This window comes from Esox lucius, chromosome 19, assembly GCF_011004845.1.
Source record: "Esox lucius isolate fEsoLuc1 chromosome 19, fEsoLuc1.pri, whole genome shotgun sequence".
NCBI lineage: Eukaryota > Metazoa > Chordata > Actinopteri > Esociformes > Esocidae > Esox > Esox lucius.
Window position 1 is genome coordinate 43061335 of NC_047587.1, and position 144179 is coordinate 43205513.

The 144179-nt window shown below is 40.5% G+C and overlaps 3 protein-coding genes across 7 annotated transcripts; 2 read left to right on the top strand and 1 right to left on the bottom strand.

The window, feature by feature from the left end:
* Positions 1 to 6567: 6567 nt before the first annotated feature.
* gsto1 (glutathione S-transferase omega 1) lies at positions 6568 to 18705 on the top strand. 2 transcript variants are annotated; one of them, NM_001303818.1, is given in 7 exon segments: positions 6568 to 6728; positions 6815 to 6883; positions 13366 to 13474; positions 13588 to 13810; positions 15520 to 15621; positions 15835 to 15941; positions 18178 to 18525. In NM_001303818.1, coding segments are annotated over 6 exon segments (720 nt in total). In that variant the 5' UTR covers positions 6568 to 6728; positions 6815 to 6855; the 3' UTR covers positions 18329 to 18525.
* Positions 18706 to 30844: 12139 nt separating this feature from the next.
* Positions 30845 to 69077, bottom strand: spty2d1 (SPT2 chromatin protein domain containing 1). 3 transcript variants are annotated; one of them, XM_010884345.4, is made up of 6 exons: positions 48030 to 48824; positions 36627 to 36738; positions 34923 to 36542; positions 33315 to 33471; positions 33095 to 33172; positions 30845 to 31467 (listed from the first exon to the last, which is right to left on the bottom strand). In XM_010884345.4, the coding sequence occupies exons 1-6, from the start codon at positions 48087 to 48089 to the stop codon at positions 31368 to 31370; spliced, it is 2127 nt and encodes a 708-aa protein (XP_010882647.1). In that variant the 5' UTR covers positions 48090 to 48824; the 3' UTR covers positions 30845 to 31367. The 3 variants fall into 3 exon arrangements, with proteins under 3 accessions (XP_010882647.1, XP_010882646.1, XP_010882648.1); XM_010884344.3 differs by having other exon boundaries at positions 36627 to 36741; positions 48030 to 48820; XM_010884346.3 differs by lacking the exons at positions 30845 to 31467; positions 33095 to 33172; positions 33315 to 33471 and adding exons at positions 33490 to 33643; positions 68973 to 69077 and having other exon boundaries at positions 36627 to 36741; positions 48030 to 50425.
* A 367-nt stretch (positions 69078 to 69444) lies between these two features.
* On the top strand, positions 69445 to 98802 carry tmem86a (transmembrane protein 86A). 2 transcript variants are annotated; one of them, XM_010884339.4, is made up of 3 exons: positions 69445 to 69773; positions 84253 to 84517; positions 92353 to 98802. In XM_010884339.4, the coding sequence occupies exons 1-3, from the start codon at positions 69753 to 69755 to the stop codon at positions 92778 to 92780; spliced, it is 714 nt and encodes a 237-aa protein (XP_010882641.1). In that variant the 5' UTR covers positions 69445 to 69752; the 3' UTR covers positions 92781 to 98802. The 2 variants fall into 2 exon arrangements, with proteins under 2 accessions (XP_010882641.1, XP_010882644.1); XM_010884342.5 differs by lacking the exon at positions 69445 to 69773 and adding an exon at positions 71695 to 71734.
* Positions 98803 to 144179: the final 45377 nt, after the last annotated feature.

The window sequence follows — 144179 nt, forward strand, 5'->3', positions numbered from 1 at the left end:
ACTGCCTCAGGGTGCCTCAGGGTGTCTCAGGGTGCTGTCTGGATAAACATTGAACGTCTTAAATGAACAAGGGCAATCCTTATAAAGGCAAGGCACTGTCTGTCCACGGCTAACCATTCCATGTCTTAGTCTGTAGTGTTTCAACAGTCCTGTCCGTATGTCAGCTTCAAATCTACATGTTTTACAAGACCATTTAATCTTTTTTTAAATCTGGAAAATACAGAAATAAATCAAACCTCACTGAACTAGATTTTCATATTAGTATAAAAGTAAACTTAAAACTAAGAATGAGAGGTAACTAGGGTTTTAGATTTACCTTACATTAGCCGTTCAAATCAAATACGGTAGCAGGAGAACTTTTCCAGTGGAGGCTGTAAAATACAAAGAAATCTATTAATGCATCATACTCAAAGTTACTTTAATGCCAGGGATAATGGAGAAGCAGCATTTCTTGGGTTATATTCATATCACCCGTTCACTCACTCACTCACTCACTCACTCACTCACTCACTCACACCTCACTGCAAGTGCAAAATAAAAAGAGGTTAGCTGGTTAGCTAGCAACACGTGTCGCACTGGCCACATTAGAAAACCACCGTCAACTTTACTTTAAAAGAATGTGCTCGACCGTTCGGGCGCTATACGTTTCATAAACAAAATAAACCACTAGTTTTGGATACAATTAAGATAATTAACAAAAACGACGGTGGAGCTCATAACTTGTGCCCTTACCAAGGGGACAGCAAGGACTGACTGCTGTACCCCGGGGTGCACGACCCAAGTCCACAGGTAAGTTGCGTTTAGTGATCATGGTAAAATTAAGCTACAGTGATACGTGATGTGTGATCATATTATATTTTAACTCTGTTACATATGCAGGAAAAACCCTGAATGACTTACCTTTAAGACGATTTCGCTGCTCCTTTTTTCCCCGAGGGGGTTGTTACGAAAGGCCCTGACTGAAAGCCCATGGTACGCTACTGCTTTTAAAGATAATGGTTCAAAGGTCCTTCACACCAAACGGCATGCAAATCCGTTCAGCGGTCTCTGAGATGTCCTTAAAGAGTTTTTTACCAAATTCAAAATGGAGGAAAATCCAAAGGGCAAATTTTAAAGACCCCGGAGACTTATTTGGTCAGCATGAGGAGGGGCATGTATGGAACTTGGCTGCATGAATCTCTACGACATTCGGTTCATGAGATATGCATGCTCAAACCTTCAACATTTGACTAAGTGCTACAGTGCCACCATGGGGTGTATAGGTATAGTAATGGCCGAGGCCCTTCGGCCTCTCATGGTAACAAGTATGCAAAGTTTCATGCAAATTGAGCCACATATGGCCGAGTTACGGGCCTCTGAAAATGGGCCCGGAGAAAAAGGCCCAGGAGAGCAATATGCGAAGACACCAGGTCAACATTCATGGTACTACTTCAGAACCCATTTTTTGCATTGATCAGAAAAAAGGTGTGTACTTTGCAGCAAAGGATCGCAGAGGTCAAAGAGTACCAATTCATGTCTGTAAGCCAACATTCAACCAGACAATAGCCTGTGAGGTGGACACGTAGCAAATTTATGTCTATCGCTGAACGGAGTGGTCAACCTGGAAAGGAACGTACACACCTCTGCTGGGTTCAGAATGCAACCAACCATCCAACCCCAGCTTTGTTGAACAAGTGTACACTGGAAGAAATGGTCAACAAAGGTTTAGTGTATTCAGCCCGAGGTGAAGAGTGTCTTGATTTGGACAAAAAGTCTTGTCTGGAAGGTACCTTCTGCGTATACCCTGTTTTCTATGCGGACCATGGATATTCTGTAAGGTATGCCTACTATTCAGTTTTCACAGGAAAAAAAGAATCATGGTCAGCTTTGACACCAAGACTGGACAGTGGCATTGTCAGTGCAGGGAAACACTGAATCCTTCACAGTGTATACATCGAGTTCTAGCCATTTAGTGGACATTCCAAGAGAAGCCACATATGCTTATTAATCAGCAAGACAATTCGACTGACTTCCACCAAGCAGATGATGAGAAAATCAAAGAATTGTGCAGTGAAACAGATCCGGACAGCCTTGAGACAGATGCAATACATGTTTCCAAAATTACAAAAATGATTGATTACCTTTTTGAAAAGAAACGAATACCTGAAAACTTCCAGGAAGACTGGAGGTTACAGCATGATGTGCCTGGGTGGTATTTATTTGTTAACATTTCATATTCTAATTAATCAAGAAACAATTTAATAGCTGCTGTTGAGAAAATGCCAAGAGTGGTCAAAGCTGGCATCACAGTAAAGGGTGGCTACTTTGAAAAATCTAAACAGTAATGTAGCCTACTTTGATTTGTTTAACACTTTTTGATTACTACATGATTCCATATGTGCTATTTCATAGTGTTGATGTCTTCACTATTATTATACACTGTGTACAATAGTTAAAATAAGGACAATTTTGACAGGTACTGTATAGACTAGACATTTGCATACAAAAGTGCATCCTTAATGCAGAATTGTTATTATAGCTGGCCAGACCAGCTTCTGTCAAATAGAAAATCTGCACCCTCTCTCCCTTTCATTGGCATTGCTACAATGAGACACAATCATCCCATAGACCAGAGGTGTCAAACCGGTTCCACGGAGGGCCGAGTGTCTGCAGGTTTTTGCTCTCTCCTTGTACTTGACTGGTTAATTAGGTCACTGATTGGTTAGTTTCTACCCTCACCTGGTTGTGTAGGTATGAACTAGGAACCAATTTATAGGAAAAACCAAAAACCTGCAGACACTCGGCCCTTTGTGGAACCGGTTTGACACCTGTGCCATAGACAAACAATGGCAGAGGAGGCAAGCAAAATATCTTGGCCATTTCCAGGTTGTAAAAATTCACAACATTTACTCACCAGTAATGACATTGGGTGTATACAAAGCATGTATAAAATGCAGAATGTCTATTGGTCAAGTGGCAAGATCGAGCTTCTGTTATCATATGGAAAAGCTGCATCCTCTTTTTTTTTCCTGGTAGGACACACTACATCTAATCAGATTTTTAAAAAGACCCTGCATATTCCATCATGAATTGACACTCTATATTGATTTTTTATACCCTAGTGAGTAATTCTCGAATGCCATCAGGGCTTGACCTTGGCACCCGCCCACCTTCCAAATAAGGGTAGAATGCAGTCACTCTTACTAGACACTTTGGAGGGTGGCATTCTATACTATATCTATACACAGGGTTTTTCCTGAATTCAAAGCTCAAAGGCAACAGCCTTCCCAAATTCTCGCACCGCCTCTGTGGGTTGGCATGGTAAAACATGATTTTGCACTCATATACAAAATACCAGCTAAACACTGCAGCTAAAATGACGATAGGAGGGTTTCTTACCCAAAAGGAATATTTTTCACGGGCTTGGGCGGGTCGGGTTTTTTTCTGGAGTATGTAGCAGAATAAAGTTTATGGTAAATGAAATCTGTCAACCTTGCATGCAGGACCACACACGTCCAGACATCGCGGAGATGAGTAATGTCGGAAAAACAGGTGGATCCTAGTTTTCTTTTACTCCCAAGCATGTCAAAATATTCAGTTAAAACGTAATAACCTCAAACTACATCTAATCCGCATAACTAAAAAAATACAAAATAGTAGCCTAAAACCACAGATTTGTTTTTAAAGAGAGATCGCGAGACAAACGAAGATGACTGGTGAAAAGACCATAAGATTAGGGTATGTACTATCACCAAAAACATTGGGCTATATATGCAATATATAGATTAAAAATATATATAATTAACACATTTAAGTTAATAACAATATAAATAAATGAACCTGAAGACGCTGGATCAGCGACAGCAGCAGAGCCTAGTAGAGCTGAATGAAGTCGAGGGAGATCAACCATGTAGCAAGGATGAGGGAAAAACTTGACAAGTCTGTAATAAATACATCTCTGTGTCGTTTTCTTATACAAGTCTATATTAACAAGAATATAGCATAACAAAAATAGACAAGAATAATATTGACTGCGATTAATTATAAAGCTGATGAGTGATTTCATTTTTTTTAATAACATGTTAATAGTTCTAGGTAATGTTAAGAATAAATATATTGCTTGCATATTTTGGTTGATATTAGGGAGGACATTGTAGCGTGCATTAACTGCTCAAGAAGACATGGACAACAGGTCCGATTTAACACTATAATAGTATTTTCCAAATGTGTAGCCACATTATATAAAGTATTTCACAGAGAGGTGTCTGGTACCACCTTTGCCTAACAGTGACTGAACCAATGAACAAGACAGGCTAAGATGTAGCACACAATACTCAACTTTTATCAAATGAAACGTAATTCCCCAACAATAAAATGGTGGCTAGTGAAAACGCTGAGTGGCTAGTAACTTTGGAAAACCACTAGCCACAGTGGCTGGTGAGCAGAAAAGTTAATGCCATGCTCCACGGCACGTCTAGTTCAAAGGGAATTTGAATGGGGCAAATTCAGATACAGAGACTTGCACATTTTATGTATTAATATTGTGGTTTCAATTTAATTTTAAACCTATATCATTCGTCTATTATTTGCTATTTGCATTCATTAGAAAACCTGTTAAAAATGTCCTCTCTTTGCACTTTGCCATCATTAGAACGAATTATACACAATTTATTGACATTTGCGCTTTTATTTTGAAGGTTTCCTCATTACAAAACGATTATGACGTAATCGATAGTTCTGCTGGAAGAATATAGGCTAAGTGTATACAATTAATTAGCGTCATGCTGGCAACATTAGAGATTCCGTAGCAACAATAAGACTTCCGGTTTTCGGATTTTGCCTTCAAAATAGGAGTCCGCGGTAAAACGCGATTTTAATAATATTAAATGTATCTATTTTGACACTTTGCTTAGTGTATATTGTAAAAATGTACTCTAGGAAATGTTCAGGAGACTCTATAGAATAATTATATGCAAAGAAATCAAGGGGCACTATGTATTTGCAATTGTTGCTGGCATTTTACTCCACCCATCCTAGATCCTATTGGCCACAATGTAACTCAATGGATATGAAATATATATTGGCCTATAAAAAAAAACTGTTCTATACGCCGCGGTGAATGTATTGTAGGAAATGTTCAGGAGACTCCATAGAATGATTATATGCAAAGAAATCAAGGGGCACTCTGTATTTGCAATTGTTGCTGGTGTTTTACTCCGCCCACCCCATTGGCCACAATGCAACTCAATGGATATGAAATACATATTGGCCTATAAAAAAAAAACTATTCTACACGCCGCGGTGAATGTATTGTAGGAAATGTCAAGGAAGGTGGATAGAGTAATTATATGCAAAGAAATCAAGGGGCACTCTGTATTTGCAATTGTTGCTGGTGTTTTACTCCGCCCACCCCATTGGCCACAATGCAACTCAATGGATATGAAATACATATTGGCCTATAAAAAAAAAACTATTCTACACGCCGCGGTGAATGTATTGTAGGAAATGTCAAGGAAGGTGGATAGAATGATTATATGCAAAGAAATCAAGGGGCACTCTGTATTTGCAATTGTTGTTGGTGTTTTACTCCGCCCACCCCATTGGCCACAATGCAACTCAATGGATATGAAATACATATTGGCCTATAAAAAAAAAACTATTCTACACGCCGCGGTGAATGTATTGTAGGAAATGTCAAGGAAGGTGGATAGAATGATTATATGCAAAGAAATCAAGGGGCACTCTGTATTTGCAATTGTTGTTGGTGTTTTACTCCGCCCACCCCATTGGCCACAATGCAACTCAATGGATATGCAAATACAGAGTGCCCCTTGATTTCTTTGCATATTATTACTCTATCCACCTTCCTGAACATTTCCTACAATACATTCACCACGGCGTGTAGAATAGTTTTTTTTTTATAGGCCAATATGTATTTCATATCCATTGAGTTGCATTGTGGCCAATGGGGTGGGCGGAGTAAAACACCAGCAACAATTGCAAATACAGAGTGCCCCTTGATTTCTTTGCATATAATTACTCTATCCACCTTCCTTGACATTTCCTACAATACATTCACCGCGGCGTGTAGAATAGTTTTTTTTTTTATAGGCCAATATGTATTTCATATCCATTGAGTTGCATTGTGGAAAAAGAGGGTGTGGAAATATTGTGTTGCTAGATGTAGCACACTGTTCCCCATGATTAGACAGGTTTGTCTTACTCTACACATTCTCCTGGACATTTCCTACACTGCTTTCTCTGTGGAATATTCAATAGTTTATTAGTTATGAGGCAATATGTATTCCATATTCTGTCATTGGCATTGTCTGAATTTTACCCTTGGAACGTGTTTTAACACCCACTAACACCCACTTTTTATCGAAATTACTCTTAAATATGATCATATTTGAATTGTTGTCAATGTTTTGAGAGGTATATGTTCTCAAACAATTAATAAACTCAATTTATCTCAGTTTTTAAGCAATTCGTTGGTCTCTTTTATTTTGAAAAATTCCAGATTTTCGTGACCCGGAAGTGTTTCTTTAATGTTGCTCACAAGACGCAGATCCAGAAAGTTTGTTCTACTGGCACGACATTCATTATTACTCTCTTCAAAGTATATTCATTTACGATTTGAACGAATACGGCATAAGTGTCCGTAGTCATAAATATAAACCCACAATCTCCGAATCGGTCAACATAGAGAGCGAAACGTAAATATCTTTGCACGAGAGAATAACTTGTTGGTAAGAATTTATTTTACAAACATCTGGACCAAGACAAGTGTTTGTTTTCGTTTGAATATGTGCATTAATTCGTTCGTTTGTTTCAGTCAAAGACTCAAGACAGTAGCCGCAAAATTGTTGATCTGCCATGGCCTCTGAAAAATGTTTGGCCAAAGGTAAGAAAAATAACATTTAAAATATGTTTGGGATGTCAGTTGGCATAGGGATATAATGTAAGCTCAATACTCAACACCATACACCTCAGTTGTGTTACGATGAGTGACTGCGGAGTGCTACTTTATTAGCTACATAGATAAGGCATTTAGTTGTAGGTTGCTTTAAAAAAAAGTATTATTCGAAGAAAATTGTAATCCTGTATGTATGGATGTTAACCGATGTAATTAATCTAATCTAGTTTGTGTACCAGTCTTAGACTAACCTTCCAATAATTACCAGTCTTGTCGTTTGACCAGTCGTTTGGCACGGCATCGTACTGTAGTAAAACAATCAAAGACACAGTTACTCAGGCTAAAATGTGTTTTAAGTGAGAATGACAGAAGTCTGGTACCAAGTAAGAAAGGTATTGCTTGCAAAAAAAAAAAGAAGGTAGTTGTTCACTATAGCAAAAAAGAAAACAACCTGGATTTCAGTTCAGTTATTCTACAGATGCATGTCTTTCGAATTTCTAAAATAGCTACACAACACCCATTCACTCAACTGGGGTTCACCTGGTAATAGTGTTTTATCAACATTTACACACTCTTTTAAGGACATAATGAAATGTATTTGTGAACTGCAATACATGGTCGAAAGGATATTTTCAGCCATCTTGGCAGCAACATTTTTCTAATGAAAAACAAAAGGCTAAGGTTTCTTCAGAAAGGGTTGGCTGTTTGTTTTAACACATGACCTCATTCAGATTTTTGCAAAGTCACTATGACAAAGACAAACGTGCTGTAGTGATTGGACTCATGAAGCCGAGGCTATGGAGCCAAATTCAGCTCAAATGTATTGACTGTAAGAAAAGAAAAACATTACTGAAATATTTCATAGTATGAAAAACAAAATTCAGTCTTATGAAAACAGGAAACCAGGAAAGCCTAGTTCAGCCGGACCACAATAGAAAGTATTGCCCTCTTGAGAGTCGAACCCAGGTCGGCCACTTGAAAGGCTGTGTTACTAATCACTACAGTGCTCTGAATTATAGCCTCTATATAGCCTCTATACTAAACAAATCCTCTTTTGCCACTGGCCGTTTTAACAGCTTATTAGCCAGTAATAAGCTTTACCAGTATCTACTAACTTGCTGGAATAGTCATAGGGAATTGAGCAATTGCTAGCAAGTCTGCCAAAGCTATTTCATGGCATAACAACATACTTTTTTATTTCATTTGTGAATGACATTGATACAATAACTATAAAAAAAGGTGATGATAACTAACTTTTTCATCAAGTGAAATGACGAGAGAATCGTGGAAATAAAATAAATAAATGTTATTCACAATATGAGCCTTCCACGTGAGAGGCACTGTCTTTAACCACAATGCCACGGCCTTACGCATTTCACCTGTCACTATACACTATTGAGCATTGTGTTAAACTGACTAACATTTCTTATTAAGTTTACCTCCACCAGAAATAGCGTCTGAGCTGTTAGCTTTTGCACTGGCCGTTTTAACAGCTTATTAGCCAGTAATAGGCTTACTGGTATCTACTAACTTCTTAGGAATAATCATAAGAATTGAGCAACTTCTTGCAAGACTCAAGATGAACTTTTCTATGCCAGAAACAGTCGCAATATAACCGTATACAATTTCAGGTTTCGGTTTTAGCCAGCAAAGTTTTAATCAATACGGAATAATTCACAATGCGTACTTCAATTCGCCTGCAAGGAGATACAAACTCGGGACCTACAGTTCACAAGATTCAATTGTGGAAAAAAATGTATGCTAAAATCATTAAATGGATTTTTGCGTCCAATCTTATAATTTCTTTGTTCAAACACCGTTTTTTCCATGTTCGCTTTTTCTTACGATTCCAATTTCTTCCCACCTTCATTCGAGTCATGTTTTCTCAAAACCAGGGGCTTTTGAGCCTCTTTGCGTGGAGGGTAAGATGCTCGTGAGTTTTTTATATCACATCATAATCAAGCATTTGATCCACCATATTTTATGCATGTTTTAACTCCAGCACTTCTGTCATAGAGATGTATCACTCAGGTGTATGATCACCAGGTGATTAATGAAGTCTGAAGCTTTGTTTGATCTCTACTGACAGGCACCGAGCCTTTCCTCCATGCCCAGTTGTTTACAAGTGCTTCCCATATACAGTTGTGCTCAAAGGTTTGCATACCCTTGGAGAATTGGTAATGTATGTACTATTTGTAAAGAAAACATGAGTGAACAGGCAAAAAACAAAACATGGCAACAAATAATGAACTGACCCCTGTTCAAAAGTCTGCATACCCTTAGTTCTTAATACTGTGTGTTGCCCCCTTTAGCATCAATGATAGCATGCAGTCTTTTGTAATAGTTGTCTATGAGGCCCTGCAGGTGATATAGCTGCCCATTCGTCTTAGCAAAATGCCTCCAGGTTATGCAAAGTTTGGTCGTCTTGCATGAACCGCACGTTTGAGATCTCCCCAGAGTGGCTCAATGATATTAATGTCAGGAGACTGTGATGGCCACTCCAGAACCTAGACCTTTTTTTGCTGTAACCACTGGAGGATCAACTTGGCCTTGTGCTTAGGGTCATTGTCGTGCTGAAAACTCTGAATATAGCTACACAGAGCATCCCACATGCTGTGTCTATGATGCCATCAATTTTCACAAGATTACCCATGCGTTTCGAGCACACACACCCCCAAAACATCAGTGTCAGCTCCCAAAAATATTTTCACTTATGCTATAAGATACATACAAAAACAAGTTGTCATAATAATAGGAAAACAAGATAGCACACTACACTGTCATGGCAACCATAGTTCTAGGACAGAGTTAACAGACCTCCTGATCTGAGCTACCCCTGGTGTCTGTCCTTCTTCGGTTGTGGCCATAATCACTTCTAAGAACAGGGCATGCTGACCTAGGTCGTCTTCTATCCGTGGCATCCATGAACAGTCTAAAGCAAATTCAGGCCTAGTCTAAAACAGTCCATTTATTACAGTTATTTGGCAGAATAATGGATAAATAAGAAACAACCAGTCTTTTTCCAGAGCAGCCTGTATAGTGTGGTTCTTCAAACTAGATTATAGTTTATAGTTCCTACCTAGATTGCCACCAGTGCTTGACATACATTTTTTAGCTCCCCAGCAACTGTGGGTAGTGGTTTTCCAAAGTTACCAGCCTCTCAGCATTTTCACTAGCCACAATTCTGTTGTTGGGAAATTATATTTTATTTGATTAAAGTTGACTATGACTATCAGTCACTAGCGTGCAAGCGAAAGGCATTAGGAGAAACACAAATGGACCAGACTCCAACACTGGTAGTGCTCATGGGAGTTGTAGGGTTGTTGCTTGTAGTGATACTGACATTGCAATGAGTATATTATTTCAGAAGTCTTTTGAGATGACTGCAATAAAAAAAAATATATATAGAATGCCACCCCCCAAAGTGGCTAGTAAGACTGACTGCGTTACACACCGCAGCCAAATTCTACCTGCATTTGGCAGGTTGGTGGGTGCTAATGTCAAGCCCTGGTTGCAACATATCAAAAGATGGAGGAAAAATGTAATTGGGTTTTGTAAGATCTGTGCTATATTCATAACATCAAGTCAATAAAGCCATTACATCTTCTCTGCTTAAATGCTTCTCTGAAAAAAAGATTTTGGTGTGCCGTCAGGCTAAAATCTTTTGGTACATCTGGGGGTTGAGACTGCCACACCACTGGGGATGTCACCATACCAGAAATGTAGTAGTCGATACCAATACCAGTGAAATTCCACGGTTTTCGATACCCATTGTAAAAATACTAAAACATAACAATAAATCCCATGTCCGTAAGAAAACAGCAGAGGCCACACACAAACACACACCTCTACTCAGAGTGCAAGCAGTAGTTAAAATTCACTGACATGGTGACAGACCATTAGTCTGGAAATATTTATTTAAAAAGCAAACATTATATTTTGATGACAGATGACACAGACTGAACGGTGAGGACGGTAGCCTACTACTACGAACCAAGGTTACATTATGGTAGCCTTTAGCCATTACTAGTCGCGTGTGGCCACACCTCCAGTCTCGTCTGGCCTCCTTGGCCTCCTAGCGACATTCTAGGCCTGGTTTAAGAGGTTTTAAGCCATTGTTGCAAACGTCATATCGAACATAGTTGGCTAGGCTACACAGTAATGCCAGCTGTCTCAAACTAAAATAATGGTATTTCAGGATAAGGATAATACTTTGGATATGTTGTTAATGTAAGGTGAATTGAAACTCCTTGAATTTTTAAATGAATCTCCATGTCTGTTTTTGAGGTGCTTCATTAAGTTGGAAGTGTTTCCTGCTTTAGTTTTGAGTTTGAAGGCACCGTTTGCATAGTGTTTTTTGTGAATATATTACTTCCAGATCATCTGCCTTGAACGGAAAGTTTGCGACTCTTAGCCTCTTAACCAGGCATGGTTTAAGAGGCTATCTTCATAGTAATCCTGTAGTTCTGCAGAGTCATTCTTACTACTGGTGCTAGTTAAGGGAGGAACCAGTCAATCCTGTTATGTGACTTTGGAGGACAGACACTAAATAATTATTTCTTGAGGGCCTTTTGTTAGAATTTAGTTGAAAATAATGTCATGCTCCGACTCCATATATCTTTTCTGGTATTATGGATAATGCATTTCAAATTCTATCAAACACTTTCCTTGCTTCTACCCTGTCAAACATGCATTTTTATAGTCTCTTTTGATCTTTGTGGAGTTAAACAGTGTATTTGAATAGTGAGCATAACTTGTATCTATGGTTTGGTTGGATGTATGAGATTATTTGGGAGCTGTGCAAGATAAATGGGAAATATAATACATTCAAAATGTGTATCTAGGCACTTGAGAGGCAGTATTCATACTACATTTAATGAAGGATCCTGTGTGAGGAAGCAGGGTAGCATGAACTTGCATGAAACGTTTGGGTGCATACAAAATTGCATTGTATAATGAACTTCATTTGGTGAACTGAAGCTGCACAGTGTTTAAAAATATTCCCTCACTCATTTACTGGTTGCTAAAAGTTCAACACAATTTAGAAAATTTTAGTGAGACATTTCTTTTGTGTAGTGTTTCTACACTAAAGAAATGATTTTGTCCTAGCACTCACACCTGATTCAAATTTAAAGGTTGATGATAGGTTGATTGTCAATCATGTGTGTAAGTGGTAGGGCAATGTTTGAATCAGGTGTGTGAGTGCTAGGGCAAAAACAAAAACATGCACCCCTTGGGGTCCCAATGACCAGGATTGGGAAACACTGCTGTATGGTATAATGCACAGTTTCTCAACCTTGCTCCTGGACGCCACCCTGCCTTGTATGTTTTAGATCTCTCCTTGCCCTAACATGCTTGATGTAGCTCATGAAAGACTGAGCTGATGAATTGAATCAAGTGTGACAGCTCAGGGAGAGTTCTAAAACATGCAGGGCGGGGGGACGCCCAGGAGCAGGGTTGAGAAACACTGCTATAATGTATGAAATCACTGTGCCATCTAATAGCTTTTTTAAATATAGAATATATCCTAACATTTTGATTTTACAGCTTTTGTAAACTGGTTGACCATAACTTAAAGAATGTTTTTATATGAAGAGTTGGTGTAATTCAGCTAACCTCAACCATTTGTCAGCACATAGGGATATCTTTTTTAAGCAGATGCCTTGTTCATTTTTATAATTTATTTTACAATGCAAAGAGATTTTTTTTTTATATATATATATATAAAGTACACTAATTGTGTAATACAAATCTGCTATATATGATCAGTGAGTAGCTCAAAATTGAATTTACTGTTCACTGTGATTCAAATGAATAAGATAATTTGTTGCAAAAATATTTAGATTAATTTAAATGTGTTTTTTAAAATATATAGATGTTCTCTCTGTGTACATTTCAGGGCTTTATATGCTGCTCTGTTTTATGCCAAATGCAGTTTACCTGTCCTATCTGACACTTGACCAGAGAACTGGGAAATAGTGCAGGTGTGAAAACCAGGGTCAGTGGGACTTTGTTGGTCTGTTGTGATGTCAAGAAAGCAAAGGGATTCATCATACTTCTCTCCATCTTCACAACCATATGTCTGTCAATATGTTTTCACAGCTTGACAGGGTGGCACGCAGTCCCCGCAACTTCCTCCATCACCACGGAATTCAATACTACATATAGAAATTGGGTTGAGTGATTTTGTTTTGGACCTGTAGCGCTTTCAGCAACAGATTATCAATAATTACAGCTACACTAAAGTCATTATAGCTCAAAGCATACATTTCTTTAAGCATATCATCAACCATGTATCAGCACCAAGCATGTTGAGTGCCCTTGCCTAAAAACATTCTTAAGTCTGTTGTTAGTTTTTTGAAATTGTATTTAGCAGAAAGTGCAGTATGCTGGATATCTAATTACCACCCACTGCCATTAAACAAGTATTTTATGAGGTTTAATAAGTGGAAATTGACTTTATTGTACAGGAAGCTGTGCTCCCGGCCCATTACCCAAAGGTCAAATCAGGCTTTACAGTATGAGATTCTGCCCATTTGCCCAAAGAACCAGGCTAGTGCTTCATGCCAAAGGAATCAAGTAAGTCTATCATATGCCAAAACTTCAGTGTTAATTGTGTTTTAATGTTTTACCCTCTTTGTGTTTTCCACAAGACTTTATTCATATCAAATAAACTTGAAATGTTGTCTTAGGCATGAAACTGTCAACATTCATTTGAAAGACAAACCAGACTGGTATTTTGAGAAGAACCCTATGGGTCTTGTTCCGACACTGGAGACTTCAAGTGGTCAGGTGATCTACGAGTCTCTAATCACCTGTGAATACCTAGATGAGGTCTATGGAGAGAAAAAGCTGATTCCAGCTGATCCTTTTGAGAAGGCCCAGCAGAAAATGCTGTTGGACTATTACTCTAAGGTATGATCAGCTCCATGTCTTTAGGGTAATTGGGTTGCTCTTTACTGAATTAAATTATTTCATTTATTTTGCCATTCTGTGGCCTGTTAACTACACAGCTCAAAATAATTAAGGGAACACTTAAATCACACATTGGGTCTCGATGAACAACGTATATTAAAGATCAAAATCGTTAACAAAATGATGTACCGACGATCAATGGAAACCAAAGTCACCAACTGATTGGGGGCTGGATTCAAACTTGCACTTAAAATCAAAGTAAACAATTGAAATCACAGGCTGTTCCAACTTGCATGAATTTTATCACAGCAACTCATAATGTGACTATGGCCCGATGTGCCTGTATGCATTCCTGACAACGTCTGGGCATGCTCCTGATTAGACAGCAGATGATGTCCTGGGGGATCTCCTCCCAGACCTGGATCAGAGCATCAGTGAGCTCTTGGACAGTAAGTGCTGCTACTTGGTGGAGTCGGATAGTTTCAAGGTTTATTTGTCAAATGCACCGAACCACACACCGTCATCCTGCACAATGACATTCTTGTGACATGGTACCCGACAACTACGTAGTGAGAGTTAATTAAGAAGAAATATACAACAATATCCATAACACTACATTAGCAGCAGTTTAAAAGAGTATTGTAAACTAGCAGCAATCTGGGTATTATTATTCATATAGCAGCAATCTGGGTATTATTATTCATATAGCAGCAATCTGGGTATTATTATTCATATAGCAGCAATCTGGGTATTATTTTTGAACATTTTAGATATGGCAAGTATGGCAGTAATATATACGTGTGAACTAGCAGCAATTGGTGGAGTTATTGAATATTACAGATACATATGAGTGCAGTAAGCTTATCTTCAGGTATCTCCTCCATGCTCTTGAGACTGTACTGGGAGACAGCAAATCTTCTTGCGATGGCACATATGGATGTACCATCCTGGAGCAGGACTACCTGTGCAACCTGAATGGGCTGCAGGTACCGCCTCATGCCACCAGTAGTGATCAGTTGCTTCTCCAGTGCACCTGTTGTCACTCATGTGCACCAAAACATGACATTGATTCACAATCACTTATGCTTCCTAACTGGACAGATTGATATCCCTAAAATTTAACTGACTTGGTGTTATACTGTGATGATTGTGTTCCCTTCATTTTTTTTTGAGCAGCGTGTTTCAGAATTTGGCACAACCCTAATTTCTAAACTTGCTACCACTTACTGTGTTCACAGCAAATCATGATCTAGGAAGTTTTATAAACTGGGTGTTTTGAATCGTCAATACTTATTGGCTGATAGCGGTGGTATGTGACAGTATATAATGGGTATAACATCACAACCTTTTATGGCTCTAATTGCATTGGGGGTTTATAAAATTAATGGGATTATAAAAGCAGTAAGGCATCTCTGGGGTTTGTCAGCGGTTAGGTGCTGTGTCCATGCACTCCGCAATGGATTGTTTATAAGAACAGCTCTTTACTGTGGTATATTGGCCATATACCACACCCCTCATTCCTTATTGCTTAAATAGCCATTGTCCCTACACAACAATTAAAGATATGCATAGCAAATGGCACCTTTGTTTTTATTATATCTCCTCTATTGACCTGCTTAGATCCTATAGACTTAGCATCTTTTACCCACGGTACAGTTTGGATTGCAAATAAAGTGACCCTATTGTGAATGTTGAATATCTTTGTACAGATGATACAGTTATTCTACAAGATACCAACAGGGAAAAATAAAGGAGAAGACATTTCAGTACTGGAAGAGGAGCTGGAAAATAAATTTGTCTGGTTGAACAAAGTAAGTTATTCCAGGCATTAATGACATTACTACTGTTTTAGTTGTCTATGTTGTTGACATGTAAATGTAGTGAAATGTACGCTGTAAATAGATTTTTCTTTGTAGAGTATGACATTTAATGTTGATTCATGACAAGGGTGTGTCATGAATCATTTTATGAAGAATGATTTTTGAAATGAGAATAAATGTCTTTACAATTCTGTACTTTTTCAGGAACTTGTCAATAAGAAGACCCAGTTCTTTGGTGGAGATGCAATCACAATGATCGATTACATGATGTGGCCATGGTTTGAGAGGCTGGAGATGTTCGGATTGAAGCAGTATGTATCCATTCTGCATATTTTCCTATTTTTTTGCCGGACCGCGGAGCCGACTGACTGATTGACTATCCCTTGTTAAATAACATAGTGGTTAGACAAGTGGACTTGTGAACTATAGGTCCCGAGATCGTGTCTCATCGCAGGCGAAGCGGAAGTACGCATTGTGAATTATTCCATATTGACAAAGACTTTGCTGGCTAAAACTATATGGTTATGTTGTGACTGTTTCTGGTGTGGAATAGTTTATCTTCAGTCTCTCTAGCAATTGCAATTTTTTTTTTATTATTCCTAGGAAGTTAGTAGATACCAGTAAGCCTATTACTGGCTAATAAGCTGTTAAAACGGCCAGTGGCAAAAGCAACACAGTTCATAGACGCTATTTGTGGCGGAAATAAACTTAATAAGAAACATTAGTCAGTTTAACACAATCCTCAATGTAGTCTAACGACTGCGGAAATGTGTAATGCCGTGGCGTAGTGGTTAAAGACAGTGCCTCTCATGTGGAAGACCTAAGTTTGAAACTATTGAGAGCAACAACATTTATTAATTATTTCTAGTAGATTCTTACGATTCTCTCATCTTTTTACTTGATGAAAAGGTTAGTTATCGTTGCCTTCATTGATAGTTATTGTATAAATGTCATTCACAAATTAAAGAAAAAAGTATGTTCTTATGCCATGAAATTAAATAGCTTTGGCAGACTCGCAAGCAATTGCTCAATTCTTATGACTACTCCAGTAAGTTAGTAGATACTGCTAAAGCTTATTACTGGCTAATACGCTGTTAAAATGGCCAGTGGCAAACGCAATACATAGTCGCTATTTGTGGTGTAGGTAAACTTAGTAAGAAACGTTAGCCACGAATGGCCAATTAACTATTAAAACTAGCACTCATATAAATGCAACATTTGAATTAGATGTGTGAGTGCTAGGGCAAAACCAAAAACATGCACCCCTTGGGACCAGGATTGGGAAAGAATGCTGTAGGTATAATGTATCAAAGTCATTGGGCCATCTAATTGCTTCTTTTTAATTTAGAAAATACAAACCCGATTCCAAAATATTTGTGACACTGTACAAATTGTGAGTAAAAAAGGAATGGAATAATTTACAAATCTCATTAACTTATATTTAATTCACAATAGAATATAGATAACATATCGAATGTTGAAAGTGAGACATTTTGTAATGTCATGCCAAATATTGGCTCATTTTGGATTTCATGAGAGCTACACATTCCAAAAAAGTTGGGACAGGTAGCAATAAGAGGCCGGAAAAGTTAAACGTACAGATAAGGAACAGCTGGAGGACCAATTTGCTACTTATTATGTCAATTGGGTATAAAAAGAGCCTCTCAGAGTGGCAGTGTATCTCAGAAGTCAAGATGGGCAGAGGATCACCAATTCCCCTAATTCTGCGGCGAAAAATAGTGGAGCAATATCAGAAAGGAGTTTCTCAGAGAAAAATTGCAAAGAGTTTGAAGTCATCATCATCTACAGTGCATAATTATCATCCAAAGATTCAGAGAATCTGGAACAATCTCTGTGCGTAAGGGTCAAGGCCGGAAAACCATACTGGATTCCCGTGATCTTCGGGCCCTCAGATGGCATTGCATCACATACAGGAATGATACTGTAATGGAAATCACAACATGGGCTCAGGAATACTTCCAGAAAACATTGTCGGTGAACGCAGTCCAGATCTTTCACCCATAGAAAACATTTGGCGCATCATAAAGAGGAAGGTGCGACAAAGAAGACCTAAGACAGTTGAGCAACTAGAAGCCTGTATTAGACAAGATTGGGACAACATTCCTATTCATAAACTTGAGCAACTTGTCTCCTCAGTCCCCAGACGTTTGCAGTCTGTTATAAAAAGAAGAGGGGATGCCACACATGGCCTTGTCCCAACTTTTTTGAGATGCCATGAAATTTAAATCAACTTATTTTTCCCTTAAAGTGAAACATTTTCTCAGTTTAAACATTTGATATGTCATCTATGTTGTATTCTGAAATTCCACAACTTCCACATCATTGCATTCTGTTTTTATTCACAATTGTACAGTGTCCCAACTTTTTTGGAATCAGGTTTGTATATCCTAAAACTGATTTTACAGCTTTTGTTAGCTGGTTGACCATAACTTTACAATGCAAAGTGCTACAGCATTTTAAAAAGTACACTTAATTATTAGTCTTCCCAAAAGTCTATTGAAAGGATTGTCCCTCTCTCATTCACAGCTGTCTGGATAGTACCCCTGAGCTGAAGAAGTGGACAGAGCGCATGTCAGAGGATCAGTCCGTCAAAGCCACCATGCACCCCATTGAGACACACAAGGCCTTTGGGAAGAGCTACTTTGAAGGGAAACCCGATTTTGACTATGGCCTGTAGATATGGCGGATGTAACACTTAGCCCCTTGACCGTCCAGTTTGCTGATTACAGATTTCTTTTTTTATGTTCCTTTATCTGGCCATTATTTACAGTTGTAAATAATATAATTGTGCAGCTCATAGGAAACTTTTATATTTCAATTTAAAAAGATTGCCAATGTATTTTCTTTGATTAGATTTCATAAACTAGAGAATTTACAGTATGGTCGTACTACCTGTGTTTTTAAAGAACCTAATACAATGTGGAGTTTCGACTGTAGGTCAGTCCAAATGGTATATCAGAACAAACAGTGATGGACCTGGAATCGTATAGAGGGTCATGGGTTCATATACAGGTGCTGGTCATATAATTAGAATATCATCAAAAAGTTGATTTATTTCAGTAATTCCATACAAAAAGTGAAACTTGTATAATGTATACATTCATTCTACACAGACTGATATATTTCAAGTGTTCATTTCTTTTAATTTTGATGATTATAACTGACAACTAATGAAAACCCCAAATTCAGTATCTCAGAAAATTAGAATATTGTGAAAAGGTTCAATATTAAAGACACCTGATGCTACACTCTAATCAGCTAAGTAACTCAAACACCTGCAAAGGCCTTTAAATGGTCTCTCAGTCTAGTTCTGTAGGCAACACAATCATGGGGAAGACTGCTGACTTGACAGCTGTCCAAAAGACGACCATTGACACCTTGCACAAGGAGGGCAAGACACAAAAGGTCATAGCTAAAGAGGCTGGCTGTTCACAGAGCTCTGTGTCCAAGCACATTAATAGAGAGGCGAAGGGAAGGAAAAGATGTGGTAGAAAAAAGTCTACAAGCAATAGGGACAACCGTACCCTGGAGAGGATTGTGAAACAAAACCCATTCAAAAAAGTGGGGGAGATTCACAAAGAGTGGACTGCAGCTGGAGTCAGTGCTTCAAGAACCACCACGCACAGACGTTTGCAAGACATGGGTTTCAGCTGTCGCATTCCTTGTGTCAAGCCACTCTTGAACAATGAACAAGACACAGAGTCAGAAGCGTCTTGCCTGGGCTAAAGACAAAAAGGACTGGACTGCTGCTGAGTTGTGTTCTCTGATGAAAGTACATTTTGCATTTCCTTTGGAAATCAAGGTCCCAGAGTCTGGAGGAAAAGAGGAGAGGCACAGAATCCATGTTGCTTGAAGTCCAGTGTAAAGTTTCCACAGTCAGTGATGGTTTGGGGTGCCATGTCATCTGCTGGTGTTGGTCCACTGTGTTTTCTGAGGTCCAAGGTCAACCCAGTCATCTACCAGGATGTTTTAGAGCACTTCATGCTTTCTGCTGCTGGCCAACTTTATGGAGATGCAGATTTCATTTCCAACAGGACTTGGCACCTGCACACAGTGCCAAAGCTACCAGTGCCTGGTTTAAGGACCATGGTATCCCTCTTCTTAATTGGCCAGCAAACTCGCCTGACTTTAACCCTATAGAAAATCTATGGGGTATTGTGAAGAGGAAGATGTGATACGCCAGACCCAACAATGCAGAAGAGCTGAAGGCCACTATCAGAGCAACCTGGGCTCTCATAACACCTGAGCAGTGCCACAGACTGATCGACTCCGAGCCCCAACTAAGTATTAAGTGCTGTACATGCTCATACTTTTCATGTTCATACTTTTCAGTTGGCCAACATTTCTAAAAATACTTTTCTTGTATTGTTCTTAAGTAATATTCTAATTTTCTGAGATACTGAATTTGGGATTTGCATTAGTTGTCAGTTATAATCATCACAAAAGAAATAAACATTTGAAATATATCAGTCTGTGTGTAATGAATGAATATAATATACAAGTTTCACTTTTTGAATGGAATTACTGAAATAAATCAACTTTTTGATGATATTCTAATTATATGACCTGCACCTGTATGCTATGCTTGCTTCTACTGAAAAACTCTGACAAACTGACTGTCATTTGCCTAATCTCCACTACTAGATGTCCTGTCATGTAGTACAGATACTTTTGGTTAGTTAATTCTATCAATAGTGCTCATCATTGATGCTGCTTATTATTCTATGTCACTCTACATGGACCACATTGAAGATTGTCATTTACCGTATCTCCAGTTTCAATTAAAGTTAGGTCAGCTCATGTATTTTTATATACTTTTCAGAAGTAAATTGTTTACATGTATGTATAATTATTTGAGCTCATTGCCAAAGAGGTTGTCTACAAATTTTGTTTTTGTTTTCTTGGACAACTTCAGAGTACTGAGTTTTATGCATTTCATGAATTAGGTCATGTATAATGACAAAATCAAAATCATTTTATGTACATTGAACCATCAGCAAGATTTATAAAAACAGTATATTTAGGGAAAATCTTAAAAATAGGAAAATGAAATGTCTCCATTGAAAGTTCTTACAAAGTGTATTCTAGAAGCCTGTGTGTGTAGGTTTATTTCAATGGTGTTTGTAGCCATAGAAAGTGATTCAGGTGCAGCATGAAGCTAAGCTGCAAGGTGGCTAGATTAATCCCTGAACTTGCAAGGTGGTTGGTGACTGGTCTCTAAAGTATGCGAAGAAACAAATCTAATCTAAGAAACGGTTAAGCCACTTGTCCCAATGCTTTTCGTGCCCTGAAATAGACTATGTATAAAAAGAATTGTACTTTACAAATGGTGAAACCATTAAATATATAAATAGCCAAAAGTACACTGATACAAATCTGTAACTTAAGTCAATGCTTGATTTAAAATCCAAACTGAGTATAGAACCAAAAAAAAAAGCTAAGTGACCCAAATGATTACAGTGGGACTGTATAGTACTACAATCATTACAACCTGAGAAAGAAAGCATTGTAAAATGCCTCCTCTCCATTGACTTCCATAATTTTATGGCACTGCATGCATTTAGATTAGATTGGGTTCAACTTTGTCATTGAACAGTACAAGTACAGTACAACAAAATGCAGTAAACCTCTTACTAGAAATGTACACAGAGGACAGACAATTTACAAATATTAAGTATATGTATATTACAAGTGGAATGTGTAGATTTATAATGAAGGCGAATGCAGTACAAATGGCAAAACTAAATGTTCAATTAAGGCAAACAGATGAGGGCAGAAAGTTTACAGGTATTAGGTATAGTGTATGTTACAAGTGGGATAATAGTTGTTTGGGTACAAATTACAATTTCTAAATGACATACAAGATGTGCAAATGTAGGGTAGCATGAGCAAACATGACGCAGAGATAGCAGCATTAAGGACCCTGAGGGAGACGTGTGTGTAACAACTGTAAAAATGCAAGTAAAATGGCAATACTAAATGTGCAAAGAGGCAAATTGAATGTGCAAAGTGCATGTGCAACTGAAATGCAGGGATAGCAATGTTGAGGTTCCTACGGTAGACATGTACCTGTAACCACTGAAAACCTCCATTATCTGGCTTTGCAAGGCACTTACAGTGTCAGAGTAGTACAAGAGAGTAGTGCATCAAGGTCCCTGAGAGGTGGGGGGGTATGGTAAGTGGTGGGTCACAGTGGATTGGAAGACTGTTCCTGAACCTGCTGGTGTGACCAAAGAGACTTGTACCGCCCACCTGATTGTAGGAGGACAAACTGTTTTTGGCATGGGTGTGAAGGGTCCCTGATGATCATGCGCGCCCTGCGCAGACACCGTTTGCGGCGGAGGTCTGCGATGGCAGGAAGCTGGGTACCAGTGAAGTGCTAGCCGGTTTTCACCACCTTTTGCATGGCCTTCTTGTCAGCTATGGAGCAGCTGCTAAACCACACTGTGGTGCAGTTCTAGTAGACTGTACAGTATAACAAACATGTCCAATGCAAGTCAGTGAGGATTGATCCCACGACAGCATTAACCCAGTCACAAATGGATGTGCAGTGATGTCTGTGGTATGTAAATACTTGGGAATTGTATTGGATTTGTTTATTAATATTAATAAACAAAGGGGTGTTTGTGTGTTCATGGACCTTTATACATTCATTCATTTATACTGGTCCAGACATTTGCTAACATTTGAGAGTTGTGGCCAAAACTATTGGTACCCTTGCACTTTAGTCAAATAATACTATATTTCTTCTGGAAAACCTGGATTTCAAAACTATTTTGGTATCCACATTCTAATTTCTGAGGTTTGCATGTGAAAACTAAATCGGAATAATTTACAAAAGCTTAGCTCATTACAAAGAAATTATACAGATTTCATCTAGAAACCTTGTCTCCCAATACAGTCTGAGAAGCTTGGAGCAGATACAAGGAGACAGGTCGTTACACAAGGAGATCTGGACAGGGCCATAGAAGGGCATCAACCCAGCAGCAGGACTGGTATCTGCTCCTTTGTGCAAGGAGAAACAGGAGGAGCACTGCCAGAGCCCTACAAAATGACTTCCATTGGGCTTCTGGTGTGCATGTTTCTGACCAACAGACTCCATAAGGGTGGCATGAAGGCCCGACGTCCTCTAGTGGGACCTGTACTCACAGCCCAGCACCGCGCAGCTGGTTTGGCATTCGCCAGAGAACGCTAAAATTGTCAGGTCTGGCATTGGGGCCCCGTTCTCTTCACAGATGACAACAGATTCACACTGTGCATGTGACAGACATGAAAGAGTCTGGAGACGCCGGAGTGGAAGTTATGCTGCCTGCAACATCATCCAGCATGATCGGTTTGTGGTGGGTCAGTGATGGTCTGGGGAGGCATATCCTTGGAGGGTCGCACAGACTTCCACGTGCTAGCCAACAGTCCCGGACTACAGTTAGGTACCAGGATGAAATCCTCAGACCCATCGTCAGACATTACGCTGGTGCAGTGAGTCCTGGGTCCCTCCTGGTGCAGGACAATGCCTGGCCTGTGGCCAGAGTGCGTAGGCAGTTCCTGGACGATGAAGGCATTGATGCCATTGACTAGCCCTCACATTTTTCAGACTTGAATCCAATTGAGGACCTCTGGTATGTATTGGTGCATCCAACGCCACCAAGTAGCACCACAGACTGTCCAGTAGCTCACTGAGATCCCCCAGGACACCATTTGCCATCTCATCAGGAGCCCGCCCAGATGTGGTCAGGAGTGCATACAGGCATGTGGGGGCCAAGCACTCTACTGAGTTACATTATGAGTTGCTGTAATGAAATTGGAACAGCCTGTGATTATCAATGTGAATTTGAATCCAGCCCTCAATCGGTTGGTGATTTTGGTTTCCATTGACCATTGTTACATCATTTTGTTCTCATCAAATTACACAGTGTACAGTAAAGATTTTGATCTTTAATATATTTTGTTCATTGAGACCTGATGTGTGATTTAAGTGTTCCCTTCATTTTGGGCAGTGTAGTATCAAGACGTTAACAGCCTGGATGGAAGATTGCAGAGAAGGATTGTTCAAATGATGGAGAAAGTCCCTCTCAAGCTGACCATCAATGTACAACAGTTTCAATATACACCATCCATCGCAAATTCAATGAAAGGCGATTGTATACCACACTCAGGAGCACCCAACCTCTGAGAAAAAACATAAGAATGCTTTACTGCAATTTGCAAGAACACACCTGAATATGCAGTGGAACAGATGAGACCAATTAGAACCCCTGGCTACACCAAAAAACTAATTGAAACCTTCAAAAAGTTTACCTTCCCCACATTTATGTTTTTGAAATGATTTGCTGCCTCTGGCACTGGGTGCATGGCAGCTAGAAATTCAGATGTATTTTGGAGGGCAATGTCAACCCCAGAATCAGAAAGCTAGGTCTCTGTCGAAAATCATGGGTCTTCTGCATAATAATGGAAACCCCAAACACACTTCATTAACCACAGAGGAATGATTAAACTGTAAGAAGTGGCCAACAATGAGTCCAGGTTTTGACAACTAGTTGAGGAATCTGAAAACGGCAGCTGGGAGGCACCCTTTGTACTGAAGCAGTTGACAATCTTCTTAAGATTAGAAAGATGATTAAACTTCACTCAGCCTGAAAGCACTGTCTAACTACAGTTGCTCAAGTTAGAAGAAATGATAGTGATAGAACTGTAATATTTAAATTCCTGATATTTAGTTAAATACAGTTTCACTGAACAGTCATGGCCCACCACCAGTCCCTGTGACAAAGACATTGATGTTGCTGTGGTACATGGCCAACCAGAACAGCTTTAGGAAGATGTCAGACAAGTTTGATGTGTCACATTCATCTTCACACAGGATCATGTGTACCAGTAAAAACGTATTTTCCTCAATTAAATGTCTCACCTCCTACACATTGCCCACAGTGAAGTGTTAGATACAAAAAAGGCTAAGGTAAAATCCAAAACAATTTATTAAGAAACAGAACCGGAAACAGTTATATACAAATCCCACACATTATAATATAACAATAATATATAACAATAACAAATGATTACTAATACAAAAAAATCTAACCAACTATATACAAAACTATAGCAACTAAGAAGTATAACTATACACAAAAAAAACATTAAGACTTAATTTGTCTCTCAGCTGGTCCAACAACATGGACATCAATGACTCAGCTTTTGTAGAAACTGCATCACATCATCCACTCCTTTCGCGTTTCAGAGACGGCATCGGTGACCACATGTGTGGAAGATATGCTTGATGCAGAGCAGTATGCGGTTTCAGCTATAGCATTCACAATGCTGCAATGGCCTAGTGTCTACTAAAAATTAAATGTTAACATCACGATAGAGCTCTTATATTTCAATAATTAAAATATACATATATATTCCTTGAACCTTCAACTTTTTCCTATTTCATGGGGTGGATGATTGCTAGGTTAGCCATTGTCAGGAACACCAGTTGATATAAACACATTGGCCCTCATTTATCATTCTTGCGTAGAAACGGGCGTATATGTTGGCGTAAGATTTTGCTTACACTCCTCTCATCGCCTGATTTATGAAACTGTGCGTACCTTTAAAATCCAGGTGTACGCAATACCTTCCCTTGATAAATGCCGCGGCTGAAAACGATCGTCATTAGAATAACACGCCCCTATATATTCAAGTCTCCGCTTCCCCCACGCCCTAATTTTACGCCATGGACACACGGACGACGGCAAAAAAGAGAAACTTCTCTGACGTGGAGATTGAGACGATCACCAGGGAGGTAGAAAGAAATAAAATTGTTTCATTTGGCAGTTTAAAAAGCGGAATAAAAGATGATGTGATGTGGAGTACCATTCATTCACATTAATAACTGCATGACAATTTGTAATATTCGTCTTATTATTTCATGATATTTATCAATGACGTTTATTGTTATTTAGAAGAAGAATGTCGTTATTATTATTTCTATTATTGTCTAAAAGAAGAAGAATGTCATTTTTATTATTTTGTCAGTCTGAATTATATTTTGGTAATTCAAAGCCTTTTATTACTGAACCCAATCCATGCGCAACTGCCGGGCCTAACCCTGAAACGTCATGTAAAGCGCACAGGCTCGCATCTGAAGGAATACATATCAGTCAAATGCTTTGGTAAAGTCACACAAATGAAACCTTGAAGTCCATGTTGCACAAAAATAAACACTGAAGTTTGTAATTATGTTGTTGTTTTTTTTACAGTAGGTCATAATATATCACATCTTTTAGTTTGTCAGTGCGTTAGGATTTTCTTTTCTGCGCTGTTAAGGTTTAATTTCTCTCCGCCATGTCCATGTGCAATATGTTGTTGTCATCCATCCACCAAAGATCACTCCAAATATAACTATTAATACTGTTTTATTTTCAGTTTACATCTCAATGCACTGGCATAACATCAGTGCACGAGGGAACAGCAGCAGGGGCTACACATTTTTTACTTGAGACAGGTCAAAATAAAAGTCCCGTCTCTTCACACATACGCACAATTAACTCTTGCACAATTTTGGGTATACAACAGTCAGTATCATAATTAAACAACATAATATAACATAAATGATGAGAACATAACTCAACATGCGCATTTCCGCACTAACTCAAAACGTGCGTACACCACCCCCTGAGCTGGCGTAGGATTTGAGAGTGCCGTACGCCAACGTCCATATTGATAAATCTCAAAGTCACCGTGGTTTTGGGTGTACGCAGGAAATTTGGTGTACGCACTTTTGATAAATGAGGGCCATTAAGCGTAGTTTTGGCCAAACGACGCTTCATTAACGTTATTTTAGCAGCAGGATATTATGCTGGCAGCACTTAGATTTTCTTTATCACAATTAAAGCCATCATAGAAATTTATAAGACAATATAGTTAATCTAGTCTGTTAAAAAGAACAGAAAAGAACAAAATTGGAACAGTTCAATAGTTCAATTATGGCTTTTATTTTGAAAAATTTATTTTGAAAAAGAACATCTGAGTCAGCGCTGCTAGCATAATATCCTGCTGTTAGAAGAACGGTAAATAAAGCATCGTATGGCCTTCACTAATTAAGCGGTATTTCACGCATACTAACACCGTGGCAACACATTTGGTTGGTACGACAATTTTTGTAAGCCACAAACATACAGAATTTCTCAAATAAACAGTTTAACTACAGCTTTCACTTACTGTTTATACAAAGTGCTGCCATCTTCGATTAAGAAGTCGGAGTAGTAGTGATGGGTCGTTCGCGAACGAATCTTTTTGGTATATCATGATTCATCTCAGTAGGATCTTCGAATCTCGTTCACCTGAAGGAACGATGATCCACGGATCTTCAAATCTAGTTCACCGGAAGGAAATATCTCATTTATTTTGATCCTTTATGTTCAAAGTAAGAAACGTTAGCTAAAATAACTATTAGGACAGTAGGCTGATTATGTACATGTATATTGGTAATACTGTAACTGTCAGGACTCAATTAAACTGATCAGATTTATTAATACACTTTTTCTTATCGTCCATTTCATCCCGCGATCACCAATGTCTTTTAATCTTTTTTTGTGTCTCAGTCTCTCATTTATTATCAGCCTAATAGATCAAAAATATATTTGGTCTATTATCATCTATCAAATTAAAATAATAGTATTTGTACATTTTAAAAGTTGTAATGATAGGATAAATATCAGTGCCGGGACAGGAGAGAGGGACTGACTCAAATGTCGAAATATGAATTTTTACTGAACGATTCGAAAAGATCCGGATCAGTAAAGTGAGTCGAACTTCCCATCACCAGGGGAAATGGGGTTTAACCCTTCCTTCCGACTTTCCGAGTTAGAATTCTGATTTGAGGGGGTGTTCCAGTTGAAACCTCAGATTTGGAACTCAGAAATGTCGACCTCTAAGTACAACTGGCACGCGGCATAAACTACACTCACCTAAAGGATTATTAGGAACACCATTCTAATACTTAGTTTGACCCCCTTTCGCCTTTCAGAACTGCCTTAATTCTACGTGGCATTGATTCAACAAGGTGCTGAAAGCATTCTTTAGAAATGTTGGCCCATATTGATAGGATACCATCTTGCAGTTGATGGAGATTTGTAGGATGCACATCCAGGGCACGAAGCTCCCGTTCCACCACATCCCAAAGATGCTCTATTGGGTTGAGATCTGGTGACTGTGGGGGCCATTTCAGTACAGTGAACTCATTGTCATGTTCAAGAAACCAATTTGAAATGATTCGAGCTTTGTGACATGGTGCATTATCCTGCTGGAAGTAGCCATCAGAGGATGGGTATATGGTGGTCATAAAGGGATGGACATGGTCAGAAACAATGCTCAGGCAAGGCCGTGGCATTTAAAGATGCCCAGTTGGCACTAAGGGGCCTAAAGTGTGCCAAGAAAACATCTCCCACACCATTACACCACCACCACCAGCCTGCACAGTGGTAACAAGGCATGATGGATCCATGTTCTCATTCTGTTTACGCCAAATTCTGTCTCTACCATCTGAATGTCTCAACAGAAATCGAGACTCATCAGACCAGGCAACATTCTTCCAGTCTTCAACTGTCCATTTTTGGTGAACTTGTGCAAATTGTAGCCTCTTTTTCCTATTTGTAGTGGAGATGAGTGGTACCCTCTCCTGTTATAGCCCATCCGCCTCAAGGTTGTGCGTGTTGTGGCTTCACAAATGCTTTGCTGCATACCTCGGTTGTAATGAGTGGTTATTTCAGTCAAAGTTGCTCTTCTATCAGCTTGAATCAGCCGGCCCATTCTCCTCTGACCCCTAGGATCAACAAGGCATTTTCGCCCACAGGACTGCCGCATAATGGATGTTTTTCCCTTTTCACACCATTCTTTGTAAAGCCTAGAAATGGTTGTGTGTGAAAATCCCAGTAACTGAGCAGATTGTGAAATACTCAGACCGGCCCATCTGGCACCAACAACCATGCCACGCTCTAAATTGCTTAAATCACCTTTCTTTCCCATTCTGACATTCAGTTTGGAGTTCAGGAGATTATCTTGACCAGGACCACACCCCTAAATGCATTGAAGCAACTGCCATGTGATTGGTTGATTAGATAATTGCATTAATGAGAAATTGAACAGGTGTTCCTAATAATCCTTTAGGTGAGTGTATAAGCATCAAACAGCATCTTTGACATCTATTTCACATACATTTGGAAATATATTTTTGGACAAGTTACTTCACTTGAAAGTGTGTGACACATTGAGCATTAACAAATAAGTTAAATAGATTTTCCTATAGACAAAACTGTAAAAGTATACATAGTACATTTACAATCTTTGCCTACTATAATATATGGAAAGTCAAGTCAAGCTCTTCAGTTAACCAACATAAAGTGGATAAAATTTTCTTTAACTGCATAATCTTCAGGTTGATCTACACAAAATACACAATATCGAAGCGAAAGAAAATTCTATTTGCTTATAAATGAACAAACATTCAATAAAACACTGTCACATGCATTTATCCACTTTGATTGGGCAATCCTAAAACAGTTCACTTCAGTTACCTGAGCTCACTGTGAAATAGGGGTCAACATTCTGTCCACCATTGAGTGGATTGAATATGATGTATTCACTTCCTAGGAATACAACATACATGCAAAATGGAGCATTCCTACCCTGGTTAAATAAATGTTGAAAAAAATGTTAGAAACAACTTTGGCAACGATTTCATCTGTAAGTCTAAAAGCTTTGCAGACCTAGATTGTGCAAATGGTTTTCAATTATCATTTACAAAATGATTTAGGCTTTGTCAAACTTTTCATGATTGAAAATAAGTTACTCCGTTATATATTGTGTTGGATTAGTCTCTATTAGGTCTTACACTGCTCTAATTATTGTGTCGGGGGAGTAGGTGCAGTTCTTCTCCACTGTAAATCATGAATGCATTTTCAAAATGTTCCCTGTCTCCTGCCCTGTTCAAACTTAGGACATGAGGTCTTGGCCCACACCTCCGGGGTACCAGGCTTGAAAGACTCGTTGCTGTCCCTGTCCAAAGTCCTCCTGGTTGTGTTGCAGATCAAGACGATACCTGATGATTTCAGCTTCCACTCTGCTGAATTTAAGAATCGATCAATGTTGTAGTAACTCCACAACATTGTCAAAGTATAGAGCAAGAGAAATATACAGCACAATGCTATTTAATTTTTTTTTTTTTAAACAAAGAACCAAAATAAAAAAAGCGCAATGTTTGGGGCAATTCTAACATCACCGACTGACAGCCTCCTGACTTGCTATCATGGTAGTGGCTGCATTTTGATATGGGTATGTCTGACATTAGCAAAGACTGTGGATTTTGTGAATACAATGAAATTAGATGAAGTAAAACAAAAAAGCAGCATCTGCAATTAGTCCTATTTTACATTAGACACTGGGAGATAAATTCACCTTTCAGGAGGACAATAACCTACACAGGACCAATAGCTACACTAGAGTTGGTTACCAAGAACACAGTTCATGTTCCTGAGTAGTCATGTTCATGCCATTCTGTTCGATAATCTAGACTAATCCCCAACAATTTGACAAGAGAATTGAAGAGTAATGGGTAAATATTGCACAATACACAGGTGCAAATGTCATAGACTTACACAAGATGAATCCCATCTGTAATGGTGGCAGGTGTGTCCAATAAGTATTGACTAAGTGGGGCATATCTAACGAAAGGAAATTTGTATTATTTTTCATCAATCTAAAGAAAAAGAGGGTGAATATTTGAGAACAGCAATCAGAAGCATATTGTTTCACACTGTATTTCAATATTTACGTGTCTGTCTGAGGTAACCTCTGTTTAAATATATTTTCAAGTGAGCTTATTTTTAGTAGGCCAATAAATGACGATAGTGCCAGAGTAATTCACCTACAACAAATCAAGTGATTGAGAAGTCAAGTGTTGTGAACGGATGTGGGCATGGACAGCATTAAACTGGTGATGACAACTTACTATTCCGTGTTTTGAACCATAATGAAAGATTTTATTGGCTTCAGTATCAAATTAATGCTATTTTGCTTTATAAAAAAGAGGAAATATCTTATTTTTTCAGAGTCAGGCTGCCAAATCAACAAACAGCATGGTCCTAAGCAGCCCAAAAAATAAAAGGACATATCACTGGCAAAGGCAAACCACACAAGCAAATCAGCCAACAAATAGTTCTGTGAAATATTTTTACCAAGAAAAAGGCAACATTTCAGAAAATGTATCTGGCAACACTTCATCCTCTCCACCATTAAATTAAGTCAAGAATCAGTACAATGAGATCACTGGCTTTTGGTTCTGTGTGGAGGGGCACAACATGACTGTGGTTCGCACAAGTCAACAAGCTGTCATTTTTTATGGTTTTCAAATATATTATATTTTCTCTCTCTCTGGGCTTTCAGCTGGGAAAACGACAGAAGGACTAACGATAGTGCAACCCTGCCCCTTTTGCAAGGGTAAAATAAATAAATGTAACGGTGGGGCTCTGGTCCAACTGGATCCCGTTACTCTCCAGAGTAAAGTTTCCCCTAGGTACAGGTCTAGGATCAGATTCCCCAATCTTAGCTGTAATCATTAGTTGGGAAAATGCTGAACTAACACGTGTTTAGTGTCTAGTGTCAACATCTCGCTACACTGCCCCGAAAATCCCTCTTCTTCCAAGAAACGTTGGCATTTTTTACGTGTTCAATTAATGTTTCTATACTTTTTTCCGCTTTGCATTCATTGCCATTTTCTTTTTCATCTCTTCTTCCTCCAAGCGCATTTCATCCTCATCCTCCTTGATTCCCAGGCGTAAACTGGGAGAAGTGGAGAGAAAAAAAACAAGAAAAATGCATTAAGGTGGACAGTGGTTGTGACTGCAAGTCGGCTTCCCCTTCATTTTTAAGAGGAAGGGTAGAGTATTGGTTATTTGGGGCTTCATTTAGTTTTTCCTTCTCTTGGCCATATTCCGTTTGAGTTCCTCCAGCTCTCGTTTCTCCTCTTCCTGATCTTCGAGCACAGCCAATTTTAAGCTAACAGGACAAGGCATGGCACAGGAGCACAGGAGAGAGCGTGCACACATAGAGGCAGAACAAAGGAGTGAGTGAGTTGAATTTATGTTCTGACAATAAATACATATAACAGGGCTATTCAATGCTGTTCTGGTAGAGAACCCCCAGAACAGAAGTTAAATAGCACGTCTGTACACTAAGGCGGTATATCCTAATGCTGGAGAGCTGCAGTTTGGGCAGACTTTGGTTGGTTCAAACCAACCCAGCTTTAACAAACTTTAAAAGACAACCATTAGTGGATTATTTAAGTCGTGCCTAAAGCACTGCAGCCATCTTCAAATAATGCTCTGTGAAACCCTCTACCACAACAGTAGCATGTTTTATCTACTAACAAGTGGAATATTGAAGTCCTTTCTGCTTTGTGTTTGTCAATTAAACACTTCTCAGGCCTAGGCCTAGTCCACACGGACACGGGTATTTTTATAACCGGAGTTTTTAAAAAAACCCGTCCACACATGCTCGGTTTAAAATAAATCTCCGTCCACATGAAAACACAAAAACGCGCTGTCAAGAGCATGCCACACCAGCAGGCGGCGATATAACCCAAATCGTAAAGTCACCTTGGCCAATCAGAAGCCTAGAAAAAAGTTATTACCGGTTCCGCTAGACTAACAACATGACGAACAGAGGAAAGGGAGAGTCGTATGTTTGGACTGATGGCGAAGTTGAGATTTTACTTAATGTCACACGTGAATATAAAGTTAACAAAACACATGAAAATGTGGACTGGGAGTCTTGCCAGTCAAAGTATGCCGACATCCTAGCGTTGTTTCTAGAGCATTACCCTGAGACGTCCCAAGAGTTTCCTCATCGTAAAGAGGATATAACCAGGACCATCATCACCAATAAACTTAAGGCGATATGGGTTATACATGTTAGAAGCCCTGTTAGCAGCACAGTTGTTATAAGCACGATTTGGGCTACATCCGCCATTGCAAAGAATCGTCAACAAACATCAACAAAGCAGTTAGCGGCGCACAATATGACGTCAAACACAGCGGATAACGGCGCACACTCTGACGTCGCAAGGCAAAAAACCCGGTTATACTGTCCACATGACAACACTGTAACCGGCGTTTCTGAAAATGCTCACCCTGGCCGGAGTTTTCAAAAATGTTCGGTAACAGTGCCCTGAAACTGCGTTTTCGTGTGGACGGAAGGCCGAACCGCGTAAAAAAAGTCACGGTTATAAAAATACCCGTGTTCGTGTGGACTAGGCCCTAGTCTCAAACCAAACCTATAGCCCTGTTTTCCTAAGGTATTGGCAAATGTGAAAGAACGTGATTCAAACATAGGTTGACGAGTGCAGATAAAGGATAGGCTTCAAAGGTCTAGGACACCCCAGAGGTCTCTCCCCTAACCAATGACTTACCTCCTGGCCTCTTCTTTTTGCTGGTCTCTCCAACTGCTTTCCATGAACTTTAATGCATAGTCACTTTCCTCTTTGTATCTGGGGCACAAAAACACAGTTGTTTTACTCAGGTCGTTGGAGTGGAATGGAAACAGAACTACAAGCTACACCAAGCATGTTCTTGGGACTTTAAACAAGTAGAGGGTATCACCAAAGACCACTTGTGTGTGTCTCTCCTTACTTGGTCCGATCATAGCCAAAGATTTCCCTGATATGTTTGGAGATTTCATCTTGCGGCTCCCCTTCATCATCAATGAAGTCCTCCATCTCTGAGTCATACTCTTCCTCTTCCTCGTACTTCCTCTTGTAGGCTGAGGTGATTGGTGGAAGCATTGTGCCTGGAGAAAAAAAGAGAAGTATTCATTTGGACACAACCTTAACAAATAACTCCATATCTGGATAGGAAAACAAGTATGTACTACTGGAAAATTGAAGTTAGCCACTTCCCCTTTTTGGTCCGCTTACGCCAGTTTGCTTTCAACCCAGAAACCACACCTGTGTTAGAGAGGTCTAATAAAAGCAGGAAAGAGATGCTGAATATTCTAAATAAGCCATGCGATTTGGCACATACACTATCTTTCAAAAGTGTATTTTTTGTTCATACAAACATAACATTTATCAGAAATACAGTGTAGACATTGTGAATGTTGTAAATAACTACTGTAACTGGAAATGGCAGATTCTTTATGGACTATCTACATAGGTGTACAGAGGCCCATTATCAGCAACCTTCAATCCAAAGCCATGCTGTGTTTGCTAATCTGAGTAGATAATTTTAAAGGGCTAATTGATCATTAGAAAACCCTTTTGCAATTATGTTAGCAAAGCTGAAAGATTTTGTACTGATAAAAGCAGCAATAAATCTGGTCTTCTTCAGAGTTCGATTACAAGCTCAAAATGGCCAGAAACAAATACCTTTCTTGTGAAACTCGTCCATCTATTCTGAAAAACTGAAGTCTATTCCATGCAGGAAAGGGCCAGGAAATTGAAGAAGTTGTAAAACTCTGTCAACTACTCCCTTCACAGAACATAGCTAACTAGCTCTAACCTGAATAGAGTGTCTGACAATCTACAAATGGAGAAATTACAAGTTGAATCACCAAATCCAGCCCAAGAGCTGATTGAAAGATGCTTAAAGCAGTCTCCAAGAATCCCAGAGTAACACCAATGGATCTACAGGCCTCTCCAGCCACAATCAATGTTCAAGTGCATGAGTCAACTGTCAGAAACACTTAACACACACTTGGCCTAGGTGTGTACTTATTTTTTCTAAAACCATTAATTTAGATTTTTAAAAAGAAAATGATTGCAGAGTAAAATCTATTGTTATATTAGTTTACATTTTGTCATTGGATGTAAAGAACATGTCGATAACTTATAACATTTCATGCAATACCATTTCTTATTTGCTATGGGACAGGTGCAATTTTTTTTTTTATACCAGCACCACTCCTATCTAGCTATATTAGCGTGTTTATCTGCCTTAAAAGTTTTATAGCTGTACCTTCTTCTGTACTGCAGTGTATGAGCTCCGAAAATAATTAAGAGACCACTGCACCTTTTTCTTTCCTTTCCAAAAAAGTTGAAAAGGAAGGTTTTCAGCGAGGAACAGAAGGGTTGAAATTAAGAGACCACTGCAAATTGAACACTTCTGTTCCTCACTCAAAACGTTCCTATTCAACATTTTTGGAAAGGAAAGAAAAAGTTGCAGTGGTCAATTTTTTTTTTAGCTGTATTTAACAGGTTGAGTAGCATTGCTGGATCTATTATTTCTGTCACTAGTTCTTACCTGGTGGTCTCATAATTGGTCTGGGCTGCATGCCAGGTCTGGGAGGCATCCCTGGCCTATTAAGTGGCATGCCTGGATTGTGCGGCCCTCCCCTGGCTCCACCAAAGGTCTTTGAGGAGATGGTTTCAGCAACCACACTGCACTTAGGTCTCCCTGGCCCGGAGCCTACACCACTGGCTGGCCGCCCAGCCATGGGTCCCCCAGCACCAGGTCTAATCGCTCCTCCTCCGGGGCGTCCTTGGGAGCTACCACTGCCTGGTCTGGCTTGAGGAGGGCCCCCCGGTCTGGCTTGAGGGGGGCCCCCCAATCTGGCTTGAGGGGGGCCCCCCAATCTGGCTTGAGGGGGGCCCCCCAATCTGGCTTGAGGGGGGCCCCCCAATCTGGCTTGAGGGGGGCCCCCCGGTCTGGAAGGACCTACCGATGTAGGTCTCATTTGCCCGTTATTCCCCGGCCTTGCTGAAGAGTTTCCACCTGGTCGCACCGTTTCTCCATTTCCAGGCCTAGGGGTGCCTCCGGTGTTTCCTGGCCTTCCAGAGCTGCCATGGCCAGGTCGTGCCTGACCAGAGCAGGCGGGTCTGCTTTGACCCGACCCCTGTGGTCTTGCCTGGGCGGAATGCGGAGCTGCGCTTGTTCTCACCCCAGAGTTGCTGGGTCTCGATGGAGGCAATGAAAGGTTCCCCTTTCGGGGAGGGTTAAGGTCACTTGTGGCAGTAGTTTTCTGGCCTGCCGAGGATGGCCGCTGGGTCAGATTTTTGGCTGAGATCTGAGAGGAGGCTCCCTTGGCGGGGGCTTTGCTGCTTAAGGCACCTGACGAGCTGGAAGAGGAGATGAGAGATGTTTTGGGTCGGTCTCTGTCCTGAGACGGCTTAGATGAACAATGCTGACTTCTCTCGCTCAACTTGGAGGGTGGCAGAACAGGCTTTGTTTTTTTGCTCTGCCCACCGGAGAACGGCCTCTCCAACGAGCTTCTGAGTGGCTGCTTCCCATTGTTTATGTCTCGGTCGGATGTGCTTTTCCTCGAGGAACTAAAGCTGGCCTGGGATTTATTGCCTCTTTCTCTGTCCTTATGTTTGTCCCTATTATGCTCTCTCTCTGAGGGCCTGTAGTCTTTGCCACCTTTACCCAGTTTCTTGGCCTTGCGTTCCAACTCCAGCTCCCGTATCTCGTCAGCCGTCCGCAGCCTCTCCGGCTCGCCTTTCTTGCTTGGCTTAGCTTTCACCTCCACCGGCTCAAACTGCTTCTTCTGAGCCAGTTTGAGCAGCTCGGTAAAGTTCATGGGTGGAGGGGCAGGTTTAAGTGGTCCGCCTGGTCTCTTTGGGGGTTTGGGACTGGAGCTGGGAGCCGTCTGTCTGGGTCCTTCGGGGTCCGGTTCTGTCTCAGAGTCTGTCTGCGCATATTCATAGTTATCCTCGTAGTCTTCATCATAAGTGTTATTTTGATGCTGCTCTTCTTCCCTATCTCCCCGTGATCTCCTCTTCTTCGGTTCATCCACCACAGGGATGCCGTTGTAGCCCCGAAAGTTGTCCTTGGTCCGAGAAGCCATTGCTCGAGCCTTGCGGTCAGACTTTAACTCAACCCTTTTAGCGAGAAGGTGCTCTTTCTTCTTCATACTCAGGAGCTCTGTGCAAAGCAGTAGAATTAAGTGTACAAATCACCATTGACAAGCAAAACTTAAAATACAAACACATCAATGTAATAACTAACCTTTCTTTTTATTCTCCATCTCTTTTTTCTTCAAGAAAGCCTGGACGGCTGCAGAGTTGACACCTTTCACTTTAGGGTCCTTTTTTGGTGGTCCAGTTTGTAAGCTATACCGCTTCTGAAAAGAAACGCAAAAAAAAAGATGCACATGGGAGGGTAAGTCGTTTAACCTAGTAGCGATTTTGAAAATGTATGTAACAAGATGTGATTCCCCCATTACAGCTTTACCTTGTATGAGACATCATAAGAGGTTTATCAATCTAAACTTGCCAATACTATCTGCTTTTGACAGGCCGAAATGAGTATCTTCTACGTATGCGTGCAGGTGCAGGGCACCTATTGTGTGCAACTATTGGCACCCACATGTTTTCTGCACAATCTGACATGTTGATATTAGGCGTACACTTGCATTTGTAACTGACAACATTAAAACAGCTAATAATTTTCTTTGTACTCCAATAGATTTCAGAGTGGCTAAATTCGTTCAACAAATTGTGTCAGTCGAATTATGGCTAAGCACATAATACTTTATCAGTGTAACCTAGGAAAACAATGTTGGAATTGGACTCATCCTCATGCCATTCAAAGATTGGTAAAATACATTGTTCCATTCAAAACCAATATTCCCTCTTCCACTATACAAAGACCAGAGGGGTAATCTAGAAAGCTGGATTAGTAACGGTCGTGGAATTTCTTGTACTATTCTTAATACTATAAATGTATAATGGAATTACTGGTTTTAGTAGTTTATGAAATGGTCCCCATGTTAAAGAATGTGGGAGAGGAGGATCTGGTCCCTGTCCATTTGTTTATGGCCATCATTGAATGGTATCAGTAGATCAATGTCAATCCATCAATCTATCTATCTGTTCTTTGTCCAGATGGTATGTGGCCCTTCTGAGTTGAATAGGTTGCCTGCACTGTACTTGATTCCCTGGGATAAGGTGGGGGGGACAGCTTGCCCTTTTGGGTAAAACCTATGTATAGATGGAACAAAGGGATTGTGTATTGTTGACACAGGACAGCTGTGTAGTATCGTACCACACCCCTTGTATAAGTACTCATGATTGTTCTGTGTTACTTTAGAGATGCCTAACGGTTTATTCTGGAAACTTCTGACAATTCTCTCGATTTGCAAATAAACCGCTAATTGTGCCAAAATAATTTTGTCTCTGTACCTACTTCCTAAACGGTTCTAATCGATTGAATTACCATCACATAACCTAGCAGGTTCTGTCAAACCAGAACTTGTCTTTTTGCATTGGATGTCGAATAGATTAAATAATATAATTAGCCTAATATAATTATTTTGAAACGCCATATATTTCCACACATTAAATCATTTATTTGGACAACTTACTCATTCATTCATTCATTCATCATCTGTCCTAGGTCTTCCCCAGGGTCTCCTCCCGGTGGGACGGGACCGGAACACCTTCCCAGGAAGGCGTTCCGGAGGCATCCGAAACAGATCCCCAAGCCACCTCAGCTGACCCCTCTCGATGTGGAGGAGCAGCGGCTCTACTCTGAGCTCCTCCCGGGTGACCAAGCTTCTCACCCTCTCTCTAAGGGATCGCCCGGCCACCCTGCGGAGAAAGCTCATTTCGGCCGCCTTTATCCGGGATCTTGTCCTTTCGGTCATGACCCAAAGCTCATGACCATAGGTGAGAGTAGGAACGTAGATTGACCGGTAAATCGGGAGCTCCGCCTTGCGGCTCAGCTCCTTCTGTCAATCTCCCGTTCCATCCTTCCCTCACTCGTGAACAAGACCCCTAGATACTTAAACTCCTCCACTTGAGGCAGGCACTCTCCACCAACCTGAAGTGGGCAAGCCACCCTTTTCCGACTGAGGACCATGGCCTCGGATTTGGAAGTACTGATTTTCATCCCCAGCTTCACACTCTGCTGCAAACCGTACCAGTGCATGCTGAAGGTCCTGGTTTGAAGGGGCCAACACGACAACATCATCCGCAAAGAGCAGAGACGAAATCGTGTGATCCCCAAACCTGACACCCTCCGGCCCCTGGCTGCGCCTAGAAATTCTGTCCATAAAAATTACGAACAGAACCGGCAACAAAGGGCAGCCCTGCCGGAGTCCAACATGCACTGGGAACAAGTCTGACTTACTGCCGGCAATGCGGACCAAGCTCCTGCTTCGGTCGTACAGGGACCTGACAGCCCTTAGCAAAGGACCCAGGACCCCATGTTCCCGAAGCACTCTCCACAGGATGCCGCGAGGGACACAGTCGAATGCCTTCTCCAAATCCACAAAACACATGTGGACTGGTTGGGCAAACTTATGCCCCACAAAATGCTTAAAATGTTTTTCAGGAGTTCTTTCTACAAAGCTCTCCACTGACAAATGCCTGACATGGACCTTCTCCGCATCTCAGAAACATATGCTAACTTTACTCTATATGCTAACTTTTGTTGTGGAAATTCTTGAACTGATGTATACTTGGTCCTATACATGTATAAATGGGTTACTAGTTAAAGATCCTGAGCCCCCATGTTTGGATGAGAAAGGGAATGTAGTTAGAGATGTATCTGGTGTTTGCCTAGGGGGCATCCTTGACCGGCACCAGCGGATTAGAGGGTTACTCGTAAATCAGTAAATCTGTGTAACCCTTTAGTGTCTCTGTTGTTTGTCCAGACATTGTGACTCCTCAAGAGTTGAGAAGGTTACCCATGTGAGGGAGGACAGCCTGTACCTTAGTTTGAAGCCCAGGACGTGTGATAGAACAAAGGGAATGTGTTTTATTGACATAGGACAGCTGGGCAGCATCTTACCACACCCCTTTTAGCTGTAATAAATATGGACTGTTCATGTATTAAGTAAGAGACTCCTCGGACGATTATGTTTGTAAGTGTTTGACGCGTCTCTCTTATTTGCAAATAATTAATAAATGGTTAAATTGTGCCAAGATAATGTTGTCTCTGTTCTTACTTACTTTAAGAGTGTTGATCGATGGAAATGCCATCACACTTTACTTAACTTTACTGCACACTGAAAATTTGGCTTTGTCATCGACCTACATGCCCCGTGGTTAGGATCGTGTCCAGATGGCATCATATTTGATGCAAGCGTGACCTCACACATTGGAGTCTTGGAGGCTAATTGGCCAAGGGTACAAAGTTATGTTCATTTACATGAAGATACAGAATGGAGAGTTGAATTTGGAGGAGATCACATGCGTACTACAGGCATGTGCAAGGTCAAATCCTTCTAACAAGTTGCAACTGGTGTGACTCATCTTGGCTCAGGACATCCTAGTTGAGAGGATATAATCTTCAGGTTTCAAACCCTATTAGAGAGAAGGTGAACCACTTATTTTTACCGCTGCTTGCAGAAAAATCTGTCTCGCAACTGAATGCAAATAGCTGATCTAGGTTTCGAGTACCATTAACTAGCTAACTAAAAATACAGTAAAGTCCATTTAAATATATCCTACAGTTCCAACAGAATGGGCTTATTCGCCAACCAGTTGTTCTTAGCTAGCTATCAATACCCCTTATACAAATGGCAAGAGACACTAATGTTGATAATATTGGAATCGTATCCAGTTTCACTCTGGATCATCTCATTTATTTCGTAGCCATTGTCGGTAGTAGGCTAGTTGTTGATAATCCATATTATCACAAACCCCCTGCTTAGGTGCCAGTTCAGTTGTTACAAATTAATTAAGAATTAGTATTTGTTTGAAGTTTAGATTTTAGCACCTACTGTATAGAAACTCTGTTTTCAAAACAAGTATTATGGTTCCCATAAAGAAAAAACAAATATGGATTGTATGAAGAATGTATTTTAATGTGTATCATTTCAACAATTAAATAACAGTCCATATTTACATATTTTCTGTATTACATTGACATTGTGTTGAATCTTTCACTTTGTCTGTTCAGTGTTCACTAACACTATTTTCCTTATAAAGGCCAATACAAGCGCTATACAAATAACTGATTTGCAGCGCAGTGTTCCAAGTTATTGATACATATAATCTACAAATTATACATTTTATATTTTCACATTTGCAAAGTAACCTACAGCCTATTGGGAGGCACAAAATCAGGTAATAGCAATCAACATTTAATTACATGTAGCTATTATTTAAATATGCAGTTGGTTGTCTTTAAAAAATAATGCATGGATCACCAAAGCATCTCACTAACGAAATCAGAGTGACCCAAAGCAAAAACAAATGTACATTTCGACCGGCTTGGCACATGCTCTGACCAAAGGTCCATTTTGATAGTTGACCAGTGTAGATTTGTAAATGTTGCATTACTGTTTTTGTTATTTTCATATCAAATATAATCTTACATTTGTAATTCATAATATACTAATGAAATGGCTTTCCTGGATAGTTTATAAATAGTCTGTTATGTTCAATTAAGATTCTGGGAGAACTCACAAACAAATCTAATGTTGCGGACAGAAAGTCCAGCAGACATGACAATGCAAATACTTTGTTGATACTGTCTGAGATGGTCAGAGGGATGGCTGTCAAACAGCTTGTGCTCCTGTACTCACTGGATCATTCATTCGAACTTGCACCCTTAGCTTGGCGATGGATTGGAACTCCCTAACCTCATGGGCTGACATCTGCGTGTGTCTCGACAGAAAAGCTGGCCAACAGATCTTGTATGGAATTGGGTCATCCACGAGGAAGCCCGTTGTCCACAATAAAGGCCATGTCAGGGGTAAGCAAGAAAATAATTCCTCACTGCTTACAAATCTCCTTGTCACTCACAGAACCTGCATACAAAGAGGATACAAAAGTGACCGCTCCATGTGCTGACATTCCCAACATGCCCTTAAAGGTACAGTACAGTATGACTTGTAAGAAAACACCTCACTCTGCAGGAATAGGGAAGATGGGTCTGGGAGAGTAAAAATGACTGTACCTTGTCTAAAAACGTGTCTTCATCAGACCCAGTAAACCACTGAACATGAAATAGGTGTTTTGTTGTAAGGTTTTCCAGCTTTATTCTAAGCTCCTGAATTTCCCTTGCTTGTTCCTGGTTTGCCATTAAGGCCGTATCCAGGAATGCGGAATCAGGGCCTGCACAGTAATCACGTGTCTAGATCTGATTAGAAAATGCAGTCCATCGTTGTTAACATTTCTCTACTCATTAGTCTTCCTCTGTAGGGCCAGGGGGTTTCAGTCGCCTTTCCCAAACACCAGGTCTCTTTTGAATATGACTATTCTATGCGAAGACAGTAGGAACCACACCTTTTTTTAGGTACCACTGTCATACAACTTACAGCATTTGGAAAGAAGTTAATAAAGACATTTGGCTGTAGCCAAACAACATACAAAAAGCTACTTCTTTCAGGTCCTGACCTAAACTCCATTCTAACCACTTTTTAGCCTATTAGTCAAAGTGCAATATCTAGAAAAGTATAGGTGTGACTCAGTGTAGGATACATGCCTACGGCTTTCCAGAGAGAGGGTCTGATGGGTGTTTTAAACAGAATCCCAATACAATTGTTATTGTACTTGGTGCCTTGATCAAGAGCACAGTGGTATAAGATGGTAGACCTATTGGATCACAGTCCAGCAACTGTCTATTTAGATTTACATGGGATACCAGTACATTCTGCCAGTCATTGTGATAATTTGAGGGGAGACATTTAAGGGTTATGACACCCTGTTCTAATGGACCAACTTGGACTAAGACAACTCCTGCCCTTATTTAAAATCAAGCAATGTCCTTAGTTTACAATAAAACTATGTATTTAACATAATGCACTGTTTTAATAGAGGTTTGTTTATTTAGGACCAAATTGGAGAACACAAAATTGCAATTAATCATTAACTATATACAGCTCCAGAAGAAATTAAGAGACCACTGCATCTTTTTCTTACCTTTCCAAAAATTGGAAAAGGAAGGTTTTCAGTGTGGAACAGAAGGGTTACAATTAAGAGACTATTGCAAACTGAACACTTCAGTTCCTCACTCAAAACTTTCCTTTTCAACTTTTTTTAGAAAGGAAAGAAAAGGGTGCAGTTTTTTTTCCCCTAGCTAGCGACACGCACACGCACACGCACACGCACACTAAACTCTGAATATCATCAAAAAGTTTATTTATTTCAGTAATTCCATTCAAAAAGTGAAACTTGTATAATGTATACATTCATTCAACAAAGACTGATATATTTCAAGTCTTTATTTCTTTTAATTATGATTATTATAACTGACAACCAATAAACTGACAACCAAATTCAGTATCTCAGAAAATTTTTATATTATGAAAAGGTTCAATATTGAAGACACCTGATGCCACAGCTAAGTAACTCAAAACACCTGGAAAGGCCTTTAAATGGTCTCTCAGTCTAGTTCTGTAGGCAACACAATCATGGGGAAGACTGCTGACTTGACAGCTGTCCAAAAGATGACCATTGACACCTTGCACAAGGAGGGCAAGACACAAAAGGTCATAGCTAAAGAGGCTGGCTGTTTACAGAGCTGTGTCCAAGCACATTAATAGAGAGGTGAAGGGAAGGAAAAGATGTGGTAGAAAAAAGTCTACAAGCAATAGGGATAACCGCACCCTGGAGAGGATTGTGAAACAAAACCCATTCAAAAATGTGGGGGAGATTCACAAAGAGTGGACAGCAGCTGGAGTCAGTGCTTCAAGAACCACCCCGCACAGACGTATGCAAGACATGGGTTTCAGCTGTCCCATTCCTTGTGTCAAGCCACTCTTGAACAAGACACAGCGTCAGAAGCGTCTCGCCTGGGCTAAAGACAAAAAGGACTGGACTGCTGCTGAGTTACGTTCTCTGATGAAAGTAAATTTTGCATTTACTTTGGAAATCAAGGGCCCAGAGTCTGGAGGAAGAGAGGAGAGGCACAGAATCCACGTTGCTTGAAGTCCAATGTAAAGTTTCCACAGTCAGTGAAGGTTTGGGGTGCCATGTCATCTGCTGGTGTTGGTCCACTGTGTTTTCTGAGGTCCAAGGTCAACGCAGCGGTCTACCAGGAAGTTTTAGAGTACTTCATGCTTCCTGCTGCTGACCAACTTTATGGAGATGCAGATTTCATTTTCCAACAGGACTTGGCACCTGCACACAGTGCCAAAGCTACCAGTACCTGGTTTAAGGACCATGGTATCCCTGTTCTTAATTGGCCAACAAACTCGCCTGAACTTAACCCTATAGAAAATCAATGGGGTATTGTGAAGAGGAAGATGTGATATGCCAGACTGAACAATGCAGAAGAGCTGAAGGCCACTATCAGAGCAACATGGGCTCTCATAACACCTGAGCAGTGCCACAGACTGATCGACTCCATGCCACGCCGCATTGCTGCAGTAATTCAGGCAAAAGGAGCCCCAACTAAGTATTGAGTGCTATACATGCTCATACTTTTCAGTTGGCCAACATTTCTAAAAATATTTTTTTTGTATCCAGAAAATCACATTGTATGATTTTTAAATAAATAATTTGCTTTTTATTGCATGACAAATATTTGATCACTTACCAACCAGTAAGAATTCCGGCTCTCACAGACCTGTTAGATTTTCTTTAAGAAGCCCTCCTGTTCTCTACTCATTACCTGTATTAACTGCACCTGTTTGAAATTGTTACCTGTATAAAATACACCTGTCCACACACTCAATCAAACAGACTCCAACCTCTCCACAATGGCCAAGACCAGAGAGCTGTGTAAGGACATCAGAGATACAATTGTAGACCTACACAAGGCTGGGATGGGCTACAGGAATATAGGCAAGCAGCTTGGTGAGCAGGCAACAACTGTTGGCGCAATTATTAGAAAATGGAAGATGTTCAAGATGACGGTCAATCTCCCTCGGTCTGGGGCTCCATGTAAGATCTCACCTCGTGGGGCATCAATGATCATGAGGAAGGTGAGGGATCAGCCCAGAACTACACGGCAGGACCTGGTCAATGACCTGAAGAAAGCTGGGACCACAGTCTCAAAGAAAACCATTAGAAACACACTACACTGTCATAGATTAAAATCCTGCAGCGCACGCAAGGTCCCTCTGCTCAAGCCAGCACATGTCCAGGCCCGTCTGAGGTTTGCCAATGACCATCTGGATGATCCAGAGGAGGAATGGGAGAAGGTCATGTGGTCTGATGAGACAAAAATAGAGCTTTTTGGTCTAAACTCCACTCGCCGTGTTTGGAGGAAGAAGAAGGATGAGTACAACCCCAAGAACACCATCCCAACTGTGAAGCATGGACGTGGAAACATCATTCTTTGGGAATGCTTTTCTGCAAAGGGGACAGGACGACTGCACCGTATTGAGGGGAGGATGTATGGGGCCAAGTATCGCGAGATCTTGGCCAACAACCTCCTTCCCTCAGTAAGAACATTGAAGATGGGTCGGGGCTGGGTCTTCCAGCATGACAACGACCCGAAACACACAGCCAGGGCAACTAAGGATAGGCTCCGTAAGAAGCATCTCAAGGTCCTGGAGTTGCCTAGCCAGCCTCCAGACCTGAACCCAATAGAAAATCTTTGGAGGGAGCTGAAAGTCTGTATGCCCAGCGACAGCCCCGAAACCTGAAGGATCTGGAGAATGTCTGTATGGATGAGTGGGCCAAAATCCCTGCTGCAGTGTGTGCAAACCTGGTCAAGAACTACAGGAAACGTATGATCTCTGTAATTGCAAACAAAGGTTTCTGTACCAAACATTAAGTTCTGCTTTTCTGATGTATCAAATACTTATGTCATGCAATAAAATGCAAATGAATTACTTAAAAATCATACAATGTGATTTTCTGGATTTTTGTTTTAGATTCCGTCACCTACAGTTGAAGAGTACCCATTATAAAAATTACAGACTTCTACATACTTTGTAAGTGGGAAAACCTGCAAAATCGGCAGTGTATAAAATACTTGTTCTCCCCACTGTATATGTATCTATAGTGCTGTCAAACTAATAATCAAATGAACGTCTGTAGTTAACATACATACGTAGATTTATCACACAAACATAAATATATATGTTTGTCTGATGAATGCTAAAACAGTGCAAATATACAGCGGATATAAAAAAGGTCTACACACCCCTGTGAAAATGCCAGGCTATTGAGATGTAAAAGAACGAGACATTTTCCACCTTTAATGTGACCTATAACATGAACAATTCGATTGAAAAACTAAAATCTTTGAGGGGGAAAAATAAAAAACATGGTTGCATAAGTGTGCACACCCCTAAACTAATACTTAATTGAAGCACCTTTTGATTTTATTACAGCACTCAGTATTTTTGGGTAGGAGTCTATTAGCATGGCACATCTTGACGTGGCAATATTTGCCCACTCTTCTTTGCAAAAGCGCTCCAAATGTTCAATTGGATTCAGGTCTTGGCTCTGGCTGGGCCATTCCAAATTTTAATATTCTTCTGGTGAGGCCATGCTTTTGTGGATTTGGATCTGTGCTTTGGGTCGTTTTCGTGCTGAAAGGTGAACATCCTATTCATCTTCAGCTTTCTAACTGACGCCTGAAGGTTTTGTGCCAAAATTGCCAGGTATTTGGAACTGTTCATAATTCCCTCGACCCTGACTAAAGCCCTGGTTCCAACTGAAGAAAAACAGCCCCAAAGCATGATGCTGCCACCACCATGCTTCATTGTGGGTATGGTGTTCTTTGGGTGATGTGCAGTGTTGTTTTTGCGCCAAACATACCTTTGGCCAAAAGGTTCAACCTTGGTTTCATCATACCATAACACATTTTCCCACATGCTTTTGGGGACTTGATGTTTGTTTTTGAAAACTTCAGCCAGGTTTGGTTGTTTTTCTTAGTAAGAAAAGACTTCCGTCTTGCCACCCTACCCCATAGCCCATTCATATGAAGAATACAGGAGATTGTTGTGACATGTAGCACACAGCCAGTACTTGCCAGAAATTCCTACAGTTCCTTTAATGTTGCTGTAGGCCTCTTTGAAGCCTCCCTTACCAGTTCTCTCGTCTTTTCATAAATTTTGGAGGGACGTCCAGTTCTTAGTAATGTCATATTTTGTGACATATTTTTATCCACATGATGATGACTGTCTTCACTGTGTTCCATGCTTTGGAAATTATTTTGTACCCTTCTCCTGACTGATAACTTTCAACAATGAAATCCCTCTGATGCTTTGGAAGCTCTCTGCAGACCATGGCTTTTGCTCTGAGATGCAACATGTCAGGAAAATCCTAACAGCTGAACTTTTTGTGATTAATCAGAGTCACTGTAAATGATGGCAGGTGTGTAATGACTTCTATTTAACATGAGTTTGAATGTGATTGGTTCATTCTGAACACAGGCACATCCCCAGTTATAAGAGGGTGTGCACACTTATGCAACCAGATTATTGTAAGGTTTTCATTTTACATTTTTCCCCATTGAAGATTTCAGTTTGAATTTAATTGTTCACATTATAGTTCACATTAAAAATGGAAAAAGTTCTGACATGATTTATCTCTGTCTCATTTCCAGTCATTTGTTTTGAGGTAAAAATGTTGTGCGGCTGTTAAAATTTGGGCATCAACTGGCTATATTAGCTGGTGAACCAAAAAGTACATTTCCTACCCTGAACATGGATGGTAAAAAGATTACTTGCCATATTTAATATTTCTCACATAACAGGCAAACATCACAGCCCAATTGATTTAAACATTGTACTGTGATTCAATACCGTAATTTTTTGAAAATAAATATGGAGAACAAATAAAAACACAAAAATGTCTGCAGGTACAGCAATGTACACCTACCAAAAATATCAACACAACACAAACTTTGGGACCATATTTAATGAGCTGATATAAAATGACTAAAATGTCTGTGCACAAAAAGCATATATCAACCTAGAGTTATGTAAATGTTGGTTGAGTAAATCTCCTTTACAGAGATAACCCATTCACCATATCATCACACATTTGCACCTTGTGCTGGGGACAATAAAATACCAAATTAAAATGTGCAGCTTTGTCACACAAATCAATGATACCCATTCTCATTGAAAAACAACACCACACACAAGTCGGCCAAATGCACTTTGAAGCATGGTGTATGCATAAATAGTGATATCAACGTTGGATTTGGGGAAGGCAGTGATCAATTGCTTCAGACAACTGGTTTCAATATTATCTGGGGCAATCTTGAGCCCATTTTTTTACAACCGTCTCCACCTGTTAATGATGCAGTCTACCGCGGTGTGATACTTTACAAGTAGGCATAAAACTTGAAACAGAAATGTGGCTAGTCAATGGGATTAGACGTTCATTTAGAAATGGTAATTATACGATAAATGTATTCATCAAACCAGCTAACTGTTTACTACGTAAATGTTGTAGCCATTATTAATAAGCTATTGACTGTATTTATCGTAATCGTTATTTGCCTGCTATATATTTTAGCAAAACAAAAAGTTACAAAAGGTATACTTACCGGTACGCTACTGAGGCCCTGGTTTTGAGAGGCGATGGAGAGGACATTTTCGAAGTCCATGCTGAGCTTTTAGCTGACAACAGTACTGTAACGTTAACTGGTTTGACTCATTCGATAACGTTATTCCCAGGCAGAACGGCAAAGTATCACAGACTACCCCCCCCCCTAACTAGCTGTGTCCACATTCGTCAACCATATCTAGACTTTCTAATAGCTTCAGAAAATGTCACGGGCCAAGTTGGAAGGCTAACTCGCTAGTTTGTATGAATGTGACTAGCTAGCAATCAAACTCAGCGGATAAACAAGGCATACGTTGCAAGCTCGTGAAACGGAGCCTAGCTAGCTAGCTAGCCACGCACTAGAAGTCTTCACTATGATGACATCGGTTTAATCTACTTCAAACTAGAACCACAAACAATAAATTACATTTATCACAACTCGATATTGTGGGGGAACGAATATTTAAACGAAGAGTCAAGCCGAGCAAATATCAAATCTATGTCTATCTATTCGTGTTGCTTCTGACACCGGTGGCAAATATGCAACAGATATCGTCTTCCGGTTTGTGAACGTCATTTCCTTCAGAGATAAAACGGAAAATCCGTATACACTAACGGACTGGTGCGGCTTTCAAAACATAATGATAAAGGTAAATCTCCGAAAGCGTGATGGTTTCAAGAAAACGTGCCCTGATTAAAAAAAAGCGGATATCTTCTTTTTCTTGGAACAGGCTGTTACAGTCCGATTCGTAGGTCTTCCTTTGTGTGTTTCAGGTTGAATTCAAAATAATCTAGAATAGGAACTCGGAAACTCCAGCAAACGACTATCTCTCTCTCTCCGACCTGAAGATCGGTGGCGTGATGATTTGAACAGCTTCAGTTTTATATGTAGGCCTATGTACAGTACCAGGCACAAGTATGGACACAACTACTGCTTCCAGGGGATTTCTTTACTTTGTTTTCTACATTGTATAATAATAGGGCAGTGCATAGTGAATCATGTAGAAAGAGTGGTATGCTTTTCTATGCTTGAAGCGGGCCTGTAGGCCAATATATTTAAGATAGCTGCTCATGACTGCTTCTCCTTGGATATAGGATAGTGAATAATACAGGGACCACAGTATGTGCCGTCTTGTTAATATTAGTAGAAGGCACAGTTGAGCAAAATATGAGGGATGAGAATATTGTTCAGATAAATCAGTCCCAGATCCACAAGGGGACAAAGTGGGCATTGTTTCCCCTTAAACACTGCAAATGGTATATCAATTAGATTTGCCCACCATTGATAAAAAAAGGCTCCCTCAGTCATTTTATCCTGGAGCTGGTCCTGAGATAAATGTTGAATGTGCAGAAAAATGTTAACACTCAAACAGATAAACATCAGGGAAGGGTAAAACAAGTGGTGTCTGATCACCCTCTACCGACGGAGATTTCTTCGGAGCAGCTCCAGGATGAAATGACTCAGGGGGCTTTTTTTGTTTTTTTATCAATGGGTGCATATCTAGTTCATATACCATTTAAGGTGAAACAAAACGGGGGGCACAGATTCTTCACTTTGCCCAGCCATGGATCCGGAACTGATTTATCTGAACAATAATCTCTGACCTCATATTGTTCCTATGACACATTGAGACTTGCTCTCAGTTTGGGAAAAACCTTTGTGTTGCAGGTTTCTGTATAACATCGGTGACACTGAGTATATTTCCAAAGCAACATCTGTCGGGCTGTCAGAAATGTGACTCTGGCACTGAAACGTTTACTGTACACTTTTGTAGTGTTCCCAAGTCACAGACCCACAAGACTTATCTAAAAATAATTATACAGAATTGTAGGTATCAGTCTAATCGTATCAGTAATAGGTTAGACTGTGTTCCATTGATTAGGGCTTTTTATCTCCTCATGCATGTGCTTTACTCAGGATTAACTCAGAGTGAACTGAACTGATTGTTACCACCTGTTCTGAACCCGTCAACTCTGAGTTTGACAGCTCAGAGTGAGTCAACCCAGAGATGTTGTTTAAACTCAGAGTATGTTAACCCTGCTTTCTGAAATACCCCCATTGTATTTTTGTTGTGTGGAAACCAGCATTAGCTGATGGTTTAAAGACAGCTAAGAAGGTATCCTCATCAACACATAATTAACAGAGAAGCTCAAAATTGACACTCTTTTGTCCATGTCATCCATGAATGTTTCACAGTCTGCAAAATCATTAAATAAAAACATGGGGAGAGAGCTTCTTGTTCTTCCTCTCGAGTTTAGGCCTTTCTGTGCATCTGCACAGCATCCTCTATTTCCTCATCATTCAGGGGGGAGGACTTGTACCAGGTCACAGAAGAAGCCCATGTTGGCATTTACCCAGGCAACAGCATCCCCATGTCAAGCAATGCATCTTGGCAACTGAAATGAAAGATCAAAACAATCACATAGAAGATGGCAATGACAAAATTATCTCTTAATAACAACATAGTGTATAAATAAATGGATCTTGCCTGCTTGCATATAGTGACAGGTGGATCAGTGTCATCACGCAACGTTAGGTAGTTATAACGTATACCCTAATTGACTAGAGCTAGCTAAGTAGCCTACCTCGTCGCGTAGCTAGCTATCTTTAAACGTAGCTATAAAGGTTGTCGTGTGTTCTGGAACTAGCAAGCAATTCGAATCTAAGATTCAAATAAAGAATTTAGTAGATAAACGATCTTAGTGAGAACATTACCTATCCCTAAATATATAGCTAGATGTTGAACACCGCTTCATGACGCAGAAAAGTAGTCATCGCAACGCAACATGGTGGAGAGAGCTCGTGGTTGCGGTGTCAGCATTTCCTTGCCCATTTGATAGTACTGCTGACTTATCGTGACCATAAAATAAACACGTATGCAATAACCTTATTTATAAAAGGAACATTAAATTCTATCATTTATATTTAAAGATCTTTTTAAATAAAATGGGAATATTATTCAAGAAAGGACCAATAATTATAACCAGCAATATTATCACAATATAAATTTTAGATGGGAACATTATTTAATAAATGATTAAGTCATATAACCATCACTTTTATTATCACAAGAAATGTAACACCATGGGAACATTATTAAATAATGGAACATGTAATTGTAACCATCGTTATCACAAACGTTATAGGCTATATAAACGGAAAACTACAATAGTGTAATATTATTCACATGTTGTCCTATTTCTGAAATGTAACATGTTTGTAGGGATGGGTAATATGGCCTACCAAGGTTAGCGCTTGACTGTGTAATATAAGGTCGCAGGTTCGAAACACCACCTTGCTGATTGTCCGATATATACAGGTGCTGGTCAAAAAATTAGAATATCATCAAAAAGTTGATTTATTTCAGTAATTCCATTCAAAAAGTGAAATTTGTACATTATATTCATTAATTACACACAGAATGATATATTTCAAATGTTTATTTCTTTTAATTGTGATGATTATAACTGACAACTAATGAAAATCCCAAATTCAGTATCTCTGAAAATGTGAACATGACTTAAGACCAATACAAAAAAGCGATTTTTAGAAATGTTGGCCAACTGAAAAGTATGATCATGAAAGGTATGAGCATGTACAGCACTCAACTTAGTTGGGGCTCCTTTTGCCTGAATTACTGCAGCAATGCAGCGTGGCATGGAGTCGATGAGTCTGTGGCACTGCTCAGGTGTTATGAGAGCCCAGGTTTCTCTGATAGTGGCCTTCAGCTCTTCTGCATTGTTGGGTCTGGCGTATCACATCTTCCTCTTCACAATACCCCATAGATTTTCTATAGGGTTAAGGTCAGGCGAGTTTGCTGGCCAATTAAGAACAGGGATACCATGGTCCTTAAACCAGGTACTGGTAGCTTTGGCACTGTGTGCAGGTGCCAAGTCCTGTTGGAAAATGAAATCTGCATCTCCATAAAGTTGGTCAGCGGCAGGACGTGGTCTAAAACTTCCTGGTAGATGGCTGTGTTGACCTTGGACCTCAGAAAACACAGTGGACCAACACCAGCAGATGACATGGCACCCCAAACTATCACTGACTGTGGAAAGTTTACACTGAACTTCAAGCAATATGGATTCTGTGCCTCTCCTCTCTTCCTCCAGACTCTGGGACCTTGATTTCCAAAGGAAATGCAAAATGTACTTTCGTCAGAGAACATAACTCAGCAGCAGTCCAGTCCTTTTTGTCTTTAGCCCAGGCGAGACGCTTCTGACGCTGTGTCTTGTTCAAGAGTGGCTTGACACAAGGAATGCGACAGCTGAAACCCATGTCTTGCATACGTCTGTGCGTGGTGGTTCTTGAAGCACTGACTCTAGCTGCAGTCCACTCTTTGTGAATCTCCCCCACATTTCTGAATGGGTTTTGTTTCACAATCCTCTCCAGGGTGCGGTTGTCCCTATTGCTTGTAGACTTTTTTCTACCACATCTTTTCCTTTCCTTTGCCTCTCTATTAATGTGCTTGGACACAGAGCCCTGTGAACAGCCAGCCTCTTTAGCTATGACCATTTGTGTCTTGCCCTCCTTGTGCAAGGTGTCAATGGTCTGTCTTTTGGATAGCTGTCCAGTCAGCAGTCTTCCCCATGATTGTGTTGCCTACAGAACTAGACTGAGAGACCATTTAAAGGCCTTTGCAGGTGTTTTGGGTTAATTAGCTGATTAGAGTGTAGCATCAGGTGTCTTCGATATTGAACCTTTTCACAATATTCTAATTTTCTGAGATACTGAATTTGGGGTTTTCATTAGTTGTCAGTTACAATCATCAAAATTAAAAGAAATAAACACTTGAAATATATCAGTCTGTGTGGAATGAATGTATACATTATACAATTTCACTTTTTGAATGGAATTACTGAAATAAATCAACTTTTTGATGATATTGTAATTATATGACCAGCACCTGTATTTAGATATACATTTTATAAATGCATTAAATACAGAGGAAGCTCCTATCCAGCAGAAGCAGGTTGCCCTATCATCCCCTTGTAGAAAGCCACAGTATGAGAGAGTAACTGCAAATACTGTTGTGTTTAAAGAACGATATATCACAATAAGGTGCATGGCCATGCACAGACCTCTGGAAGGGCATGGGCCAAACTCAAAAAAGGGCATCCCCCAAAAACAATTTAAATAATATAAATACCTGCACTCGCAGGAGAGATAGACAAATGTTTTAATGCACAACAGCAGTAAGTATTCAATTTATATAATATGTGCCTGTGAATTTGGAAACTTTTTGGTTCAAGGCCCAAATAGGTCTGCACTATTTGATGTATAATGTGTTTGCTGGCCAGAAAATCAAAGTTATTGATACATTCATAGGTCTATAATAAATATGTAATTTGGATCAAGTTTGCGATTTTTTAGTTTAATAGAGGGTAAGAGTGCTTTTACTAACCACAAAAACATACACTGGGCCGAACTGAAACACCCTGTGCCTTAGTTGGTCTACCTCTGGCCTAAAACAAATTCCACTGCACTTTTATTTTTTATTTATGATTACATTTGAAAATATATATGCCATATAAGAACAGCAGCCAAAATCAGTCTTCTAATGTAAATGTAGAAAGGATGGAGACACCTCCTGTGCTGATAAATAAACTAGCTGATGGTATATTCATTTCCAAATACAAAAGTGTCTGCCTACCAAGAGGATGTGAGCCAGCTGAACCTAGTAACCTTACAGATGTGTTAAGTTAATGTAGCTATTATAGTAATGTGCTATTGCTACTGAGCAATATGTTCCAAGCTAGCCCTACTAAAGCTGAGAGTAACTAGCTAGGTAGCCAGCAATTAAAAAAATTAATAATTATACCCATTTCAGTTGTTAGAGGATGAATTTTAGACTTTGTCAGACAGGTGGGGTGAAAACAGCAGCAGGAAGAATTGGTTCACGCACTCACCAGTAAACCAGTGTATGTTTTATGTTAGCTAGCTGGCTGCTTATATGCGGATTATTAGCATTGTCCAAATACTTGAATGGAAACGGTTTGTACCACTATCAGAAAGCTGCTTCGGATCATGAGCCGTTCCAAGCCTTCTCCTTACTTTTTCTTCCCATCATTCTGGTAAAGGTTGATCTTATATTCATCTCTCCAAAGAATGCTGTTATAGAACTGGACTGGCTTTTTAGACGTTTTTTGGCAAGTCTGATCTGGCCTTTCTATTCTTGAGGCTTATGAATGGTTTCCACCTCAAGGTGAACCCTCTGTATTTTTTTTGCAGCCTAAGGATGACCAGTTTCACTTGCATTGAGAGCTCCTTTGACCACATGTTGTTGGTTCATAGCAACAGATTCCAAATGCAAATGCCACACCTGGAATCAAGTCCAGACCTTTCACCTTGTAATGACTATCATAGCCTAAATGTCCATTAGCCACTTCGTTAATTGGTTATGGTGATGCTTGTCTCATTACTCACGTTAAATTCCATTCAATGATTTAGTTTGATGTTCCATTTAATGTAATTCCATAAAGTTTTAACAAATAACTTTGATATTGTTACCGTAATGCTGAGTAATGGTTCAGAGAGAAAATAATCCTGTAGTGTTAGCTGTAAAGTATCATGGTGATAGCAGTAAGAAACCATAAGCACCCATAATCAAGAACAAATCAAACTTCCCACACCTGGCCATTTATCACAAAACACCCACCTCGTGACATAAATGTGACTGACACCTAGTGCCCTGGAAGAGTGACATCCCAAAACAACTAGGCAATACAATACAAGAAATGGCTCCAGCACACCTGCTTAATTGAAAAAGAAATAATCAAGGAATAGCCCAAACCTGTCCATGAAACAGCTTTTGAGTCTATTGTCCAATTACTTTTGGTCCCTTGAAAAAAAGGGGGCTAAATATTAAAGTGCTGTAATTCCTAAACTCTTCCTCCAATTTGGATCTGAATACCCTCAAATTAAAGTTAAGAGACTGCACTTTAAGGCCATATTCCTGATTTAACTGTAACTTGAATATGTTTTGGTAAACAGCCTAAGTAACAAAGCTTGTGTCAGTGTCCAATTATTTCCGGACCAAGCTTTCTGCTCATGTACATTTATAAAGAAAAATGTACCTAAAAGAATGAATATACATATACACTCTACTTTTATTATTCAGTGGGAGTTTGTAAATAATGATGTTAAAATGTGAAATGTTTGTGTATTAATTGCATTATGAACACCAATATGCTTCTATAAGAATTGTATTCTGTTTGATTAGCAACCTGATAAAATCTAAAATCCAGCATAATAAATGGACTTTGTTAGTCAAAGCCCAAATGTTCTTAAGGCTGAGCAGTGAAGCCAAGGAAAGATACAGACTTTAGTTAGCAAGCCCTGTTCTTATTGTAGCCACAACAGAAGACACCAGGGCTCAAACTATTAAATCTATGGCACAGCTTCTGACAGCCAAGGTGAAGTTGCTGGTGTCTCTTTTGGTCCTTCCGTTTGGGCAGAACAGAAACGAGTGGTTGGTCATGAGGTCTGTGGACTTTGACCTAGATCTATTGTTGCCACGACAGCATAGAATATGATAGGACACTATCTTCAGCAGAAAACATTATATTTTGTGAACTGACAAGGGAGGGTATATGAAGATAAAAGCAACAATGTGACTTTATAACAGCCCATGGTATTTTGTTTTTGACTTGTTCTCCAAATTAAAGAAATGTATCAACAAATATCCAGTCTTTTGAGAAGTTTTTTCGGACGTTTCCTCTGAAAACTGGACTTTTCCAGAACAGGAGGCAGGTTGCCAATTTCAATTTATATACTTATAAGCCTCGTACTGAAATTCAGTTTTAATGGCACAACCATATTAAAGGATAATACTTTATAGGTAAATACGGCAGCAGTGACATGAACACATTTAGACCTCAAATATTATTTTGTTAAATATAATATATTTTTTGATTTTGTGAGTACTTTTCCTCCTAATGAAATTGCATGTCGCACAAAAGGCTTATAGGTAACATAGATTTCCCACTTTTCTCATAACCCAACAATGGCTGGGTAAATGAAAGTAGTATGAAAAACCCTGTAAAATAGTACGTAAACAATATATAAAATGTTGAAACTGAGAAATTTTATTTTTTCTTGAAAAAAAATATGAATTTGATGCCAGGAACATGTTTAAAAAAGCCGGAACAGGGGCAACAAAAGATTGGGAAAGTTGTGTAATGCAAAAGGTGAAACATCTCACAAATAATTAGGTTAATTGGCAACAGGTCAGTAACATGAAGGGGTATAAAAAGGGCATCCCAGAGCGGCTGAGTATTTCAGAAGTAAAGATGGGGAGGGGTTACCCACTCTCTGAGTAAGGCTGCGCAGGCAAATAGTGCAACAATTTAAGAATAATGTTTTTCAATGTAAAATTACAAAGAGTTTGAGAATGACATCATCTACGGTACATGCTATCTTTAAAAGATTCAGAGAATTTGAAGTCTGCTCCATTTGGCATGGCAGCTCTCCCTCCTCTCCAACGCTTCACCTCACAGGTGTACTAACCACCAGCTATAGATTGATGGCTGCAGCGCCCCCATGGACACACCTGTTCTCTATCCCCATTTAGTTGTGTAAAGGTATGCACCGATACCACTTTTTTTCAGGCCGAGTACAAGTACGAGTACTTACATTTTAGTGCTTGTCGATAACAAGTACCGATATCAAGTATTCAAAGCTGCACTAGGTAGGTTCTGGTCTTTTCACTTGACTAAAAAGCTATTGTGTCACTGTCCCGTGTTGTCCCTGTCCTTGTCTATCTGGTCATGCTCCCAACCTGGACTAGGTTTAAATAGACTCTGGACACTGCCCACATGCATTTATTCATTATTACAATTTGTACTCTTAATATGTTCACCCGGCACATCCAGAAGAGAACTGGTCACCCCTCTGAGCCTGGTTCCTCTCTAGGTTTCTTCATACATTTTGGCCTTCTTAGGGAGTTTTTCCTAGCCACTGATATTCAACACTACTGTTGTTTGCTCCTAGGGTTTAAGGCTGGGTGTTTTGTAAAAGCATTTTGTGACAAATGTTGATGTAAAAAGGGATTTATAAATGCATTTGATTGATTGATTGATTGATTGATAACACAATGCTTAGTGGTGTCTAGATAAATATTCAAACTTGGCAAGATGTCAATGCATGTAAAAATGATCCTATGTTGAGACGTGACCGAAATGTAACTTTTTAGCTCACCAGCCAAGGGGACTGGTAGATGAAAAATTCCACCAGCCAAGCATACTTTTGACTGGCCAAAATAATAATTTATTTTTTGTGTCATGTATTCATTAATTTCAGTCAAATCAATCAATCAAATGTATTTATAAAGCCCTTTTTACAACAGCAGTTGTCACAAAGTGCTTCACAGAGACACCCGGCCTTAATTTCAGTACATTTCATTGAGATAAGGTATTTTGTTGAATACAAACTTTTTATTTCAGATGAGAAAATTAGTTTAGTTAGTTTCTGCTTTTATCTTTAGCATACTGCCCACACACAAAACAACTAGTCACCACAGCCTCAGCATCATACTGTAGCCAGGCTTTTGAAACTCCTTCATCTCCAAACCTCCAATTGTCACAAAATGTTATTTTTCCATGTGATGCTACAAACATATTTTTTATGTATTGCAATAATGTCATCCCTTTACATCAGTCTCTCTTCCTTGTGAACTTAATATTATTTGACAATACGTATTTAACATCATTCCGTAGCAATCCAATTACTCCCCATCAATTCATCATTCTTAAAAAAAACTGTTCATGAATCGCCTCCCAGACTTATAACAGTCCCTCTCCAAACCTAATGAGCAAATCTGATGTTCTTTATATTAGAAAGGTTCTCCACATTAACTTATTTAAGCTCTAACCATTTCTTAATGTGCTCCTCCTTAACATATTCTTTACCTTGTCTAATGTATTATTTAAATAGTAATTTGTTGAATTTATATTTTATCCCACATAGTTTTTCCTTTGAAATTATAAAACATACACACAACCCATCGCAGGCTTTTATTTTGAAGGCAAAATACGTAAACCGGAGGTCTTATTGCTGCGGTCGAATCTCTAATGTTACCTGCATGACGTACTTCCATTGTGGCTATCGAGTTGTGAAAGTTAGCTAGTCGGCTTCTTACCTTGAGTTGTGGCTCAGACGATTCCTACCTTTTTATGAATGTGACAGAAACTGACACTTCAACACAAACGTGTGCATACACAGACAGAGCCAGTTACTTTTCTCTGACCTCACTAGCTATTTTAATACTTTGAACGTGCAGGAAAAGGGTTGCTCTGCTCTAATGCTCGTGTGATAAAGTGTGTGCAATTCATTTAATCTTTTCATACTCTGCTCTTAAAGTTTTTTCTGTCTTGTCGATTTATTTCACTTCTCCAGTGTTGGAGTTAGCTGTTGTGGTTCTGTGCTGCAAGAATTAGCATACTCATAGAACTCTGCGCTGTGTTTAAAGATGTTTGATCAAATTGTTTGTGTTAAATGTGTTTTTCTTTCATCCTCTTGACAATTTAGCAGAGCAGGGCTTGCACTCTACTTGTGTCATAGCTGACATCTCCGTCGTTCCGCTCTACCAAACTTCTATATTCTATACTTACGCCTCCAGAGGCGACAGAACCATGAAGTTTCACTTAATTTTTCTATGAGTATGAGTACAAGTTAATGAGCCCAGTATCGTCCCATACTGGTATCGCTACACTTGCACGTCACATACGCAAGGGACTGCATTAAAAACAGACATGATTCTGTAGTGCATGGGCTCAGGAAAACGAAAACCATTGTCTGTGAACACAGTACATCGTTGCATCCACAAATGCAAGTTAAAACTCTACCATGCAAAGAAGAAACCAGATATAAACAAGGTCCGGAAATGCCTCTTTCACTGGGTCTGGGCTCATTTAAGATGGACTGAGGCGAGTTGGAAAACTTTCCTGTGGACCTGACAAATCAAAATGAGAAATTATTTTTGGGAATCATGAAAGCCGCTTCCTCTTGACTAACGAGGAGAGGGACCATCCGGCCTGTTATCAGGGCACAGTTAAAAAGCCAGCATCCATGATGGTATAGGGGTGCATAAGTGCACATGGCTGAACAGTACATACAGTTTTATGGAACAACAAATGCTGTCATCCAGATGCCGGGTTAGCTATTCAGACATCTCGAGGGGGTGGAGTTTTGAAGAGGGCTTCAATGTTTGCAATATTTTTTCTGCCTTTGCGAACTTGACACAAATGTTGCCAACTTCGCAGGGGGGTGAGGGGCGGGATAATGGAGGGCGTATCTGGTAACACTATTGGTCAGTTGGATCTTGTGACAACCTGAAGTAGGATGAATCATAATCGTCACAATGGCACATCTGGAAAAGTGTCTCGTAGGAATAATAGGGTATGGTCACGAATATAAAGATACCATCTAAATTTTTAGCTTTTTTCTCTCCAAATCAGCTTTTGTATTTTTTCATTTTAATAATGGATCGGCTAAGCACAAGTGTATGTTTCATCATTCTCCTACCTCGGTGAGGGAGAGGACTCGCTGGGGCTGTAAAGGCAGTACTAACACATGATAATGTTAGCTGCAAACAGCATTTGTATGATTTGTGGTAAAACGTTTGATACATTTTAATTATTTTAAGTTCTCCGTGATGTACAGTATGGCATTAGATTGGCCACCAGGCCATGCACATATGAACATGCCATACCCTGTTACGCTATAGCGTCTCACTAAATTGATACATCCGATTACAGCCAACAAGACAAAATAGAAAGCTGACGTATGTAGCCAAATTGAGCCGAAATGTATTGACTGTTAGAAAAGAAAAACGTAACTGAAATATTTAATAGTATGAAAATACTAAATGTCTTCGTTCAAACACGTTTTTTCCAAGTTCGCTTCTTCTTATGATTAAAACTTCCCACCTTCGTTCGAGTCATTTTTTTTCAAAACCACGTTTTGAGCCTCTATTGGCATGGAGTCGCGTCGAAAAATGAGATTACAACCAGAAAGAAGCACACGGAGAAATGATGCATACCACTATAGCTGGCACTAAAGACATTCATCACCAAAAATCGTTGTTAATAGCACGGCTATTAAATAGAATAAATCATGTTTTGGTTTATTAATGTTAAACTTAAAAATATTAGCTGTACAGCTTTGTAAATTACTATCGAAATGTATTTTCAGTTTCTTGCAAAACTGATGTTATTTTGTTGATGTATTTTACCATTATTACAGCTAGTATTACCATTTTTGTATGCTAGTAAGTAATTGTTTCACTTCTTTCTTTCAGCCCGACTGCACATCCTTTCCTTTTCAGAAACCATTTGTCCCAATTCACAGACTTTCACCCCTTCTAGCCCCAGTGAGCCAATAACCCTTTTTAGCAAAGATGGAGTGATTTGTTTTGTCCCCAACACATAAGGGGTTGGTGTGCTGCTCCACTGTTGCTTGCCACATAGCCTTCTGCTGTTCTAAAGACATCAATCACCATGCCAGCCAGGATTAATGCAGATCCTGGGTTCTCTTGTCCGGTACAGACAAAGAAGGTACCAGTTGAGGGTACCAGTTGACCCGGCTCAGGTTCAAGGAATCCTGCCATGCCTGTAAACCTGCCTCAGAGACAGTTCATCAACCACTGAAGATCCTGCCCTGTGGATTCTCTGGACAAAGGGTTACAGTCATCAACCATGTACATCTCCACACACTGCACACTGTTAGACGTTGATGGCCTTTTCCATTCACACTCCATATCTGTGTCACAGATAATATGTTGTCCTGGCTGCTTGTTTGTCTGTTTATGTTCTGTGTTATCCCCAGAACTAAAGAGTGACCCATTGGAAGGGTCGGCAGGCTGGGACCCATTACTGTGTGTAAAACCGTTGTATTTCTAGTGTTTCTCATTTGTAATAGTTTTTAATCTTTTACACTTTATGCTTGGTTGCAGTGTAGACCATAAAATATTGAGTGTAGTCATTTGCATGCCGTATTAGCACATACGGCATGCAAATGACTATAGCCACTTTGGGAAATCTCTGTTGTGCTCACATTGACAGAGGAATATAAAAGGAAGGCAGTTATGGGAGGTGGAACATGGGCCTTATGAATTGTTGAACTGTTCTAGTCTAAGACCCTTTGCTAATACAATGCATTATCACTTATCATGGTATTCGAGTTGTGCGCTGGAAATAAAGTAATCTGGGTATTGAAGACAAGTTTCATCCTAAGGGAGATCTTTTGACATCTGTACCACTGATGTTGTGCACTTAAAACATAGCCAATTCTCCTGCATGGCTACATTACAGTTTTTCTCAAATGCTAAAACACATTTCACAAACGTTTCCTCCATGTTCCCCAATGTCTAAACACAACACCCTTTTCTAAAGCTACATAAACACAACCACACCTTCTCACTTCAAAACTCAAACTTTCACACCAAAAGAGCAGCTGGAAGCTTTCAAAAATGTAAACACTATACATATCATTACTCACTACAGCAAAACAATTGAAAACACAATGCTCAATTTGTGAGAAGGTTCTTTGTTTCATAACTGCCAATGCATATTTTTAGAAACTTTACAGTAATGGATCTTCTTAGATCTCTGCAGAGGATTAGGCATTTAGATTTGTGAGTTTCATATGAAGAGTATAAATCTATAGTAAATTCTGCATTTACACTACTGTAACACAACTCAATGCAAAAACAGAATCTATTGCACTCAACAGTACTCTTGAAAACATGATCAGGGTGTGAAGTTTTTTTATTTACTTTATTCACAACACACACACCACAATCACTGTGCGGCATTATGTCGCTGAGCTGCATCGGGCCACATCACCTCATCCAGGCTATATTGTCTCTTGCCAGGCACCGCGGGAAAAAAGCCCTGGAATGGCGAATCCATCCTTGCAAGGCCTCCACTGGGATGTCAACACAGGCCAGCTCCATTGCCCTTAGGAGGTTCTCTCTAGTGTATGGTTGTCTGTCATAAACCTTCCATCTCCACGATGAGAAGAACTCCTCTATAGGGTTCAGGAAAGGGGAGTAGGGTGGCAGACAGATGTTTAAAAAGTGGTTACTGTTGGTGGTGAACCACTCTCTGATTTGGTTTGTTCTGTGGAAGCGTACATTGTCCCAAATGATCACATAAATGGTGTTGTTGGCGGTCCAGGAGGATGTCTTTTAGCTCCTCTAGGAAGGTGAGGAGACGTTGGGTGTTGTAAGACCCAAGGACAGCATGCCCGGTGGACAAGCCCCTCCAAACCCATGGCCACACAAAGAGTAATATTACCCCCCCGTTGGCCAGGAACCTCAGTGATGGCTCTTTGGCCAATGATGTTACAGCCTCTTTGCCCTCGTTTATGCAGGTTGAAGCCAGCCTCATCCAGGAAGAGGTACTCATGAGGTCTGGCCATCGCGTCCAACTGTAATATCCTCTGTGAAAATGTGAAAGTGCACAGGTGTTCAGAACAACAGTCAATCAGGTAGCACAGTATTGTCCAGAAGTAATGTAGGCCACTGAGCAACACAATATGTCCACTAACTGTACTGTGAACATGGATGTATACTTACTTGCACATACTCGTAAACGTAGGTCTTTGTGTCGCGCAGAGTTGTGCTCAAAGGGAACCCTATAGACCTGTTTCATCCGCATCTTTTGGTGCCGGAGAACTCGGTCTATTGTGGCCAAGCTGACATCATCAATGCTCTCAAAGTTGACATTATCGGCAATGACTTTGTCTCTGATCTCCCGGAGTCTGATGAGGTTGTTCTCACAAACCATATCCACAATGAGGGTTTCTTGTGCCGCTGTAATTTTGGCAACCCTCCCACCTCTATGTGGCATTCTTTCAATTCTAAAGAAAGAAACATGTGTTGTCAATTGACATGTTTTACAATACAGTAACAACTGATTTGAAACCAATAGACTACTTTCACAGGCTAGTAAAATTGTATTGTGACAATGAAAGCAATAGAGTACAATACCTGTTGTGTTGTCTGAATGCCCTGATAACGGTGGCCACGGTGAACCTACTCAGGTTTGGACGGACTCTTAGTCCTGCTTCAGCCATTGTCATGCCATGGACAATGACATGGTCAATGACTGTTGCTCGCATCTCGTCCGTAATGATGGTGCAAGGTTGTCTTGCTCTCCCTCCTGGACCTTCTCCTCTCCCTTGTTGGCCTGCTCCTCTTCCTCCTCTGATTTGAACTCCTCTTCCTCGTTGGCCTGCTCCTCTTCTTCCATGGCCAGCAACAAGTGTCTTCAATTTTGAGTCGTTGTGTGTAATGAATGACGCCAGGTGTGTTCATTGTGTTCAAATATTGCTGACTGTGGCAAGCATTTTGCATCACATGAGCTTTAATTTGAGAATATGAGCAGAGTTCTTTTGCAACTTGTGTTTTAGCAAGGAAAAATGTGTTAAGATTTATGAGAATGGAGGATTGTGTTTTGTGAATTGTGTCTTCATGTGAAATTTGTTTATGATATTGGACAATCATGGCTAGATTTAGTAAATGTGTTTAGACAACTGGTCATTTGGTTTATAGGATTGGCTTTTGTGTTTTGGCATTTGAGAAAAACTGTAATGAACTTGGTAGCTTAACACTTGACTTCAAACAAAGAGTCAAAATCAAGAGTGAATACTGTACCTGTATATCACAAACCTCTACTAATACTATCTGGTCATACAATACAAACTAAATGTGTAAAAAATTAAATGATATTCAGAATGTAAATACATTTTCAATGACAGCATTACAAAAATGTGTCCAAGGTAGTATCCTGGATAATGTTTATTGAATATATATGAATTCTATGAGCTACACTCACCAACAAAGGATAAACTTTTATCCTTCACGTTGGACCTGACCAAATCGGTAGGTTGACCCTCACTACTGCTGCACTTCTCCACATGGCCAGACACGTGGTCTTTTCCCCTTTTAATGCTCATCGTTGAAAAATGACAAATGGTCTGACCCTAACGTCAACAAAATGTACAAACTAATCAAACTATTAGTAACATTTCTATAGGTGAAATAAAACAACTAATTTATTACTGCATTGCTCAGTAAAGGCAAGGACTAGCTAAGACAGACGACGGAAGAAATCTGTGTTGCCAACTCGCAAGTTAAACAAGCAACCGCAGCTTCAAAAACAAGCCCAATACCGTTATAGCGTGTTACGGTCAATGAATGAGCCTTCAACAGTTTGAAACGCAAAACATGGGCCTACATATAATTTCCATACCACCACCAATATTGCTGCTAGTTTACAGTACTCTTTTTTTTAAACTGCTGCTAGTGTACAGTGTTATGTATATTATTGCTTTCTCTTCTTGATATATTTTTGCTGTGTATATATTTTTTTCCTTAAATCTCACTACGTAGTTGTAATGTGCTGTCAAATTCATTAGCTTATTACACTCATATGGATCTAAAATATTCAATAATTCTACCAAATTGCTGCTAGCTTACATTGTTATGTATATTACGGCCTTACTTGCCATGTATATATAAGGTGCTGGTCATAAAATTAGAATATCATCAAAAAGTTGATTTATTTCAGTAATTCCATTCAAAAAGGGAAACTTGTATAATGTATACATTCATTCCACACAGACTGATATATTTCAAGTGTTTATTTCTTTTAATTGTGATGATTGTAACTGACAACTAATGAAAACCCCAAATTCAGTATCTCAGAAAATTTGAATATTGTGAAAAGGTTCAATATTGAAGACACCTGGTGCCACACTCTAATCAGCTAATTAACCCAAAACCTGCAAAGGCCTTTAAATGGTCTCTCAGTCTAGTTCTGTAGGCAACACAATCATGGGGAAGACTGCTGACCTGACAGCTGTCCAAAAGACAGACCATTGACACCTTGCACAAGGAGGGCAAGACACAAAAGGTCATAGCTAAAGAGGCTGGCTGTTCACAGGGCTCTGTGTCCAAGCACATTAATAGAGAGGCGAAGGGAAGGAAAAGATGTGGTAGAAAAAAGTGTACAAGCAATAGGGATAACCGCACCCTGGAGAGGATTGTGAAACAAAACCCATAAAAAAATGTGGGGGAAATTCACAAAGAGTGGACTGCAGCTGGAGTCAGTGCTTCAAGAACCACCAAGCACAGAAATATGCAAGATATGGGTTTCAGCTGTCGCATTCCTTGTGTCAAGCCACTCTTAAACAAGACACAGCGTCAGAAGCGTCTCGCCTGGGCTAAAGACAAAAAGGACTGCTGCTGAGTTATGTTCTCTGATGAAAGTACATTTTGCATTTCCTTTGGAAATCAAGGTCCCAGAGTCTGGAGGAAGAGAGGAGAGGCACAGAATCCACGTTGCTTGAAGTCCAGTGTAAAGTTTCCACAGTCAGTGATGGTTTGGGGTGCCATGTCATCTGCTGGTGTTGGTCCACTGTGTTTTCTGAGGTCCAAGGTCAACGCAGCCGTCTACCAGGAAGTTTTAGAGCACTTCCTGCCGCTGACCAATTTTATGGAGATGCGGATTTCATTTTCCAACAGGACTTGGCACCTGCACACAGTGCCAAAGCTACCAGTACCTGGTTAAAGGACCATGGTATCCCTGTTCTTAATTGGTCAGCAAACTCGCCTGACCTGAACCCTATAGAAAATCTATGGGGTATTGTGAAGAGGAAGATGCGATACGCCAGACCCAACAATGCAGAAGAGCTGAAGGCCATTATCAGAGCAACCTAAACTTTCATAACACCTGAGCAGTGCCACAGACTGATCGACATGCCATTTTTTTGCATTGGTCTTAAGTAATATTCAAATTTTCTGAGATACTTAATTTGGGATTTTCATTAGTTGTCAGTTATAATCATCACAATTAAAAAAAAAATAACATTTGAAATATCAGTATGTGTGTAATTAATGAATATAATATACAAGTTTCACTTTTTGAATGGAATTACTGAAATAAATTAACTTTTTGATGATATTCAAATTTTATGACCAGCACCTGTATATAATAAATAATAGGCTAATACCCAGATGTGCTGCTAATTTTCAGTATACTCTTTTAAACTGCTGCTAGTGTGCAGTGTTATGTATACACTCACCTAAAGGATTATTAGGAACACCTGTTCAATTTCTCATTAATGCAATTATCTAATCAACCAATCACATGGCAGTTGCTTCAATGCATTTAGGGGTGTGGTCCTGGTCAAGACAATCTCCTGAACTCCAAACTGAATGTCAGAATGGAAAAGAAAGGTGATTTAAGCAATTTTGAGTGTGGTTGTTAGTGCCAGACGGGCCAGTCTGAGTATTTCACAATCTGCTCAGTTACTGGGATTTTCTCGCAGAACCATTTCTAGGGTTTACAAAGAATGGTGTGAAAAGGGAAAAACATCCAGTATGCGGCAGTCCTGTGGGCGAAAATGCCTTTTTGTTGAGCTGAAATGAAGACAGATTCAGCAACTGCATGGCCTATTTCTCACTTGAAATGTTTTCAGAAACACGTTTCAGTGAACTATTTTTGTAAAATACGAGATCGTATTCTCAACGAGCCGCCGTGACACTGTTGAAATTCTCGAGTACCCAGACCCACATCACGCGTTCATCCAATCAGCTGCTGGTCAGGGGCGTGGAGCATCAACCATGGCTGTATGACGTTGCGACACCACGCTTCAGTTGTGTCGGACATATGGATCTGTACCGTCAGGCGCGCTAGCGCGCCCACTCGCAAAGCAGACAGCCAGACAACCTCTGCTACCGCGAATGTTTTTTTTCCACATTAAAAAAAAAAATTTGAATATTAATATTCACCTTCGAAATTCGTTTTTTAAAAACTATTTCGAATATATATTCGAATTTAGAATATTCGTTGACAGCCCTAGTATGGTGTTCCTAGTGAGTGTAGTGTTGCTTTATTTTTTATGGCTATATTTTTGATTATGTATTCTTCTTAACTCTCACTAAATAGTTCTCGGGTGCCATGTCAAAATATTTTTATTGTTCAGGATGACGCTGTGTTGCTCTGTGCATTTGACAAAAAACGTTCAAACTTGTAGCATCGCAAGGAATTCTAACTAGATTTTTCGCCAGAGGGAGGTGGGGGCGGAAAAGATCCACGTGGGGATTTGTGGAAGAGCGAATTACACTGCAGCACTTACATTATTGTGAGGCTGTGAGCAGACAGTGTCGATCAATGCATTTAGGGAAAGTAGCGACCATAAATGTAAAGAAATCGCTTGTCAGATTTTCCTAACAAGCGACCAAAACTTTTAAAACAAGCCCAAAAAACCGCAAGCAACCACCTATGCACCACTATTCATTTCAAGTTGGACACAACAGCACATTGATTCTAAATGACCGCACTGGTCAACATTAGCTTCTTTGTGTCGTTAGAAATCACGTCGGAGCGTTTACGCAAGGGAATTGTAGTCTTAAATTAGGAATTGCTAATTGTACACGTTTATAAAGGTAATTGTAGCAAATATGCTTCGTCACCTTGTTCTGATGAGATTTAAATGGTTATCAAAACAACAAGGTGGTGTATGCCTAGACAAATTCCCTATGGAAAAAAAAATGAATGGTGAAGGCCGAAAGAGACACTTTGTGCCGTTATGACGTTTATGACTCATCCTACTTCAGGATGTCACTAGATCCAACTGACCAATAGTGTTACCAGATACGTCCTCCATAACCCCGCCCCTCACCCCCTGCGAAGTTAGCAACATTTATGTCACATTTGCAATGGCAGAAAAAATATTGCAAACGTTGAAGCCCTCTTCAAAACTCCATCCCCTCAAGAGAAGTCTGAACCGCAAAGCCACATTTTTGCAAAGCTCAAAAGATTAAAAAGTACAAGTATTTGTAAGTTTATGGATTTTTGCCCTCCACGTTACAATATAGATATTCTCCTCATTGTTTATTATTATTATTTTGCAATTTAATATTCTTGTTCGCGATTTTATATATTTATTATTTATTTTTAGATATTCACTTGTTTGCAGTCCTTTGCAAATCCATGTGACCCAAAAGTAATCCCATATGATTGTAGCCTACCTATTTATAGTTGGCACATTAAACAGTGTCCTGCCTTCAGAGAATGACTGACTGGACCGTAGAACATGAAAATGAAATCGGGTTTGTAATGTCATTTTCATTAAGTTAGAAAAATAGAGTTAGAGTGCGGAAATTAAATTGCAAATGGTGGCGCTGTTCATCATTTTTCACATTTGAATTAACATGTGAATTTTGTTAACCATAAAGCGGGGCATGACTTTGAAAATAAAATGCCAAATGGATTTTAATTAACATTCTAATACTGATAGCAAATGTGCATACCAGTACATAAAATTCAAATGCAAATCACATTAATGCATTTGAATTTTCATATTGACTGAAATGTTGCAGGCAAAGGTGGAAAATGAAAATGCAATGTATTAACATTTGAATAAAGTTAATTATACACTTCCATACTGGGACTCCATCGAGCCAATACAAGACAAACCTACGCCATTGTCTGGGGGGAAATAATCTTTTCCTTTCCTTTGGTGTTGGTTAACTTTTTTCCTTGAATAAAAATAAAATTATAATGTAACCACATACTTTGTATAACTATAGTTCTCTTTGTCTTATATTACATTTTGCATGTAGACGTGAAATCATTCAGTTTGACAAATAGGCTATGCAATAATAGAGGAAATAAGGAAAGGCGCAAATACTTTTTCACCGCACTGTGTTTGGCTATAAATCAGCGACGTAGATTCTTGACCATTAAACAAGGTCAAGAATCTTGCTCCTGTAGGCCTATGTCCTTGCAGATAGGACTTCAGTTAGATTAAAATGTATAATACACGCATGACAATCTGTGTTTCTCTCTGACTTCAATGTTTGACTCATGAGTTCAGTGTTTAACTTAATGAGTTCAAAAAAAAGTGAATACATATCGAAATTATACTTACGACTTCAGCTGGTAATTGCCCACCTCCCATTTCGTTATAATATGAACTCAGAATAAGTAAACAGATATGTCAAAACTCCTCCTCTAAAAGGACGCCATCGCGTGTGTTGCGTTTTGAACCAAAAGGGAAATGTTAATTTACCAGCTTACTGGTAAACTTGCCTATCATCAATCAGCACCCAACTGGTCCAGTATGTTGTATTCCACTGGAAGGCATAAAGCGGAAGCGTTTGTGTCTCCGCGTTTTCGATGCATTTTTGAAAAAAAGGTAAACCAATTGAATTAGGAAATACGATTTTTATGGCTCCTTTTTGATTGTGAACCTGTCCAATTGTATTGGCTTTTTATGATAGGGAGTAACAGTAGATCTTTTAAAATATATTTCAGCCGTTAAATGCAAAAATAACACAGTTTATATAAAACTCAATTTATTCGAATGGTTCTTGAAGAAAATACATTGTTTTACAAACATGTCTTTACTTTTACTTTATGGTTTTTTACATGTTCAAATCACGTGAATTATGGTATTTACGACACCACAACTTGGTTATGAAGGTAGCATGAAAATCTTATCTCCACCCACAATGACGGTTGGTTTGCCTCCTCCCACTAATATCAGCTCGCAAAGACAGGGACAAAAACAATACGCATCACAAAGAAAGGAAACAGCAATTTTAGTGAACTACTGCATTAATCAACCGCGTGGAAAAACGACCGGAGCTCCGAGTGGCAGCGCTCTCAAGTTTCTCTGTCAATATCATCTACAGGGTTCGATTGAGAGATGGTTTCGCCTGTGACAGTGGTGAGTTTTTTTATTTCAGATTTCTTTTTATACGAATGTGGACATTGAAGTACAAATGTGCGTTTCAGACTATATTATTTTTAGTCACATCTATTTTTTAAATCAGTGTCATCGTTCTATCATCGATTTGAATTCATGGGCTTTTCAGAGGAAATTGTCAAATCGTCAAATGTCAATGTGACAGGCCTATGCATGTATTAGTTTTTTTGTTAACTGACTGACATAAAACGGTCCCGGTATGGTTTTAAACGTTACAATGTGATCATCAAAACGGATTGGTTTTCACTTTTTCGCTATTGTCATATTACGATATAACCAATAATATTAGTTATTAGTTCAATTGTAGTGGATCTTCAAGGGTTGATACCGATTATTACAATGAGCTCGATAAGTCAGCGTGTTTAACTGCGGCATAGATTAGGCAATTATGAAATGACTAGACAGATGTTGCCTTATGAGGCCAAAATAATAACTTGGAGGGTGTCCAGTCATTTTGTAAGGTCTTTTTGACAATGTGATAAGTTGTTGTTGATGATTTCGTTAACACTGCTTCAAAAGGAGTCTGCATTGATTTTAGATCATTGCGCAAACCATGAGTTGGGGGACAAATACCTTTTAATTCTAAGCCTACGTTTCAATTACAGCCTAATTGGTACAATTAGCCTAGCTCAGTGATAGTGTTAGACCTCACCACAGACACATGCATTTAATATTCTTTTCGTTTCGATTACAGAGGTATATCTATTGTATAGCCTAGATCGAATGTCCCTTTGTCTTGGTCCTTTTATTACACTGTTCAATAAGCCCTTCATGAATGCAAAGTCATGTGATGGACCTTTTTGTATTTTTTCCGGTACCCTGGAGTAACGCATGCGCTAAATAATAGTCCCATTGTCCTTTTGGCTCGGACTAGATTCTCCATTACGCTACCTGCTGGGTTTCCAGAGTTTCTAACTGTTCACCTGATAGACATTTTGGAATTAAGTGTAGCTACATACTTCAAAATATATCTAGAGACAAAAACAGTCTGTCGACAATTGCGCATGCGTTGTCGAGCGCAGCAATTGCACAGGAATGCTCTCTGTCTGTTGCCTTGGCGACGGACACTGAGTTCCCTAGTTCGCCCTGGGACTAGTTGGGGACAGTAAAGTGTGCTAAATGGCGTTCTTGTGGGCCAGCAGTGTTGTTCAGTGCTCTAACTGGATACAATTTATGTATAGGGGAGGATACCTCACCACTGTTCCTGTGAGCTTGTGGTGTATAGGAGGATGATAGCATGGGTGTTTCTTTTGAGGCCTAGTGTGAGAGTCCAACAAGTTGCTAGATGGAAGTCACTCCTGAGTAAAAGGCATATGACATGCCATCTGGAGTTTGCTTAACATCTCTTTTAGGTCTCTGAGAGGATTAGGAAATATATTCTCTAACCTGATGAGATTAAAATCAAACTATTAGACCTGGGGCTGCTTTCGCAGATACGGATTAAGCGTAGTCTAGGACTATATATATATTTTATATATATATTTTATATATATATATATATATATATATATATATATATATATATATATATATATATATATATATATATATATATATACATATATACATATATACATATATACATATATACATATATACATATACACACACACACACACACACACACACACACACACACACACACACACAGTGTGGGAGAAGAAGTATTTGATACACTGCCGATTTTGCAGGTTTTCCTACTTACAAAGTGAGATTTTGATCATGTGCATGTGATTTTGATCATAGGTACACTTTACCTGTGAGAGACGGAATCAAACATTTTAATCCATGATGGCGTAGTGTGTTACTAATGTTTTTCTTTGAGTCTGTGGTCCCAGCTCTCTTCAGGTCATTGACCAGGTCCTGCTGTGTAGTTCTGGGCTGATCCCTCACCTTCCTCATGATCAGTGATGCCCCACGAGGTGAGATCTTGCAGGAGCCCCAGACCAAGGGAGATTTACTGTCATCTTGAACTTCTTCCATTTTCTAATAATTGTGCCAACAGTTGTTGCCTTCTCACCAAGCTGCTTGCCTATTGTCCTGTAGCCCATCCCAGCCTTGTGCAGGTCTACAATTTTATCCCTGATTTTTTTACACAGCTCTCTGATCTTGGCCATTGTGGAGAGGTTGGAGTCTGTTTGATTGAGTGTGTGGACAGCAGTGGCGGCTGCTGGTCTTTCAAAGAGGGGAAGCTCATTTTCGGCCTACATTATAACCCTCTGATGGTCTTCATTTTTAGTTACACTCGGGTCTTTGGGGTCTTTTGGACCCCAGACAATAACATTTAATTTTGTAACAGAACAATATTATTTATTTATTATTTATTTTTACAAATATAATTTTACCCTGTTTATTAATGGCTTCGCTAAAATCAGGTCGACAATATTAGCACTGTCTGCCATCGTGTGCAGTTTCACCCGTGTACTACGCTAGCCTAGCCTACTACTGTATATGAATGAATGAATGATCTAAAAAATATATATTAAACTTTGTAAAACTGAAACAAGGATTGTGGTGTAGTCTATAATTGTGTGAAATGTATGATGCAAATTGGCTAGCAATTTCGCCAAACAAATATCAAGAAATATTGCAGCAGTTTGTCTTTCGAATACACTTGAGAAAACCACAATGGGACTGAGCGCAAAATAGCTTCAGTGACTTCTTATAGTACAGACCGCTGTCAGTCAAAAGGAGATGCAGTTTGACAGATCGTCAGATCCTCCAATCATCACGCGGAAGCCCGGAGTCCGGGCCAGCCCACATAATCGCAGCATTTATCCAATCACAGTCTACTTTCGGAGCACTGAAAAAAACTGTTCTAAGCAGCCCCATTGAAGTCAATGGACGCTCAGCTTCAACAGGGAAATACACTGTGATGCTGCGGGATTGTATGAGAAGAAAATCGAGTCAGCCGACCTGTAGCTGATTCTGAACTAACTAGTTTTAGAGATAAACGTGTTTTAACGCATTTTTTGTCAATAAAATGTTTACACAATAGTACATATTTGACCATTATTTTTTTTGACATTATAGGGGAAGCTGAGCTTCCCTTGCAGTCTTAAAGAAATCCCAACTGGTGGACAGGTGTCTTTCATACAGGTAACAAGTTCAAACAGGTGCAGTTAATACAGGTAATGAGTGGAGAACAGGAGGGCTTCTTAAAGAAAAACTAACAGGTCTGTGAGAGACGGAATTCTTACTGGTTGGTAAGTGATCAAATACTTATGTCATGCAATAAAATGCAAATTAATTACTTAAAAATCATACAATGGGATTTTTCTCACAGTTGAAGTGTACCTATGATTAAAATTACAGACATCTGCATGCTTTGTAAAGAAGACCTGCAAAATCGGCAGTGTATCAAATTCTTGTTCTCCCCACTGTATGTATGGATCGCCTTACATTAGCAATAATGTCTTTGTGTCAATGTTTTCAGGACATAACAACAAAATACCAAATGTATTAGACCATTTAGCCAGCCCTTAAAACTATACTTTCCAAATGAAACTAAATGTAATATATAGACTAACACTCTGCATTAGTAACATACGAACCTACCGATGCATTCAAGTTCCAGTGAATAAAAAAAATCCTAGGAAGGAAGCTTAATTGGATTATAAAAAATGAATGAACAAAAAACAAACAAAATCTGGCTTGCATACATGCAAGATCTTAACAAAAATCTAAAGAATCATTAGGCAATGTCTATTATTATGATAATTTATTCTTGTTAATAAAAAATTAGCATGTCCACGTGCCCCGGGAGTAGACGAGGATGCTTACATAGTCTGTTGACTATCAGGCATGCAGCCGAGAAAACCCTTTCAGCCAGTACAGATGTTGCCAGGATGCACAGGAATGCTTTCACTAGCCATGATAATTTCCTGTACCTGGTCATTTGCTAGATTTGTATTGTCTTTAAGAAATAGCCTGTCATTTCTGCCACCAAGTGAGTCAATTGGTAGTACAGATCATTTTTGAAAATTTGATTAACTTGTCGTTTGTTTGCTACTCAATCCACCCTTGACTCCCATACGGACATTGAAACATATGCTTCCTCCGTTCTGGATTACATCAACAGCTATACCAACAGTGTCACCACCCATAAACTAATACAGACCATCCCCAACCAGAAGCCATGTATGAACAGAGAGGTCCGACAACTGCTAAAGGCACGCAACGTTGCTTTTAGATCCGGCGATGCAGAGGCCTACAGCTCATCTAGAGCCAACCTGAAAAGAGCTATCAAGATGGCTAAAAACCACAAACTGCGGATTGAGGAGCACTTCTGCAACAATTCTGAACCCTGACGCATGTGGGAGGGCATCCAAGCCATGACTAACCTGATGGACTTCCTGACCAACAGACCCCAGTCTAACTTCACCTCCTCCACCCTGATCCTGAACACTGGTGTACCACAAGGCTGTGTGCTGAGCCCTCTCCTGTAGTCCCACTTCACCCATGACTGTGTTCCTGTACATATTTCCAACACCATCATCAAGTTCACAGATGACACCACGGTGGTAGGCCTACTTAGAGACAATGATGAGTCAGCCTACACGGAGGAGGACAAGTGCCTAGCGCCATGGTGCGCTGACAACAACCTGGGCCTAAACGCAAAGAAAAACCAAATAACTCATTGTGGATTACATGGTTTAAAGCTGCAGCCACGCTCATGTCCTCATCGATGGTACTGAGGTGGAGTGTGTCCAGCTTCAAATTCCTGGGTGTCCACATCTCGAAGGACCTCTCCTGGGCCTTCAACACTTCAGCTCTGGTAAAAAGGTGCAGCAGCGCCTGTAATTTTTGAGGAGGCTGAAGAAGGCCCACCTGTCCTCCAAGATCTTTGTGAACTTTTACCGCTGCACAATCGAGAGCATTCTGACAAACTGCACCATACCGGTGCACAGCTTCCTGCCATCGCAGACCTCCAGTGCAAATGTTGTGTGCGCAAGGGGATGCGGGATCATCAGAGACCCTTCACACCCATGCTACAAACGGTTTGCCCTCCTACCATCAAGCAGATGATACAAGTCTCAAGTCCCGCACCAGCAAGCTCAGGAGCAGTTTCTTCACATCCACTGTAATTTTGCTGAACTCTGAACCATCACTTACCAAATTGACATTTGGTCCCGAACAACTATTATCCCACTTGTAACATACACTATACCTAATGCTTGTAAACATTCTGCCCTCATCTGTTTGCCTTAATTGCACATTTAGTATTGCCATTTGTACTACACATTCCACTTGTAATATATACTCACCTAAAGGATTATTAGGAACACCTGTTCAATTTCTCATTAATGCAATTATCTAATCAACCAATCACATGGCAGTTGCTTCAATGCATCTAGGGGTGTGGTCCTGGTCAAGACAATCTTCTGAACTCCAAACTGAATGTCAGAATGGGAAAGAAAGGTGATTTAAGCAATTTTGAGCGTGGCATGGTTGTTGGTGCCAGACGGGCCGGTCTGAGTATTTCACAATCTGCTCAGTTACTGGGATTTTCACGCACAACCATTTCTAGGGTTTACAAAGAATGGTGTGAAAAGGGAAAAACATCCAGTATGCGGCAGTCCTGTGGGCGAAAATGCCTTGTTGTTGCTAGAGGTCAGAAGAGAATGGGCCAACTGATTCAAGCTGATAGAAGAGCAACTTTGACTGAAATAACCACTTGTTACAACCGAGGTATGCAGCAAAGCATTTGTGAAGCCACAACACGCACAACCTTGAGGCGGATGGGTTACAACAGCAGAAGACTCCAACAGGTACCACTCATCTCCACTACAAATAGGAAAAAGAGGCTACAATTTGCACAAGCTCACCGAAATTGGACAGTTGAAGACTGGAAAAATGTTGCCTGGTCTGATGAGTCTCGATTTCTGTTGAGACATTCAGATGGTAGAGTCAGAATTTGGCATGAACAGAATGAGAACATGGATCCATCATGCCTTGTTACCACTGTGCAGGCTGGTGGTGGTGGTGTAATGGTGTGGGGGATGTTTTCTTGGCTCACTTTAGGCCCCTTAGTGCCAATTGGGCATCGTTTAAATGCCACGGCCTACCTGAGCATTGTTTCTGACCATGTCCGTCCCTTTATGACCACCATGTACCCATCCTCTGATGGCTACTTCCAGCAGGATAATGCACCATGTCACAAAGCTCGAATCATTTCAAATTGGTTTCTTGAACATGACAATGAGTTCACTGTACTGAAATGGCCCCCACAGTCACCAGATCTCAACCCAATTGAGCATCTTTGGGATGTGGTGGAACGGGAGCTTCGTGCCCTGGATGTGCATCCTACAAATCTCCATCAACTGCAAGATGCTATCCTATCAATATGGGCCAACATTTCTAAAGAATGCTTTCAGCACCTTGTTGAATCAACGTAGAATTATGGCAGTTCTGAAGGTGAAAGGGGGTCAAACACAGTATTAGTATGGTGTTCCTAATAATCCTTTAGGTGAGTGTACATATGCAGTATAGGCCAAAAGTTTGGACACACCTTCTCATTCAATGCCTTGAATATCAGTTTCCTTTATTTTCATGACTATTTACATTGTAGATCCTAACCCTAACCCAAAACTATGAATGAACACATGTGGAATTATGTACATAACAAAAAAGTGTGAAATAACTGAAAACATGTCTTATATTCTAGTTTCTTCAAAATAGCCACCCTTCACTCTGATTACTGCTTTGCGCACACTTGGCATTCTCTTGATGAGCTTCAAGAGGTAGTCACCTGAAATGGGTTTCCAACAGTCTTGAACGAGTTCCCAGAGATGCTTAGCACTCATTGGCCCTTTTGCCTTCACTCTGCGGTGCAGCTCACCCCAAACCATCTCGATTGGGTTCAGGTCCAGTGACTGTGGAGGCCAGGTCATCTGGCTCAGCACTCCATCACTCTCCTTCTTGGTCAAATAGCCCTTATTGTCCTGTTGAAAAATAAATGATGGTCCAACTAAAGTAAACCGGATGGGATGGCATGTCGCTGCAGGATGCTGTGGTAGCCATGCTGGTTCAGTATGCCTTCCATTTTGAATAAATCCCCAACAGTGTCACCAGCAAAGCACCCCCACACCATCACACCTCCTCCATGCTTCCCGGTGGGAACCAGGCATGTAGAATCCATCCGTTCACCTTTTCTGCGTCGCACAAAGACACCGCGGTTAGAACCAAAGATCTCAAATTTGGACTCATCAGACCAAAGCACAGATTTCCACTGGTCTAATGTCCATTCCTTGTGTTTCTTGGCCCAAACAAATCTCTTCTGCTTGTTGCCTCTCCTTAGCAGTGGTTTCCTAGCAGCTGCTTGACCATGAAGGCCTGATTCGCGCAGTCTCCTCTTAACAGTTGTTCTAGAGATGTGTCTGCTGCTAGAACTCAGTGTGGCATTCGGCTGGTCTCTAATCTGAGCTGCTGTTAACCTGTGATTTCTGAGGCTGGTGGCTCGGATGAACTTATCCTCAGCAGCAGAGGTGACTCTTGGTCTTCCTTTCCTGGGGCGGTCCTCATGTGAGCCAGTTTCGTTGTAGCGCTTGATGGTTTTTGCGACTGCACTTGGGGACACATTAAAGTTCTCGCAATTTTCCGGACTGACTGACCTTCATTTGTTAAAGTAATGATGGCCACTCGTTTCTCTTTACTTAGCTGATTGGTTCTTGCCATAATATGAATTCCAACAGTTGTCCAATTGGGCTGTCGGCTGTGTATCAACCTGACTTCTGCACAATACAACTGATGGTCCCAACCCCATTAATAAGGGAAACAATTCCACTAATTAACCCTGACAAGGCACACCTGTGAAGTGAAAACAATTTCAGGTGACTACCTCATGAAGCTCATTGAGAGAACACCAAGGGTTTGCAGCGCTATCAAAAAAGCAAAGGGTGGCTACTTTGAGGAATCTAAAATATAAGACGTTTTCCGTTATTTCACACTTTTTTGTTAAGTACATAATTCCATATGAGTTAATTCATAGTTTTGATGCCTTCAGTGAGAATCTACAATGTAAATAGTCATGAAAATAATGGAAATGCATTGAATGAGAAGGTGTGTCCAAACTTTTGGCCTGTACTGTACAAAATACTTGTAAATGTTCTGCCCTCTATAAGCACTTCTGGTTAGATGCCTACTGCATTTCGTTGTACTGTTCAATGACAATAAAGTTGAATCTAATCTTGTTTAAAACTATTTCTTTTCACCCCTAGTATTCAGTGTGTTGGTATTGCATTTCATTAAGGCACTGACTTCTGTCCTCTATCAAGGGCGTGTGGTTCTGTCAAAGTGCACTCTAGGTACTGCACCCCCTGACCTCTCTTTGTTCTTTTTATCTGAATGGCAGCGTCTCCTCTTGTCTGCAAGACCTTGTCAACAAGCTGAAGGTGGTACTTGAATGAGCCACCCATTGCAATCAGTCGTCCACATACTGCAATACCTTACCCATACCTGATAGTGGCTTTAGTGGTTGAGTATTCCTTTTGGAAGTGTCGTCAGGGTAACTGAATATTTGAGACTTTGAAAGCCATTATCCACTTGTCAGACTGGAATAGTTTTACTTACATAAACTTTTCAGCATGAGCGTGATTTTGTTGTTCCCAATTTTGCTTCTCATAATCGTTCAGTGCTGTTAACTGTAGGGGACAAAGCAGCAGCTTTGATGCTAGCCAGAATAGCTGAATTCGGGGTGACACCAGCCCATCATGTTCACAGACAATCAATTCTGGGTAGAATGCAACAATTAAATGTTTCAAGGATACCTGCCCCACTGGTTCCCAAATCATATTCATGATTTTACAAAATAATCTTCTCTTTATATGGAAGTGTCCGGAAAAGTATTGTTTGATGAAATAATGTCCAGTACTGTACATTTGTGCTGGACATCAGGGTTTTAAACATCAGTAAAGACTTATCTTGAAAACCAAACTTGTTTATTCATTGGATGGCACCAATGCATCTAACTCGAAATTGAGAAAATAAGTACACTGCAAAAAAAACGGCCCATGGAACAAGACAATTTAACTAACTATTTTTGTGGAGATATTTGCGGGAAATAATCTGCCAATGGAACAAGACAAATGACATGATATTCAAGGCATATTTTCTAAAAAGAAGTGGTATATTCTAGCTTGTTAAGAAAAATGTTCCTTATTTTAAGGATGGTTAATTTTTTTTTTAACCTGAAAACAAGTTAAATATACTTGATAAGACAGATATTTTTTAAAGTGTAACTGTCAACTGTGCATCAATTGAAAGTAAGATTGCATGAAGTCACATCTCATAAGCATTTGGCAAAAGCGTTGGTTGCAAGGACATTTGTAACAAGGACATTGGTAAATGGTAACTAACTGGGAATAAATATTGGCTCACTTTTTGGCAAGCGCTAATTAGTTATTGCAGTTACATTTTGACCAATGCCATTTTAACATCTAGACTGTGACAATTATTTATGACTAAGTTGCCTGTAAAAGGATGTAAACCCTTTACAAATATTACTGTGTGTGTGTGGTTAGGCTTGACTAGACAGGCAGACTCAAAGTCCTGACAGGCTCTGCAAAGAACCCGGTATTACTTTAATGCGTATATTGCTGAAAGCTGTGGTTCTTGCTCATTCAGTTTATTCCCAAATTCATAGCTGGCACCGGGATTGGTCTTTATGTAATAGGCCACGGCTGAACTAAAAATCTACCCCAAAGAAGGAATCAAATGCTGCTGCAACTTTTGCCCTTATGAAATTATCCTATAATATCTCTCCTTACCTTAAGCTGTCCCATCCCCTATATATTATGGTCAAGCTTCAAAACCATCACATGTATGAGCCTGTTGTTAAGTCCACACACAAACCTGGTGGGAGATATTTTCCTTGTGACCATTGGACATACTTGTGAAATTATCCTCTTGTCAAATTTTGTCTTGAATTGTCCAATAATGTAGAGTTATAACACTTTTCTTCCTTTCAGTGTATTGACTGCTAGTCTGTAGGTATAAAATATTAACATATTAAGTGCATTGAAAGTATGAGAAATGTTATAACAATTCATAATAGTAAATGTTCTTTTACAATTTCCTCATTTAGCTGACTATCTTATCTAGAGCAATTTATAGTACTGAGTGCAAGCATTTTCATACATTGTAACACCTCTTTCTTTTTCTGTGAAACGATTAACTTTGCAATACGAGTCTGTGTTAAGAATAGTATAAGCTACACAAGTGTTAAGAATATTATAAGCTACACATGCACTTGAGTACTTCTTATCAAGAGCGACAGCCAGATAAACAGAATCAGTGGTTAGCACGTCGGACTGATAACCGAATTGTTGCTGGTTTGAATGCCAGAGTCGCCGGAATAGCTTTCATTGTGTGCTTAAGCAAGGCACCTAACTCTTAATGCTCTTCTAAGTCACTCTGGATAAGAGCACCAGCCAAATGACAAAACTAAATTTGATAGCGTTTCTTTTGGAAAATCAAAGTTGTTCTTTAGCTGCTACAAGGCTGATTTATATTGTAATAATTTGGTCCCCCAGCTGTGGTCCTAATAGGACCCCTTGGTGTGAACTGTGTGTTGGAAATATCTAATGTCATATAGAGTATCATGACCAACAGTAATACAACCCCCCTAACCCTAACCTAACATAACAGAAATGTATTTGTACACCTGTTGCGCCCCATTTGCCAACAAAGTATGATGAGGGAGAAAGAAAGAGGAAAGGGAAGGAGGGAATAGGGAGAGGGAGGGAGGTGCAGAAAGCAAGGGTGAGAGTGAATGAGTGTCACTTATCACCTTGGTGTCAAATTACTGAGAATACATAAATGGTATGATAGGTCTGCTGAAGCACAATGCTGTTTCTAATGGAGAATCCCAAGCCAAGGCAGATTTTGTCGTAGTGTATTAGTGGTAATCTTATCCCAATTCAGTTTGTGACCAATTGCCCGTTTAGTAACACTGTTTTAATGTACCTACAAACAGCTTTTGTTTGTGATACGGTCATCAAAGCAGGAAGGATGGTGAAATACTACTCTCCAATGCTAATTTGACTCCCAAATGAAGGCTTATGTTGATTTGTGCACCCAAGCGCACCAGGGTCTCCCATTTTCGGCTTGTGAAAAAGTGAGCGATGGGGACCTGAGCGGTGCAGAAGCCTAACAACTCCGTAATTGCAGCCAGGCATTCAGCTTCCTGGACGTTGCATTCAAACAGTGCCCAAGGGTTCAGCTTATATGCTGTCTTATATTGGCTCTGGACAGGTCAGACACAGCTGCCTTGTCTCATGCTCTATTGTATTCTTTATAATAGGCCAGCTCAATAGAGGCTGTTTGCTGGGGAATGTTTTCTCCTCCAACATGGATGTACTAGCAGAATCTTCCCGATTGAGTGAGGAGTGTGATTAAAATGGCTTGAGGAGATGTCATGTTTTGGTCTTAGACCCTCTTGCTTCTGTGGTGAATTTGTTGCGAGAAGGCAATGCCATTACAGGGCACTTCCTTGAGGGACAAGAAAATTCAGTGAAATGCTTGCTCAGCATCTATGGCAGAGTCATATGGCACCAAACAAGTCCTATAGCATGTCCTATGTTGAGTAAATTTCAGTTCTCCTTTTCCATTTTCAATCTCTGTGTTTCAGAGGGAAACGAGAGAAGAGCTACCTGACTCCATTTCAGCACATTAATTCTTAGGTCCCAAATTGGACTGTTCACGGAAACACTCATACATGTATATTATGCGCAGAGAGGCCTAGTTTCCTATGGCCTTTGCCTGGTATCGGCTTGGGGCCACAGTGCATTTTCTTGCCTTCTCCTGCTGTGGGAGTAGATAGCATCTTTGATCGCAGTAAATGTGCACACCTTCGATTGAAGATAAAAACGCAAAGGTATTATTTTGCTTGTAACAAGTCTATACAATGGCAAGAATAGAATGTCAATGCCTGACTGACATATGAACACAGTGGAACTTGGAATGTAAGGAGTGTTGTGCCTGCAAAACATTTCTAGACTGTTATGACTGAGACATTAACTGTCATGCCTGTGTCTTAAAAGTCGCCCATCTGACAAAAAACAGTTGCCCCAGGATCCCACCCAGGAAAATCAGTGACCCTCTGTGAAAAATGAATCCTGTAGGTAACACTGCTCTAAACACTCTCCATGTTATACCTTTCTTTCACAAAACTGAACGTATGCTCTCAAAGGCCACTTTTTATTACACCTTTTAGGTAATGCAAATATCCAAACGGCAAATCATGCGGCTGTATGGTCAAGAGGTTTAGTTGTTATTTGACCAAACATTACAGTGGGAAAGACGTGTGACCTAATCATCTTACGCTTATTGGTGCCAGACACTGTGGCTCCAACATCTGAAACAGGTGACCTCCTGGGATTTTCATGCCCTAGTCTCTCCAATTTACAGACAATGGAGCGATAAAGAAAAAACATTTTTATTCTGTGAAAACACCTTGTAAATGAGAGAGATCCAAAGATAATTTCCAGACTTGTTCAAGAAGCCACAAATGCTCAAACAACCACTCTTTACTATAGTGGTATGAAGATGGGCATCTCTCAAGGCAACTACGTGCTGAGCCTTGAAGTGGATGGGCTACAGTAGCAGTAGACCGCACAGGGTTTTACTCTGGTCAGCTAAGACCAGGAAGAGGAGGGGCTACACAAACCATTATAGACTGGAGAAACATTGCCTGGTCTGACGATTTTCAAGTACTGCTGCAACAGACATGGTAGTGTCTGAGTTGTGACTTCAGTTTACCCCAAAGGCCAGCACATTCCTCAGATCTCAATCTAATATGAGGTGGAGCAGGAGGTTTGCAGAATGATGTGGTAAGCATGGACCAAAATCCAAAGATAAACAAGCACTTTGTTGAATCCATTCCATGAAGAATTCAGCATGTTCTATAGACAAAAGGGGCCATATGGAAATACCATAATAGGTAGGTGTACCTAATAAAGAGGCCACTGAGTGTATATTTTGGCCAGTGTCCTATGCTGTCCAGGATGCGATGGGTGATTTCCACATTCTTGAACCCACATCTCACCAATGTAACAGCCTGAATTGTTGGCTTGCCTATTCCACCTTGACCATTCTAGTTTTTTTTGTATAGCTGATAGTCCCGTTAAGTGGTCCATATTGGCCAGCATTGACCGGGTGGTGGGAGAACTCCGAAAACACAGGGGCCCTTTATTCTTCTATTTAGAGAGGTTAAAAAAGAAAGGAAAAAATATGTGTAACAAAGAAATATGTCCCCACCCTGCTGTTTTAACCAGCATTATACTAAAAAAGACACAATTATGGATCTTGTTTTCTCCCAATCCCCATTTAGGGTTTCAATTTATTTTTCTTACCCCGACGTTTGTTCCTTTTGCAGACATTGTGGTAATATGGGGCTGCCAGCAACATGTCTTCTGTTGCTCTGCCACAGCCAAAGGGTAGTACACTGGCCACAACTCATCTGGAAAATGGTCTGAAGAGTTCAGAACTGGAGTAATGTGTGCCCACCGGTTGCAGTTTTCAAAATATCTAAAATTATTCAGACGATCCACAACTTATTTCGCAATGTTATGATATTTATATATGTAGTCGCAATATGTATGCTTGCTTCAGCACCACAGAATAAAGTTATACTGATGGCATAAATGTAAGCCACAAACTTCCTTCTTTTGGCATATGGCAGAAACCAAGATGCAGCTACAGTTCTTCCTGTTTGTCAGACAAAAGGGTAACAAATACACCCCAGGAAGTTGTTTGCGAATGACCCAAAGACAGTATATGAAGGAATCATTTGAACTATTGCACTTATTTCTGGCCCATAATCATTGTTCCCTCCCCACATGAGACAAATTTATTTTGCTTTAGGTGCTTGCAAGCGTGTGTTATTAAACATATTTTTGTATTTAGATGTGTGCACAATTGTGGAGTGAGTGCATTCAGTTAGACGGGAGCTTTCAAAACAAACCGAGCCCATTGTTCCCCTTACCTTATCAGCCCCGGGACCCACTTGGACAAGAGAGAACAACACAGGAGATGAAACACTGGACATAATAACATTCCACTGTGGATAGCCATTAAGGCACATCATTCTCTTACTATAATACAATTATTGGGAAAGTAAGCATGTCATTGTCAGTCTACACCTGTTCTTTGCAAAGCATGTGAAAAATAAATTAATGTACAGATAATATTAATGAATCTAATAATATTCCCACATTTGTTGTTGATCTTCTCTAGGAGTTGTTTTCTTCTAGTGTTTTGTTTCAGAGTCAGTGTCATGAATATACAGGACTTGCAATGTACCTGAAGGGTTAGAATTGTACTAAAAGGTTTACTGAAAAAATAAAATAATTCTAGTTGTCTGCTTTTGCCGTTATTATGTTGACTAATGGAATGCAAACCTCACTCATTTCACTCACTCATGTTTTCTCTTGTGTTACAGGTGAAAAGTGAGGGCCCCAAGTTGGTCCCCTTCTTCAAGGCCACTTGTGTCTACTTTGTCCTGTGGCTACCCACTTCCAGCCCCTCTTGGTTCAGCGCCCTTATCAAGTGTCTACCCATCGTTTGCTTGTGGCTCTTCATGCTGGCCCATGGCTTTAGCTTCTTAGGTGCCCACTCCAGCGCCCGTAAGATCCTGGCTGGACTCATCTTCTCTAGCCTAGGAGATGCCTTTCTCATCTGGCAGGAGCAGGGTTACTTTAGCCATGGTAAGTGATCCTGGGGGTGTTCCAGTCTGATGCCTGTCAGATTTTGTAATGCCTACAAGGGTGTTGTGGTACTTAAAATAGGTTGATGGTTGATAAGATGCATTGTTGTCGGTCAGGAATTTGAACACTAATTTGGATGCCTATATTAGAATAATATTTTAGTCGTCAACCGTTACTTTTTCTATTGACCCAAACCCTCAAATTTTGAGGGGCTGCCACAGTGTGTGCCTGGGAAGCAATCAAATTTCTTGCTCAAGAACTTAACAAATGCCTGGTTATGGATTTGAACTAGCAAGCAATTGGTTACTGGTCACATGCTCTAGTAACTAGGATCTGCTGCCTGAAAACATTTACTTTTACTTCTAACCCTATCCCTTCAAGTTGGAGAATCGCAGGTGTAATTTCTTCATATCAACAGGTAGAGTAATACTGCAATACAACACTGCCTTAATGATTCCCAATTGTACAGAGCTTAAGCATATGGTATGTTGTTGCCGAGTCTAAAATCTTTGGATAGAGCAGAAAAACAATAGTGGATGAAAGGAACCCTTCAAACATTGAATAATTAGAACAGTTTGCTGCTGAGGTGTCAGTAGAAAGGTGCGTAAGTTAATTAATAGCTACAATATGCTTTTTTTGCCGGACTGCGTAACTGGAGCCGGCCAAGAAGAGTGAATGTGTCTGAGTGAATGAGTGGCTGACTACACTACACTATTTAACAGGGAGCAGTGGTTAGATACGCAGACTGCCACATAGTCGACCGAGGTTCAATCCTCGACACGGACTAAACAAATTAGGCATTAAGATTTGTTCAGGATAGACTTGAACCTGACAACGATCATATTGCCCTAAATTTAGGTTTACATAGTGTAGTGGTTAGCTATTAAATTGTCATTGTTTTCTAAAGAAACTAACCAGCCTTGGAATGTTTGGAGTCATTCTTTTCATTACAGGTACTATATAGCTACAGTATTAGCTAGCCATCTACAGTAATCTCTGTGTGAACAGATATATAATCCGTGCGTAAATGTGTAATCTGTATGAAGAGCGTGACAATCTGTGTAAACATATTGACAATCCATGCGTACATTTAAAATCTGTATGAGCAGATTGACAATCTGTACGTAAATTTGTGATCTGTGAACATATATAAAAAATACACATTCAAATCTCACAAATAACAAAGATTTCCAAACACATGAAAAACATTTGTGGATCTCAATTCTGTACAAACAAATTGAAATTCTACGCGTACGGATTGCTTTATAAACACATATATCGTTTTGAGACAAACCTTCCTCCTGTTGGAGGAAATTCAACTTTGTCACTCTGGTATTCGGATAGCAGATCACATGCTGTAATTTCCTTCCTTTCAGAGTAATACAGTTGCCTAATATGGGGGATATGTTTAGTAAGTAAATAGCCTATAGGCTATATGTAGGTTGTCCTTAGTAAAATATTTATTATAAAATGTTTTGTTGGCAGTACTAATATGTAGATGTGCCGAAACAATTGTATTAGGATATAATGACAAACAACAAAAACAATATATTGGATTGGATTGAGATCTGGGGAATTTGAAGGCAGAGTCGTCACCTTGAACTCGTTGTTGTTTTCCTCCAACCATTCCTGTACCATTTTTGCTTTATGGCAGGGCACATTATCCTGCTGAAAGAGGCCAATGCCATCAGGGAATACCTTTGCCATGAAAGGGCGCTCGTAGTCTGCAACAATGCTTAGGTAGGTGATACGTGCAAAGTAAGCAAGCAGGTTTATTTATATAGCACAATTCATACATGGAAGCAATTCAATGTGCTTTACAAAGAAAAAAATATATAAAAATACAATAACATGAAAACAAATACTCAAATGATAACATCAAAACAAATGAAAACATAATAATAAAAAATACAATAAGAAAACATATAATGATAAAAAATGGGATAAAAACATAGGAAGCTTTAAGGCTAAACAATGTGGTTAAGTTTAAGTGCTCAGTCATAGGCACATGGAAAGAGAAGATCTTCTGGTAGTTTATTCCAGTTGTGTACAGCGTAAGTGCTAAACACAGCTTCTCCATGTTAAGTTTATACTCTGGGCTCTACTAGCTGACCTGTGTTCATGGATCTAAGAGCCCTGCTTGGTTTATATTCTTCAAACATATCAGAAATGTATTTGGGTCCTAAACCATTCAGAGATTTATAGACTAAAAGCACCACTTTGAAATCTATTCTGTAACTGACTGGAAGCCAATGCAAAGATTTAAGTAACAGAGTGATGTGCTCTGTTCTCTTGGTCCTGGTTAACATTCTAGCAGAAGCATTCTGAATGAGCTGCAGTTGTTTTACAGTCTTTTTCGGGAGTCCAGTTAAGAGGCCATTACAGTAGTCAACCCTACTAGAGATAAAAGCATTGATGAGCTTCTCATGATCTTTTTGGGACACCAAACCTTTGATTCTGGCTATATTTTTACGCTATATTTTTGATTATGACTGTTAATGTGAGGTCAGAGTCAATCAGAACACAAGATACGCACTTTGATCCATGGTTTTAAAGGCCAGGGAATCCTGGCTCCTTACTAATACTAGTTCTTTTTATTTTTGTTGCCAACCACAATAATCTCTTGTTTTAATTGTAGACAGTTTTTGGTTCATCCAGGTATTTATGTGCCTCTATACAGTGACACAGATGAGTCTATTGAGCTGTTGTCATACGGTTTCGAGAGCCATATATATTTGAGTGTTCTTAGGCATAGCTGTGGAATTTTGGCCCAGAGGTAGCATATAGAGATTGAACAGAAGCGGTCCGAGGACTGATCCCTGTGTGAAACTCTGCATGTCATAGCCACCCTATCGGATTCATGCTATACCAATGCTGACAAAGTAACTCCGGCCATCTAGATAAGATCTGAACCAATCAAGGACTGTCCCAGAGAGTCCTACCCAATTTTCCAGCCTATCTATAAGTGTTCTATGATCTACAGTGTCAAATGCTGCACTGGGATCTAATAGAACCAGGACTGTTATTTTATCAGAATCAGTATTTAGCCGTATATCATTTAAAACTTTAATCAGGGCGGTTTCAGTACTGTGGTGAGGTCAGAAACCTGACTGAAATTTGTCTAAGGGACTGCTTGAGGCCACAAAATTGCTGAGTTGATTGAAGACAACCTTCTCAATGATCTTGGCTATAAAAGGGAGGTTTGATACAGGTCTATAGTTGTTCATTATAGATGTATCCAGTGTTCTCTTTTTTAATAGGGGCTTAATGGCAGCTGTTGGGAAAATGCCTGATTGCAGAGAACTATTAACTTTTTGCTGCAGGTCCATTGTTATAGAGTTACAATAAAAATAAAAAGTCTGATGGCAGTGTGTCGAGACAACATGTGGAAGCTTTAAGATGTCGAACGGTTTCTTCAAGGGATTTTTTATCAATTGTATTAAAATGCGACATAATGACCAATTTATGTCTTGGTGGTCGTGAGTCCTTGTTACAGAGTCCTTGTTAGACTGCTTAGTTCTGATGTACAAACCCGATTCTTAAAAAGTTGGGACACTGTACAATTGTGAATAAAAACAGAATGCAATGATGTGGAAGTTTCAAATTTCAATATTTTATTCAGAATACAACATAGATGACATCAAATGTTCAAACTGAGAAAATGTGTCACTTTAAGGGGAAAATAAGTTGATTTTAAATTTCATGGCATCAACACATCTCAAAAAAGTTGGGACAAGGCCATGTTTACCACTGTGTGGCATCCCCTCTTCTTTTTATAACAGACTGCAAATGTCTGGGGGACTGAGGAGACAAGTTGGCTCAAGTTTATGAATAGGAATGTTGTCCCCATTCTTGTCTAATACAGGCTTCTAGTTGCTCAACTGTCTTAGGTCTTCTTTGTCGCACCTTCCTCTTTATGATGCGCCAAATGTTTTCTATGGGTGAAAGATCTGGACTGCAGGCTGACCATTTCAGTACCCGGATCCTTCTTTTCTGCAGCCATGACATTGTAATTGATGCAGTATGTGGTCTGGCATTGTCATGTTGGAAAATGCAAGGTCTTCCCTGAAAGAGACGACGTCTGGATGGGAGCATATGTTGTTCTAGAACTTGGATATAACTGTCAGCATTGATGGTGCCTTTCCAGATGTGTAGGCTGCCCAAGCCACACGCACTCATGCAACCCCATACCATCAGAGATGCAGGCTTCTGAACTGAGCGCTGATAAGAACTTGGGTTGTCCTTGTCCTCTTTAGTCCGGATGACATGGCGTCCCAGTTTTCCAAAATGAACTTCAAATTTTGATTAGTCTGACCACAGAACACTTTTCCACTTTGCCACAGTCCATTTTAAATGATCCTTGGCCCAGAGAAAATGCCTGCGCTTCTGGATCCTGTTTAGATACGGCTTCTTTTTTGACCTATAGAGTTTTAGCCGGCAACGGCGAATGGCACAGTGGATTGTGTTCACCGACAATGTTTTCAGGAAGTATTCCTGAGCCCATGTTGTGATTTCCATTACAGTATCATTCCTGTATGTGATGCAGTGCCGTCTGAGGGCCCGAAGTTCACAGGCATCCAGTATGGTTTTCCGGCCTTGACACTTACGCACAGAGATTGTTCCAGATTCTCTGAATCTTTGGATGATAATTATGCACTGTAGATGATGATGATAACTTCAAACTCTTTGCAATTTTTCTCTGAGAAACTCCTTTCTGATATTGCTCCACTATTTTTCGCCGCAGCATTGGGGGAATTGGTGATCCTCTGCCCATCTTGACTTCTGAGAGACACTGCCACTCTGAGAGGCTCTTTTTATACCCAATCATGTTGCCAATTGACATAATAAGTTGCAAATTGGTCCTCCAGCTGTTCCTTATCTGTACATTTAACTTTTCTGGCCTCTTATTGCTACCTGTCCCAACTTTTTTGGAATGTGTAGCTCTCATGAAATCCAAAATGAGCCAATATTTGGCATGACATTACAAAATGTCTCACTTTCAACATTCAATATGGTATCTATATTCTATTGTGAATTAAATATATGTTTGAGATTTATAAATTATTCCATTCCTTTTTTACTCACACATTTTTTGGAATTGGGTTTGTAGTTCTTGTTGATCATTTCCGATAAATGTTGCTGTCTGGCCCTGCATAACTCATTTTTGACATCCACATGAATGGCGAGACCAAAGGTTTCCCATCAGAACACTGCCCAAGGCATCACACTGCTTTTTTACGACTTGACTTCTTCACGTCCATGACCCTTTTCCTTCCTTGGACCACTTTTGATAGGTACTGATCACTGCAGCCCGGAAACACCCCACAAGGGCTGCAATTTTGGAGATGCTCTGACCCAGTCATCTAGCCATCACAAATTGGCCCTTGTCGAAGTCGTTTAGATCATTACGCTTCCCATTTTTCCTGCTTCTAACACATCAACTTTGAGGACAGAATGTTCACTTGCTGCCTAATATATCCCACCCACTGACAGATGCAGTGATAACAAGATTATCAGTGTTATTCACTTCACCTGTCAGTGGTCATAATGTTATGGCTGATTGGTGTATTACTTGAAATGTCAGTGCCAAAGGAAACTGACTGCAACAATAGGTCAATGGTTACCTTTAGGTTTTCCCTCTGTTGGTCATACAGAGGACCATGGGTAACCAATAATTTCCAATTTTAGTACAAAGTTATAATGTAAAATGTTCTCTGCCATGTCATTCACGAATTAAAGAAAAACAAACATTGTTGTGCCATGAAATGAAATAGCTTTAGCAGTGTAAAGTTTATCTTTAGTCTCGTTAGCAATCGCTCAATTCTTATGACTGTTAGTAGTAAGTTAGTAGATACTAGTAAGCCTATTCCTGGCTAATAAACTGTTAAATGAGTGACAAATTGGCAAAAGCCATACAGTTCATTGATGCAATTTGTGGTAGAGGTAAATTTAATAAGAAATATTAGTCAGTTTAACACAATGCTTAATGATGTCTAGCAAAATATTCAAACTTGGAGTAATATTAATGTGTGACAAAATACTATACAGACACTCTTGAAGTTTACCTCCGTGGCGTAGTGGTTAAAGACCTAGCCTCTCACGTGGGAGACCCAGGTTTGAATCCAGCTAGGGCAACAACATTGATCACTTTTAATTGCAGGTTGGCTGAACTAGGCTTGCCTGGTTCCTTTTCTGATTATATAAGCAATATCAATCGCTTTGTGTGGTAAGGTGAAAATAAATAACATGGATATGTTTAAGTTTATGAGTTCTTTCACTTTAGTCCTGTAGTCTAATATTTCCCCCCATTTGTTTAAGCTATAGGTTTAGTAGAATGGAAGTCGCCTTGGCAAAGTGTTGTTTTAAAATCGAAAGATTATTCCCCGTTCTAATTTCTTGCCATTGAAACCAATGTTAAAAAACGTTGATGTTTAACACTAGAACTGCCTAATGCCGAGTTTGTAATTACAATAAAACTGCCATTTTGAAAGCTACTCCCTCCTCTTTCCACAACCTTTCTTAAATAGGTGTATATTACATTGTTCCATTGTCAGAATTTGAAACTCACAAATTGGATGAATTTACAAAAGAAAAACAAACGATTTCCTTGACCATTCAATAAATGAATTATCACTGAAACGTAATACAGTTGACTGTTAGCCCGGGCTAAAGCCAGACGTACTGACTTTGACTCAGATTGGCAGTAATTTAGGTGTTTAAGAAATCAATGCATGGAAATAGTCAGGAAGACAAAATCTGATTACATTTTTAAAGTTTTATATCACGCAGCTGTGCAGATAATCCAGCTAATTTCTGGAAGATTATTAAATCGATGAAGGGCTGTAACTCTTTGTCTCTTCCCCATGAAATGAATTATCCTTCTGCTATCATTCTGGATAAAATTTATATTATTAATGCATTTAATCAACATTTTATTTCTGCAGGCTATACTTTTGATGAAGTTTCACAACCAAACTTACCTCAGTGTAGTTTGGATACTTTTGGAGGACATTTTCTAAAAGATAATGTTCTTCAGGCATGCTCTTTCAGACAATTCTCTGTTGGGGAGGTCCTTGATGCCTTTCTTCCATTGAATTCAGGGAAATCTATAGAGGCTGATAACTTGGAGCCTTGTCTGTTAAAATGTGCAGTGTCCCACATAGCTGGTGCAGTAACATTTTGAAATTGACATTATCGTTAGGAATAAGTCGTAAAGTATGGAAATCTGCATGTGTTGCCTCTATATAAGGGTTGCGATTACAGTGATCTTGACACCTACAGACCAATTTCTAGGCTTCCCTGTTTAGGTAAGATTCTGGAGAGGTTGGTACATATGCAGCTCCTTTCGTACATAACTGAGAAATCTATCTTGAATGTACACAGATCAGCCATAACATTATGACCTGTGACAGGTGAAGTGAATAACACTAAAAAATCTCGTTATCATGGCACCTGTCAGTGTGTGGGATATATTAGGCAGCAAGTGAACATTTTGACCTCAAAGTTATTTATTAGAAGCAGGAAAAATGGGAAAATGTTGTCCCCCCATAACAAAAGCAGGTACGTTGACACCCACCCAATGAGGACAACACTTTGAAAAGAATATCCCCTCAATATCAAACTCAATCGCCCCTGGCCTCATGTCATCAAAACTATTCACTTTCAAACTTGTAATTGAATGGCTATCTGAGATTAGATATTGATTGTATGAATTGACTTAACATATAAACAATATATTACACATCCACATCATAATGGGAGAGTTAACATTTTTTTTTGTTGTTTGCATGTCTTGGACTGCATTTTTTACTCTCACTTTTTGCTGGGTCCCACAGGTCTGCTGATGTTTGCCATCACCCATATTCTCTACTCCTCTGCTTTTGGTATGAAGCCCTTGAACCATCATGCTGGCCTGGTGATTGGTGCCGTGTCGGCTGTGAGCTACGCCCTGCTCTACCCCTACCTCTCAGGCCCCTTCACCTACCTGGTGGGGGTCTACATCGCCCTGATCGGGTTCATGGGCTGGCGGGCCGTGGCAGGCCTCCAGCTGACCAATGACCTGTGGACCTGGACCAAGATGTCGGCGTGCCTTGGCGCTGTGCTCTTCATTGTCTCTGACCTCACCATTGCTGTCAACAAGTTTTGCTTCCCAGTGCCATACTCGCGCGCCATCATCATGGCCACCTACTATGCCGCACAGATGCTCATCGCTCTCTCCGCCGTTGAGTGCCAGGATGCAGAGACGGCGAGGAAGAGGGCGTGAAGAGGAGTGAAAGAGGTCCTGTCGCGTGGTCGAGAGGATGTGAGCGAGGCAGCCGATGCTTCACAGACATATTCCAGTGATCGTTATCCTCCCCAACCTTACGCTTTGGTTGTAGTGTGGCAGGAGCACACCCTTGTTCCCATGGAAACTAGTATTTTACCACCAGCTTGCCCCCGTGCTAGTGTGACAGTCACACACCTTAGTTACCATGGTGACAAAGGCACTACTTTTCACCCTCAACCATCGCCCTATAGATCTTATAGAAAAGTTCCTCCCATCTTACTGCCTTGGTTTTGAGTCCAAATGATGATAGGTTTGTTATTTCTTTTGGAAGTGAGGGGTCACTAAAGAGCTTTTATCGCAACAAGGTTGATTTGAGGACCTGTGTGTGTGCGTGTGTGCGCGTGTGTGTGTGCGTGCGTGCGTGCGCACCTTTGTGTAAGAGGTTCATAAATTCCTGCTTCACAGATGAGACTGTGAATAATCATTACCTTCTAAAATAGTCCTTCACTCTGCCCTCCACTATGGCAATTTCAAAACACTTTTCCCTGGCATATTGCCACTGTTTGAACACCACTGTTGTATTTTTCACGAAAAAGGGAGTTGTTGTCTTGCGCATCTGGAGCTTTTTTTTTTGTAAACTATATAATAGAGCTGATAGATATGACTGTGATATCAACTTCTCACTCAAATCCCTACCTTCAGAGGGTGGCACAGGCTACTTTTTCTATGGAGCTGCCCCCCTCAGAGTTTTGCAGTGTTAAAAGAAATGTGTTGTGCAGGCTACTTATTTATGAGGTGACCTTTTTTCTGAAGTGGAAATGGTGTACAAGTTAGTTATCTTTTAAAGTTCATTAAACCGGGAACTGGATGAATATTGTATATATTATGTATGGAAAGATGTCTGGACACATCTTTGCAGCGTGTGCATAACCCTCGTTTCAAGTTTGCTGTCTCTTGGCACATGCCAGTGTAAATCAAAGTTTTATGTAAAGCATTATGTAAAGAGTGCTCACTACTCTCTCATTTTTGCTCTCAGTTGTCAAAGGCTCGTCTCTCCATGTGCGCTTGAGACTGCCAAAACCTCTGCACATCCCACTTAAGCAGGATGCATGGTCATTATCTGTCCACTGAGACTACAACAATATCAGTTAAAGTCTGCCGTGTGATGAGAAGAGAGAGGACAGATGGAGATAAATAAAGAGGGAGTGTTTATATGAAAGACAGGGAGAGCAAGAGAGAAAGAGAACAGGGTATGGAATAAAGAATGGCTATAACAATATCCTCTGAAAAGAGTGTAGTAAAAACAGCTTTTGCCATTGCATGAAAATACTTGCATGAAAGAGTCTTGACTTTGCTCCTGCTGTAGTATTTTATACCAGCTGTGGAAAGCACCAATAACATTGGTTACTTGAGTGCACAGTGTGTGGTCTAAAGGGAATGTTGTTTTTGGATGTTTCATCCTACTGTTTTCCCAGTTTTTTACCATCATTTTGTAGGTGAGTGTGTGTTTCCTGAGGCGTCTTGCAGTGTTCCTCTTACACACACACACACACACACACACATTATATGTAGGTCAAACTTCACAACCACATTCTGTTGCTCCAGCTCCTGCTGGTTTGATTATTAGAACTGATGATGCCCTTATTGCTGGAGAATTTTCAACTGTTTTCCTATGGTCTTAGAAAGTGTCACTAAAGAGACATTTTAGCTGTCTTCAGCTTTTGGGCCGTCAGAGAATAACTCAGTGCTCAACGACTCCCTGGTCCATTAGGTCTAAAAACAGCCTCCAACAAAGGGTGTGAAAACTGGCCAATGCTTTCATTTCATTAACACCACAGTTCTGTAGATATTCCGCTATGGCAATTATTGACTGTTTTTTTCTTTTTCCATCTTTAGAGTTGTCTTATGCTGAGTCAGTGTTGTCTGTTTTAATTCTGTTGACTGAAAGGATTTGAGTTTGAGCCAAAAATAGTCTCACCCTTTCACTTTCTTTAAATAAGATTTTCTATAAAAATACATTCAAATTAGACCAAGGTATTTGGTCTCCACAATTCTTTATTTTGCTGTTAATATAAAAAAAAACATGTTTTTATTCAGAACTTATTTTAAAATACATGAGTGGGATTTTCAATATGATTGACTCCCCAGACTCAGTATTTTGGTAGCACAGCATTTGGCCACAATAACTGCAATCAAGCGCTTCCTATAGTCGTTCTGACATTGGGTTTGACATTGCACTCCAAAATGCCTTGGTATTCTCCTGATTTCATTAACACATTCTAGGCACCCAGTGCTTGAGGCAGTAAAGCAATGGCAAAACTTCACTGAATCTCCTCCATGTTTGGCTGTGGAGAAGTCATTTTCTTTCAAGGCGTTATTTTTCTTTCTCTAAAAATAGAGGTAGTATACTTACCAAAAGCTTCAAATGTATTCAAATTTTTGCCCAGGACATTCTCCCAAAAGAATTGGGTTATTTTTAGGTGTGTTTGGCAAATTGCAGTCAAGCTTTCTTATGTTTCATCAGTAGGTCACTTACCACACAAACCCCCCCTCTTAATTTGTTGGCCACAGATAGTGTGAGTTGGAACTGTTGCACCTTGTGTCTGCATGTCAGCTTGAATCTGTGTGGCAGTTGATCAAGGTCCTTTCTCAGCCATTACTAAAATAATTTCCTGCACAATAAGTTATTCGAACAAGTGTTCACATTCCATCATCTTTTGCGGTCACATCCAGGGAGGTTGACTACAGTGGCATGGGCTTTAAACTTCTTGATAACATTACAGATGTTAGAAATAGGAACATCAAGGTCTCTGGAGATGAGCTTGGCCTTGAAATTGCCCATGCTTGGCTGCAAAGCATGGACAAGGATACAGAGGGAAAATGCCAGGTTCTATATAATGGTGCCAGTAGTCTGCTGCTGCAGTTTTCCATTTAAAATATTAATGTATTCTGTTGGTATTGCTTACATCTATCTGGCTATTACTCCTGTAATCAGTGGTAAATGGTGAAAGAAGCTTGAATTCATAGCACAAAGCTTTCATAAGCAAGGAATGTCTGGGAGTAGTCTAACTGAGGGTGTAAATTGCTTAGACCGAATGGTGAGGGAACCTAAAGTAGCTGTTTTGGGCAGAAATAGTCAACTCTTGTCCTTTGGTAATTAGGAATGTTCTGCAAGGTGATGTCACCAGGCAAGCCAAAACTCCAGCTATGACCTATGCACATTTCAGGAAATATTGCCGATCCCCATTTTTCTCACATTTACAGTGTTAGGTTAGTCAGCTGCAATACAATATGACACACAACACAGGAAAACATTTTTACTGCACTGGGACACAAAATAAAAGGGAGAAATATTGTTTGTTTTAATATTACTGCAGATAGCACAGGGAATAAACAAATAATCCAAATATATTGTATATTGTTTTTCACGATGTTTGTTTCTGCTCATGACACTGATTAAATGTGGATCTGTTCATGAATATATTTTTCTCCAGGCATTCCCACTGCTTTATTAGGAGATATAGAAGAGAGAGCACTGGAGGTAGCAGCATTGAACGCTGGACCACTCTTGGCCACTCAATGTTGAAAACTGATTGGATTTGAAGAAGGAAAGAAAGTGTCATGTAATGTTTTTGCCCAGTGTCGTGTGTGATCTTTTTAGCTGCAGATAGGATCATTGAGAGATCAAGATTCTTGGTTAACTGTAAGGGGGGAAACAGCCCAAGATGGAACAAGAGCTGTTAAATGATTTGCTGGCTAGTGAACACATAGCAGGCAGGCATGTCAGTTCTGCAGGCAGATCATGGTGTTAGCACATACAGAGGCATGAATGGTGATTAAAAACAATGTAAACATCCAACTCATCAGGATTGACTCACATTTTCCGCTATTTCATTGAAATTTGATTTTTGAATCGACAGTTTGTTTTTCAGATGCTTTTATTTCATCTCAACACTGAATGGGATTAAGAAATTAGTCAACAAGACCTGTTTTGGTTCAATGGATTAGCAACCTTTAATTGGACTTCATATTAAGCTTTTACAAAGTAGTGGTTTGTTCGATCAGAACCCTTTAGATTTTGGGAGAATTTCTTTAACTGGAGTGACAAATGTATGGTATCTTAGTCAGGTGTACTATTTACATGCCTGAATCTCAGACTAGATTTGCATCCCAAATCACACTCCTATTTACATTTTTTAAGTGAACTATAGATTTCCATTAAATTCCAAAAATATCACTTTTCAGAAATGGGCACCAATTGAGAAAAGTATTACATTTGATGCCAATTTGAAGGTGCTCACATTTTTGTTTTGGTTGCTATGTAAATGGATAACCTGACTGTAGCTCATATCGCTTATGTTTTACACACTAGTAACCAAAACGATGTGAAACTACAACATGGAGTTGTAAAACTGAGTTGAACCTCAGATCCAGATTTCTGATGCTCCAAGTAGGTGAAGATGTGAAACATGACACTGGGAGAAAAATGGCCCCTCCCAGCCAAGCACAGATGGCAAGCTGTATGGAGAATCATTTTACCTGTCCTATCAACAACGCCTTTGTTCTCTCTCCCTCCGATGTGAGGTGAGTCATCTGTGTGTGTGTGCACGCGCGTCTGCGCGCGTGTGAATGTGTCTGTCTTTCATGAGTATGTCTTCTGACTGGAGATAGAATACACATTGGCCTCAATTTAGTATTGTGTGTTTGACTTCTAATGTTTGCTCGTCTCTTAATGACTACCTGAAATCATTCAGCTGTTTGCACATTTCTTGTTGCATACGTGGAGATTCACTGACTTTACACCCTGACACAATGTGACCCTTATGAGGGATCCACACCCAGCCCTGTTCAGAACAGGAACTCTGGTCGTGTTCGGTAAGGCAAACAAAAAACATGTTTTTATTTTATCTTGGATAACTCCAGAATGACACTCCCTGTTCAGTACATTTTCTAATTTTTGGTACCTAATGAGTAAGACACTGGTCATCCGTTTTCTGTTCCTTCTTCAAGGCCAGTAATACATCACTCTGGCATTAAGCTGGTTGATGACAGGCTTTATGTTTCTTCAAATATAAACATGTATAGTAATATAGCTGAGGACAATTGTCATGATTAAACAATGCATATGTAGTTTATACTGTTCTATAGTATATTGCCTTTTAATTTACCTTAAGGCTAGACCTTTTCATCACAATGTCTCGTTCAATCCACTGTATATCCATTGTATCCAAAACAAAGGATTGTTAATTCCTGAAAGAATATGCTTTTTTTCTTTCTGACATGAGTACGATCATGAAAGTCATATTTGAAAAGGACTGTTTTTGCTGTTGATGGTTTAAAGATGCATTGTGGAGGTTTTGTCTAAATCTGCCAGTAGTTGTGAAAGTGGTGCTCACGATACACATCATTCAATTGGGTACTATCATCATTTTGTATGATAGGTTATGACCAGCAAAAAATCTATATTTTTATAATTATATATTTTTTGCAATTTGTATTTGTTACGAATTCAGTTCGTAACATACCACAAACATTTAGTGCATTTAGGATTGCACAGTGCATCTTCAAGCTAATATGAGTGGAATCTCCAATAGTTTTTTACACTCACAGAAAGAAAGGTTAATTGAATATCTTTGATGTGCTGCTTCTGAAGGTGTAATAGTAGAGTCCATCCTAAAAAGTATTATCCCTCTTTTATCAAGATACAGTATACATGAAAGGAATGACAAAATGTTGACTTTTAATCAGATATTTGTTAATATTTCCAGAATATACTTAGTTCTTTTTCAGGTAGAGCAAACATTCTAAAGCTGGTATTAAGTTGTGGATGAATACAGAGTTTGTTTGTTGTCTTTTCACCTTTGATGAAGGGTGCTTTAGATTTAACTTGTCCTTGACCTTCATTTTGTGTATTAAGAAGACTTAATTATGTTGATATATAGGGATAAAGGACCATATTGTTCCTTCTTGTAGTCAAATGCTCTGAATGTGAAATAAATGCAAATACAATGCAACCAAGCATTCTCTTGTCCTTTTCTTTGTGGTTATTTTATAATAAATCATTATAATAAATAAATATTTGGATTTACATTTCGTTCTTTTTTTTACCTACTGTAAGGTGCTCAATTGGCTGCTCCGTAGACTGGGGTATTCCACATTAACTCCACTGCCTTCAAAATAATGATGGTGACCGCATGTGTTTTCAATACCAGAATAATGTTTTTAGAAGACAAACTTATCATTGTGTTGTATCAACTGAGATGGGGGGAAAACATATACAACCCTGTTTCCAAACAACTTGGGACACTGCGTAAAATGTAAATCAAAACAGAATGCAATAATGTGCAAATCATTAAAACCCTATATTCAATAAAAAATAGTTCAAAAACAACATATCAAATGTTGAAACTGAGACATTTTATTGTATCTTGGAAAAATGTATGCCCAATTTGATGCCAGCAACACGTTTAAAAAAAGTTGGGACAGTGGCAACAAAAACTGCAAAAGTTGTGTAATGCTAAAAATCTAAACCTGGTGGAATAACACAACTAATTAGCTCAATTGGCAACTGGTCAGTAACATGACTGGGTAAAGATCATTCCAGAGATGATGGGTCTGTCAGAAGTGAGGATGAGGTGGGGTTCACCACACTGAGAAAGTCTGTGCGGGCAAATAATGCAACAATTTAAGAATAACGGTTCTCAATTTAAAGGCTTGTGGATCTCATCATCTACGATACATAAGATCATTTAAAGATTCAGAGAATCTGGAGAAATCTCTGTATGCAAGCGACAAGGCCGAAAAATATATTGGATGGCCGTGATTGTCGGGCACTCATACGGCACTAGATTAAAAACAGACACAATTCTGCAGTGGAAATCACTGCATCTGTAACACAGTATTTCGCTGCATCCACAAATGCAAGTTTTAACTCAACCATGCAAAGAAGAAACCACATAAACAAGATCCAGAACCACTGACAGCTTCTCTGGGCCTAAGCTCATTTAAGATGGACTGAGGCAAAGTGGAAAACTGTCCTGTGGCCTCTGGACAAAACAGGAGGGACCATCCGGCTTGTTATCAGCGCACAATTCAAAAACCAGCATTTGTGATGGTATGGGGGTGCATTAGTGCACATGGCATAGGTGAATTTCACATCCGTGAAGGCACCATTAATGCTGAACAATATATACAGGTTTTAGATCAACATATGCTGCTATCAAGACAAAGTATTATTTTTTTTTGTAAGATGCTGCTATCAAGCAATTGGTCTCCTCAGTTCCTAAACGCTTACAGAGTATTGTTTAAAGAGGTGATGCAACACAGTGGTAAACATTCCCCTGTCCCAACTTTTTGACAGGTGTTTCTGGGAAAAAATTGATATGTTGTCTTTCTACTAAGTTCAATTAAATATAAGGATAAATGATTTGCACATCTTTGAATTCGGTTTAATTTACATTTTATGCAGCATACCAACTATTTTGGAAACACAGTTGACAATATGGATCAAGGGCCCTCATTCATGAAATCTTCTCAGAAAATAACTCAGATTCGAACATTGGGAGAGACTTGTGATGCACTAAACTGTCGCACCTGGTTGAAATGAGCGTAGATGTCATCACAGATTGCTAAATCAGATAAAGCTGTGGACGCGAGAACACCCTTCACCTGTCCTTATTTACATATGACAGATTTCAACATAATTTATAGCCTGAAACGGCTAATTAAACATTTGTCATTCTCCATGACAAAATCAATGCAGTTACGGAACACTTCTGCGTCTCAGCCCAAAGCTGAAGCCTTTAAAAGAGCAAGGTCTGCCATCATTAGGGTAACTGCTCGAACCAGAACCACTGGTTAATTTTCCTCTCACTTTACACAATTTAAGACCTGTCAGCTAATCAAACTGAAATTATAACAACCATTTATGATCTCCTAGTATATGTCGATACGGCCTGAGTTACTTAGGAAAAGCAAGGCTAAGCAAGTTTATTTGTCTAGTGCATTACACACACAAATTTCAAACCTTACAAACGTATGAACAACAGAAATAAGAGATAAAATGCAGAATAAAGTGAAATAATAATACAATAATAGCCTATGGTAGTGCTACAATATTTAATATTGTGGTACGTTTGTGTTATATTCCTCATCATCTTATTTTCCATCCATCCATCCATCTTCTTCCGCTTATCCGGGGCCGGGTCGCGGGGGCAGCAGTCTAAGCAGAGATGCCCAGACTTCCCTCTCCCTAGACACTTCCTCCAGCTTTTCCGGGGGGACACCGAGGCGTTCCCAGGCCAGCCGGGAGACATAGTCCCTCCAGCGTGTCCTAGGTCTTCCCCGGGGTCTCCTCCCGGTGGGACGGGACCGGAACGCCTTCCCAGGAAGGCGTTCCGGAGGCATCCGAAAAAGATGCCCAAGCCACCTCAACTGACCCCTCTCGATGTGGAGGAGCAGCGGCTCTGAGCTCCTCCCGGGTGACCGAGCTTCTCACCCTCTATCTAAGGGATCGCCTGGCCACCCTGTGGAGAAAGCTCATTTTATGTGCCGTGTCTCCCAGTACCATCTCAAGAGCATGGAGAAGATACTAGGAGATGAGCTTTTACACAAGGAGAGCTGGACAGGGCTGTAGAAAGGCATCAACCCAGCAGCAGGACCGGTATCTGATCCTTTGTGCGAGGAGGAACAGGAGGAACACTGCCAAAGCCCTAAAAAATGTCCTCCAGTAGGCTACTGGTGTGCATGTTTCTGACCAAACTGTCAGAAACAGACTCCATGAGGGTGGCATGAGGGCTCGATGTACTCTAGTGGGACCTGTGTTCACTGCCCAGCACCATGCAGTTCAATTGGCATTCACCAGAGAACACCAGAATTGGCAGGTCCTCCAATGGCACCCCATTCTCTTCACAGATGAGAGCAGGTTCACGCTGAGCACATGTGACAGACGTGAGAGAGTCTAGAGACACCGGGGTGAACGTTATGCTGTCTGCAACATCATCCAGCATGACCGGTTTGGCAGTGGGTCAGTGATGGTCTGGGGAGGTATATCCTTGGAGGTTCGGACAGACCTCCACGTGCTACTCAATAGTACCCTGACTGCTGTTAGGTACAGGGATGAAATCCTCAGTCCCATTGTCCTTATGCTGGTGCAGTGGGCACTGGGTTCCTCCTGGTGCAGGACAATGCCTGCCCTCCTGTGGCCAGAGTGTGTAGGCAATTCCTGGATGACAAAGGCATTGCTGCCATTGACTGGTTTGATACTGTCCACCCTTGCTGTCTTGCCAGGTGGGCTCTCATCGCCACTGGGATGCCCTCCCTCCAATGCCTTTTGGGGGAAGAATCACTGGCTTGTGGTTGTCTCTCTGTTGCACACTTGTGCAATTGGGCTGTACTCTGCTGGCAATACTCGGCCCTCATTCAGGGTGGTTGCGGTTGGTGGGTGTCCCTTTGGTTGATGCTTGGCAATGTGGGTGGATTGATTTCCTGCCTGTTGGGCCCTGTCTGCGGCCTCCCCCGGGTAGGGCCACAGTGTCGCTGGAACCCCCCGTCTCAGTTCCAAGGTCTTACGCTGCTATACTATTGTGCTGGGGGATTGGGTCAGTTCTCCTTCCCCACTAAGTTCTCCTTCTCCACTATAAATCGTTGTTGATATGAGGAATGCATTTTCTGAATTTTCCCAGTCTCCTTCTGTTTTAAACTTTAGGAGGATATGAGGTCCTGGTCCACACCTGCAGAGTACCTGGTTTGGGGGGCCCGTTGCTGTCCCTGTCCTTGTCCATCTGGTCATACTTCTGACCTAGTCTAAATTTAAATAGACTGTATTTAGCCCACATGCATTTATTAATTATTCCACTTGGACTCTTAATAGCTCACCCGGCACAGCCAGAAGAGGACTGGTCACCCCTCTGAGCCTGGGTCCTCTCTAGGTTTCTTCCAGAATTCCGGCCTTCTTAGGGAGTTTTTCCTAGCCACTGAAATTCAACAATACTGTTGTTTGCTCCTTGGGGTTTAAGGCCGGGTGTTTCTGTAAAAGCACTTTGTGACAACTGCTGTTGTAAAAAGGGCTTCATAAATACATTTGATTGATTGATTGATTGACTGGCACTCACGTTCCCCAGACCTGAACCCAATTGAGATCATCTGGGACGTTATGTGTCAGTGCATCCAATATCACCAAGTAGCACCACAGACTGTCCAGGAGCTCACTGATGCCCTGATCCAGGTCTGGAAGGATATCCCCCAGGACACCATCCACTGTCTCATCAAGAGCATGCCCATATGTTGTCGGGACCACCAGCACCCGATGGTGGTTTGAGTATTCTCCCCAAACCACCACCAGGAAGTCGCCTCCCCATCAAAGGGGTTTGTCTTTGGAGTTTGATATCTCTCTCACCTCCTCCCCTCACCCTTCTGGTCTAGTTAATAAACAACCTCCAGGGCCCTGTAAACCTTTTGTGTCTGTTGCCTGTCTCTCCTCTATCCATCTATTTATATACACATACATATACAGCTCTGGAGGAAATTAAGAGATCATCAAAAATGTTCTTGAATCAGCATCTCATGTATGGCAGCCATTCCATTCCAGTGTCTGTTCCATTCCAACACAGGCACACCTCATTTTACTTAATGAGGTACTGATTAGGTGATTATCTGAACCAAATCTAATTTAATGAGGAAATGTATAAAAACCACTGCTGTGGTCATCACTAGCCTCTTGCAATATGACCAGCTGGATGGTAAAAACAGCGCAAGTAGTACCTCAAAAGTAATTAGACTATATATTTTTTTTACTATTCAGCATTTCAGTTAGGAAAAGAAGGTTTCAATTCTGGCTTTACTGGCAGAGTGATACAGTGAGCATCAGGTTGCTTCCATCCTGAAAATTTAAGAACATGGTCAAACAACAAACATTGGGGACAACAAAGCTACAGACTGGCAGAGGGCGAAAATGACTGTCCACTGACCGAGATGACCGTCAACTCATTCAAATGACACTCAACAACTGTAGGATGACATCAAGTGACCTACAAAAAGAATGGCAAACAGCAGCTGGGGTGAAGTGCATAGTGAGGACGGTTCGAAACAGGCTTCTAGGGGCAGGACTGAAGTTGTGCAAAGCTAGAAAAAAGCCCTTCATCAATGAGAAACAAAGAAGAGTCAGGTTGAAGTGTCTCATACCCACTGTGAAATTTGGTGGAGGATCAGTGATGATCTAGGGATGCTTCAGCAACACTGGAATCGGGCAGATTTGTCTTTGTGAAGGATGCATGAGTCAAGCCAAGTACAAGGTTATCCTGGAAGAACACCTGCTTCCTTCTGTTCTGACAATGTTCTCCAAGTGTGAGAATTGTTTGTTCCAGCAGGACAATGCTCCATGCCACACAGCCTGGTCAATCAATGTGTGGATGGAGGACCACCAGATCAAGACCCTGTTATGGCCAGCCCAATCTCCAGACCTGAACCCCATTGAAAACCTCTGGAATTTGATCAAGAGGAAGATGGATGGTCACAAGCCATCAAAAAATCCAACCCACTTCAATTTTTGTGCTAGGAGTGGCACAAAGTCATCTAACTGCAAAGTGACGGACTGGTGGAGAGCATGCCAAGACGCACGAAAGCTGTGATTAAAAATCAGGGTTATTCCACCAAATAGTGATTTCTGAATTCTTCCTAAGTTAAAACATTAGTACTTTGTTGTTGAAAAATGAATATTAATTTGTTTTCTTTGCATTATTTCAGGTCTGAAAACAATGCATATTTTTGGGTTATTTTGACCAGTTGTTTTTTTTTTTACTCTAAATTACAATATTTGGAATTTGGGGGTAATGTTGTCAGTAGTTTATAGAATAAAAGAAACACATACCTATGAATAGTAAAACCAGAGAAACAGATAACTTTGCAGTGGTCTCTTACATTTTTTCAGATCTATATATATATGTGTGTGTGTGTGTGTGTGTGTGCTAGTGACGCTGTCTGTGATTTAGGCGAAGTCAGAAAGCATAGTTACTACAGCATTCTCCAGCGATACACCATACCATTAGGTTTGCTCTTAGTGGCACTACATTTTTTTTTTCAACATTACAATGACCCATAAAACACCTCCAGGCTGTGTAAGGGCTACTTGAACAAGAAGGAAAGTGATGCATCAGATTACCTTCCTCCACAACACCCCATTTGAGATGGTTTGGGATGAGTTGGACTGCATAATGAAGGAAAAGCAGCCAACAAGTACACAGCATATTTTTGAACTCCTTCACTGCTGTTAGAAAAGCATTCCAAGAGACTACCTAGTGATGCTGGTTGAGGAAATGATGCCAATAATTTGCAAAGCTGTCATCAACCGTGGCTACTTTGAAGAATCTACAATTTGAAATGTAATTTAATTTCTTTAACACTTATTTGATTGCTACATGATTCCATGTGTTATTTCATAGTTTTGCTATCTTCACTATTATTCTACAATCGTTGGACATCACATTCAAAAACCATGGGCATTAATATGGAGTTGGCCCCCTTAAATGCAGTTATAACAGTCATCACTGTTCTGGGAAGGCTTTCCACACAAATTTTGAGTTTTATCTGTAGGAAATTAACAATAATAAAGAAATGCCCTTGAATGAGTGAGTGTGTCCAATTTTTTGACTAGTTCTGTATATATACACTCTAGAAACGTACAGCCTAAAATACATTCTGAAGTTGGGCAGGGACTCCACTGTCCTAGAATCAGGGGAATGCCATCCCAGTCCTCTTTTAAGGACCATGAGAGAGCCGTAAAATGGGTGTTTAAAATCTATAGGTGTGCATCTCACAAACACCACTGACATGTTTTTATTTAACATTTTGTTAACGCTTTCCATAAAGCGTTTTGATTAATGATATACCATGCCCATTGATTCCTAAAGAATTTACATTTTAAATGCCTCTTGAACTTATTTGAACTGTTCTTTGCTCCATCTGGAGCGACATTAATGCAACTGAACAACAGTGAGTTCTGTTCTAGTGGCTGGTTACTCTTTCATTGTCTGGCTGTGGGTGAAACTCTTTTTGAAGAGAGCTTATTGCTGTGGGAAACACAGACACACAAATCCGGGGGTTACTGCTGTTGGAACATGGCTAGTCCTCTGCCAATGAAGCTCATTCAGGAGAAGCCAAGCTTCTCCATCAATGGACCACACTCTCCCCCTTCAATAGTTTCTCTGTGTTTGTCTGAATCAAATAGGGTTGACGATAACTGTCAACCATATTGTTGTGTAGGATATAATTGAGGTTGCTTCAGTCACCATGTTAGATTTTGTGGAATTATATAGGGAAGAAAGATTTAAAGAGTGAATCCTGAAGCTGGCTGGCTTTGCTAGTACCTTCCTTAATTTATTCCTCTAAGTGTGATAAAAGCAAGGCATTTAGAATTATATATAAGATAGTATATTATATACATATATTCAAAAACATACATTCTCTGGTGTAAATGAAAAATATATTTTTGAAGCCCACATCACCTTCCCAATCAGCCACCTTTATTAAATGTTTATCTTATTTTGCAATACATCCCTAACAGTTTATTTTTGTGTGAACATAGTGCCTCATGTCCCCCCACTCTAGTATGGGACCAATCGCAATCTGATGATTTGTTGGACTCTGGAAATTAGCTCCTGATGCACCAGAAAATATTATCCAATAATTCTGTTTTTTCATGGTAGAATTTGCCCAGCCGGTATTATACAATGCCATATGTGCTAAGCATACTTTCTTTAAATTGAAATGCATGTGTCACGTCCTGGCTGTGCCCCTAGCCATCTCTGCGCTGGGCTCGGGGCATAGCCAGGACAGGACAGGAGGTGGCCTTTAGCCACCTCTACTCCTTTTTTTGGTTTCCCCAATTGGAGGCAGGTGTTAGTTATTGCCTCCAATTGGGGACCCTATTTAAGTTTAGTTTGTAGGCCCCAAGGCGTGGTTCATTTTGGTTTTGTTTATCCTGTGTAAGGAATACCCACGGCACTGGTTGCTGCCGTTTGTTTTGCTGGAGTCTTTCTTTTGCATTAAACATGGATTATCTTCACCAACTCTACTCTGCGCCTGTGTCCTTCTCACCCCACGACCGTGACAGCATGGATATATTGTTCAAATAATTGTTGTGATAATTTTAAGCTCACAGACCTGGTACCATGGTATTTGTATATCAAAGATCTGTTTTAATATATGACATAGCTTTTGCCTTTAAATTATACCTTTAATACTGCATGTTAGTCATGTTGTTTTTTCATGTTGTTTGTCACACCTCTTTTTTAATCCTTAGTAGTTACCTTAATCATCAACAAATCCCTGGCTGGGCATGACAGAATGTGTTCAGGGCTACTGACCTCAAGGGAATCCCTATTCATCTAGTTCTCATGCAGATATCATATGAACATGGCTTATGGTAAATCTTGATTTGGCTGGGAGGACGATGTATGAGATACGGAGAAAAGGAGAGGAAGAGAGGAAAGAAGAAGACAGAGAAAGGAAATGTGCTGGTCCAATTTAACCCTAATCATTTTCACCCTGGCAGGTCATGTGTTCTGCCAAATAGTTAGTTGCTAATTTAACAGGTGGCTGTATAGAAACAAAGACAGCAGCTGTGTCCCAGATGGCCCACTTTTCCACATACAGGTCCGGAAAAGTAATGTACTATCTAGGGAACAGGGTGCCATTTGGAGTCAGTGTGTTGGAGTCAGCACTTCAATAATATCACGCTGGAGAGACCGGCAGTCCTTTGTTGGGACAGGAACTCACAATCTTTCATTTGGGAGTGTGGTAAGACGGAGGTGGAAGTGTAAAATGTCAGTGTTTCTGGATGAATCTTTGAATATATTCCAAGCTGTTGTCCGTATGCACTGAAACGTAATAGGAAGACGTTATCTTATTATCTTGTTAGGATATTTCACATATGTTATTGTGAGCATGATCGGAAATGTCTTCCTCTCATGGTGCAAGTCACATGTTGTTGATAGGTATTCCTTGGGTGTGAGTCTTAAGTTACACAAGTTAACAGGAAATATATCAGAGGGTGAGAGGCCTGCATGAAACAGGCGTGGGTGTCATAAACCAATAATTCGCTAGATCAAATCACAGAGTCAGCAAAGTAAAAAAAAATCTGAAATTCTGTTCTTGAGTAAAAACATTAATCCTAGCTGCTCCTTTAAATCACATTTTGGATGAATGTCTCAACAACTAACTTGCAGGTGCATCTGAACTGCCCACAATGAATCACACAAACAATTTTAGGATAATGACAAGACGCAACAGCTACCAGCTAGTAGCTGGACCTCAGTGGAAAACAATAACAGTAGCTGCATGAAAGAACCCCAAGTTTAAGATCAAGGCAAGCCAAATAATCCTGTGTGATGATGAATGAAGCAATAAAGGACTGACTGCATTGTTGAACAGCATATCAGCGTCCTTCAATTAGCCATTCTCTGACAAGGCACAGCATGCGTTGCTCAGCCTCCATAGATTGCATCAGCCCAACTGGGATGTAATGATGGTAGGTAATTGACTACACACTGGATGCACAAGATCTTATTAATCATAACTGACACAGGGCAAACATAGCCAAGTCCATCAAGATATTACAGAATGAACAAGAGTGACGGGGCCTTGTTTTGGTCCCGATCTCGCAAATGTTAATGGAGAAAAAAGAAATTTCAACAACCCCAGTTCAAAGAAAGTTGGGACACCATGTACAATGCAAAGAAAAACAGAATGCAATGATTGCAAATAATTTAAACCCTACAGCTCCGGAAAGAATTAAGAGACCACTGCACCTTTTTCTTTCCTTTCCAAAAAAGGAAGCTTTTGAGTGAAGAACAGAAGGGTTAAAATTAAGAGACCTCTGCAAATTGAACACTTCTGTTCCGCACTTAAAACGTTCCTTTCTAACTTTTTTGGAAAGAAAGAAAAAGGTGCAGTGGTCTGTTAATTTTTTCCAGAGCTGTATATTCAAGAGAAAAGAGTACCAAGTCAACTTAGCAAATGTTGAAACTGAGAAATTTTATTGTTTCTGGTAAAATACATGCTCACTTTGAATTTGATGCCAGCAACATGTTTCAAAAAAGCTAGAACAGAGGCACCAAAAGACTTGAAACGTTGTGTAATGCAAAAATTTCTAAACCTGATGGAATATCAAAATAATATGATTGGGTATTAAAATATTCCTGAGAGGACCTGCCCATCAGAAGTGAGGATGGGGAGAAGTTCACCACTCTGTAAAAGACTACATGGGCAAATAGTGCCGCAATTCAAGAATAACATATCACAACGTAAAATTGCAAAGAGTTTGTGGATCTCATCATCAACAGTACACAATGTAATTAAAAGATTCAGAGAATCTGGAGTAATCTCTGTATGCAAGGGACAATGGCAAAAACCAATATTGGATGGCCGTGATCTTCGGGCCCTCAGGTAGCAACGCATTAAAACCAGACTCGATTCTGTAGTGGACATCACTGCATGGAACCTCTGAAAACCAGTGTCTGTGAATACAGTACGTCTCAGCATCCGCAAATGCAAGTTAAAACTCTACCATGTAAAGAAGAAACCATATATAAACAAGATCCAGAAATACTGCCGCCTTCTCTGGGCCTGAGCTCATTTAAGATGGACTGAGACAAAGTGTAAAACTGTCCCGTGGTCAGTTCTGAAAAATCTAAATCTGAGATTATTTTGGGGAATCATAGATGCCGTGGCCTCCGGACAAAAGAGCAGAGAGACCATCTGGCTTTATCAGCGCACAGTGCAAAAGCCAGAATCAGAGTGTTGTTAAAAGAAGAGGTGATGCAACACAGTGGTAAAGATGGCCCTGTTCCAACTTTTTTGACACGTATTGCTGGCATCAAATTCAGAATGAGCATGTATTTTTCCAAAAACTATAACATTTCTCAGTTTCAACATTTGACATGTTGTCTTTATACTATTTTCAATTAAATGTAGGGATAAATGATGTGCCCATCATTGCAACCTGTTTTTATTTGCATTTTACACAGGATCCCAGTATTGCCAGTCAAACCTCCAACGGTGTATAGACCAGCTACAGGATGATCAACAGTGGGCACCAGTTCTTCACACTTATCCTGGTACATCTATCTCCTAGTGGTGAACATAAAAAACTGAGTAATTTGTAAACTAGTCAGTATTCAAGCAATTGGCTAACCAAGAGTCAAGGCAAATTAGTTAATTTAGGCTATATCAATATCTGAAGCAACTAATGTATGGACTGAATTTAATAAATACATTATTTATTGGTAGCTACGGTTTCACTTGTTTTGATTAACTAACAAGATACACATTACTGGTAGCATTTGTTATTATTAACGATTAGGTATGAGACTAACTTTGCAAACATTAGGTTACTGTACTGTTATTTAGCAAAAACAATTGCTAACTCAGCACACATAAGTAGCTATAAGACTGTAGCTAGATACTGTATCTAACATTTTGCCGTCACTTGTGTGTACTTTTTTTTAAAACTGTATTATGCTGATCGAATGCTGGTTTTACTTATCTTTGCTGGCACTAAAAGATGTATATATCAGCAGAAAGAAAAATAAACCACAAAAATATAATTTACCCAATAATCATAGATACTGTAAATAGTCATGTTCTTTGTACAATTAAGTTAGAGCTTTAGGATGAGGATATGTCTGTTGGGTTAAGACTAGATCAAATTAGAATAGACTAAGGCCTAGTCCACACGTAGACAGGTATTTTTGAAAATAGAGGGGTTTCTATGCATTTTGGCCTTTTGTCCACATGCAAGCTGCGTTTTAGGTCACTGAAAATGGACACTTCCAGGGGGAAAAACTCTGTTTTCAGTATTTACATGTAGACAGGGAAAATTGAGATTTTGATTTGTAATGTCAGAGTGTGCACCGTCATCTCCTTTGTTACATGAGGCGATATTTACACTCAAATGTAACTTTTTTTCAGGCTTCTGACTGGCCAACATGGCTTTAAGGTTAGGGTAATATCACCGCCTGTTTGTTTGGCATGCTCTTGATAGTGCTTGACAGCGTGGTTTTGCGTTTTCATGTGGATGGATATTTTTTAAAACAGTGCTTGTATTGACAGGACTTTTTTTTTAAACAAAGGACAAAATAAACTGTTTTAAAAACACTGTTTACGTGTGGACTAGGCCTAAGATAGATTAGAATGGACTAGATTGGCACTGTAGATGTTGCAACCCTTTAGGGGGAAAACAAAGGATCTAGTGCATGGCATTTCATAACAACAAAGAGGCTGTTATTAGATTAAATCATGACAAAAAGTGACCAACTGTAGGGCCCAAGACACCAAGGAATCAAAGAAGCTGGACATAATTTGGTTTGTTGTTGAGAATTTTGGATAAACAGTACGTGACAGCTGTGACAAGGCATATTGTCTCAAGATGTTTTCCCATTACAGGCACAGGAGCTATCGTGGAAAACACGAAAAAAGATGCAAAGACTCAGGAGCCTTCAAATCCAAAAGTAGACTTTATTCATAAAGCCATGCTGATCTGCAGATCAACCAAGCCATGTTGGTCTGCAGAACAACCGACTTCCAAACCTTAAACACATTTTTATACAGTATGGTTATACAATGATTTTAGGTCCTCCCATTATGCTAATTTCTGGATGGATCCTTCTTGAATTTTCCATCAATGTTTTTCACAACCAGCCACTGCTCATCATGACTCAGCATATTCTCTGAAATGGAAAGATTTCCTTATCTATGGGCTCACTCATCCTCCCAATATAAGACTTCAAATTCAGGGTGCTCATGGAACCAATTCTGGACCAGAGCAGCCCAATGGAATGAGACATTGTCCCAAACGACAATGTACCACATCTGGTCCACTTGGTTTTATGCTGTGACAATCTTGTGCAATCTGTCAAGAAATGCAAGTATTAGATTTGCATTATAGGGTCCCAGATTTGCATGGTGGTGGAGGACCCCATTTTGTGTAATAGCAGCGCAAAGGGTGATGTTACCCCCTCGCTGCCCTGGCACATTGGTGATTGCCCTGTGTCCAATTACATTTCTCCCTCTTCTTCTTGTTTTCGCAAGGTTAAATCCAGCCTCAACCACATATATATATTCATGTTGAATTTCTGCAGCATCCATTTGCAAGACTCTCTGAAACACATTAATGCTATTCAATATCTATAGCACAGTATTTTTTGTGCCAGAACATTATGAGCAGTGCACAATACCACATCATAGTAAGATGAACAATACATACCTCCACATACTCATTGCGCAGATGTTTAACTATCTCTGAATTTCTGTCAAATGGTACCCGATACAGTTGCTTCATGTATATTCGATTTTTCTTGAGGATTCGACCAAATGTGGACAGAGAGACTCGTTCAAAGGTAATAGAAAATATGGTCATCATTGATGATATTGGCTTGTATTTTTCGCAGCCTGATACAATTATTGGTCAAAACCATGTTCACAATGGCAGCCTCTTGTGCAGGAGTGAACACAGGGCCCCTTCCACCTTGGTGTCCTGGACCCTCAATCCTATGTAAAAGAACATATATAAAAAAATACACATGCAGCCTACTGTCAAATGTCACAGTAAACAATATTAATGATAAGTACAGCAAGCTTCAGTTTCAATGTACTGTGTGGTTAGCTTACCTGTTTCCTCGATGAAATGTCAGAATTACTGACGCAATATTTCTGCTGAGATTTGGTTGAACTCTTTGTCCAGCTTCCATCAGTGTCAGTCCATGGTTGATAACATGGTCAATAAGTGTTACACGGATTTCTTGAGTCAAATTTGGTCCTCATCTTCTTTATTCAGGTTCTATCAACTCTTCAAGTCCTTCTCTACCTCTTCCTCTACCTGGGCCTCCTCCTCCTCTTCCTAGGCCTGTTCCTCTATCTCCTTCTCCTCCTCTTCCTAGGCCTCTTCCTCTACCTCCTTCTCCTCCTCTTCCTAGGCCTCTTCCTCTACCTCCTTCTCCTCCTCTTCCTAGGCCTCTTCCTCTACCTCCTTCTCCTCCTCTTCCTAGGCCTCTTCCTCTAGCTCCTTCTCCTCCTCTTCCTAGGCCTCTTCCTCTACCTCCTTCTCCTCCTCTTCCTAGGCCTCTTCCTCTACCTCCTTCTCCTCCTCTTCCTAGGCCTCTTCCTCTACCTCCTTCCTAATCTGTGGAGGTGTTTTGCTCATTGGGGTAGAATTGAGCAAATTGTGTAGACATTTTTATTTTAGTGTGTAAACAATCGTAAAAACCTGTAATATGGGGCCATTATTGTAGCAAAACTATTTACAAATTTATGTGGAGAGTTGTGTAACTGTATTTCAATCACTGTGTGCGTAATCAGTTTTGTAAATGTATAAAATAATCTGTAAATGCGTACAAGTTTTGTGAACGTGTACAGGAATCTGCAAATGTGTATTCAGGTTCTGTGTGTGTTTAATCAGAATTGTACAGGTGCTGGTCATAAAATTAGAATATCATCAAAAAGTTGATTTATTTCAGTAATTCCATTCAAAAAGTGAAACTTGTATAATGTATACATTCATTCCACATGGACCGATATATTTCAAGTGTTTATTTCTTTAAATTTTGATGATTATAACTGAAAACTAATTAAGTATCTCAGAAAATATGAATATTGTGAAAAGGTTCAATATTGAAGACACCTGGTGCCACACTCTAATCAGCTAATTAACCTAAAACACCAGCAAAGGCCTTTAAATGGTCTGTCAGTCTAGTTCTTTAGGCAACACAATCATGGGGAAGACTGCTGACTTGACAGCTGTCCAAAAGACGACCATTGACACCTTGCACAAGGAGGGCAAGACACAAAAGGTCATAGCTAAAGAGGCTGGCTGTTCCCAGAGCCCTGTGTCCAAGCACATTAATAGAGAGGCGAAGGGAAGGAAAAGATGTGGTAGAAAAAAGTGTACAAGCAATAGGGATAACCGCACCCTGGAGAGGATTGTGAAACAAAACCCATTCAAAAATGTGGGGGAGATTCACAAAGAGTGGACTGCAGCTGGAGGCAGGGCTTCAAGAACCACCAAGCACAGAAATATGCAAGATATGGGTTTCAGCTGTCGCATTCCTTGTGTCAAGCCACTCTTGAACAAGACACAGCGTCAGAAGCGTCTCGCCTGGGCTAAAGACAAAAAGGACTGCTGCTGAGTTATGTTCTCTGATGAAAGTACATTTTGCATTTCCTTTGGAAATCAAGGTCCCAGAGTCTGGAGGAAAAGAGGAGAGGCATAGAATCCATGTTGCTTGAAGTCCAGTGTAAAGTTTCCAAAGTTTGTGATGGTTTGGGGTGCCATGTCATCTGCTGATGTTGGTCCACTGTGTTTTCTGAGGTCCAAGGTCAACGCAGCTGTCTACCAGGAAGTTTTAGAGTACTTCATGCTTCCTGCTGCTGAACAACTTTATGGAGATGCAGATTTTATTTTCCAACAGGACTCGGCACCTGCACACAGTGCCAAAGCTACCAGTACCTGGTTTAAGGACCATGGTATCCCTGTTCTTAATTGGCCAGCAAACTCGCCTGAACTTAACCCTATAGAAAATCTATGGGGTATTGTGAAGAGAAAGATGTGATACGCCAGACCCAACAATGCAGAAGAGCTGAAGGCCAATATCAGAGCAACCTGGGCTCTCATAACACCTGAGCAGTGCCACAGAGTGATTGACTCCATGCCACGCCGCATTGCTGCAGTAATTCAGGAAAAAGGAGCCCCAACTAAGTATTGAGTGCTGTACATGCTCATACTTTTCATGTTCATACTTTTCAGTTGGCCAACATTTCTAAAAATATTTTTTTTGTATTGGTCTTAAGTAATATTCTAATTTTCGGAGATACTGAATTTGGGATTTTCATTAGTTGTCAGTTATAATCATCACAATTAAAAGAAATAAAAATGTGAAATATATCAGTCTGTGTGTAATGAATGAATATAATACACAAGCTTCACTTTTTGAATGGAATTACTGAAATAAATCAACTTTTTAATGATATTCTAATTTTATGACCAGCACCTGTAGATTCTGCTTTGCAGTATCTGCACAGTGCTTTACTGTCATCACGGACCACTTGATGTACACAGTCTTTGTTGTACCTTTTGCCATACTTGGTCCACTTTGTTGGCGGCATCTTTTGTGGAAATGTATCTAGTGCTATGCTATCTAATGTCATGAACGATGACTCATCATCACTGCTGTACTAAGTGTCTATAATATTAAATACACCGACCTTACTGTTCATACTCCCCATCCTACTCTTTCAAAAATTGCTGCTAGTAAACACTCACCTAAAGGATTATTAGGAACACCATACTAATACTGTGTTTGACCCCCTTTCGCCTTCAGAACTGCCTTAATTCTACGTGGCATTGATTCAACAAGGTGCTGAAAGCATTCTTTAGAAATGTTGGCCCATATAGATAGGACAGCATCTTGCAGTTGATGGAGATTTGTGGGATGCACATCCAGGGCACGAAGCTCCCGTTCCACCACATCCCAAAGATACTCTATTGGGTTGAGATCTGGTGACTGTGGGGGCCATTTCAGTACAGTGAACTCATTGTCATGTTCAAGAAACCAATTTGAAATGATTTGAGCTTTGTGACATGGTGCCTTATCCTGCTGGAAGTAGCCATCAGAGGATGGGTACATGGTGGTCATAAAGGGATGGACATGGTCAGAAACAATGCTCAGTTAGGCCGTGGCATTTAAACGATGCCCAATTGGCACTAAGGGGCCTAAAGTGTGCCAAGAAAACATCCCCCACACCATTACACCACCACCAGCAGCCTGCACAGTGGTAAAAAGGCATGATGGATCCATGTTCTCATTCTGTTTACGCCAAATTCTGACTCTACCATCTGAATGTCTCAACAGAAATCGAGACTCATCAGACCAGGCAACATTCTTCCAGTCTTCCAGGCTTCAACTGTCCAATTTTGGTGAGCTCATGCAAATTGTAGCCTCTTTTTCCTATTTGTAGTGGAGATAAGTGGTACCCGGTGGGGTCTTCTGCTGTTGTAACCCATCCGCCTCAAGGTTGTGCGTGTTGTGGCTTCACAAATGCTTTGCTGCATACCTCGGTTGTAACCAGTGGTTATTTCAGTCAAAGTTGCTCTTCTATCAGCTTGAATCAGTCGGCCCATTCTCCTCTGACCTCTAGCATCAACAAGGCATTTTCGCCCACAGGACTGCCGCATACTGAATGTTTTTCCTTTTTCACACCATTCTTTGCAAACCCTAGAAATGGTTGTGCGTGAAAATCCCAGTAACTGAGCAGATTGTGAAATACTCAGACTGGCCCCTCAAAATTGCTTAAATAACCTTTCTTTCCCATTCTGATATTCAGTTTGAAGTTCAGGAGATTATCTTGACCAGGACCACACCCCTAAATGCATTGAAGCAACTGCCATATGATTGGTTGATTAGATAATTGCATTAATGGGAAATTGAACAGGTGTTCCTAATAATCCTTAAGGTGAGTGTATATACACATTTACAGATTTGCCTACACAATCACAGATCTTTATACACATTTACAAATTTGTCCAAACATTTACAAATCTCAATACACTTACAAATCTTTTACACATACAATTCTGATTACGCACACACAGAATCTGAATACACATTTGCAGATTCCTGTACAGGTTCACAAAACTTGGAATGCATTTACAGATTATTTTACACATTTACAAAACTGATTCCACACACACGGATGAAATACAGTTACACAACTCTCCACAGACATTTGTAAATAGTTTTGCTACAATAATGGCCCCATACTTAATCCTTGTGGTTTGTTTTTTGCTATGGGGCCTTATATAAACACATGTATATTTCCAAATCATGTCCAATCAGTTGGTTTTACCACAGGTGAACTTCAATCAATTGAACTGTGTGTATTGATGAGAAAAAAACTGTTTTAGAATAAGGTTGTAACATAAAAAAATTTAAAAAGTGAAAGGGTGTCAATACTTTCCAAATGGATTGTAAATGTAGGATGACAGATATTCCTCCCTTATTGCGATCTCTACATAGAAGGTTTAGGAGCATGGCTGACCTCTGGTGTTTCTTGCACAGTATTTCACAATCCCTATCATTTCATCATACAGTTAAACTTCCCCACTCAACCAGGAACACCAGCTTCTACCCATAAGCCACAGTGACTACAAAAAAGGAGCCCAAATGATATCACCATTTTTCCTGAAGAAATTATTCACTCTCATCATATTTAATTTTTACAGAATAGATATTCCAATATTATACATTTTACATAGAATTGTATTAATGCTGCATATTAAAAAATTTTGATATTTTTACAAATGCGTATTGACTGACTGCATGATGTTAGTAATGTCACTCTAATGTCATTCAAAATACATTTATTGAATGAGAAATCTGCATATGATTGGTTTATAAATACAAAATGGGAAGCATTTCAGTAGCTAGCTACTGTGACACTATGCAGTAAAAGGTTGATTCATTAAATGTGACGTATGGAGCCACGTCACAACGGAGAGATGCTATGTGGCCAGCAGATTCTAAGCATTTGGTTCCCCAGGTCAACACACGTGGGATTGATCAACCTCCATGTGATCGCATGTCGTTTCACATGACACTGCATTAAAAACACTTATAAAGTTACCTCCTGTCTTGGGTCCTCTACCCCTCATAGCTGGGTCCCAACACTTAGTGAGGGCAGATGATATACAACTTAAATTAAAACCAAAGTGCTGTTTAGACATTATCTTGGCAGCTGCCTGTAGATTTAAAGTCAATAGGGGACATTGTACAAACAGATCATACAGGAAGTAGTTAGCACACACATTAGTTTAGCATTTGTTAACCATAAGGGCGATAAGTAAACTAATCAGATTAGATTCAGGTTTGTCATTGAACAAGTACAAGTACACTACAACAAAATGCAGTTAGCATCTAACCAGAAGTGCAAATAGTAGAGGGCAGGAAATGTACAAGTATTAAGTATGGTACTGGTCACCAGATACAAACTTGAGTGTCTGTATGTTAAACTGTCAGTTTGCCAATGCAGACTCCGGTACAAGACACTAGCTGGTTTACCGCGGTCTAATGTGTCTTTAAGTACACGTCACTGGACTACTTCCTGGTAGGAAGTATTACTTCCAGGTCATTGTAAATAATTATATTAGGGACAGTGACCCTCTGGACTCCAAGGAGCCTCTTGTCATCGCCAAAGAGAAAGGTAAAACAATCGACAAGGAATTATATTAGTTACAATTTGGAGAGATGCAGAGGGGCGGCAACAATGGGCGCCCAAGAAACAATTGGGGTAAACTATCTTGCTCACGAACCGAAAGATTTCACACATCTAAGAGTATTTCACAATATGTTTTAGCACTAAAACTAGCTCCTAAATCTGTGAAAAATTAGGAGTAGTCTAGAGGACTCCTAAGTCAATACGACCAAATCACAAAAAATCATGGCAATCCGCCTCGTAATCAGGTCGACGTTTTAGACACATTTATTGATACTGAGCTTCTAACAAGGTATTAATCGCAAGGGTGTTATGATCATAGTAGAGCTAGTCAGGGATGTTGTCACTTAACCAACAAATAGAAACAACCAAACAACATTGGAGATCCAGGTTGTAACAACTCTACACTACTTGGCCACAGGGAAAATGCAGCTATGCAATGCAGACGAACTACATACAGTGGATATAAAAAATCTACACACCATTTCAGAACTTTTCCCACCTTTAATGTGACCTATAACGTGAACAGTGAAAAAAAATGATAATCACAATAGCCTGATTGAATAAGTGTGCGCACTCTTTAGATTTTATTACAGCACTCTGTCTTTTTGGGTAGGAGTCTACTAGCATGGCACATGCCAACTTCACCCGGGCTTGGATGTTTTTCTCTGTATAAAAAGGCTTCCGTCTTGCCACCCTACCCCATAGCCCATTCATTTGAAGAATACAGGAGATTGTTGTCACATGTAGCACACAGCCAGTACTTGCCATAAATTCCTGCAGTTCCTTTAATGTTGCTGTAGGCCTCTTGGAAGCCTCCCTGACCAGTTTTCTTCTCGTCTTTTCATCCATTTTGGAGGGACCTCCAGTTCTTGGTAATGTGTCTGTTGTGCCAATTTTTTTCCACTTGATGATGACTGTCTTCACTGTGTTCCATAATAAATCAAATGCTTTGGAAATTCTTTTGTACCCTTCTCCTGACTGATATTTTTCAACAATGAGACCCCTCTGATGCTTTGGAAGCTCTCTGCGGACCACAGCTTTTGCTCTGAGATTTAACTAAGAAAATGTCAGGAAAATCCTACTAGAACAGCTGAACTTTCTTTGTGATGAATCAGAGTCACTTTAAATGATGGCGGGTGTGTAATGACATTTATTTAACATACATTTTTAATGTGATATGTTAATTCTGAAAACAGCCACATCCCCAGTTATAAGAGAGTATGCACACTTATGCAACCCGGTTATTGTAAGGTTTTTATTTTTCCCCCTCGAAGATTTCAGTTAGTTTTTCAATTGAATTGTTCACATAATAAGTCACATTGGAAAGTGGAAAAATGTCTGACATGATTTATCTTTGTCTCATCCTTTTACATCACAAAAACCTGACATTTTAACAGGGGTGTGTAGACTTTTTATATCCACTGTATATCTCTGTCATCTGTCAGTTTCTTTACCATCTGCCATACATGTAAGAGGCTGACAATTAGCTGAACATATTTTGACTAGTCAATATATCATTCTTGGTGTTATGTTTAATCAGTGACACTTTTTTACATTTTTATTTGAACATCTTTACAGTGAGGGAAAAAAACGTTTGATCCTCTGCTGATTTTGTACGTTTGCCCACTGACAAAGAAATGATCAGTCTATCATTTTAATGGTAGGTTTATTTGAACAGTGAGAGACAGAATAACAAAACAATCTAGAAAAACGCATTTTATGAGTGAAATAAGTATTCGACCCCTCTGCAAACATGACTTAGTATTTGGTGGCAAAACCCTTGTTGGCAATCACAGAGGTAAGATGTTTCTTGTAGTTGGCCACCAGGTTTCCACACATCTCAGGAGGGATTTTGTTCCACTCCTCTTTGCAGATCTTCTCCAAGTCATTAAGGTTTCGAGGCTGACATTCTCAAACCTTCAGCTCCCATCATAGATTTTTTATGGGATTAAGGTCTGAAGACTGGCTAGGCCACTCCAGGCCCTCTAATGTGCTTCTTATTGAGCCACTCCTTTGTTGCTTTGGCTGTGTGTTTTGGGTCATTGTCATGCTGGAGTACCCATCTACTACCCATTTTCAATGCCCTGGCTGCCGGTACATGGCCCCATCCATCGTCCCTTTGATGCAGTGAAGTGAAGGCCCCATCCATGTTTGACGGTGGGGATGGTGTTATTTGGGTCATAGGCAGCATTCCTCCTCCTCCAAACACGGCAAGTTGAGTTGATGCCAAAGAGCTCGATTTTGGTCTCATCTGACCACAAAAATTTCACCCAGTTCTCCTTTGAATCATTCAGATGTTCATTGGCAAACTTTAGATGGGCCTGTACATGTGCTTTATTGAGCAGGGGGACCTTGTGGGCACTGCAGGATTTCAGTCCTTCACGGTGTAGTGTGTTACCAATAGTTTTCTTGGTGACTATGGTCCCAGCTGCCTTAAGATCATTGACAAGATCCTCCCGTGTAGTTCTGGACTGATTCCTCACCGTTCTCATGATCATTGCAACTCCACAAGGTGAGATCTTGCATGGAGCCCCAGACCGAGGGAGATTGACCGTTCTTTTGTGTGACTTCCATTTGCGAATAGTCGCACCAACTGTTGTCACCTTCTCACCAATCTGCTTGGCGATGGTCTTGTAGCCCATTTCATCCTTGTGTAGGTCTACAATCTTGTCCCTGACATCCTTGGACAGCTCTTTTGTCTTGGCCATGGTGGAGAGTTTGGAATCTGATTGATTCTGTAGAGAGATTACTCCCTTTAAGAGTGTGCTCCTAATCTCAGCTTGTTCCCTGTATAAAAGACACTTGGGGGCCAGATAGAAAAGATTGACTGATCCCATATTAAGTAACGCCCCCCGACCACAAGTCGTTACTTAATATGGGGGTTCCTGAATATTAAGTTACGCCCACTGAATACTAGGTTACACCCACTGATGTTTGCCATTGGTCAGTTTGGGGACATCCTGGTTTGACACACGGTTCAACGGTGTCATAAATGGGTATGACGTCATTACGTGGAGTGCACTAATGGAGGAAGAAGAGTTAACTAACATTACAACTTTATCTCAGAGTCCATGTGATTTAATTCAATAGCTTTTGTCAAGATATAACCCAAGGTCCAATACCATTTAATTGTATTTTGTTTCAGGATTAAAATGGTTTGATAACATACAACTGAAATATATGAATTTGAAGACTAAAGTGTCTCAAATTAATATATAGTAGTTTTAAATGTTTTGGTTGCAGTCATGAAGGAGGCACTGGTGGTTTAGAAAGCTGCTGAGTGCAGTTATAATACAGACATATGCATACATACACATGCACAGTCATACTCACTATGCCTGCCATGGTCAGTTTTTATTTGAGTAGCCATATTTTGGTTACATCATTAGGAATTTGATAGTTGAGAATGCTGCTTACTGCAGTTACAATATGAATTCTGATCTGAGCACTACATGTTACAAAGTGTAACAGGCCACCCTTGTGCTCAAGTTTATAAACTGTTCCGAAAATCCTTTTCCGAGACCTGTGGGTTCTGCTGTGTAGATCTGACCAGTTGTAATGGATTCTCCTTCCTTTGACTTGCACTGTTTGTAATGTTTAGCCTTCTGTGAGCTGCAAGCAATCTTTATTTTCAGAGAGCTCCCCACATGGTCTCCCACAACGTCCTCAGCTTGTTCATCTATTCCCCACATCAAGCATCACATCGTAGGGAAAGGCTATACTGCCACCTTGTGGTTACTCTATAGAATGCCTATCATTACACTGTTCAATTTAACAGCATTGTTCTAGAACGTTGAAACAGGAAGTGTTGAATTTTCTATAGCCTGTTACAAATAGGTGGCAAGTTTAAATTTGCATCGCGTAGAGGTCAGGTCAACATCTGTATACAAAAATTTTGCCAGGGGGGCTTGGAACAAGCAATTGTTTTATTCTAGAGCAATTAAGTGGTTCATTTTAATGAAGAGAGCGTTGCAACTTGCGAGCAAGCCGTGGGAGGCCAAGAAAATTAAAACTGTTCCCATCACAGGGAACTGACAATCACAAGATATGTGTAGATGGTTGCACAAGGAAAGAGGAGGGTTTGAGAATGTTTTACAAAAACTAGCATCAATTGCGTTAGCCAGCAAAAACTGTACTTTATAGAAAAACTAAATAGATTTGGCTAAACGTGACTGCACATAAAGTATACGTTTCAACTAAGCTAGCTAGCTGTTGTTTATAAGTCCTCGGTCCGAATCCGCGGATGGAGCCGTCTGTGTACATTTGCATTAAAAAAATAAATATATAGAATCGCTAGAATCATATGTTCCTTTGGATAATATCTAGAAATCTTCATGAAGCGGTCTGTATATAGTGTGTGTTCCTATGGGGCTCACGGGCTGTATGATGCAAATGTAATGTCTCAACAAAACTGACGACGCTGACTGAGCGCATAGTGTACATTTCCATAAAAATCCAGAAATGTAATTACTAGAATCATACGGCTGACTTAAGCTAATATCTAGGTATTCTAACTAAGGTAATTAGTACACAGTTTGTGTTCCTATGGCCATCACAGTCTGTGTGGTAGATTTGGACCAAACCGGTCACCATTTTACACACTGGAGAATCCAAGTCTTCCTTTGTTTAGTGGTCGATTCCATGATGGCCCAATTACAAACGGTGCTTCTACTATGTCATAACGCCTGGAAACATGACCTTTATGACATAGGAATGATGGGAAGGCGAAGTGACGGAACACAACATGGCGCACTCCACTGGTCAATCATGGCATTACCAACGTAGTTTTCATTCCGTTTAAGCAAGATGACTCTTTGTTTTCAACCCAAAACATTTTAGAACATAACGTAACAAAGAGGCAGTGCTTAATTTGTAAATCGGGAGGAACTTTAACCATCTTGTCAGGCAGTGCTTTCAACAGTTCTTGGTATAAGGACAATTCATGGCTTGAATATTCTGTAAGTCAAGATTCAACTTTTTGTTTTGCCTGTAGGCATTCTTTGCCCAATACACCTGAATCTGCCTTCGCATTGCAGACAGGTTTTTGTAATTGGAAAAAGGCAATGTATACAGATTCTGGGTTTAAGCTCAATGAAGACAGAGCATCATATCAGCAAAAAAGGGCTATTGACAGCAATTCATCATTGTTAGATGTCATAAATGAGGACCGGAAAAAAAAAAGTAGGAAAACTGTACTTACATTAAGACAACTGCAGATGTGCTTCTATTAACTGCCACTTAAAATATAACGCAGAGAGGTCATCGAGAGTCTGATGACTCTCACAACAAGGGTAGTTTTATGACAATATTAGAAGAAATAGACCATCTCATAGAAAAAATGATTAATGCATGTGGTAATGCTAAGTACACAATCCATCCAATCCAGAACAAAATTCTAAAGGGCTTAGCTGAAATGGTACAATGTGAAATAATCAGAGAAGTAAGAGAAAGTGAAGTTTTTAGTGTAATTACAGATGAAACCAAAGATTTAAAGAAAAAATAGGAAATGTCTTTAGTTGTCAGGTACTATTACAATGGGGCCATCAACAAGAGCTTTTTACACTTTCAGTCAGCTGTTCAGATTTTGCAGGTTTTCCTACTTACAAAGCATGTAGAGGTCTGTCATTTTCATCATAGGAAAAGATTTGCAGACCTGAACCCAACTGTGAAAGACGGAATGTAAAACAAAAATCCTGAAAATCACATTGTATGATTTTTCAATAATTAATTTGTGTTTTATTGCATGACATAAGTATTTCATCACCTACCAACCAGTAAGAATTCCGGCTCTCACAGACCTGTTAGTTTTTCTTTAAGAAGCCCTCCTGTTCTCCACTCATTACCTGTATTAACTGCACCTGTTTGAACTCGTTACCTGTATAAAATACACCTGTCCACTCACTCAATCAAACAGACTCCAACCTCTCCACAATGGCCAAGACCAGAGACCAGTGTAAGGACATCAGGGGTAAAATTGTAGATCTGCATAAGGCTGGGATGGGCTACAGGACAATAGGCAAGCAGCTTGGTGAGAAGGCAACAACTGTTGGCGCAATTATTAGAAAATGGAAGAAGTTCAAGATGACGGTCAATCTCCCTCAGTCTGGGGCAAGATCTCACCTCGTGGGGCATCAGTGATCATGAGGAAGGTGAGGGATCAGCCCAGAATTACACAGCAGGACCTGGTCAATGACCTGAAAAGAGCTGGGACCACAGTCTCAAAGAAAACCATTAGTAACAGACTACGCCGTCATGGATTAAAATCCTGCAGCGCACCAAAGGTCCCCCTGCTCAAGCCAGCGTATGTCCAGGCCCGTCTGAAGTTTGCCAATGACCATCTGGATGATCCAGAAGAGGAATGGGAGAAGGTCATGTGGTCTGATGAGACAAAATAGAGCCTTTTGGTGTAAACTTGCCATGTTTGGATGAAGAAGGATGAGTACAACCCCAAGAACACCATCCCAACCGTGAAGCATGGAGGTGGAAACATCATTCTTTAGGGATGCTTTTCTGCAAAGGGGACAGGACGACTGCACCGTGTTGAGGGGAGGATGGATGGGGCCATGTATCGCGAGATCTTGGCCAACAACCTCCTTCCCTCAGTAACAGCATTGATGATGGGTAGTGGCTGGGTCTTCCAGTATGACAACGACCCGAAATACACAGCCAGGGCAACTAAGGAGTGGCTCCGTAAGAAGCATCTCAAGGTCCTGGAGTGGCCTAGCCAGTCTGCAGACCTGAACCCAATAGAAAATCTTTGGAGGGAGCTGAAAGTCCGTATTGCCCAGCGACAGCCCCGAAACCTGAAGGATCTGGAGAAAGGTCTGCATGGAGGAGTGGGCCAAAATCCTTGCTGCAGTGTGTGCAAACCTGGTCAAGAACTACAGGAAACATATGATCTCTGTAATTGCAAACAAAGGTTTTGTGTACCAAATATTATGTTCTGCTTTTCTGATGTATCAAATACTTATGTCATGCAATAAAATGGGCATTAATTACTTAAAAATCATACAATGTGATTTTTGTTTTAGATTCCGTCACTCACAGTTGATGAGTACCTATGATAAAAATGACAGACTTCTACATGCTTTGTAAGTGGGAAAACCTGAAAAATCGCCAGTGTATCAAATACTTGTTCTCCCCACTGTACATGGCATGCTGTAATCTGAGGGACAGGCTTCCAGCAATTTTGAGAGTGTTACAAGATATTGCACTTAAAAATAGTGGTGATAGCTCAGTAGATGCAAGGATCCTTCTTTCTTAGATAGACTGACATTTCATAGGGTTTCTGGATACCTTTTGTAAAGTGCCTGGTGACGCCAAAGGTCTTTCTGACATGCTCCAGTCAAGCTATTTTGATCTAGCAAGAGCTGTGGATCTAGTAGGTGCCCTTACAGACACATTACAGGACTACAGAAGTGAGGGTTACTTGGGAGAACTATGGAAAGAGGTTGAAGAGATTACAGAGCACTGCAAAATAAGTGTACAAATGGTGTGTAAAAGACAGGCTAAAACAAGCGTACAATTTCACAACTCATTGATGATGAGCACTGTAGGACAGAATAGTAGTGACCAAAATGATGGTGAGAACTTCCATAGAGCTATCTTTTATCTGGTGCTTGACAGCTGAGCTGCATAGGTGTTTTTCAAGAAGAGTTGTGAGATAATGCAAGGGATCCAGTCTTTCAACCCAAAGAGTACAACATTCTTGCCTTTGCTCAGACATTTGAATCAGACTTAGAGGACCTCAAACATGAGTTTCATCAAACCAAGCGGCTTCTTGATAGGAGAGAGAAAAGTGGACAGACAGACCGTCTACTCTCCTTGACTTTGTTGTGTTTCAAGAACATTATAAAGAGGTTTTTTTATGAGCTATTTAAACTTGCAAAAATTTCTGTTGTTGCACCAGTCAGCAGTGTTTCTTGTGAGAAAGCTTCTCTGGTTTAAAATTGATTAAAACCCACCTTAGGACAACAATGGCCGATGACCGGTTAAGTCACCTCGGAATTCTCAGTGTTGAGTCAAGGAGCGCATGCTCCCTCAACATGGATGAGTTTGTAAAACATTGTGCCAGTTCTCACCAGAACCGCATAATTATACTGTTTTAAAACTGCCTAGAATAATTCGGCCCATGATTAAAAACCTGCACTGTGTTCTACCTAGTACACTGACATTTGGTCTTGATTACTCCAATTCCAAGTCTTTTCTATGCTATGAACATTATATGAGTATAAATATGATTACAGAATCATATTTATACTCATATAATGTTCATAGCATAGAAAAGACTTGGAATTGGACTAATGGGCCGTTTTTAATCATTGGTAATATTGATGGGCACCAAATATTTTTACATTTTTCATGTCCATTTATGTTTGATACATGTCAAATTGCACAGATTGTATTGAAAATGTACTTTCTGTAAATATGGAATATGATACTGTAAGTTTGTACTATTGATGGCACCAACCAAGTCCATTTTTGCTTGATACATGTCAAATAGCAGTGTTTTATTTTTGTAATACTATTTTTTGTAAATAAACTAACAATGTAACAAACAAATGCTTTTTATCTCTTTCATTTGTGCTTGAGCTGAATTTTTTGATAATATTTCAACATTTTGAATTAGTTAATATATTTATGACAACAGTGACCCAAGTTACTTCAGTATGTGTCTGAGTACAGTACTGTGTGTGTGTGTGAGAGAGAGAGAGAGAAAAATGTATTATCTGCAATTATGAGACACTGAATATTCAACACTACTGTTGTTTGCTCGTTGGGGTTTAAGGCCGGGTGTCTCTGTAAAGCAATTTGTGACAACTGCTGTTGTAAAAAGGGCTTTATAAATACATTTGATTGATTGATTGATTAATATTTATAGTTGTTAAAAAATTATAGTGGTTTACCTTGCGGGTCAAACAACTGAGGAACTCCTGGTTAAGTGAATTATCACTTCTACCTCTAATCAGCAATCATAGGATTAATTCACACTCCTTCAATATCAGGTTAGGGTTTAAGACACATTCTCTGTCATGGTCTATGCCCCCCCTGAAAAAGCCTTGGCCACCCCATGTATAAAACTCTAGTCCCGCCACTGTTGGAAAGTGAAATGAAAGTAAGTATCTAATTAAGAAATAAGTAATCTGGTAAAGGGAGTTCAAAACAAACCAGTGATCAATAAATTAAAAAGGAAGAGTGTAAATGATCAATTAAGGTCATTGGTTAGTTATGAACTCTGTTTATGTAATTTTGCTCATCCTTAGCAACTTTCCAAAACTGGCGAACCCAGCCAAACACTAATAATTTTTACACCACTGCATAGAAGATGGTCATGACAATTTTTTTTGTTTACATTTCTAAATAATGACAACATGATGTATATAAAGCTAAAAAAGAAATGCATCTTGCCTGCTTGCATACAGTGACAGGTGCATCATGCATCTTTAGCTAGTTATAATGTACCCTAATTGACTAGAGCTGGTTAACAAGTACCTTGTTGCGTAGCTATTAGGGTTGTCGTGTTTTCTGTGTTGTGTCACTGGCAAGGTATTCGAATCTCAGATCTCAGTGATCTTAGTGAACACGTTAACTATCCCTAAATATATAGCTAGAGCTAGTCATATGGAAGCAATTACCGAAATCTTCATCATTGACCCTGTAATTCTTCCTTCATAAACGCATGCACTAAATCAAAAACACTACACCAGTGGATACCGTCAATGGGCGTAACTTAATATTAAAGAACCCCCATATTAAGTTATGCCCCAAAATTGCAGTCTACAGATATACCCTCCTCTACTCATGAGCTACCAGACATAAGTTTTAAATAGCCGTACTTTATAATAGCTTACACTTAAACAACAATAAAACACAAACTCTGTGATCCAACAAATGTTTTTTATTTAAATTAGTCAGCAGAATGAGCTCTTTGCAATCTTTGTGAGCTGAGCAGTTTAAATACTGTATACCAACTGTAGGGCTGTCGCAATTATTAGCTACATAATTGCCTTATCTAAATAATTCGACACTATTTGTGGGTTTAGATACGGTATCAAAAAATTCACGTGTCCCCATTGACACCTGGTCAGGGAAGTTCTGGACATTCTCAGGACATCTGAGATTTTGGGGACTATAAATATTTAAGGAGGAGTCAGTTATTTGTTTTCTAATAGTGATGATCTTTTCATCAAAGTAGTTAATGTATTCATTACAGCTTAAAGTGAAGACCCACTTCACTTGTTGAGCGTTGCTTTTTTATTAACTTTGCAACTGTATCGAAGATACATTTTGGATTGTTTTTGTTCTTCTCAATCAGGTTGGAGAAATAAGCTGATCGAGCAAATGTGAGTATTCTAGTGTACTGTCTATCCAGGCTAGTCTGAATACTTCCAACTTGGTGGAGCGCCACTTTCGATCCAAATTTCTGCAGGCTTGCTTAAGTGTCTAGTATTGTCTGTGTACTAGGGTGCAAATATTTTGTTGTGTATTTCTTTTGTTTCTAGTGGTGCAACCGTATCTAAAGTATTTTGCAGTGTTGAGTTTAGATCCTCAATTTGATCATTTGCGGATTTATGTACTCTGTTGTTAATGAGCAAACTTGTAAGAATATCAAGGAATCTATTTGTAGCCCGAGAATTTATAGTACGGCTTTTCAAACTCTTTGCGGAGCAAGTGGATTTCTTGTTTTAACGGTAAATGTAATAAGAAATTGAACCGTTAATCCAGTGATTTTGGGGGGAAATTATTAGATCTACAAAATCTATTTCTCCTGACAGGAATAAATCTAAGGTGTGTTTGTGGCAGATGTGTTTGACCTGAGACATGTTGGATAAAACCCACTGAGTCAATTATGGCTTCAAAGGCTTTTTGAAGAGGATCATTGGACTTTTCCATATGAATATTGAAATCACCAAAAATTAGATTACTATCTGCAATGACTACAAGGATAGACAAGAATTCTGGAAACTCATTGAGGAACATTGTGTATGGCCTGGGGGGTCTTGTAAATAGTAGCTAAGTTAAAATATTTATCAGCCTGGTTAACTTTCATGAGTAAAACATCAAAATAATTAAAATCAGTGATGTGTTTGAGAGTCAAATTATATTTACTGTCATAAATATTAGCAACACCCCCTCCTTTTCGGGATGCACGGGGGATATGATCACTAGTTTAACCAGGAGGAGAGGCCTCATTTAAGGCAATGAATTCATTAGGCTTTAGCCACGTTTCATATAAACCAATAACATCTAGTTTATGATCAGAGATTCATTCATTCACTGCAACTGCCTTTGGAGCAAGGGATCTAACATTTAGGAGTCCCATTTTGAGATGCGAGGTGATACAGTCATTTTTATTTGTGACCGAGGTGGAGGAAAGCTTTAACTCAATAAGGTTGCTATTGTTAGCACTACCTTATTTCAATCAATCAATCAAATGTATTTATAAAGCCCTTTTTACAACAGCAGATGTCACAAAGTGCTTTACAGAGACACCGGGCCTTAAACCCCAAGGAGCAAACAACAGTAGTGTTGGATTTCAGTGGCTAGGAAAAACTCCATAAGAAGGCCGAATTTTAGGAAGAAACCTAGAGAGGACCCAGTCTTCTTCTGGCTTTGCCGGGTGAGATATTAAGAGTCCAAGAGTATTTAACATTTCTCAGCCTGAAACGAGTCACAGTGACAATAGGTAAAACTGTACTAACTACTCTGGCTATGCTATCAACCGACTCCACTATGCTAGCAGGCTGTCTAACAGCCTGTGGCCTGACCTGCACCCTATCTCATGGTGAGGCTATAGGAGTGAGACTCCTGTCAATGTTCCTAGATAAAAGAAGAGCACCACACCAGCTAGGATGGAGTCATTCGCTTCTCAGCAGATCAGGCCTGGCCCTATTTCTGGGAGAGTCCCAAAAAGAGAGCCAGTTATCTACAAACTCTACCTCCTGCGACAGGCAGAACTCCGTTTTCAGCCAGCGATTGAGTTGCGCAAGTCTGCTGTAGAGCTCGTCGCAACCCCTAGCAGGGAGGGGGCCAGAGATAATTACTCGATGCTATGTTCTGCTTCGTAACCCCTGACTGTTTCATCCTAACGTCGCTGATGCCAACGTGAATAACAATATTTCTGTACTCTCTATACTTGCCAGTTTTAGACTTCGCTTGCACCAACCCAAAATTTGGTGCAAACAGTGTACGATTGCCGGCTGATTCTTTAGTCTAATACTGGGGGAATTGAATCACCGATGACTAAAGATTTTCCGGGCCACCGGTGGAACATACCTGCCAATTATTCGCCTCCAAAGACGGCTCGAGCCTTGACTCCGACTCCAGTGGGGAAAACCTGTTGAAAATCTCAGTTGGCTCTAGCAACAACTCAGATTTAACTGGTCGACGGCATTTCTACCCAGTGACCAAGAGAAAGTTTGCTGTTAAAAAGAGGAAAAGGATCGATTAAGAAAATGAACTCCGAGGACAATGAGATCATAGCAACGTCTCTGGTGTAGCCTATACTGTATGTTCAGTTCCCAAAGATTGTGAAGTGTTCATTATGCTGACTAATTTAAATACAAATAATTTGTTGGATCATAGAATTCATTTTATTGCTGTTTAAATGTAGGCTATTTAAAACATAAGTTTGGTTTGGCTATTGGTGTATTTCTTCTAGCTCCCCTACGTGTTTGGAATTGCAATCACAGTTTGTGTCAGGACTCAGCCCTCCTGAGCTGTTTGTCTGTCATTACATCTCCCAGAGGACCAGTCTCCTTGTTCCCGGCACTCCACGAAGGCACCCGTAATCACCACTGATCCTGAGCACCTGCACCAGTCTACACACCTGGGGGGCTGATTGCCACTCTACCTATAAATAGGAGAGTTCTGCTTTCAGTCCCTGCCGGATTATTGTACAGCCACGTAATTATTACAGTGTTCTTTACCTAATTAAGCAAGCTATCCTATTCCCCTGTATCCTATTTTTGTTATCTTCTGCTCACCGTGTTTTTTCCCCCGTTCGTTTCCAGCCCCTTTTTCCGAGACCCGTCCTGTACCTCCCTCCCAACCACCTTTCTGCCTTCCTGTTATCGACCTTCGCCTGGACTGACTCCCCGCTCTGTTGACCGAACCCTGCCTGATCTTCTGACTATTCTTACCTCTCGGACTTCGTACCACTGCTACCCACTATCCACCCTCCAACAATACATTCATACCCACCTATGTAATTTTTACGTATCTCCACTATCATCTCAGACTACTACGATAAACATCATCATTGTCCTTTTACCCCGGTGTCTGTATCTGCTTCTGGATCCTACCTCTGTCCTGAGTCCCGGGAGTCGTGACAGTTTGACGCAATCTACCTCATCTTATCACGGTAAGAAAATGCTGTAATTAAACAAGCGACATCTGTATTCATGTACTTTAGCTCTGCATTCAACACGGTAATCCCCTCTAGGCTGCTCTACAAACTCCATGACCTGGAGATCAGCCACTCCCTCTGCAACTGGACTTTGGACTTCCTAACCAACAGACACCACCTGTCAGGTTAGACAACTTCACCTCCTCCACCCTGATCCTGAACACTGGTGTTCCACAAGGCTGCATGCTGAGCCCCCTCCTGTACTCCCACTATTGCCATGGCACTGAAGTGGAGCATGTGTCCAGCTACAAATTCCCGGGTGTCCACATCTCAGAGGACTACTCCTGGACCCTCAAAACCTCAACACTGGTCAAAAAGGCACAGCAGCGCCTGTACTTTTTGAGTAGGTTGAAGAAGCCCCGTCTGTCTTCCCAGATCCTTATGAACTTCTACTGCTGCACAATCAAGAGCATTCTGACTAACTGTGCCACGTGTGGTTTGACGGATGCTCCATGGCTGACTGGAAGGCCCTGCAGCGTGTGGTGAAAACCATACTCACCCACCCATCGCTTAGTACAGCCTCTCAGGGACCTTTTTGCACTACTCCCTTGTACTACTGGACTCTGACACTGCCTTGCAATGTCTGATAATTTTCAGTTGTTCCATGTATGTGTCTACCTCATGAACCTCATTGCTGCTATCCCTGCATTTCAGTTGCACATACTACCTTACGTCTCCAACTAGCTCGATTGCACAGTCAGAATTGTCATTTGCACTTGTATTTGCCTCATCACACAACTATTAATTTCCCATTTATACATACATATACTTAATACTTATTAATTTTCTCTCGTATAATGATCATATGAAGACATTTATTAGGACATAGTTGTTTGGCTCCTTTTTAAATCATAATGGTAACAGAAATCACCCAAATGGCCCTGATCAAATGTTTACATACCCTTGAATGTTTGGCCTTGTTACAGACACACAAGGTGACACAAACCGGTGAAAATGGCAATTAAAGGTGAATTTCCCACATCTGTGGCTTTTTAAATTGCTATTTGTGTCTGTGTATAAGTAGTCAATGAAATCTAATGTAGATGTACTGAGCAGGCTAGATACTGAGCCATGAAGCAGAAAAGCAGAAAATAATTGTCAAAAGAACTGCAGAACGAGGTAATGGAACTTTATAAAGATGGAAAAGCATATAAAAAGGTAAAAGGTATATCCAAAGCCTTGCAAATGCCAGTCAGTACTGTTCATCACTTATTAAGAAGTGGAAAATTCTGGGATCACTTGATACCAAGCCCAAGGTCAGGTAGACCAAGAAAGATTTCAGCCTAAACTGCCAGAAGAATTGTTTGGGATACAAAGGAAAACCCACAAGTAACCTCAGGAGAAATACAGGCTGCTCTGAAAAAGGACGGTGTGGTTGTTTCAAGGAGCACAATATGACGATACTTGAACAAAAATTAGCTGCATGGTTGAGTTGCCAGAAAGAAGCCTTTACTGTGTCAATGCCACAAAGAAGCCCAGTTACAATATGCCCGACAACACCTTGACACTCATAGCTTCTGGCACACAGTAATTTGGAGTGATGAGACCAAAATAGAGCTTTACAGTCACAACCATAAGCGCTTTGTTTGGAGAGGGGTCAACAAGGCCTATAGTGAACAGAATACCATCCCCATTGTGAGGCATGGTGGTGGCTCACTGATGTTTTGGGAGGTGTGTGAGCTCTAAAGGCATGGGGAATCTTGTGAAAATAGATGTCATGTTATTAGAAAATACTGGCAGACAATTTGTATTCTACTGCACAAAAGCTGCGCATGGGACGCTCTTGGACTTTCCAGCACAACAATGACCCTAAGCACAAGGACAAGTAGACCCTCCAGTGGTTACAGCAGAAAAAGGTGAAGGTTGTGGAGTGGCCATCACAGTCCTGACCTCAATATCATCGAGCCACACTGGGGAGATTTAAAACGTGTGGTTCATGCAAGACGACCAAAGACTTTGCATGACCTGGAGGCATTTTGCCAAGACGAATGGACAGCTATACCACCTGCAAAAATTTGGGGTCTCATAGACAACTATTACAAAAGACTGCAACTTGTCATTGATGCTGAAGGGGGCAATACACAGTATTAAGAACTAAGGGTATGCAGACTTTTGAACAGGGGTCAGTTCATTTTGTGTTGTTTTATGATTGTGCCATTCTGTTATGACCTACAGTTGAATGTGAATCCCTTAAACCTGTCACAAGACGGTTCAGACTCATTTGCGGCATGTGGTAAAAACTGCGACGATTCGTAAAATCCACGGAAAATATTGTACTTACATTACTGAACCTCCACAGATTTCTTATCCCTCTGTTCCCAGAGAGGACGGGAAGCATATTTTTGCTTGGTGAAATCCGTTTTAATTCTCATAGTATCCATGCGTCACAGAATGAAAAATTACTTGATCAACTTGCAACAAACTGTTACTCTACCAGCTGCATTTTCCTGCAACTGTGATGTCGGCCAACCGGTTCTTGGCCATCTCACAGGCCCTTCACATGAGTGACCCACACATGGAGGAAGAAAATGAAAAGAAGAGAGGCACAGCAGGCTTTGACAGGCTCTATAAAATCAAACCTCTCTACCAGAGCATTGTTGAGGCCTGCAAGACATATTTTCAGCCCGCCCAGAACCTGTCCATTGATGAGAGGATGGTAGCCTCAAAAGCCAGAATTGGAATGAAACAGTACATGTGAGATAAGCCAACTAAATGGGGTTATAAACTGTTTGTTTTGGCCGACTCCGTGTGTGCCGACACCTGCAACCTTTTTGTTTATGAGGGAAAATCACTCACAGCCACCGGTAAGGGACTAAGTTACGATTCAGTTATGCAGTTGTTGGATTTTTCACTACTCGGAACTGGATACAAGCTGTTTGTAGATAATTTCTACACAAGCCCTGCCTTATTCAGTGACCTCAAGAAGCTGAATGTGTGGTGTTGTGGCACCATTCGTCCCAACAGAGTTGGTTTTCCCAAAACTAAACTGAACGACATGCCTATCAGAGGGCTGATAGAGGCAGCATGCGATGGATCCGGAAAGGCGACTTGCTCTTTGTCAAATGGATGGATACCAGAGAGGTGGTCATGTGCACTACTATGCACAAATCCTTCAGTGGCGACCATGTCAGCAGACGTGTGAAGGATGCACAAGGGAAATGGAGCAAGAAGAACATACCCATTCCTGCTGCGGTGAAGGACTACAACAAGAACATGGGCGGTGTGGACCTATCAGACACACTGCTTGGTTATTACAACGTTCTCCACAAGACTATGAGATGGTACAAAACATTTTTTTATCATTTCATTGACATTGCTGTGGTGAATGCCTTCATCCTTCACCAACAAATGGCAAAGAGTCATGGACAGGCCTCGCTGACACAGTTGGCTTTCAGAGAGCGGCTCATCCAGGAGCTGGCTGAATGTGGGCTAAAGTCAACTGCTGCACAAGCATCTGCCTCCTCTAGCACTCCTGCCTCCTCTAGCACTCCTGCCTCCTCTAGCACTCCTGCCCCAGGACCTGCCTCCAGTGGTGCGCACATACCAAAGTATCTGGTTGCAGACCTGAATGTGCCTCAAGGCCAAAAGGGTACAGTTGGAAGGCGTTGTTGTACCCTGTGCCATAAAAAGTCACCTATTACCTGCACAACTTGTGGTGTCACCCTGTGCTTTACAACAGAAAGAGACTGTTATAGTACTTGGCATCAACAGCATAACATTATGTAGAGGGTTGACTTGGGTGATCTGGACACTCAATGTGTACATAGTTTTTTTCTCACTTTGTTTTTCTGTGGTTTGCTGTGTTTGCACTTCTGACATTAGATCAGTGTTGGCTTCTAACTTAGCCCTTATTGTAAATAGTTCACTTATTTTGGGGGGCATTGGATGAGCGTTCTCGTCGCGCCTCCGGTCAGTACCTTTATGAAGGGAAACTAATGATCCACCATGTATGACATTTCTGGGAGTGTGTAAACCTTATTTGTTATTACACTTGTATTTTTGAATAATCTCTGTTGTCATATGCTTGGAATTTAATCATTTATCCAATTTGGCCACTTGGGTAGATTTGGGGACACTCGGAAAGGACACTTGGGAGTCCTCTTACAGAATATTCTGCAGCTCTATGGTCATTCAATGTAGCTGCCTAAAACTTTACCTACAGTCTCCTGCCTTCCAAGGGACAATACTTGAAGTGTCTCCAGCCTCCTATCTCAATGCATGGCCTTCCCACTGCATTTCAAACATGATGATAAAAAAAAAAAAATAGAAAACGTATGTTTTTGGTTTGTTTTATCTTCTGCCAAATCTATTGTGTTATACTTTTCTGCATTAATAATGCATTTATAATTCCTGCAAACAACAGAGTGTCTCCTTTCAAATGGTACCAAATAAATGTTTCTTCTATACTCAGGTCATGAGCTACAAGCATTTAGATTTGGGTACATCATTTTAGGCGGAAATTTACTTTTTTTGCCTCTTGAAAGACGTGTTTTGCTTGCTCACTCATGTTTTCTTTATAAATGGTACACATATTACCAATTCTCCAAGGGTATGCAAACTTTGGTGAACAACTGTATGTTACCAGAAAATACTAAAATGTTCTCATCCTAATTGAACCACAGAAGAAAAATATGCAATGCATTGTTTATAGATTGATGGAATCTATAAAATTTCTGTCACGACTCCTGGGACTCAGGACAGAGGTAAGGATCCAAAAGCAGATACAGACAACAGGGGTAAAAAGGACAATGATTATGTTTATTGTAGTAGTTTGAGATGACAGTGGAGATACGTAAGAAATACGTAGACGGGTATGAGTGTATTGTTGGAGGGTGGATAGTGGGTAGCAGTGGTACAAAGTCTGGGAGGCAAGAATGGTCAGAGAGTCAGGCAGGGTTCGGTCAACAGAGCGGGGAGTCAGTCGATAGAGGTCGATAACGAGAAGGCAGATAGGTGATCCAGGTAGTTGGGAGGAAGGTGCAGGACAGGTCTCGGAAACAAGGGTCTGGAAATGAACGGAAAAAACATGGTGAGCAGAAGATAACAAAAACAGGATACTCTGGGAATTCAGATAGCTTGCTTAATTAAGTAGAGATCACTGTAATAATTACGTGGCTGTACAATAATCCGGCAGAGACTGAAAGCAGGCATTTATAGGGAGAGTGGCAATCAGCCCCCCAGGTGTGTAGACTGGTGCAGGTGCTCAGAATCAGTGGTAATTACGGGTGCTCTGGTGCAGGGGTGCCTTCAGGGAGTGCCGGGAACAAGGAGACTGGTACTCAGAGAGATGTAATGACAGACAAACATAGAAATGACCAAAACGCAAACATAAGGTACCAGAGGCAGGAGATACACAAAAGGAAAGGGAAAAACACACACCGAAGGGCTCAGGGGGGCCGATTCCTGACACTTTCAGAAAGGGGGAGAGAGAAAAAGTATACGGCACCACAAGTCCAAGTGATTTATTGCTTTGACCTTTGGCCTTCTGGCAGCTGCATATGTGTGAAAGGATTATTAATAAATGTTTTGTTTTATGACCGGATGGTAGCAGTTGTTTTTCCAGGGGTACATGTCCGGTTAGGGAGGGAGGGGTAGAGCAGGTGATTCTGTGGGATGAGAGGGGAGGTCAAAAAGGATTATGAGTAAAAATGTATGACTGGACGTTCATGTCCGGGGTGGTATTATTTGGACAGTTGTTTTTCCAGGGCTTCCTTCTCTGGGAGGAGAGGGTGTTGGATTTCTTGAGATGTAGCGATGCAAGCGGGGTTCAGGAGGTGTTACCATTGGTTCATTCTATGAGTTACAAATAAATAAGAGCTAGACTTCTTCTGGTTTGCAGTTGAATTCGTTTTTTTTGTTCAAGATGGCGGATGATGTGTTCCTGATGGCTTCATCGGTCTGTGACCTTCAGCACTCATTGGACTGGTTTGCAGCCGAGTGCGAAGTGGTTGGGATAAGGATTATCACCTCTAAATCTGAGATCATGGTTCTCAGCAGGAAACCAATGGAGTGCCTCCTCCGGGTAGGGAATGAGGCGTTACCCCAAGTAAAGGAGTTCAAGTATCTCGGGGTCTTGATCGTGAGTGAGGGGACAATGGAGCGGGAGATTGGCCGGAGAATCAGAGCAGTGGGGGAGGTATTGCATTCACTTTACCGCACCATTGTGATGAAAAGAGAGCTGAGCCGGAAGGCAAAGCTCTCGATATACCGGTAAATTTTCCTTCCTACCCTCACCTATGGTCATGAAGGCTGGGTCATGGCCGAAAGAACAAGATCGCGAGTAAGAGTGGCTGAAATGGGTTTTCTCAGAAGGGTGGCTGGCTTCTCCTTAGGGATAGGATGAGAAGCTCAGCCATCCGTGAGGAACTCGGAGTAGAGCCGCTGCTCCTTTGGATCGAAAGGAGCCAGTTGAGGTGGTTCGAGCATCTGGTAAGGATGCCCCCAGGACGTCTCCCTAGGGAGGTGTTCCAGGCACGCCCAGCTGGGAGGAGTCCTCGGGGTAGGCCCAGGACTAGGTGGAGAGATTATATTTCAACACTGGCCTGGGAACGCTTCGGGATCCCCCAGTCAGAGCTGGCAAATGTGGCTCGGGAAAGGGAAGTTTGGGGTCCCCTGCTGGAGCTGCTGTCCCCGCGACCCGATACCGGATAAGCGGATGAAGATGTGAGATGAGTTCAAGATGGCTTCTGGGCTTAGTGATACACCCGTGACAACCCAGACTTGCGAAATAGGCCGCAGAATGGAGGAGCGAAAAAAATATGTTTCAGAAATATATGATGCGCCAAAGAAGCGTTTTCTTAATGTGTATAGAACTCAAATACCTCAGTTTAAGCAGCTGACGGATCAGCATGAAATGGGGGATGACAAAATGGTTGGCTTTGCGTTTGATTACCCTGCTTCTGAAGTAAAGTTGTACATTTTAGCCATGGGAGCTGAATATACAAATGACACATATGGCGTGGACCTCAACAGTGGTCCCATACATTATATGTCGCAAATACGTAAATCTCAAGGGTGCTGTCTTCCTCCCAGGGTATGAGAGTATCCTGTGGCAGGTGTAGTGATCAGTTTTGATCAATGGAAGTTCCTGAGCTTGCAAATAAATAAACCTCAGGGGACACTGTCTTCCTAGGGTGTCCATGACAGCTGTTGGACCAACTCTCTGTGGTCTGTAATCCGTGTTACATGGAAAAGGTTATGTATTTGAATGATTCTAAAATATTTCAGCTAGAATAAACGTTGCATTCTGCCGGGGTTCATAGACACAGACATTGAAACACTCATTCATAGACTATCAGAGAATTTAGAGCGCAAGATCAAAACTAGTGATAAGATCTGTTCTACTAAGAAAGAAAGAACACATACAGATTCTGAAGGTGATAGCCCCTTAGAACATGATACATTTTTAACCTTTGCTAGGGCTATATGAATGGTGGCATATGTGTCAACGTGTGTTTAGAATAATCCACAGTGGTCCAGACTGTGCTATGGAGTTTGAAGTAAACGGAAAAGTGTTGAGAACTATAAGAGTGGCATCCGAAATTCAGGAAACGAAAGTTAGGATCTCAATATATGGCTGTATGATTTACAAAATTGGTCATGCTTCGGTTGTTGTTGGATGTCCCGTTTATGGTGACATAGCAAAATAAGTGAATTATTATATAGAGATAATTAGCTTCCTCATGGACGACTGGATCGTTATTTCCTGCATGCTTTACAATATTCACAACTTCTTTAGGCAAAGAGAAAATTTAAAACGCTGGGGTCATTTTAAATGGAAAGCTTGACACCTGATCACATCTTTCTCAAAACTGACCAGACAGCTCTTGACCCAAATGACCCAATGTCAAAAAACAATAAAATAGGTTGGTAAAACCGTCCCCCAAAAACAGTTATAGAGTTTCATTATTCTCTCTTTACTGAAGAACTCAAGAAAATCTCTCTCAAGAAAAAACTTTAACTAAGATGATGGTAAAAGACCCTTACACGAGTTTCTAAACTACTAGGATTCTCAACATGTCGTTTGATCAGTTTCTATCTGGAGTCATCGACTTAACGGAATCAAAGCCTGAAGAAGAGGGCGAAGCTCTATGCGGTTCCTCTCCATCAAGATATGTTATAGGTGCGATTTAATTCATTTATTCATTTAATTTCAATATAATTAATAGTTTTTTTAAACTGTAATGTTGTTTTTATAGCTGACACACTGCCACTGGTATCAAGATTGTTCTATAGACCATGGAACCTGCCCTCACATCAAGTTGTTTCCAGACGTATAGAGGAATTTAATATCGAAAGACCTGAAGGTGGAAATTAGGAGCTACTCCACATCTGTACAAACCTCAATTTTCAGGACAATACCCAGGAACCCTACGCACCTACTATTCCTCCTTCTCAGAAGATAATAATCAGATACAGATTTCAGCGCCAGTACATCGAAGTTATTCACCGAACTCTTGGTCTGATCCAGGATATCTGCAAGAAGTTGCTGCTTACGGTAAGAATATTATTTGTTCTACAAAAATAAATAAAATCTATATATTTTAAAATATGTATGATTCATTTATCGGTTTAAATATTGTAATTACAGATTCTGACGAGGCATACGGAGGCATATGCTCCCGAGGTCCAAGTGGAGCAAGAAAGCGTAATAGGTGCTTACGGTTAGAATATTATTAATCATTCTGTAAAAATAATTTTATGTCCAATTTTTTTAATTCTTGATTTAAATGTGTTATTACAGATTCTGACGAGGCTTACAAAGATTTACCCGAAGTCCTTCTGCAAGCCGCACAGAAAGACCTGAAAGTGTAAAAACAGCAAACCTGTTTCTCTGCAAAACTGCAGACAACAAACCCTGGATCAGTTTCTACCAAGCACTCAAACTGTATACAATTGTAAGTATTATAGTAAGTATTATCATCTTAAGTATTATCATAAATTGTAAAGCATATAAAAAATTTCAAATTAGGTCTATTTTATCCTTTCAGACAACGGTGATGTTTAAGGCTCCAAAAATCAAGATGGACGTGTTGATCAACTTGCCCCGCATCCCCCAGAGCAAGATGGCTTGATGAACGCTAGTAGTAATGATGGTGTTGCTCAGGGTAACTTTATTGTTGCTTCTATAACTCCACATCATGAGTCCTTGTTTGAGAGTTCTAATAGTGAAGTCGAAGCAGATCCACATTTCTTCTTCAGAAAAGAACTTGCAAGGGTTGTTAAAGCTAGGGAAGATCAGTTACACACACAGATACTCCATCTATTAAGCTGTCAACGGCGTCAAGATAAAGCTTTCTGGGAAAACCGAAAGCAGGGTGTAGGAATGTTATATTCAATCTTTGAATGAAGAGAAGCCATCAGAAAACAAAAACGACAGAATGACTCAACAGGTTTACACATACCTGTATTTGTCTCTAGCATGACCTACGAGGGTAAAAAGTGGGGGGCTAAGGGACATGATTGTGCCTTGCTCTTTTTAAACGATTCACAAGATTGAGCATGTTGTATGCAATTAAACGTTTGCTTATCACGCTTAGTCTGATACATCTTAGATACAAACTTTGAGACTAGCACATTATTTATCCGTAAATCATCAATATAAAAAGACATAGCATCTTTATAACTCAGACCTCTTGTCATTAGATAGAGAAAGAACACACAATGTTGTCCACATGTGATTGAAATCATGTCCTGTACTTGTTTAAACTGTATTCCACATTCTCACAGGTTTGTAGGAAGGCACTGATTGACTTGGGAAAATACGTAAAATCTGGGGGGTTTCCAAAACTTCCAACGCCATCATCTGTTATGTAAATAGCCAGCCAGTGCTCTTGGGGTGATTGCTCGGGTGAGTATTAACAATCAGCATTGATGCAACATCTCGGAGTGGTCCATTAGGTAGTTGGTCGCATGCCAGCACACCATAGAAATTAGTCCTAGATGAAAATTGGTTCAACGCACCGGTCAACTCAGCGGTATTCATTTTCTTAATAGTAATCAACCATGACTTGTCGCCGGTTTGACACTTCGATAATGGAGTCAAAGGTTGAATAAACAAAATTAATTCATTGTGTGGGATAGTGGTTGTCTAAACCTCATCTCAAGTCGTACATTCCCTGACTTGATCAAGGATAGGTGCTGACCACATTCCTCATCCGGCGCGCAGTTGAATGCATAAAGGGCATAGCCTTGTAAGAAGTCCGACCTGTCAATAGCCAAGGCTTGGTCCTTTAGGTGTTTTCCTGAAGCTGAGGCCAATTGGTAAAATTCACGCACTGCTGACCCCGTTGTGTAATTTGGTTGGAATGGTTTGCTAGGAAATTGTTGACCGTCTACATACATAGCCATAATCTCCAAATTATAATGTCATGTCATCTTCTTCCGCTTATCCGGGGCCGGGTCGCGGGGGCAGCAGTCTAAGCAGGGATGCCCAGACTTCCCTCTCCCCAGACACTTCCTCTAGCTCTTCCGGGGGGACACCGAGGCGTTCCCAGGCCAGCCGGGAGACATAGTCCCTCCAGCGAGTCCTAGGTCTTCCCCGGGGTCTCCTCCCGGTGGGACGGGACCGGAACACCTTCCCAGGAAGGCGTTCCGGAGGCATCCGAAAAAGATGCCCAAGCCACCTCAGCTGACCCCTCTCGATGTGGAGGAGCAGCGGCTCTACTCTGAGCTCCTCCCGGGTGACCGAGCTTCTCACCCTATCTCTAAGGGATCGCCCGGCCACCCTGCGGAGAAAGCTCATTTCGGCCGCCTGTATCCGGGATCTTGTCCTTTCGGTCATGACCCAAAGCTCATGACCATAGGTGAGAGTAGGAACGTAGATTGACTGGTAAATCGAGAGCTTCGCCTTGCGGCTCAGCTCTTTCTTCACCACGACAGACCGATACATCGACTGCATTACTGCAGAAGCTGCACCGATCCGTCTGTCAATCTCCCGTTCCATCCTTCCCTCACTCGTGAACAAGACCCCTAGATACTTAAACTCCTCCACTTGAGGCAGGCACTCTCCACCAACCTGAAGCGGGCAAGCCACCCTTTTCCGACTGAGGACCATGGCCTCGGATTTGGAGGTACTGATTTTCATCCCCACCGCTTCACACTCGGCTGCAAACCGTCCCAGTGCATGCTGAAGGTCCTGGTTAGAAGGGGCCAACACGACAACATCATCTGCAAAAAGCAGAGACGAAATTGTGTGGTCCCCAAACCTGACACCCTCCGGCCCCTGGCTGCGCCTAGAAATTCTGTCCATAAAAATTACGAACAGAACCGGTGACAAAGGGCAGCCCTGCCGGAGTCCAACATGCACTGGGAACAAGTCTGACTTACTGCCGGCAATGCGGACCAAGCTCCTGCTTCGGTTGTACAGGGACCTGACAGCCCTTAGCAAAGGACCCAGGACCCCATATTCCCCAAGCACCCTCCACAAGATGCCGCGAGGGACACAGTCGAATGCCTTCTCCAAATCCACAAAACACATGTGGATTGGTTGGGCAAACTCCCATGAACCCTCCAACACCCCGTAGAGGGTATAGAGCTGGTCCAGTGTTCCACGGCCCGGACGAAAACCACACTGTTCCTCCTGAATCCGAGGTTCTACTATCGGCCGTATTCTCCTCTCCAGTACCCTGGCATAGACTTTCCCGGGGAGGCTGAGAAGTGTGATCCCCCTATAGTTGGAACACACCCTCCGGTCCCCCTTCTTAAAAAGAGGGACCACCACACCGGTCTGCCATCCCAGAGGCACTGTCCCCGACCGCCACGCGATGTTGCACAGGCGTGTCAACCAAGACAGCCCCACAACATCCAGAGACTTGAGGTACTCAGGGCGGATCTCATCCACCCCCGGTGCCTTGCCACCGAGGAGTTTCTTGACCACCTCAGTGACTTCAGCCCGGGTGATGGACGAGTCCACCTCTGAGCCCTCATCCTCTGCTTCCTCAATGGAAGAAGTGACAGCGGGATTGAGGAGATCCTCGAAGTATTCCTTCCACCGCCCGACGACATCCCCAGTTGAGGTCAACAGCTGCCCACCTCTACTGTAAACAGCGTTGGTAGGGCACTGTTTCCCTCTCCTGAGGCGCCGGATGGTTTGCCAGAATCTCTTCGAGGCCAGCCGATAGTCCTTCTCCATGGCCTCACCGAACTCCTCCCAGGCCCGAGTTTTTGCCTCCACAACCACCCGGGCTACAGCCCGCTTGGCCTGTCGGTACCCGTCAGCTGCGTCAGGAGTCCCACAAGCCAACCAGGCCTGATAGGACTCCTTCTTCAGCTTGACGGCATCCCTTACTTCCGGTGTCCACCACCGGGTTCGGGGATTGCCGCCTCGACAGGCACCGGAGACCTTACGGCCACAGCTCCGAGCGGCTGCTTCGACAATGGCGGTGGAGAACATGGTCCACTCGGACTCAATATCTCCAACCTCCCTCGGGATCCAGTCGAAGCTCTGCCGGAGGTGGGAGTTAAAGATCTCTCTGACAGGAGACTCGGCCAGACGTTCCCAGCAGACCCTTACAGTTCGCTTGGGCCTGCCGAGTCTGTCCAGCTTTCTCCCCCGCCATCGGATCCAACTCACCACCAGGTGGTGATCAGTTGACAGCTCCGCCCCTCTCTTCACCCGAGTGTCCAAGACATACGGCCGCAGGTCAGATGAGACGACAACAAAGTCGATCATCGACCTGCGGCCTAGGGTGTCCTGGTGCCACGTGCACTGATGGACACCCTTATGC

Coding starts and splice junctions, on each gene's coding strand:
- gsto1 (XM_020056516.2), top strand. CDS start 13,416: ATGAGATTCTGCCCATTTGCCCAAAGAACCAGGCTAGTGCTTCATGCC. Junction 15,622..15,834: donor AATTTGTCTGGTTGAACAAA/GTAAGTTATTCC, acceptor GTACTTTTTCAG/GAACTTGTCAATAAGAAGAC. Junction 15,942..18,177: donor GAGATGTTCGGATTGAAGCA/GTATGTATCCAT, acceptor TCTCATTCACAG/CTGTCTGGATAGTACCCCTG.
- spty2d1 (XM_010884344.3), bottom strand. CDS start 48,089: ATGGACTTCGAAAATGTCCTCTCCATCGCCTCTCAAAACCAGGGCCTC. Junction 33,173..33,314: donor TTTGGCTATGATCGGACCAA/GTAAGGAGAGAC, acceptor TTTGTGCCCCAG/ATACAAAGAGGAAAGTGACT. Junction 31,468..33,094: donor CAAAAAGAAGAGGCCAGGAG/GTAAGTCATTGG, acceptor CACTTCTCCCAG/TTTACGCCTGGGAATCAAGG.
- tmem86a (XM_010884339.4), top strand. CDS start 69,753: ATGGTTTCGCCTGTGACAGTG. Junction 69,774..84,252: donor TGGTTTCGCCTGTGACAGTG/GTGAGTTTTTTT, acceptor CTTGTGTTACAG/GTGAAAAGTGAGGGCCCCAA. Junction 84,518..92,352: donor GCAGGGTTACTTTAGCCATG/GTAAGTGATCCT, acceptor TGGGTCCCACAG/GTCTGCTGATGTTTGCCATC.